Source organism: Zootoca vivipara, chromosome 15 (assembly GCF_965207765.1).
Source record: "Zootoca vivipara chromosome 15, rZooViv2.hap1.1, whole genome shotgun sequence".
NCBI classification, from domain to species: domain Eukaryota; kingdom Metazoa; phylum Chordata; class Lepidosauria; order Squamata; family Lacertidae; genus Zootoca; species Zootoca vivipara.
Genome location: NC_142598.1, coordinates 20,696,314 through 20,807,756, shown reverse-complemented (window position 1 = coordinate 20,807,756; position 111,443 = coordinate 20,696,314). Strand labels below are relative to the sequence as shown.

General features: G+C 46.2%; 3 protein-coding genes and 1 pseudogene across 7 annotated transcripts; all 4 read left to right on the top strand.

The window, feature by feature from the left end:
* The first annotated feature begins 8,058 nt into the window (after positions 1–8,058).
* Positions 8,059–107,916, top strand: PRAG1 (PEAK1 related, kinase-activating pseudokinase 1). Of its 5 annotated transcripts, none has more exons than XM_035140797.3 (6): positions 8,059–8,432; positions 54,957–55,373; positions 63,416–65,211; positions 94,737–94,894; positions 99,176–99,915; positions 106,467–107,916. In XM_035140797.3, exons 2-6 carry the CDS (start codon positions 55,038–55,040, stop codon positions 107,472–107,474), a joined length of 4,038 nt encoding a protein of 1,345 aa, XP_034996688.2. In that variant the 5' UTR covers positions 8,059–8,432; positions 54,957–55,037; the 3' UTR covers positions 107,475–107,916. The 5 variants fall into 5 exon arrangements, with proteins under 5 accessions (XP_034996688.2, XP_034996687.2, XP_034996689.2 ...); XM_035140796.3 differs by lacking the exon at positions 8,059–8,432 and adding an exon at positions 37,160–37,588; XM_035140798.3 differs by lacking the exon at positions 8,059–8,432 and adding an exon at positions 37,408–37,777.
* LOC148683411 (BLOC-1-related complex subunit 6-like) lies at positions 27,401–28,926 on the top strand (annotated as a pseudogene).
* LOC148683410 (uncharacterized) lies at positions 68,470–71,167 on the top strand. Its single transcript, XM_088658923.1, has one exon. The coding sequence runs from the start codon at positions 69,626–69,628 to the stop codon at positions 71,165–71,167; it is 1,542 nt and encodes a 513-aa protein (XP_088515049.1). The 5' UTR covers positions 68,470–69,625.
* Positions 71,184–91,491, top strand: LOC148683409 (uncharacterized). Its single transcript, XM_088659029.1, has 2 exons — positions 71,184–73,827; positions 79,643–91,491. Exon 1 carries the CDS (start codon positions 71,311–71,313, stop codon positions 72,226–72,228), a length of 918 nt encoding a protein of 305 aa, XP_088515155.1. The 5' UTR covers positions 71,184–71,310; the 3' UTR covers positions 72,229–73,827; positions 79,643–91,491.
* Positions 107,917–111,443: the final 3,527 nt, after the last annotated feature.

Below are 111,443 nucleotides of genomic sequence, written 5' to 3'. Positions count from 1 at the left end.
TTGCCACAATAAGCCACCGTTAATCCGCAGACGGGAAAAGTGATATTTCAAAAACTGGTTTGGCAGTCATTGTGAAACCCGCACTCTTTTCTGATCATTTCCTAATCCCGATGTTATTGCTGGCATAGGACCTAAAAGGCTCAAATCAGCAGAGGAGTGACACGTTGCAATCATTAGCCAAATCTGTGAGCCCTTTCCCTACACTAGACCCACACATGGCCCGTTCTCCCAGCCTAAACCGAGGCCTGGCAGAAATGGTCATAATTTCTCCAGACTCTACCTTTTCAAACAAGAATGGCATTGGCGTGCAAACCCTGGAAACAGTCTCTGAACTTCTAACCCAAACTTCCTCAACCTGTGTGGTGCCCAAAAACAACCCTTCCCTTCAAAAATAATGTAATAATTTGGGTGTTTTCACCTGCTGGGACTTGATACTACAGATTGGTTTTTTTGGGGGTTGTTTGTTTTTTTACTTTTCCTTTAGTCAATCCCTTCCTACCGGAAAATGAAACCACTATCCCAATCCCCTTTTGTATATAGTGGTACCTCGGTTTATGAACACAATTGGTTCCGGAAGTCTGTTCATAAACTGAAACGTTCATAAACTGAAGCGAACTTTCCCATTGAAAGTAATGGAAAGTGGATTAATCCGTTCCAGATGGGTCCGCGGAGTACTTAAACTGAAGCGTTCATAAACTGAAGCATGGGTGTAATTGGTTCCGGAAGTGTGTTCATAAACTGAAGCATTCATAAACTGAAGCGAACTTTCCCATTGAAAGTAATGGAAAATGAATTAATCCGTTCCAGATGGGTCCGCGTTGTTCATAAACCGAGGTGTTCATAAACCGAGGTTCCACTGTAGTTGCAAAATGAAAGTATCTCTCCAGAATGGCCAGGTGACCCTTTGACCTGTGATTCAGACACCTACCGGTTTTGAAATAGTTGAAATAGTGACTTGAGAAAAACCAGAAGGCTTATGAATGTTAGAGATGGAGTGGTAGGATTTATGGAGCTTTTATCAGCCCATTGTACGAGCCACAATTGCAGTGCTTCGGGGCTGAGAAGTCCCGCTCCTTTCCAGCTACAGCGCAAGGTCGCTGCAGTTCCATCCCCTGATATGACCATTGCCCTCTTCCTCTCGCGGGCAGACATACTGTGAATGCCTTTTCTCCCACACTTATAGGAGAATGCTGGTAGCATTCTCTCTGATTCTAATATTAGGAAGACCACTGGTCCATCTAGCTCAATACTGAGCACCTCCAAGCAGTGTTTTTTTTTCTTTCCATATATATATATATGAGTACTCTCATTTTGACTCAAGAAAAGTCACCATTTTATAGTTCAAACCGGGAACAATAAATACAGTAAATGGACAAAAGTACAAAGAACATGCATTACCTTGTATTATCACACATCCACATTCCACACTGCTTCACACATTAAATGTGGATGTGGTATCAACGAAACTGACCAATCACCATGCTAGATTCCAACTCCTACTTCACACATTAAACACTCACTTCCGTTTGAGACTCAGGAAACACTGTGACTAGAAATGAGGCTGCCATCGGGGGTAGCAACGGAACTGCCGAGTCACCGTGCTAGAGAAGACACGTTAAATTTTTTTTTAAAAAAGTTTCTTCTCCTATCTATTAGATTCACAAAATGTTTAGGAGTATGCGTACCCCCAGAAAAAAGCACTGTCTCCAGGCATCCTTTTTATTGTGCATCCATGATGTTTGTATTCATGATATCGGGACAGCTGTACGCAATCCCACTTTCAATACCGTTTGCACCAGCAGACATTTCAGGGTGGGCATGATATTTCATTTCTAATCCGTGTGTGTCACATTGCCTCCTTCTGAAATCTTGCACCACAAACGTTCCAGGGTTGTTGTCATTTTGGTCCCTCTTTTGTTGCGCTGTCATGCAAGAGTGCTCCTCCGCAGCAAAAGGACGTGTGGATGGGCCAGGACCCTTCCACCATGGATCCACTAACATTGTGCCAAGGGCATGTTGCAAAATTCAGCTTCAAAAAAAAAAACCACCAGTCTGGAAGGGCCCATTGTCTGTGCTGACAGGTACAGCTCTCCAAGGGTTTTTGGGGTGATGTGGGGCTTGAGCTCGGAACCTCCTGCTTCCAAAATATACGCTCTTCCCCTGAGCTACAGCCTATTCCCTAACTCTGAGCAGCTGCAGCAATGGCAGTGGGGCTCAAACCACAAACCCCACAGCCCTTCTCTACTCGCCTTCCCTCTCTGTGCAAGCAAAGACTGAAAGGGGTTATTGTGTGGTTGCACGTCCCCGCGATAATAGCCAGTTCTCAACATTTCATCTCTCTGTCACACTAAAGCATTGTGATGCATGTAGCCGGAAAGAAGCAACTCACAGGGACACAAGAGCCTTGGTAAGATTCTTTTTTTTTTTAAACTGAAAGAGTCAAACAAGAAACTTGAAGCCCAGTTGCAAAGTAGGCTAAGATTAAAGAAATGGGGATTCAGGTACGCAGACTTGCTCTTCCTCATCAATAAACTAAGATCAGGGAGTTCATGTGTTTTTATTTTCCCTCTCCAATAAAAGTGGAAGTGAATGCTTCTGATGGAATGACGTACATCAGGCATCCCCAAACTGCGGCCCTCCAGATGTTTTGGCCTGCAACTCCCATGATCCCTAGCTAACAGGACCAGTGGTCGGGGAAGATGGGAATTGTAGTCCAAAACATCTGGAGGGCCGAAGTTTGGGGATGCCTGACGTACAGCATGTACGTTCACACACTTCAAACCTTTCAAGTGTCCCTGTTTTGCAGGGACAGTCTTAGGATTATGAAAACCACCCTAGCTTCTGACTCGATCCTGGAATGTCCCTATTTCCCCCACCGGGGCTGCCACTGCTGAGCTCGGGGAGGAGGATGAGCCGACACTTGTCCCCAGCGACAACGGTGGCAGTTGTGAGAGAGCATCTCGTAGCCTCTCCATGGCTGCTTCTGCCATCCTCCTCCCTGGGGCAGCTTGTAGCGGCTGCTGCAGCCAAAGCAAAGAGGAAAGAGGCTGCCTCTGCCAAAGCCCAGCCCATGTGATACACCAGCTTTGAGGAGCAGGCAGGGCCATCGCTCTGGGTGAGAAGGAAAGGGGAGTGGAGTGGAACGCGAGGAGTCTAGTTTTTTTTTAATTTAAAAGAAAATGCTGTGTGTGTCTGCATCTAATCTTGCTCCTTTCTAAAAGTTATTTATTGTAGTGTGTTTTTCTTTTTGTAAGTTTACCAAATAATAAAATGAAATGAAATCGGGATCAATGGGTTTTCTCAGATGGTGGTGGGTATGTGTGCTTTGTCCCGTTAGTGAACATAGCTGCCAAGTTCCAGATTGAAAAATCTGAGAACAGCAGCGGCGCGGCGCCGGAAGTCGCTTATACGCAACTTCCGGACAGGGGTAGAAGCAACTTCTGGTGCCGCTCTGCCCATTTCCAAAATGACCACAGCGCTAGAAGTCGCTTCTACGCACTTCCAGACATTCGTAGAAGCGACTTCTGGCACCGTGGCCATTTTGGAAATGGGCAGAGCAGCACCAGAAACATGGCCGTCGGCAGGAGCTGCTTTCCGGGGGATTTACGGGAGATAAATCCATTCGGGAGACCAGCGGAAAACGGAAAGAAAATACGGGGGTTTCCCGGGCAAAACAGGGTACTTTGCAGCTATGTTAGTGAAATGGTGCTGGCACTTGCTCTTCTTCTGATAGGAAATGCTCTGCAGCCGGAGGGCCCCACAAAAATGGGGTGTCGAGGAGGGCCAGTTGGGGGGAGTGATAAATGTCCCTATTTTCATATGAGGAATGTTGGAGGGTATGACATGTGATGTCTATATACAGAGCTTGACTGCTCCCATGAAAGGTTTTAACCGTATCCTGGCCCTGTCTCTGCCCCCAACCACCATAATGACAATTTTGTTAGTAGCATCTCTAACTACCGAGATGTAAGGCTGACCCTCGATTCATGCCCAGGAAATAGAGTCATTTCTGAAAATCCAGTGAATTAAAAAAGACATTGATTGCTTTCAAATGAGTGGTCACCCTGACTAGTTTTTGTAAAATTGGTGTGGTTATATGATGTTGCTAAGTGGTAGTTCTCCTGCACTTTCCCCTGTAGTTTTCCATGGGGGGGGGGGGGAGCTGATGTATTGTGCAAGAGTAGCCTACTATTTAGCTGTTTATGCTAATGTACCAGCTTTCTTTGCAGTGGTTCTGAAGGTGCACTCTTATTGCGCAAAGGGTGCATACCAGGCTCTACCTTAATGTGCGAGAGACCTGCGCAGAAGGGCAACAGTGCCAACTGACATCACCTCCATCAAATGTAGGTCAGGCTGTTCAAATACATTCCTTTGTGCTCAGGTTTTTAATGATGTTCTTTTCTGAAAGCACAGCTTTACCTCCTATGACTATGTATTCTGGCTTCTTGCCTAGTATATATAGTGTCTTTCATACACCCATTTTGGGCTCCACCTTCTACTGATATGTCGCCAGAAAGAGAATTAGCCTGCAGGCCATACAAACAAGAAAGGTTACCTGTCTCCATCATACAGAGTCCTTGCTGTTCTTAAAGAAATCCTTTCAAAAACTTTACATTCTAATCCAGTTACATGGTATTATAGATTTGTGGGGGGACCGCCCCCCCAAAACCCTAGAATTTAATAAATGGTAGGATTTTGATTAATTGGGGTATGGCTGAAAGTACAACCTGCAGTACAATCCCTGGGTTGGCTACCGGCCTGGCTGGCCTAGCAAAGAGAAAATCTGTTAAACACAACAAAAGAGGTTGATGGGGAATCCTTTGGCCTGGGGAGACAGATGTTGCCAAGGTGGTGTGTGTGTGTGTTTGAGGTGACAGGGAAAGGGAGTCTTGAGCAAGAATTGCTGGGAATAAGGTGGAAGAAGACTAGGATCCATCTTGGGCAGGCTGGCTGAAGGCTGGCTGCACTGCTATGGGGGACAAGCCGCTATTGAAATGACCATGCTAGACTCCCTCCATACAGACTGAAGGTGTAAATAGGTGAATAAACCGTACTTCTTAAAGCTACAACAGTCTCCACTGTGTCTCAATAATCCAAAGGACCACAGACCCTGGGTGAGTGCTTGGAACCCCATGGACTCTTGCTACTGCTCAGGAGGTGTGGGGAGGCACCCAACTTTTGTAGCAATATGTTTGGCCAGAATCAAACGCCTCCTTGATAACACAGAGAATACAGGGCAACAGACTTTTGCAGAAGGGACTATACAATAAGAAGATCACTCAGTACAGTACATTACAGAGGCCTGCCACTCCTTACAGACACTTAGTTGAAATGGATGTGAATATTTCCACAGATTCCATGCACAGGCATGAATGTGGATGTACCCAAGGCATGATCCAGCCAAGTTAAAACTCCAAAGCAGTTCTGGGTGTGCTAAATCCTGCCCCAATGTATCCCATACTCTGCTACAACAGGGGTGGTCAATGTGTGGGCCTCCAGTGGTTGTTGGACTCCAGTTCCCATCAACCCCAGACAGCACAGCCAATGGTTATGGAGGATGGGAGTTGTAGTCGTAAAGCCATCACTTTGCTACAAGAAAAGCTACATTCTGCCGCTTGTACCAATTATGAACATTTTATGTGTTATCTTACTTTGCACAATTCATTTGTATACTGTACGTAATTCAGTAGGGCTTATTCCCAATTATTACGTACACTTATTTAGTTATTAATTACACTGCCTTTCCTCCAAATAACTCAGGGTGGCATACGTAATTCTTCCACCACGAAATTTTTCCTCACAACAAGCCTGTGAGGAAAATTATATTGAGAGATTGGACCAAGATCACCCAGTGGGCTTCACAGCTGAGTGGGATTTGAACCCAGATCTCGTTGCTTCTAGTCCAACACTTTAACCACTACACCATGGTGTGCTGTCCTGAAATATCATTGGGCAGCAATCTTATAATTGCTTAATGCTGGCTGGATCTTGCCCATTGTGAGAGAGTGGCGTCTGAGGCATGTTAATATCACTGATACTAAGCTGGTCAGGACTTGCCGGTTTACCTCAGTGGCATTACAAGAAAGTCCCACCAAGCTGCAACATGCAATCAACAAAAATAGCAGCTGAGGCAAATTCTGAAAGAATCGTGCCTTTTGATGAAACAAGGAGCAAAGCACATACTTGTAGCAGACTGCCCTGGAGAATTAGATAAGGCTAGAACAAAACAAGACCTTTGCTAGACAAATCCAGCTTTGAAAAATATTTTATCGTTATCCTCGGTGATTTACAAAGCGATTAGTTACTGACTGGATGGTATTCAGTTTTGCAAGCATAGCTGTCACCAGCTGGGATTCGAAAAGGTATGCTTCACTTCAGGCAGGAATTAGTCACGATGGCATCGTCTGGTTCACAAGATGTCCTCGAGGGAGTCAGAGAGAGGATCAGGCTCGTACAATTGCAATTTTCTGGTTGCCAGCTTCATCATTTCATGCAGGGTGGAAATTTCAGCGGCACCCCCTGCGAGGCCAAAATTCAGTGCTTCCCACACCTCTTGTCTTCTGTTTGGTATGTGCTCTATGTCACAGTTGCGGTGCTCTGGGGTGCCCCCCTCGACTGGTTGTGCTGCCCTAAATTTGCCTCTGATTTGTGCACCAAGGGAATAACTAGAGAAGAAGCTACAGAGGTGGCAAAGGGATAAATTCTTCTGCTAATTCAGGAGGCGGCTGCTTTCACCTCAATGACAAAAGCCCAATTCCACATGCTAATTGGGAGCATAATCTATGTAACTGCATGTCCCTAGCATCCTATCTCTCTTAGGACCTTAGGACCAAATCCATGGACTCCCTGCACTTTTCTGGAGGACATGGAAGTGAATCCGTGGGACCACCCAAAAATGTTTGCAGGTGCGAATGGTATTGAATCCAATTGACTTCCCCAATAGCATCAGGAGCACAAATCATCAGGAAGGTGCAAGACAGTCCTTGTTTGGCTTTGCCTGTTTTGGGCTCTAGCGCCACCTACTGTTGGTCTCCATGTCTTCTGCCCTACCAGTCCTAATAGGAAGCAGGAGTCACTGCAATTACAGAAGAAGAGAAACAGGCAACAGAAAGCAAGTGAGTCACAATATTTCACCAATTCTCTTCTTCCATTCAGGATGCATGTCCGTAGTGACTCATGGAGAAATATAACAGATGGGCTCCACTGAGAGAGTGACATGGAGTAAACCTTTTGAGTGTAAAAGCCAATTTTATTTCAGAAAAATGTGCTTCTGCTATCCAAAGTATGATGAAAAAATACTTCTAGAATACAGAAGAAGAAGAAGAAGAAGAAGAAGAAGAAGAAGAAGAAGAAGAAGAAGAAGAAGAAGAAGAAGAAGAAGAAGAAGAAGAAGAAGAGGAGGAGGAGGAGGAGGAGGAGGAGTTTGGATTTGATATCCCGCTTTATCACTACCCTAAGGAGTCTCAAAGCAGCTAACATTCTCCTTTCCCTTCCTCCCCCACAACAAACACTCTGTGAGGTGAGTGGGGCTGAGAGACTTCAGAGAAGTGTGACTAGCCCAAGGTCACCCAGCAGCTGCATGTGGAGGAGCGGAGACGCGAACCCAGTTCCCCAGATTACGAGTCTATCGCTCTTAACCACTACACTGTATGAAAAATACTACTTTAATTATTTTGTAGGAGACATTTCAGCTAGTGTGGGTTTTTTTTTTACCCCTGTATATCTAGTTAGATGCGCCTATTGGAAAGTCCTTTCCCACAAGTATTAAAAGCTGCATTTATCCTCCTCTGCACCTTACAAATAGCACCACTGACACTTCTACACAACCAGCAATAGGAATGTAAGCCTGCAAAGTTCAAGTCAAATACCCTGAGCTGAAGACTGCCTGGCTGAGTCAAGCTTGAGACATTGTTCTGTGATTTATTAAGGTAATTTGAGTTAATGTTTCACAGCAGTGCATTTATATTAATCTAAATGTTGGGTGTGGGGGAGTGACAGGTTGCAAAAGATCCCTTATCAGCCTTTCAGCTCTGTATTCTATGAGGATTCTTGTATTTCCAGATGCCTTGTCATTTTCAAGGATTCTTCAGCTCCCCTTTGCAAAACTCTCTGCAGAGTCAGAGGGGAGTGGTTAGAGGGAGAAGACTGGCAGGAGGAAGAGTCAGAAGCTGAAGAGCTAACAGGGCTTAGTGAGCAGGGAGAGTCTGTGGCAGAGAGAAGCCCAGAATCAGAAACTGAAGCAGGAGAAGAATCATGGAAACATAGAGTTGAAGGGAAGCTGAGAGGCAAAGATGGTCCAGGCTCATGAAGAGGCATGAGGGTCTCCCCACTGGTCTGAGGATATACCAATGACTGGTACCTAGCCCAGCGTTGCTTCCTTGAGTTCAGGTCCTGCCATGATGGGCTGCAACCACCGCCCACCCTGAGACTGGGTAAGTAGCCATTAGCAGCCAATGGCACGAAGTGAGGACGTTCATAAGATAAAATTTCTGTCTTGCTGGGTGTGCACATTCCAACATTGGGGGGGGGAAGCCATTTTGAGGTACCTTTTTATTACCTCTCTGTGATATGTGCATTATAAAATACGCAGGCGCATGTACATCCAGCTCAGGGATGTCTCTCGGCTTCAGGCGTTTTCATACTGCCTATGTCAGGCATCCCCAAACTTCAGCCCTCCAGATGTTTTGGACTACAATTCCCATCTTCCCTGACCACTGGTCCTGTTAGCTAGGGATCATGGGAGTTGTAGGCCAAAACATCTGGATGGCCTCAGTTTGGGGATGCCTGACCTATGTGCTGGCTATTGCTGATGGGGAGTTGCACTGCTGGCTGAGACTGGTGGGAGTTGTAGTCCAAAGCATCTGAATGACACCTGGTTAACCAAGGCTGCTGCACATTTTCCCAGGCTTATGTGGGAATGACAAAGGTGACTGCAGCAGCAGTCATGCTTGGTGAGGAAATTCATGAAAGGAATCCCAAGTCTCCCCACTGCATCAACACAGCAAATATAGAAATCCTGTCATGTGGTATTGAGGGTATCACCCCTTTAAAGGAGCTATAAAATTTTTTAAAGAATAATTATTAACAACACACCTGGAGATTATGGTGACAGTTTTACACACACACACACACACACACACACACACACACACACACACACACACCAACACTAATTTGAGCAACCAAACACCGGGGTTATTTGTTTCTTCTCTATATTGCCTCCAGTGAATAATAACACAGAGAGAATTTCCCCTCATGAGGTCTCACATTATCTTTATTTCCCCCCCCCCCTTTGTTAGGAAACACGTAGGCTGGAAGTGTTTGCTTTTCCTCTGTCCTTATCGTATTTAATTAAAGCTCTTAAGAATGTTTCTGATAAAGTAGTGAGTAGACTATTCTGTGCCTTACGCAAACAACAATTCTCCCACAGCCGATGCCTTAAGAAAAGCCTTGGTGAGGGGGCGAATGCTGCAGTTTGAAAGGGATTAATGGGCAGAATGTGACTTGTCACTTTCTAGCCATTATTATCATTATCCACGAAGGCTATTTCCATCAAGGCTGGCTCCCAGTTAAATTTTTCTCATTCTTGAAGTTCCTGCCCTCATCCTTTTAATCTGCTCTTGCTGGCTTGTAGCAGCTTCAGCCTGTGGTATGTTTGTGTGTGGTGGTCAGCCAATGTTTGCAGCCCAATCCTAGGTGTGTTTTTATGCTGAAGGAAGTCCCACCATGTTCATTGGAGCCAACTCCCAAGGAAGGGACCGTTTAGGACTGCAGCCTCTGTTTTGAAATACTGGCCTCCTTGGGCTTGGTGGGTCAGAATAATTAACAGGATATTGTTTTATGCATTTGCCAGAAGAGAAGGCAAAAGAAGACACAGGTTTGTGTAAAATGCACACATACTAATTTATCTGTATAGGTGCAGATATAGAAATAATTACTATGGGAAGGATTCCAGCAGTGAGTCCCCTCAGCAGAAGCCATGCAAAGCAGACTCTCCAAGTGTCCCTGTTTTCCAGGGGCAGTCCCGGATTTACAGAAGCCATTCCAGTTTCTGATTTGATCCCGGAATGTCCCGCTTTCCCTTAGGACATCCCTATTTTCATCGGAGAAATGTTGGAGGGTATGGAATAGGTTGTCCCTATTTTCATAGGAGAAATGTTGGAGGGGACATTTTTGTTTTCATCGGAGAAATGTTGGAAGGTATGCAAAAGGGCTTACACTTGGGCAGCTGGGCTTCCCACCCTTGCCTCCCCCTGTGCACTGACCAAGCCAGCAGTAAATCACACTTTGCAAGCTGAAGTTAACTCTTTATTAGCAAAACAGGATCTGCACAGGAGTGTCAGGCCTTGCCCCCATGAAGCAGTTGCTGAGGCTAAAGATCCCTGCCTGCCCACAGCCGGCTATGTCTCCTCCCTGTGGCATTCTTGCCAAAAAGTCTGCTGGGCCCACTGGGTTACAAGAACCAGAGAGGCAATCTGCTCGGAACAAATGGGATCATTAGTAACAGGAAGAACACGCCTTGCTAAAGTGTGCCTGTTAATGTTCCTAGGGTATTTGGGTGTGTGTGTGTGTTGTGTTATCAGATATGCTTCTCTCCAGCCCCCACCATTTGCCACTGAAGCCTGAGGGTCAGCATTCGTAAAGTTTATGACACTAACCCTTTATCTGTTTTGGCAATCAGCTGGCTCCTATTCTTTGTTTGTTGTGAAAACAGAAATTTTTTTTTTCCAAGCAAGCTTGTAAGTAAATGAAAGAGCCACGATTGTTCTCAGGTGGGGTGCTTTCTTCTTAATGGGCTACAGAAAAAATGGAGGCAATGAAAAGCATCTTGCTGCCCAAAGCAGAGGGCCACTCACCCTGGCTAGGCCCAATGCCTTGCTGCACTATTCGGACACCAATTCCTGCGTGTCATAGCAGCACCTGAAACAGGTTGCTTCGTCTTGCTGCGTGGCAGGACTGCCTAAAAGGCATTCTAACTGTGCAGTCCATTGCTTGGGCGGGGAGGTGGGCTGAAGGCAGCTAATTCACCAGCATGGGGCAGGGGGGCGCAGCTGCCCCCCCAGAAGGCCAAACCGCAGGCCCGACTAGGGAAGCAAATACCCTGTGCAGGCTTGTTGACATGGGAGGGGAGGGGGGAGGAAACGCTGTTGGTGCCGCGGCTCCTCTGCGGCGGCTCCTCCTCTCAGCCCGCCCTGCCTACATTTGCACCAATCCCCGCCCACTAAAGCCTTCGCGCCTCCCAATGGAAAACCTCTCCTACCAAAGAGTTCTACTGGGCTGGCAAGCAAAGGAGACACGGCTCCCTGCATTGGTTGCAGCCGCTGCCGCGCTCTGCCTCCCGGTAGGCTGCACTGCGATCGTCGGCGCCGCGGGTCTCATCTCTTCCCCAAACAATATTTATCTGGCCCTCCAAGACCCTGACAACTTTGGTGGTGGTTCAAGAAAGAAAGAAAAATGACACAATGCTGATATAGGCAGAGGACAGCCCCCTGATGGAGAGAGGCAGATGACTCCTTGCCCAGTCATCAGATTGATCACTTGATGAGCGGAGATTGAGAGTGATAACTCCATTCCTTGACTGATTTGCACAGATCAACTAAGGCCAAGGGAGGTTGCCTGCCTCTGTGTGTGTCTGTGTGTTCTATGTGAGTGTATGGAGTCACCATTTGCTCTCCTACTTTTAAGGCTTGCCAGGTTCTGAGAGATGGGTCTGGAATGCTTTCTAATGACAACGTGGCAGCCAGCTGCTGCTGCAGCTCTGCCTGCTCCTCCTCTCCCATTTTTTCCCAACTTTCCCCCTCATCTGCCTCTGAGCTGTGACCTCCCGCAAACCACTGTTGTATACTGTACTGTCTTCCTCTTCTTCCTCCCTGGAAGGATCAGGATGGGGAGGTGGTCTCCACCACTCCTCCTCCTCTGCCCAGTCCCTGACAGCCAGCAAAGTAGCTGTGCACAAGGTGGCCATGTAGGAGTCACAAGCACCTGATTGGCTAGTACCTATGACATCTTGAGTTTCCTATACTGCCCTTGTGGAACTTTGCACTGTGAAAAGTTAAAATGGCAGCCCCCGAGTGGGGTCTGGGAAATTAAAATAACAACTCACTGATCAGAGTACTGCTGTTGCCCACCACAGCTACCAAATAAGGCCAGCGAAGACACTCGAACTCAGGACAAAAAGGAGAAACATGCTAAGAGGAAGGCACATTTGGCAAACCCTCACCATGATCAACTACCACCCAGAAACCTATGTCCCCACCGTGGAAGGACGTGTGGATCCAGAATTGGCCTCCACAGTCACTTATGGACTCACTGTTAAGACTGTGTTCATGGAAGACAATGCTACGAGTGATCGCCAGAGAAGAAGACTCTCTCAATTACATAAGAACAAACATACTTCTAGGTTCATTTTTTTATTCTATTGTTAAAGGAAAAGCCAGTAATGGATATATTTAGAAAGCAGGGTCCAACCTACTCCTACCAGCTTCAAGCTATTCCTTAGATGTAGGTGAGGTTATTTCAGAAGGGCTATTCGCTATATGAAAGGGTTGTTTGCTTCTCTCTTTCAGACCAGCTTAGGGTCATGATGTGAATTGTGTGACTAAGAATTTTGATGAAAACAGCTGCTTTTGTCCTTCCTCTCAGCTGGCCGCAATCAGAGAGAGAGAGAGAGAGAGAATGTGTGTGTGTGTGTGTGTGTGTGTGTGTGTGTGTGTTTCTTGCATCTCACTGCCCCACAGCAAAGAGAATCAAGAGGAAATATTCTCTTTGAAGTCTTTGTGCTGTGTGCTTTATTTTAAAAAAAAGTCTTAAGGCAGCAACGATGTGTTCTTCAAAGAAGGCAAGCCAACTGGATATAAAAAGCACCCATCTTCTCCTATAGCCACCTGTGCAGCAGACCACATGAAATTTTTACCAGCGAATTCTAATCAAAAAGTGCTTCTAAGGAGCATCACATGGAATGGAATGTGTGTTGGGGAGGGAAGGAAATGTCTCTTGAACAGAAATTCCAGTGTATAGAAATGCCGGCTGGGTAATCTTGAAGCCACGGCCTGAATAGCATCTCTGTGCTAATTCCTCTGTCCTCAGAAAGACAAAATAGAGGACTGTATTCCAAGATCTGGTTAGTTATTTGAAATCAATATGTGAACTTCAGCCTACTGCTCCTGGCCACCCGCCTTCCTGCCCATTCTGCTTCCTCCTCAGCTCTCTTCAGCTGCCTATTCCCACCACCACTCCCATCATGGAGAATCATGGAGAGAGGATCATCTTGGATCCTTTGCCTTTCTTGGTCCCTCTTTTGGCCTTAAAGTTGTTAGGAGATTCCCCCATTCCCCTCACAGGGCTACAATTCTCAGAGTTCCCCATGCAAAGGGATTGATTGTTAAACTTATCTGGAAATTGTAGCTCTGTGGGGGAATAGAGGGCCTCCTATTTTTTTTAAGGGCCTCCTATGCATTGAAAGCACTGTGAAACAACTGTAAACAGCAATGAATTCTGGGAGATGTATTTTTTTTAAGGGCGCTGAGTGTAGCTCAGCGCCCTTAAAAAAAATACATCTCCCAGAATTCATTGCTGTTTACAGTTGTTTCACAGTGCTTTCAATGCATGGTGAGAAAATGTCCCTTCCCTACCACAAAATTACATTACAATGTAGTTAGTGGAGAGGAGTAATAATTCTGAATCACTGGTACTTTCTTGGGGATCTGATCAAAAAGAGCTGCTCTGTACGTTTTTGAATTTTTTAGCCCCTCTTTTGCATTTTTACTGTTCTTGTATTGCAAGCTTCTTTGAACGCATTTATGTGGGAAAGTGGGAGCCAAAGTGAAGTAAATCCATAACAATTCACTTCGTATCTCTCTTGGAAATGCATGTTAAGGGTGAAATGATAGGTCATGAATAACTCAGATTACCTCAGGTATGCTCACAGGGGCAAACCTTGGTTACGGCTCCATCCTTTTTTTGGAGCCAGCTAAAGCACGAGCCTGGGTTTGGATGACACACTGACTAAACCAAACCATGGTTTCTCACAGCACGGCAGCAAAATGGTCAGGGAAGTGGAACAAAGTTGTGACAATCGCCTCTCTGGAAGCCCACATGCTTGTGGGTTCGTGATGTGAACCATAGGTGCTAAATAAAATTTTACACGCTCTTTCATGACAGGTTGGCCACTGTGGGTGAAGCATACATAATCGTGCCACAGTTACCTCAGACAGTACTCAAATGGTTACTTATTTTTCAGTGGTTACCCCAGTGTTATACCTATGAATTAAGGCTTCTCTCACACAACAGGGAAGGGGATTGCTTTGTTTGTTTATACAGCCTCTTTGTTGTTGTTACAGCTAAGAGCTACCACCACCTTGTGTTTACCTCTTTGTTTAGCCATTTAGAAATCTCTCCTTTTGCTTAATGAGCAGCAGTTGCTGAGGTTGTTAGCGTATCTTCAGAAGGAATAGTGGTTACATAGTGCTAGCTGCCATTCCTACTGACTGTCAAGCTGGTCCCAGCCTGTGGAATTTCCTAAATACATTTTCTCACCAGGAGGATCCTGTCTGATCATTCCAACCCACTCATTACATTTCCTTCATCCTTTGGTGTTGAGATGATACAGAGGCCACAGGAAGTGAGGAATCTGTATTTTGGATGTGCATATTAAGCGAAAAAAGAAAAAAGTATATTTAAGCTGCTTTATATAACAGCCTCATAAACCTCCCAATACAGAATAGTCATTTGAGAACTCTATAAGGCCTAAGTGTAAAATTTAAAACATTGCACTGTGCACTGGCATTGTGTGTAGTTTGAGGGAAGATACAAGTCTCCAAAGGACCATCTTCTCTCCAGGGTGTGTGTGTGTGTGTGTGTGTGTGTGTGTGTGTGTGTGTGTGTGTGTGTGTTTTCAAGGTCACGAATCCCAGCTCAGCATATTTCTTATCCACTGCAAGTTTCAAATTGCCAGTTGCTTGAGTGATAAATACTGTTTATATAATTGGATTACCAGCTCCTGTTTGTCATTCGCTCATCTTGCAAATGTTCCTTTTGGCAAGTAGTGCTTGACTACCTGGGACTTGATGTAACACGGGGAGGGGGGGTGGGAAGTATACAAAAATACTTTGATGTGGCCTGTAGCTTCATTTGAAGCAATCAAAATGGATCCAGTTCTTCAAGGGACTGAACAAGTCCTTACCCATTCATTTTCACTTGAGAGAATTAAGATTCTGCCTGTGAGTCTCCTTCATCTGTGCAGCTACTTTTCTTTCTCACGCAAGTAAGAAAGAGGTTACATTCCGTGCCTCGTCCGCGCCAATTTTCTCCCCTTCTTTGATGATGTTCATTTAAAAATAAATGCAAGAATGCTGAAGATTCTAGCTGTGCAAAACTACGGTAGGTGTTAGTACAGAGTGAGGCTCTGCAACTTCCTTGGGAGCAAGTCTCTTTGAACTTAATGAAGCTTGCTTCTGAGTATTGGGCTGCCAGGCCACAGACGTCAAAGGGTGGCAGTAATTTTCAGAGATAACTCACACAGGGCTGGCCTAAAACATTTTGGCACCTGAGGAGAATCTCAAAATGGCACCCCGCTTCCCTGGCGGGGAAGAAGAGTTGAGTGAAGATCTATATCAGGAAAAAGGGGGAAATGACAGAAGAAGAAGAAGAAGAAGAAGAAGAAGAAGAAGAAGAAGAAGAAGAAGAAGAAGAAGAAGAAGAAGAAGAAGAAGAAGAAGAAGAAGAAGAAGAAGAAGAAGTTTGGATTTGATATCCCACTTTATCACTACCCGAAGGAGTCTCAAAGCGGCTAACATTCTCCTTTCCCTTCCTCCCCCACAACAAACACCCTGTGAGGTGAGTGGGACTGAGAGAAGTGTGAGTAGCCCAAGGTCACCCAGCAGCTGCATGTGGAGGAGCGGAGACGCGAACCCGGTTCCCCAGATTACGAGTCTACTGCACTTAACCACTACACCACACTGGCTCTCAAGATGACGCCCTTCTTTGGGTGCCACCACCCACTGAGTTTTTCTTGGTGGAGGTGGTCCCCGTGACATGAATAGGATATACTAGATCTACACAACCGACTCATTTATATTAGCTGTAAAAACATTTTGTTTATTTTCCCAGGCTGCTAGAACAATGCTCTTGCATACAGCCCTTCTGCTTCGCGACGTCTGTTTCTGATTTTGATTGATGTTGATTGCATTACTGTATAGTATTATGCTGTGAGCCACCCACAGGACTCTTTTGTGGAAAGGCAGGATGCAAATCTAAACATAAATGTAAATAAACAGTACGGTGCCCTTCCGCGAAAGATCCCAGATGACACAGAAGAAGGATGGAGTGGAGAAAAACAATAGGTTTCCCTTTGAAAAGCTTCACCTCTCTTTTCAATGCTCCAGCATCCCTTAATTTATATACTGAGAGATGTGCCTCCTATTTCCAAAGCTCTAATACAGAAGGAAGAAGCCAAGAGCAGTTGATGTCTCCTTAAATTAGGAGCAGCGTGGCATGAGATGACTCAATATTGACATGGTTCCTGCTTCCATACAGCTGCTGCCACAGTATTTTTACCAGCAGTGAGGTCTGTTCATAGTCTCGACATCATCCATATATTAATATTGTTACAAAAGGTGCCTCCCCCTCTCTCTGTTGAGCGGGGGCAAGAGTCCCTGGGGTTCCAGGCACTCACCCAAGATCTGTGTTCCTTTGGAGAACTGAGACCCGGCAGAGACGGTTGTAACTTTAAGAAATATGGTTTATTCTCCCATTCACACCTTCAGTCTGCATGGAGGGAGTCCAGATCTCACAGCACGGTAATTTCAAGAGGTGCTTTCTCCCCCACAGCAGTGCAGCCATGGAGTCTCCCGGCCTGCCTTCAGCCAGCCTGACCAAGATGGCTCCCAGTCTTTCTTCTTCCTCCCAGAACACCTTGCTCAAAAACTCTCTTTTCTTGTCCACACCCAATTACCCCGGGCAACCTTCCAATTCACCTGTCTCTCTTCACACCTTGGGGCAAGGAGGAAGGACAGTTCTCTTGCAACGCCTCACCTTATACCGTATTGTTTCTTAATGGTCCTAGCTTGGCCAGGTCATTTTACATAGGCTAGTCCAGGAATTCCTCTGCAGCCTGTATTTCTCCCTTCACACCCCAAACAATCAAAATTCTACCATTTATTAATTTGTAGGGTTTAGGGGAGTCCCCCCCCCAACAAAAATATATATAACAATATACAAGAAACATACGGCTTTGCCCTGGGAACAGATATACAGTTCTACCTCAGCAATGGTGGTCTTTAAAATGAGTTTGGGGAACCCTGAGGTTCCTTCAAAGCTTAACAGGGAGTTCCCCAAAAAGAAGGAACAGCAAGATAAGCTTACTGGAAAGATAGCTTTCAGTACAAAATCTTCCACTGCAACGTAGAGCCACAGTGGGTATTATCTGAACTAGGATCTGAATACGCAGAGTTCCAACAGGGCTTGTCAGTGCCCTGCATGTTCGCCCCCTAAGGAGAAGTCCTGCAACACAAGGATGCCGATGGCAGATGTGAGGAGGAGATGCCACCCTATTTTGTGGAAATATTTACAACATCTAATTAAGCTTGGCTTTAGGAGGCTGCACCGTATGCACTGGTTCATGCAAAGCCTAATGAACTTCTGGAATTCATTAGTAGGTTGGTGGCGGCTGCTAGTTTAGAAGCCGTTTTAAAAGGATTAGACAAATTAATGGGGGATAAATGTATCTGCAGTTATTAGCCTTGAGAGCTGAAGGGAACATCTGTGTTCAGAATACAGATGGAGAAGAATTTTATTAGGTCCACATTTTAAAGAGAAGCGACCTGATTAGCACCTTCCAGATTTATACATGGGCTGGAATGCAATTATGCTTAGAATTTTGCTGTTCTGCAAATTTTGAAATACAGTTCTCAGCTAAAAGATGTACCAAAATGCACTAAAATGTGCATTTTAGGATAAAATAGATTTAGAAATGCATAAAATAGTATTTAAGTACATATTTTGTGATAAAATACATATTTGTAAAGGTAAAGGGACCCCTGACCATTAGGTCCAGTCGTGACCGACTCTGGGGTTGCGCGCTCATCTCGCATTATTGGCCGAGGGAGCCGGCGTCATATTTAAGCATGTACTGGTAGTTAAATACAATTTTCCATATGGTCCATTAATCTGCCATTTGTCCTTAATGCAGATATATCACCAAATCGACTTATGTGGCACAGACTGAAAACAGACTGATCTGTACATCCTGAGTTCAAAAGCCCTGTATTTCTAAAAATCACATGGGGCAAGCAGAGGATAACTGTTGCCTTCATATCCTTGTTACAAACTGCCCAAGATATCTGTCAGAGCACGGCTGGAAACTGAAAATTATGGACTAGATGGATTCTTGGTATGATCTTACAAGGATTATCTTGAATTATTATACAGTATTAGTTTTAGATTTGGATGTCCTGGTAGTTTAAAATGTTCTGTTCTGCTTCACCTTTGGAAACAGTGTATATTAATCTGACCTTAGGAGGACCAGAGAAATCTGCTACTCTTACAGCATTCTCTTTTGCAGATTTCCACAGAGTTAAGCACCCAGCTATGATCAACAATCTCATCCACTGCTACTACCCCACAGTTTAGGAGTCTTAAATTCTGTTTTTTTGATAGGTCCACAAAATCCTCATGTTGAATATCCGATTTTACATGCAAGTAAGCGGGTGGCGCTGTGGGTTAAACCACAGAGCCTAAGGCTTGTCGATCAGAAGGTCGGCGGTTCGAATTCCCGCAACGGGGTGAGCTCCCGTTGCTCAGTCCCAGCTCCTGCCAACCTAGCAGTTCGAAAGCACATCAAAGTGCAAGTAGATAAGTGCAAGCAAAGTGCCAGCAGGAAGGTAAACGACGTTTCTGTGTGCTGCTCTGGTTTGCCAGAAGTGGCTTTGTCATGCTGGCCACATGACCCGGAAGCTGTACGCCGGCTCCCTTGGCCAGTAAAGCGAGATGAGCGCCGCAACCCCAGAGTCGTCCGCGACTGGACTTAATGGTCATGGGTCCCTTTACCTTTAAGTATTTTTCTAAAATTATATGTTCACTAGACAATTATATGTTGTCTAGTACTTACCTTTGCAGTGGAAGTAATTAGGATCCAGAATACGGCACCAATGTCACAAAGAAGCACAGAGGTGGTTATCTGATAACTCAAACCTTTGTTGCTGACAGGTTATAATAATCTGGCTCGGATAAAGAGATCTTTGTTGAAATAATCAGCACCACCCAGGTAGGTACACATACTTGTTTCTTGGTCTTGGTGTTGATGGCCAAGAACAAGAACAAAAAATAAAATTAAATTCTGCTGCATCTGCGGTCATGTGTCCTCAGCGAAAGTGCTTGATGACTCTTGGTTCTGAATAAATGGAATATTGGAAGAATGCTTAATCTGCGAAAGTAAATAAAACCAGCCAGTTAGGTCAGAATTGGATCCTGTAACTTCAGTTACCTTCATGTACTGACAAAAAATATTGTCTGAACACATACAGCTGCCTACACACTATGCCTTTAGCGCATATTCAAAGCACACCATTTTCCTCAAAGAATTCTGGGCACTATAGTTTGTTAACTCTGTGAGGGGGGAATTGCAGTGGCCAGAATTCTTTGGGGGGGAATGTGCTTCTAATGCACTTTAAAAGTAAACTCTGCACACATCCTAAGTAATCATTTATTCAACAGGCCTACTGTGTAATGATTACTAGTCGAGAGGGTAGGATTCCTTTCTTTACCATGCCAGATTCAGCTGCCTCTGCAGTAACTGAATACAACCCAAGGTCGGCCTTTCCCAACCTGGTGATCTCCAGATATTTTAGACTAGAACTCCTATCGGCCACACTAAGCACAGGCATGCTGCTTGGGGCTGATGAGGCCGCATTGTCCAAAACATCTGGTGGCAGAAACTCCAGCTCCTGGGGGCCAAGCCCTATATTTTTGGGGTGGGGGCTGGGTCTCCAATGCCCCAAAAGCTCAGAGGCGAAGCACGGAGTCGAACATGGCGCAGCTCCAGTGGCCGGCTCCTTCTGCTCCTCCTGCCGCAGAAGGAAGGAGGGTCAAAGCACCTCCCACCAGGAGGAGGTAGAAGAGGAGCTGCCAGCCATTGAAGCCATGCAGCTTCCGTGTTCGGCTCTGCCCCCAGCTCCTCCCAACATCCTGACATCATGTGTGTGATGTCAGCCCCATTGCCCTTGCAAGCTGGCACCTCTGTCTAGCGGGCACCAGGTTGAGGAAGGTTAATCTAGATTTCGAAGCCATGGGGTGCCCCGTCCCAGGCAAGACACTGTAATAAAACAATCTGATGTTTACCTGGAAGGAAGTCCCACTGAATTCAGTGCAGTTTCTTGCCTCCCCTGCAAGTGCACAGGACCGCAACATTAATTTCTTTAATATGATCAAATATTAAATGGTACATAATTAAATGTTATGCTAAATTCTGTTAGAGGACTCTGGATTCTCGGTTTCAAAACCACAACGATTAAACAATAGTATCAAACTTGTCCGTTGCTCCAAGTCACGGGCAACAAATTTAAAACACACATGCAAGTAAAAAATACATTACAACCCAAGCACATTTACACAGAGCATCACACACACTCCATAACAGCAGCAGAAAGCAGCCAATTGCCATTGTCGTTGAGCACTAGACAAAAGCAGCATTGCCCCCTCATTTCTGAAGACATATTTTTATCTTAGGCACCAGTTCCAAGCCATTCTGTTTGTGGGGTTTTTTTGCCAGCTGTGATCAGGAATGCTGTCTGAAGCAAATGACAATAATTGGGATTTGCAAAATGGCCAGTTCTTTTCAAAAAGGGAAAATGCGGCACAAAAAGGCTCATCTGTTTATGAACCAGCCCTCCAGGCCCTTCCAAGTTAACACATGAAGACAAGAGTTTTTATATGACACAGCTCTATTTGGGGGAGACTCAATGACTTAATGGGGGAAAAACTTTCCCTTTTTACGCTCCTTTGCACCATCCTTTGGAGGCCGCCCGCCTAACAAAGCCCTCCTATTGTGAGAGGCATGCTGGCGCAGCTGCAGGTGTCCTGGTAGCGACTGCAGGACAAAGGCCATTTGTTAATCAGACGTGTCACAAGGCCCGTGGTCCACTTCTCCAGGCATCGCCACAGCCTTCAAAAGCAAAATCTACACATTCAGTCAAAAGACCTATTATCCAAGAATTTCTTAGCAAGTACTGTCCCTGGGGTGTGTGTATATAAAAGCAGGGGTCTGTCTTTGCCCCAGTGCCCAGATCTGGCTCCTGGTCAGCTTGGCGATTCTTTGAAAGAATCTGTGTGGAGACTGTTGAGGCATTAAGAAGTAGGGGGTTGGCTTCCTCTTAGCCCCTTTCAAGATAAAGAACCACCATCAAAACACTTTTGAAAGTGAAATTGTTAAAGGGCCATGGCCCTAGAATGGATGAATTATACCAAGTTGACGTTATTCATTGAGTAATACTACATTAATATAAGGGACCCAGGTGGCGCTGTGGTTAAACCACTGAGCCTAGGGCTTGCTGATCAGAAGGTCGGCGGTTCGAATCCCTGTGACGGGGTGAGCTCCCGTTGCTTGGTCCCAGCTCCTGCCAACCTAGCAGTTCGAAAGCACGTCAAAGTGCAAGTAGATAAATAGGAACCGCTACAGCGGGAAGGTAAACGGCGTTTCCATGTGCTGCTCTGGTTTGCCAGAAGCGGCTTTGTCATGCTGGCCACATGACCTGGAAGCTATACGCCGGCTCCCTCGGCCAATAATGCGAGATGAGCGCGCAACCCCAGAGTCGGTCACGACTGGACCTAATGGTCAAGGGTCCCTTTACCTTTACCTTACATTAATATTATATTCATTCAGTAATACTCAGTAATATTATGTATTCAGTAATAGTCAATAATGTTATAAAAAGTTACAGGTAGGTAGCCGTGTTGGTCTGAGTCGAAGCAAAATAAAAAAATTCCTTCAGTAGCACCTTAAAGACCAACTAAGTTTTTATTTTGGTATGAGCTTTCGTGTGCATGCACACTTCTTCAGATATCTGCATGCACACGAAAGCTCATACCAAAATATAAACTTAGTTGGTCTTTAAGGTGCTACTGAAGGAATTTTTTTATTTTGTTATAAAAAGTGTTGGTTTTGTGTGTGTGCACGCACACTTAATTGTAGGTTGCTTCAAGACTTTTGGGTAACATTTGGCTAACAACAGGTAGGTAGCCATGTTGGTCTGAGTCGAAGCAAAATAAAAAAAATCCTTCATATCTGACGAAGTGTGCATGCACACAAAAGCTCATACCAACATAAAAACTTAGTTGGTCTTTAAGGTGATACTGAAGGAATTTTTTTATTTGACTAACAAGTCAAATAAATAGCAACAGCAAACAACATATTGCATTTTTTCTAACAAAATCAATATGGCATACATGCCACACTTTTTTCTTCAGAATAAAATAGTCTTGGCACCCACCTGAGAGGTGCCGGAACAGACTTCCGACTGAAAAAAAGCCCTGGTCTTGTATAATCTCAGGTTTGTTCATTATCTTACCAATATTTGTATTATTGTCAGCACTGGTTGGTCACTTGGCACAGTAACCATTTTGATTTTAGCTATCTATAGCTGTCTGTTCATTTTTTACATTATCTTTCCCTCCGACCTCAATCCTCCTCTCCATTCCCTCAACCCACATGGTTATGCACTCCTGACAGTTTAGGACTTCACATCATGCGCCTGATGAAGTGGACTTTGGCCCATGAAATCTTACGTGCCATAATGACATTGTTCGTCATTAAGGTGCCACAATGGTTGTTCTTGAAAAGTAGGCTAGGCTGAGAGACAGAGTCACTGTGGGTGGATTTGAACCCAGGTTTCCCCCCGTCTAAATCAGACGCTATAAACACTGCACCACACTAGATAGAAAGCATTTTACTTAAGGTGGTTTACAGCAAAAACCATGAGAACATTGTCATAACAATGCAGTTGAATCATTTAAAACCCAACACAGCAGAGTCAGCAGAAAAGTGGCTTTGAGTCAGTGATTTTAACAGTGCCATGGGTTTGGCAAAATAGCTTCCTCCCTCAACCTAAACCTTGGGTAGAGAGAGTTGCATCGCCAGCCCTCCACCGTGGACAAGCCCCTGCTGCAGGCAGCCACTTCCCAAATAAATAGCAAAGAATCCATGTTGGGGTGAGGATGGAGAAAGAGGTCTGCTTGACCACAGCTGCCTAAATCCATGATCTGTGCACAGCTGCAGGGAAATGGAAGTGTCTCTAGAAAAGTTCCACAAAGTCCACACTTGGGTAATACCTTTATTAGGACCAAGCAAAAAGACTCAATGTGGCAAGCTTCCGAGTTCTCCACAACTTTTCCATAATGACCTTACACACATTCTGCATAATCCAGGCAGAAGCCACAGTTGCCTTCATATGCAGCCTCGGCCGTCAGCCGAGGCAGGGGGGCACCCTGTTAGGCAGGGGGCAGGGGGCACCCATAGGCTGACAGCCGAGGCTGCATGTGGGCTGTAATAACAGGCTCTGCTGTTGAGCTGCTTTCAGTCTCTGAAAGTATGCATTGTACAAAATGCATTTTCAGTTACCGGTATATTACTTTCCAAACATTTTAAAGGACCCGTTTGAGAAGCTCAAAACTGCAGCACACAAGGGTGCTTCCAGACAGCAGTTTGGTGTGGAATTGGCGCTGTTCATGTTCTAAAGCAGGGGTAGGCAACCAGGCCCGGCTCTAGGGGTAGTCTCGGTGGCGCGGGGCGCCAGGCCGGCAGGAGGGCGCTGCGCCCACCCACCAGGGCGGGGGCGCCGGAGCGATCTCTACGCCACGGCGCCAGGGTGCCCAACTGGCTTGAGACGGCCCTGTAGGCAACCTCAGGCCCATGGGCCGGATGCGGCCCAATCGCCTTCTCAATGCGGCCCGCGGACGGTCCGGGAATCAGCGTGTTTTTACATGAGTAGAATGTGTCCTTTTATTTATAATGCATCTCTGGGTTATTTGTGGGGCCTGCCTGGTATTTTAACATGAGTAGAATGTGCGCTTTTATTTAAAATGTATCTCTGGGTTGTTTGTGGGGCATAGGAATTTGTTCATTTTTTCCTCCAAAATATAGTCCGGCCCACCACATGGTCCGAGGGATGGTGGACAGGCCCACGGCTGAAAAAGGTTGCTGACCCCTGTTCTAAAGTAAGGGACGCAGGTGGCGCTGTGGGTTAAACCACTGAGCCTAGGGCTTGGCGATCAGAAGGTCGGCGGTTCGAATCCCCACGATGGGGTGAGCTCCCGTTGCTCAGTCCCTGCTCTTGCCAACCTAGCAGTTCGAAAGCACAAAGTGCAAGTAGATAAATAGGTACCGCTCCAGGGGGAAGGTAAATGGCATTTCCGTGCACTGCTCTGGTTCACCAGAAGCGGCTTAGTCATGCTGGCCACATGACCCAGAAGCTGTACGCCAGCTCCCTTGGCCAGTAGAGAGAGATAAGCACCGCAGCCTCAGAGTCGTCCATGGTCAAGGGTCCCTTTACCCTTATGTTCTAAAGTGTTTTGCATTGTCTACCTGATGTTGCTGCCATCAAGGAAGAAAAAGAAAGGTTGTCCTTTTTATTCATTTAATCTGGATTTACCCATTCCATGGAAAGTCAATGAACAAAAGTAACCTGTTAAGCATCAACAGTAATTGCTGGTGGAAACTTTCGGAAAACTTCCTTATACTGAGTCCTTCCTTTCGGAAACTTCCTTATACTGAGTCAGATCATTGGTCTGTCTAGCTCAGTGGTTTTTACCTTGATTGGCAGCAGCTCTTCAGAGTTTCAGGCAGGAACTCTTTCCTATGTGGAGAACCTTACAATGACATTATCTCAAAGAAAAAGAAAAAATACAATTCCCATACTCCCCCCCCCCACATGACTTCCCTCAACTTCCTCTTCTGGTTCTTTACATATTAACTTCTCCTGCTTATTTTATTATATGTTAATATTACATTCTTTAGATTAAATATTGTTCTATTATTCTCCTTCTTATACCATAATTGTTTTCAAATTGCCTCTTACACTATTATTTCCCAATTTTTACATCTCAGTCTCTATGTTCGTTTTGTTAATTGTCTGTACTCAAACCCTGCTTGTGAGTTCACTTCTTTACAATGTTTCTGTAAGTACAACATAAATGGTTCCCAGTCTTTTTTTGAATTCTCTATTGTTTTTGTCTCTAACTTTCCCCAGTTAGCTTCACCATTTCCGCATAGTCCATAATAATAATAATAATAATAATAATAATAATAATAATAATAATAATTTATTATTTATACCCCGCCCATCTGGCTGGGTTTCCCCAGCCACTCTGGGCGGCTTCCAACAGAAACATTAAAATATACTAATTTCTTAAACATTAAAAGCCTCCCTAAACAGGGCTGCCTTCAGATGTCTTCTAAAAATCTGGTAGCTGTTTTCCTTTTTGACATCTGATGGAAGGGCGTTCCACAGGGCGGGCGCCACCACCGAGAAGGCCCTCTGCCTGGTTCCCTGCAACTTGGCTTCTCGCAATGAGGGAACCGCCAGAAGGCCCTCGGAGCTGGACCTCAGTGTCCGGGCAGAACGATGGGGGTGGAGACGCTCCTTTAGGTATACTGGACCGAGGCCGTTTAGGGCTTTAAAGGTCAGCACCAACACTTTGAACTGTGCTCGGAAACGTACTGGAAGCCATCAGTTTGTCTTGTCATTCTTCTTTAGTTGGTATCTTGTCATCTTTCCATTTTGGGGCTAGTAACATCCTGGGACCTTCTGCATGCAAGTCAGATGCTCTGTCACTGAGCTGTGGCCTTTCCTCAGTTTTGGCAAGTGGTACGTCATGTGCGTGGTGATGTCTTGATTGGCAATCTCTTATCTTATTCCTCACCACCTAAATACATCCTAGCTATTTGCTTTCTGCCAGTATAAACAATTAACGTGTGCCCATTTCCACTGACTGTCCTATGCTGAAAGGTAAAAGGTAAAGGACCCCTGACAGTTAAGTCCAGTCGCAGATGACTCTGGGGTTGTGGCGCTCATCTCGCTTTACTGGCTGAGGGAGCCGGTGTTTGTCCGCAGTTTTTCCAGGTCATGTGGCCAGCATGACTAAGCTGCTTCTGGCGCAACGGAACACTGAAACCAGAGCAGCGCACGGAAATGCCATTTATTTATCTTCCTGCCAGAGCGGTACCTATTTATCTACTTGCACTTTTTGGCGTGCTTTCAAACTGCTAGGTTGACAGGAGCTGGGACCGAGCAACGGGAGCTCACCCCGCCACGGGGATTCGAACCGCCAACCTTCTGATCGGCAAAGCCCAAGAGGCTCAGTGGTTTAGTGGTTTAGACCACAGTGGTTTAGACCACAGCGCCACCCGTGTCCCTGTCCCATGCTGAAGGCTTGCCCAAATTCCAGCAACCCAGAATTCCAACAATTCCTTTTATTGTCACAATAATCCTGTGAAGTACCTGTGAGGCTGACCAAGATCACCCAGTGAACTCCAATGACTGAGTAGCAGCTTGGATTCAGGAACAAGTTCAACATGCTTATTAAACCCCACCACCTCTGATTGATGGCTTGGTGAACTGAGGGTTAGGCAAAGGACAAGGGATGTTTGTGAAGCTCAGCTTTTCCTCAGAACTTGCAATTGTTTAGCAAACTTTTGGTTCCTTATACAGTGGTACCTCTACTTACGAATAACTCTACTTACGAATGTTTCTACTTACGAACGGAGCTCCGTCCGCCATCTTGGATGCGGTTTAGATAGGATTTTTTACTACTCACGAATTTTTAGATACGGTTGCTTCGACTTACGATATTTTTCTCCCAGCAGGTCACTTTGAGACTCTTGTTAAAAGCAATGAGTAATATCTTAACAACAACATACACCAAAAAGGACATAAAATCCACTTGTTATTCATATTAATAATATGTCACGAAAGCACTTCAGCAACAACAACACTGGGATTCAATCCATACAATTTATTTTGCCCTGTCTTGATAAAGGGTTCCATGGAGATGAGCTATTTAATATTCATAAAGCTTTCTGCACACAGATGTTAAAGAAAGGCTCGAGTGATTAATTGATTGGCCACTGTTGAGCTAGCGTGTAACTGGAGAATTACCTTTGTTAGAGTAGATTCAGAAGCCATTGGAAGGTTTTGTCGGGAATCTAGTAAATAAAAGATTCCCATGTCTTAATGACACAGTAGTGTTATTGTGCCCAGTGGTTCAACAATTTCTCTGGAGAACTAAAGAAAGGCAAAAATGCAAGATGCGATATTTCTATTTCAGCATCCTTTCCGTGAGAGAGATAGGGAAGATTTGCCATCGTTGTTACACCATCGTAGTGGCAGCCACAAAAGCCAAATAATAAAGGGTGATGTGGGGAGGTGGGCATTAAAGAGATTTCAAATATTGATTCTTGAAGTTAGGGAGTTTAATTGTCATGGCTTCACCCAGAGTGCCAGGGGAATGGTAGCTGTGTTCAGAGGCAGAGAACTCTGCCAGAGGTCCCAGCTCCTATACAACAAATAAACAGGTTGGAACCACTTGACACTCTTGGCTCACTCCCCAAAAATTTCCGGGAATTGTAACTGTGTCATGATGATACATATCCCTAAAAGTTTTGAGAGCTGAGTCACATTCTTTTTCTTTTCCTTTTCCTAGAGTGAAATTGAAGGCACACTTCGTTCCTACTCCCCCCCAAAAGGCTTTACATTTTTAGAGTGTGCAAAATAAATAGTAATGATGATGATGATGATGATGATGATGATGATGATGATAATAATAAACAACTTTTATTTGTATCCCGCCCTCCCTGGCCAAAGCCAGGCTCAGAGCGGCTAACAACAAGTAAAAATAGCACAGTGTAAAAAACCACACCATCAATTACCATATATACTCTTGTATAAGCCAAGTTTTTCAGCATATTTTTAATGCTGAAACAGCCCCCCTCGGCTTATACTCGAGTGAGGGTCCCACTTACCTGTTCTCCAGTGCAGTGCAGGAAGCCTGTCGGAGGAGCCGCCAAGCAGCCTGGAGCGCAAGGGCAGCGTGCGCTGGGATAGGCGCCTCACGCACTTTGTAGCCAGCGACTTCGAGCAGCAGATGCGTTGCAGTGCCTCGCCGGGCTCCGGCTGCCTCATCCCCACCGTGGACCCCATGGCGCTGCAGGACCTGGTGGCTCTGGCCCTGCAGGCAGCGGCGCAGGTGCCAGGAGAGTCTGGGCGAGGCGGTGGACATGAGCATCCGCTCCATGTACACCCTGATGGCGCGCTGCGAGAAGCTGGACAAGACGATGCAGCCGGTTGCCAGCCTTGGCCCGGCATATCCGGGACATGATGTGCCGGAGAGCCCCTTGAGCTGGAGAAACTCAAGGGGCTCTGCAAATAGGCCTTGCAAGTCTCACTTGGTGCCTGGCGCAGAAACAAAGTAAGCTGGTTTCCAGACAACAACTCCTCTGTCCTCGGCGCCGGTGGCTTCCCCATCAAAGCCCCTCTGGCCTTTTTCTCTGTTGATCTCAGGACAATTGCATAGCTTTCTCTTAACCAAACTTTTGTTCGAAACTGTGCAAAAATTTACCAGTAGCTGCTGCATTTCCCACCCAAGGCTTATACTCGAGTCAATAAGTTTTCCCAGTTCTTGTGGTAAAATTAGGTGCCTCGGCTTATATTTGGGTTGGCTTATACTCGAGTATATACATTCTAAAATCGATTCAGAATCAAATTAATGGCAACCATTGGGTTAGCGTTCTATGAGGATTACAGATGGAGGGGGGTCAGACTGTGCCTTGGCCAAAGGCCTGGCAGAACAGCTCTGTCTTGCAGGCCCTGCGGAAAGATGTCAAGTCCCACAGGGCCCTAGTCTTTTGTGACAGAGTGTTCCACCAGATTGGGGCCACAGCTGAAAAAGCCCTGGCTCTGGTCGAGCCCAGCCTAACCTCCCTGTGGCCCAGGATCTCCACGATGTTTTTATTTGGAGACCGTAAGGTCCTCCGTGGGACATACCAGGAGAGGCGGTCCCGTAGGTACAAGGGTCCTAGGCCATATAGGGCTTTAAAGGTTAAAACCAGCACCTTAAACCTGATCTTGTACTCCACCGGGAGCCAGTGCAGCTGGTATAGCACCAGGTGAATGTGATCCTGCGGCAAGGACCCTGTAAAGAGTCTGGTCGCGGCATTCTGCACCCACTGGAGTTTCTGGGTCAGTCTCAAGGGGAGCCCCACGTAGAATGAGTTACAATAATAAAGCCTGGAGGTGACCATCGTGTGGATCACAGTGAGGTCAGGGTGAGATATGTAAGGATCCAACTGCTTAGCTTGGCGGAGATGAAAAAATGCCGCCTTCGTTATAGCTGCCATCTGCGCCTCCATAGAAAGGGAGGTGTCTAAGATTACACCCAAACTCTTAACGGATGGTGCTGGCACTAATTGCACCCCCGCAAGAGATGGGAGTTGCCCCCCCCCAATCCCATATCGTCCCGACCCAGCCAAAGGACCTCTGTCTTCGAAGGATTTAACTTCAACCGGCTCCCACGTAACCATCCAGCCACAGCTTCCAAAAGTGAGAATTACTCTAGGGCAAGCCCCTGTTTTGTGCAATTTCCCCTAACTAGAAGGAAGGAAGCTCACAGGAGTGATTCATGCAGCATCTCAAAAGGAGACACCTCAGAGGGCAGGTAATTCTGCTACACCTCTGTATCAGGAATGAGGCAAGCTCAGATCAGCGCATGCAAAGAAACAGGGGGCCGCCTTTCCTAAGGGCAGGTACTGTGAGCTCACAGAGCTTTTAACTACTTCATTAACTTATTTTATTTGTAATGATGCACTAGCAGTTTATTATGCATGGCACACTAGCATTCCCCTGCACATAAGTTTGGGAATTTCTGCCTTATATAGTTCTGCCTATAGTTCCTAGAAGTAGGCATGGATGAATCTGTTCATTTTGGTTTCTATCTGTTTCTCAATTTTCCCGTCTTAAATTCAGTTCTCCGTTTTTCTGCAGCACTTAAAAAAAAAATTGTCATGAAAATTCATCAGCAGTTTATTGCGACTTTCTCTTAATATGTTGTATGCAGTTTGGGCTCCCATGCAGATTTTTGCAAGCTCTCTTCCCTAATATAATGCATTTTTCATGTTATTTTAACTAATGTATGCATTTTAATGCACAATTCCCTGTAAGATAATTTCCCCTGGTTGAATAAGTGCTTTGCAACATTCAGAGAAGTGTGAATTTCATAGGGTAGTTGTGTTCCATTCACGAATTGGTTCGATGAGTACAAATAGGTAGTCTTTAAAATACAAACAAAATCAAATCCCTCCCCCCATCTCTACCCAGGAGTACTTAGTTTGAAGCAAACCCTGTTGAACTGACTCAAAACTGGTTTAAATTTGTAGTCTCAAGAGGCAGCTGGCAACTACATTCCCATTTACTCCCCCCTCACACCGCCCTTGTTCTTTCATCTTACTCATTTGCAATTGCTTCCAAAATTTGCCCTTCCAGATAACGAAGTACAAAAACAAGGTTTTCTGTTCTCTGGTCCCATGTGGTTGTTGCGTCTCCCTGAAAAATGGCATATGAATCAGAAAATTTTATTTTTAGGTTTTGCTAAAACAAGCAAACTCTCTCCTCTTACTACTGACATGCCCCTTTCCTTCCTGCTAAATTTCTAGGGAAATACTGGGTGAGTACATACATACAATGACATAGATTTCTAACTGTGAAAACTACAGTAGAGCGGTACCTCAGGTTAAGTACTTAATTGGTTCTGGAAGTCTGTACTTAACCTGAAGCGTACTTAACCTGAAGCGAACTTTCCCATTAAAAGTAATGGAAAGTGGAATAATCCGTTCCAGACGGGTCCATGGAGTACTTAAATTGAAAGTACTCAACTTGAAGCGTACTTAACCCGAGGTATGACTGGACTGCCTGTTTTCAAGGATATTGTTCCAAAGGGAGAAGGTATGGGTTTATAGGGTGTTCATAGTTACAGCAGCAATTGAAATTTTAAATAATAATGACAAAACATCGATTTCCTTGCAACTGCATGTTTGCATAGAAGGCTACAAATATTCCTCGATTTAATAAAGTGCTATCCTTGCATCAGTGGTGGGAAAAAAGGTGAGGGGGGGGAGACTCTTGAAAGAAATGCTAGGTCCCTCCAGCTGTTGTAGGACTACAACTCCCATCATTCTTAGCTAGCAGGACCAGCGGTCAGGGATGGTGGGAGTTGTAGTACAACAACATCTGGAGACCCAAGTTTGAGAAACACTGTGTGATATTGCATTGGTGGAGGTAGGGAGAGTTGACAAAGGAATGCTGCACGGGGGGGGGCATGCTAGGTTGTCATGAATAATTTTGGATTCAAATGGTGTTTGGGTCGGCTGTTTGTGTGCTTTTGTATTTTATGATTTGATTTCCCTTGGAGAATGGTGTGGAAGGCAGGGCTTTGTGTCATATCTTGGATATGCCCGCAGGAACGGTGGGTGTCAGATGTGAGAGTAGAACAGCATCCATTGTGTGCAGATACTGCCCGGCCGTTTTGCAGTCTTTGCCCCTGAGCAAGTCATTTCCAGAGCACTGAATTTTTATGGGGGTGAAATCATGGCTGTTGCTATGAGCCATCTACATATCCAGTGCAATGGCAACGAGAAATTGGCCAGGAGGGCTGAGACAAATTTCTTTTTCTTTTTTGACATTTTCTTAAATTAAATTTTCATATATACATTAAAAAAACCATACAAACATATCAATCTCCAAATATACAATCATCAAACACATATCTACACTTAAAATTCCATCCTCTACCTCTGTACCTCTATACCAGGCATCCCCAAACTTCGGCCCTCCAGATGTTTTGGACTACAATTCCCATCTTCCCCAACCACTGGTCCAGTTAGCTAGGGATCATGGGAGTTGTAGGCCAAAACATCTGGAGGGCTGCAGTTTGGGGATGCCTGCCCTATACCCTCTTGAACCCAACTCCCCCTCACCTGTGTGTGATCTCAATGTCCAAATTTTTCTCATTGTTGTGTTATATCCACGTTAATCCTCTTATTCTGTATTTATTTTCTTATTTGTTCACCCCTGCATGTTTCACATATTATTTATGAACAATTCAAATCCGGAACCATATTTTTTCATATATTCCTTTACTTCTTCCCATTCTTTAATTACACTCTGGTTTGAATTACTCAATTGCCGTCAATTTTGCCAGTTCCAAGAACTCACACAGTTTAATCTGCCATTCTGTTAACAATGGGATTTTCTCTCCTTTCCAAATTTTGGCAGAGACAGATTTCATATCACCGCCTGTGGGGCAGCCACCCAACTAGGAACAACAGGACCTGCTGAGGCTAGGAGTCACCAGCTGTTGCCCAGGCAAGGAAAGAGAAGACGCCCCAGCCCCAGCCTGAGCACTAGGCCTTGCTGGCTCTAGTGGCGGCAGAAGCAGATGAGCAGGGTTAGACCCCTGAGCATGCCTCTGCCCCACAACGCATGCAGTGGAGGGGCGGAACAGAAAATGGCAACGTGGTCCATTTCTGCTTCTTTGCCAAAGCTGCCCTCCGCTCCTTCCCTGTGAGGAATATTTTCCCTGAGTCATCACTTTCTCAGGAAGGAAGAGGTGTGCTTTCCCCCCACCCCTTTGCCAATTCCCCACTTCCTCCTCCTTTCCTGGGATACAGGAAAGTTTCCGAGCACAGTTCGAAGTGTTGGTGCTGACCTTTAAAGCCCTAAACGGCCTCGGTCCAGTATACCTGAAGGAGCGTCTCCACCCCCATCGTTCTGCCCGGACACTGAGGTCCAGCGCTGAGGGTCTTCTGGCGGTTCCCTCGTTGTGAGAAGCCAAGTTGCAGGGAACTAGACAGAGGGCCTTCTCGGTAGTGGCGCCCGCCCTGTGGAACACCGAGGGCCTTCTGGCGGTTCCCTCATTGCGAGAAGCCAAGTTACAGGGAACCAGGCAGAGGGCCTTCTCGGTGGTGGCGCCCGCCCTGTAGAACGCCCTCCCCAGCGCCGGCTCTAGGTAGACCCCCGGTGGCGCAGGGCACCATGGCGCCGGCCCGCCAGGAGAGCGCCGCGAGCTGCGCCCGCCCGCTGGCTGGCCGGTCCGCCGCGCAGCTGCGCACGGCGCCCACCGCGCTGGGAAACGGGGCGGGAGGGCGCCGGAGAGATCCGGCACACCACGGCGCCAGGGGCGCTTAAGACGGCCCTGGCCCTCCCACCAGATGTCAAAGAGAAAAACAGCTACCAGATTTTTAGAAGACATCTGAAGGCAGCCCTGTTTAGGGAGGCTTTTAATGTTTAATAGATTATTTTATTTCATTTTTCTGTTGGAAGCCGCCCAGAGTAGCTGGGGAAACCCAGCCAGATGGGAAGGGTATAAATAATAAATTATTATTATTATACAAATATGAATAACTACGGTATTTTTTAAAAACAAAGGGCATGTTAAGATTCCATGCCCGCCTGGAGAAAACCACTCCCTGTGAGATGACTGATTTCCAAAATCCCCTTCAGTAACCAGAAAACCGTAAAGTAGCAATGACAGAAGGAAGCCCTTAGATTTGTGTATATATGTCTGAAAATTGGTATATGCAGATTTGCACCTTATGAGCCTTTATACTGGATTTTTAAGTACTTAGCAGTACCAGTGAAGGCAGGCATCTTCCCCCTGTGTCTGAACTGTGGGACAGCATTCAGTAAAGGAAAACCACCGGGCCTAGGAGCCAATTCCTAGCGCCTATGGGGGCTTCACAGCCCCCACAATAAAATATTTGAGGCGGCTGGGCCCCCACAAAGTTGATGGGCATTCAGGGGCGTAGCCAGGATCAAAACTAGGGGGGGGCAAGCCATGGTCGTTCAGGGGCGGGGCCAAGGCACGGGAGGGGAGGGGCCACAAAGTGGGAATGTGGGCGGGGCTACAGGGCCAGCGGGCCTGATGACATCGTGGCGGCAGCGGCAGCGGCCACCTTGTACTTCTGGGGCTGGCAGCGTTGGTGGCTACCCTGCTTGGCTGGACAGGGAGGGTCGGGCAGGCGAGAGGGGGTGGCAGGGCAGGCGAGGGCGAGGCAAGGCACGGCCGCAGCCACGACAGCTCCGAGGCGTTGCTGCATATCAGCATAATATTTCAACCATGGTTCAAGCCCCACCTTAGGAAAAAATTCCTGCATTGCAGGGGGTTGGACTAGATGACCCTTGTGGTCCCTTCCGACTACAATTCTATGATTCTATTGATATATTACCATAGCATATGCATCATTCTGCTTTCTTGAATTGTCCTACTCCTAGGCATAGCAGCCAACTCCTAGAGGCCTAGGTGCCTCTCCCCCCCCCCCAATTACTGGTAAATACCGTATTTGAAAGAGTCATCCCCCCATGTTGATGGGCTTTCTATGTGGGGCTTATCTGCCCCCCCATATTTTATTAAGGATGGAAGAGGGAGGGAAGGAAGGAAGAAATAGAGAGAGGGATAACTCATATTGTGGGTGTCTCTGGGTGACACTGTGATGCTGGAACTCTGCAGCAAGAGGACGGGAGGGTCGGGCAGGCGAGAGGGGGTGGCAGGGCGGGCGAGGGTGAGGCAAGGCATGGCCGCAGTCACGACAGCTCCGAGGCGTTGCTGCATATCAGCATAATATTTCAACCATGGTTAAGCCCCACCTTAGGAAAAAATTCCTGCATTGCAGGGGGTTGGACTAGATGACCCTTGTGGTCCTTTCCGACTACAATTCTATGATTCTATTGATATATTACCATAGCATATGCATCATTCTGCTTTCTTGAATTGTCCTACTCCTAGGCATAGCAGCCAACTCCTAGAGGCCTAGGTGCCTCTCCCCCCCCCAATTACTGGTAAATACCGTATTTGAAAGAGTCATCCCCCCATGTTGATGGGCTTTCTATGTGGGGCTTATCTGCCCCCCCATATTTTATTAAGGATGGAAGAGGGAGGGAAGGAAGGAAGAAATAGAGAGAGGGATAACTCATATTGTGGGTGTCTCTGGGTGACACTGTGATGCTGGAACTCTGCAGCAAGAGGACGGGAGGGTCGGGCAGGCGAGAGGGGGTGGCAGGGCGGGCGAGGCAAGGCATGGCCGCAGTCACGACAGCTCCGAGGCGTTGCTGCATATCAGCATAATATTTCAACCATGGTTCAAGCCCCACCTTAGGAAAAAATTCCTGCATTGCAGGGGGTTGGACTAGATGACCCTTGTGGTCCCTTCCGACTACAATTCTATGATTCTATTGATATATTACCATAGCATATGCATCACTCTGCTTTCTTGAATTGTCCTACTCCTAGGCATAGCAGCCAACTCCTAGAGGCCTAGGTGCCTCTCCCCCCCCCCAATTATTGGTAAATACCGTATTTGAAAGAGTCATCCCCCCATGTTGATGGGCTTTCTATGTGGGGCTTATCTTCCCCCCCCCCAGTATTTTATTAAGGATGGAAGAGGGAGGGAGGGAAGGAAGAAATAGAGAGAGGGATAACTCATATTTGTGGGTGCCTCTGGGTGACGCTGTGATGCTGGAACTCTGCAGCAGGAGGAAGATACCGGTACGCCTGTACAGGAGCCTTGTAAGCAGCTTTCTCTCTGCTTGATTTACAGCAGGCACGTCCAACAGGTAGATTGTGATCTACCAGTAGATCACTGGATGTCTGTGGTAGATCACTGGTAGGTCACTGGCACCCCTAAAAAAAGCTCACCCAAATTTTTCCTCCTCCCTAAAAAAGTTGAACTATGACCTGAAGCCCTAAACAAAAATAATGGGCCTCCCTCCCTCCTAAAAGAAGCTCAACAAGTTTGACCTAAACCCAAAAAAACAGGGCTTCCCTTCCTTAAAAAAACTCAACAGCTTTGACCTGAACCCCCCAAAAGGGGGTAGATCACCCCCAGTTTTAAACTCTGTGAGTAGATCAGAGTCTTGGGAGGTGGCCACCCCTGATTTACAGTATACAGATGCAGGAGAAGGGGCAGACTGGAACACCACTGCTTTTTATAAACATCACTGTGTCTGTCAAAGCTACAGCCCCCCCTTTCTTATTCACTTCCTTTTAGCCTTGCAGAGCCACCTTAGTCAAATTGAATCCTCTGAGTCTGCACCCTCATTAAATCGCCAATAGAACTCTTAATGCTCCTGAATGCTCATTAACAACTCCCACTTAAGAACAATAGGGTGAAATGGTCAGCTATCGAATCTTGCCTGGGGATATATGCTCCATTGTCTTAACTGCTTAACTACTGGTAGCCACTTTGCTTTATTTATTTGATGTGTTTTTGTTACAGCTGTGTCTCCCCCCCCCCCCCAGCAAGCAGAGACTTAGCTGCTCTTGCTAAAGCAAAGCCCTTTCCACTTCAGTTTTTGGAGGGGAAAAGTGCTGGTTATGGTCTGTAAAATACATTAATTTTTTGCTTCTAGGGGGGGCAGCTGCCCCCTCCTGCCCCCCTGTCTACGCCCATGTGGGCATTCCCATTCAAATAATGTGTGTGCACTTCGGCGTGATCGCTTATGCAGGGCGGAGCTTACCTGGGCCCCCAATATCAAGTTGGCACCCCTGCCACCAGGCAGAAAGCGTTAACCACCAAGCCACCCTACCACCACCCCTCCAATGCCCCAATCTAGATTAAGGATGCTACAGTTTTCTTGAAATTACAAGAAAGAAGACCCCCAACTAAACATCAGGAAGAACTGTTCAACAGTGGAAAGGTTTCTCTCAGGAGGTTGTGGCCTTTGCTTCCTTGTCTGTCACGGATGCTTTTGCTGACATTCCTGCATTGCAGGGGGTTGGACTGGATGACCCTTAGGGTCCCTTTCAACTCTACCATTCTATGGTTCTATTATTTTAAAGAAAAAGAGAGGTCTCCTTTGGTCCGGAGACTGTGCTATTTAAGAGTTGTTGGGAGAATGAAATCCTTGTGTTCTGTTGCTTGCAAGAGGGGGAAATGGGGAAGGAGGATGGCTCATGGGGTTACAGGGTGCGCTGGGGGAAGGGATCTAAAAAGGGGGTGCAGAGAGAACAGGGGGCAAGGGAAACGAGGGGCTGCAGAATGTGTGTGTGTGTAATAAATGATAGTGGGGTGTGTTGTACCTTGCTGAGGTCGGTGCACCTGCGGGGTGAAACTAAGAAAAAGCGAATTGGGTGTGAAGAGAGGTCGAAAGCACCTGTGGCGATGCCGAGAAAGGCGAGGAGGGGATTAGCCGAGACCCGGGCAGAAAGAAAGGAAACGCTCAGAAATGCAGCCAGGCGCCTCCGTCCGAGTTCGTGAAATGCAAAGGCGGCCCTCGTTCGGCATGTATATCATGCATGTAAATCTCTCCCTGCTCCGGGCAGCGGGATGTTTGGGGAGGGAGGGAGGGAGGCGGGCTGCGAGAGGAGGGGCGATTTTGCGGCAGGAAGAGGAGCTCCCGCGAGCCTGCAGCCGGGAAATCCTCCTTCGCTTGCACACACTCGCACAAAAATACACACACCCTCAGCTTGCCCGGGCGGCGATCCTTGCTTAGCCGGTGTAGAAGGAAGGCTCGCTAGGAAGGCTTGGTGGATGGCGCTGCAGCCGAGAGTCTGGGAGGTAAGAGTTTCCTTCCTCGCCGCCGCGCCGCCACCATCCTCCTCCTCGCCTCTTTCATTCATTGCTGGTTTGCAGCCCCAGCAGCAGCTGCGGGGTCCGGGCTGCGGCGCCGCAAAGGGGAAGCGGAGTTTCCTCCTCGCCGCTGCTGCTCCCCAAAGTGACGTTTGCCCATTGATTCGCAGCGAGCAGGTACGGGCGCGCGCTTCCTTTTGCGCCGAACCCGCTGCATGAGAGCTGCAGAGCGAGGCGTCGGGCAAAACTTTCCCCTGGCTGTAGGCAGGGTGGTGGGCGGTGATCGGCCTCGGGGGGCTCCCATCGGAGGCCGAGAGAGCTCATGGGAAGCGGGGACTCAGTTCGCCTTGCGCGTGGACGGAATGGGCAACGCGAGAAACGCCACTTTCCTGAAAGTGTCTTGCAGGACTTTTCGAGGTTTTCTCTCCATGCGTTTTGCGTGGGTGGTTTGCTCCGCGACGCTTACACACGTGTTGCGTCCCCCCCCCCGCCCCGGTAGCTGTTTCACTCTCTCCTGTGGTTCACGAGGCGAGCGTTGAACAACAGTAAGCGAGGTAGCCTTTTGTTAACTGCTTCCAGGGGGTTGCATTGAACTGAATGCAATGCGATGCATTTAATGAAACGCGCCCGGCAGAGCAGATGGCTGGCCGAAAGAACTTGCCGGGCATTTCTTCCCAGTAAGTTACTGGCGCAACGTTGCAAGGTTGGCATGGTTCGGCTGTTCCAGTGGCAAGGTTTTCCTTGGGTGAGTGGGGCAGATGCATTTCCTCCGGAGCACATGGCTTGCTAAAAAGCAAAGCAAAAAAAAAGCTCTGGCGCTGCCCGGACGTCTGACTGGACCTTGATCTTTCCAATATCCTGTGCTTTAAAAACCAGATTCCTCATAAGCTGTATAAAAGACGAGAGGGGGTTTTACGGAAAAGCTGTGAAAGTCCAGACTGTAATTAGATATGGTGCAATAACCATATTCCACATTTCTTTCAACTTGGCAGTGTTCCTGATCCTTTCCCATATGCCTGTTGCAGGATTGCAGAATATACAAGTGTTAGTTTGGTTTCTTCCCTTTGGTGTTTCTAGACTGCAACCCCACTCTCAGTGCCCTGGAAGGAAGTCCCATTGAACTCAATGGGTTTTATTTCTGGGTGGACATGTTACTGGATCACAGTTCCCTTTTTAAGTTGCCAATTTCCTTGACTCTTCAGCCTAACATTTTACAGCTGCGAGTACAAACATTGTTAGTGTTTGTTACTTACCAAAGAGCCATATTTTAAATGTTTTATCAGGCCTTTGTTAAGTGTGTGCCCCAGAAAGGCAAATAGAGCCCACTGTGCGGGGATTTCCTGTAGGGGCATGACACACCTGTTAATTCTACCTGTCTGAGATTGCTATAAGGGGGAGGAGGGTCAAACATTTGACAGGCCACAGGGCATGCCTAGCGGGCTGCATTTAGGCTGGGGAATCACAAGCTGCAAATCTTTTGTTACTGATCTTAAACGGAGGACAGCTGCAAATAAAATGTTTTAAGTGTGTTGTAAAGTGCATTATACAGATGTGACACTCGATGGCGATGGTGAGCTATGACAAATTCAATATATTTTTTCAAACCTTTTTTTAACAAAGCATTTTCACAACAGGTAGGTAGCCGTGTTGGTCTGAGTCGAAGCAAAAAAAAAAATTCCTTCAGTAGCACCTTAAAGACCAACTAAGTTTATATTTTGGTATGAGCTTTCGTGTGCATGCACACTTCTTCAGATACACTAGAAACAGAAGTGTCAGACCCTATATATATACAGAGGGTGGTGGGGGTGGGTGGGAATGGGAGATGGGCTGATGGGAGTGGTAAACCTGTAGATGGGTGTTAATGGCTGCTGACCATCTACAGGTTTACCACTCCCATCAGCCCATCTCCCATTCCCACCCACCCCCACCACCCTCTGTATATATATAGGGTCTGACACTTCTGTTTCTAGTGTATCTGAAGAAGTGTGCATGCACACGAAAGCTCATACCAAAATATAAACTTAGTTGGTCTTTAAGATGCTACTGAAGGAATTTTTTTATTCATTTTCACAACGTTTTTTAATATGTGTGTAGATTCCACCAGAGTGTTTTGAAGTCAGTGCAGTGATCCCAGGGAATACTCCCCCCCCCCCTGCACTGATTGTGATCCAACTGAAGCTTACAGGCGAAACTCGGAAAATTAGAATATCGCCAAAAAGTGCATTTATTACAGTAATGCAACTTAAAAGGTGAAACCAATATATGAGATAGATGCATGACATGCAAAGCAAGATATGTCAAGCCTTTATTGGTTGTAATTGTAATTATTTGTCTTTAGGCGGGTCAATTATAAATGGAATGTAATTAATGAAGTGTAATAGCGATGTTTATTTTTGTATGATTGTAACTATTTGTTTTATTACTGTGGGATTTCCAAAAGAAAGCATTTGTAAAAATTAAAAGAAAAAGAAAAAAATAATAAGTTGCATTACTGAAATAAATGCACTTTTCTTCGACGATATTCAGATTTTCTGAGTTTCACCTGTAAGTACTCTTGGATTCCATTGATTTCATATCATAGAATCATAAGGTTGGAAGGATTCCTAAGGATTATCTCAACCCCCTGCAATGCAGAATTTACAGCTGTCCCATATGGGGGTTGAACCTGCTGACAATATAATACATGGGATCACTAATTGCAAATTATTTACAGTGACAAAAATGTGTCCAACTTGGCTGACATTCCGTGATGGGGTATTCTGGTATCATACCTGGGAATATAATGTGTTAGCTTGATATCCATAGGTAGAACTCTTAGGATTTACCAAATGTAGCTGCTGTTGCTTCATACAATGTCCTCCATTGTATGCAGTGGTAGAACTGTGTGACTTTTCTCACCATGGGCAAGAAAACTTGAGGATTTAGGAAGTTGTCCTGTACTGAGCCCATTGAAATCAATGGGGTTGCACAAGAGTAACTCATTGATTTCAGCGGGTCTTGTGCAAAAAAACCTTCTGGGGGAATTGTGCTCGCACTATTATAGTGCCAAACCTGTAGTATTGACTGATCATTTACTTTGCAAAACTTCATTCATTTTCATGCCAACTTTTCAATATTTGAATAATAGCTGTTAATAAATATATGTTTTGTAGGCGGCTTAGAATAGATTCTCAATTTGGAGGATTTCTGCAGGAGGAAAGCTTTAATGAAACTGCAGAAACAAAAATGTAATTTACAATCTCCATTGCATAGTACCCATTGTATGAGCCATATTTTAAAGCTCAGCATATTTAAAGCATGGATTTGATTATATTCCCAGCTCCAAAATAGTTTGATTATGCAGATTTGGCACAAAGATTATGCCAGTTAAAATGTAAGTCGGCCAGGAAAAGTAACATTAGCACTGATAGGGGTGGGGAGCAATCAGTATCTGAGCTGTCAGTATAGAAAATCATTGCATATATTTTTACTGGGCCTGCAAGAGTGATTCATCGCTGATAGGATTAGGAATGATATGAAAAGTTAAAATTGTAATGAAACGGCACTTTGGTGGATGCTACAGAAGTGATACAGTAGTTAATGTTGCATAGAAGGCTGAAGTGCTGAGTAGTTATTTGCCACCATAGTTAATTGGAACATGAACCACACATGTAGAAAGGCACTGTATGTCTAAGTTGAGGATGTTTAGAGGATTCCCTGGTTAGCCTGGTCAAAGGCCTGGAAACGGCTTATGAGGAACGGCTTAGGGAGCTGGGTATGTTTAGCCTGGAGAAGAGAAGGTTAAGGGGTGATATGATAGCCATGTTTAAATATGTTTAAATATATAAAAGGATGTCATATAGAGGAGGGAGAAAGGTTGTTTTCTGCTGCTCCAGAGAAGCGGACACGGAGCAATGGATTCAAACTACAAGAAACAAGATTCCACCTAAACATTAGGAAGAACTTCCTGACAGTAAGAGCTGTTCGGCAGTGGAATTTGCTACCAAGGAGTGTGGTGGAGTCTCCTTCTTTGGAGGTCTTTAAGCAGACGCTTGACAGGCATATGTCAGGAATGCTTTGATGGTGTTTCCTGCTTGGCAGGGGGTTGGACTGGATGGCCCTTGTGGTCTCTTCCAACTCTAGGATTCTATGATTCTACCGTATGAGTTCCTAGAGCCGGGTTGGATTGCCAGTGGGCAGTGTTAGAAATTCAGATATATCAGCTGGACACCAAATGGCTCCCTAAACCAGTGTTTCCCAACAGGTGGTCCGCGGACCCCCAGGGGTCCGCGAGCTGTGCCAGAGGGGTCCGCAGCGCTGCCCAGCGCTGCCTGGGGCGGCTTCCCGCGTCCGCAGGGAGGGCGTAGTTCAGCACGGTTACTGATTGGCTACAGGAAGCGCCAATCAGAAGGGGCAGCCAATCAGAAGGGGCAGGAAAGAAGTCTCCGCCCAGGCGAGGGAGGGGAAGGCTGGCCGGCAGGAAGAGCGAACCGGAGCGTGGGAGTGTGCGGAGGAATACAGCGCCGCGCCCCGGAGGACATTTCCTGGTGCGCGCCTCCGTCCTGGCTCCCTTGGGGATGATGGGGACGAGGGAGCGCCCTTCCCCGCCAGGGCCTTCGGGAGCTGCGTGCCGGTTCGGCTGCCTTTGGTCCTCGCAGAGGCTGCAATGCACGGCCTGGCGCGCGCGGCGGCGGCGGCTCCGCGGCCTCCCTCCCACCCGCCAGCTGCGTGCCTCAGCTCCCGCCAGTAGCAGACAGAGCGCAAAGCTCTTCCCGGCCCCGCATCACTCTCCTCTTCCCTGGTAGCTCCCGACCCTCTGCAGGAGACTCTCCCGAAGGGGCAGGAGGAGCAAAAGGGAGCCCAGCGCCCCACTTTCCTGGGAATGGAAGAAGATGAGTTCGCCTTCAAAGTGAGCACTTCTTCCATCTTCCATTGCTGGTCCTGAGCCGTACAGAAAAAGTTTGAACGCCAAGAAGGTTTAAAAAATGTATTCTGTGTTTTTACTTGTAACCAGGCAGTTTATATTTTCTCCTGTGGCTGTTCTCCTATGACAGGGTGTTTTTATGTTAATTTGCACATGCATTTCCACCAACTATGAAAACTATTTACTGTAAGATATCATAAATACTAATGTCGATCTGATTCTCAGGGAGCTGTACCACCACAGGAGAGCTATGAGCTGCCTTGCTGAAATCTAAGTAAAAAAATTCCTTCCAGCAGCTCATACCAAAATAAAAAACTTAGTTGGTCTTTAAGGTGCTGCTGGAAGGAATTTTTTTTATTTTGTTTCGACTACGTCAGACCAACACGGCTACCTACCTGAAATCTAAGGTTTGTAGGTGCACAAAAATATTTTGAAAACAGCTGCCTTGGGGTTAGAATCATAGAGTTGGAAGAGACCACAAGGGTCATCTAGTCCAACCCCCTGCAGTGCAGGAACCATCTCTAAACAAATTAATGGGGGTCCTTGTCACAATAGCAGCTCGATGTGGGGTCCTTGAGAAAATTTTGTTGGGAACCCCTGCCCTAAACCAAGGTTACAGTTGCCAAAACGAAATGTATAGTTGTCATTTTTTTTGCAAGGCAGCTCCAATGCCTTATTTTTCAAAGAATGGACTGACTGGTTGCTTATCAGTTAAACATCTGACTTATTCAGATGACAACCTTGAGCTAGGTTAATGAAGAAAAGTCACTTTATCCAGGGAAAGCCTACATCTATATTGGCCTATACCTACCTCTTTTTCTTAATGGTGGCATGGACCATTCTTCACAGCTGTGATCAGTGCAGTGGGATGGGATAAGACAAGCTACAACAATTAACTATAATGTTGTTTACTGCTCCTCCTCAGGCTGCACGGAAAAAGCATTTTGGTTCCTGAAATTCATTGTAATTGTGCAAATAAAATATAACAGGTAGAATTCTACAGGAAGGGGTATTAGTGTGTGAAAGCAGTCAAGATCCAGTGATCCCCAAGCATGCACCTCCAGATGTCAGGCGCCTTCCTGATACCCAGGCATTTTTAACTTAGTTGCGAGTTTCCAAAATGTGCCTGGCTAATTTTGAACACTGCCTGTGGCCTTCCATGTGTTGATGGACTACAACTTCCACCATCCCTGACCATTGGTTATGCCTGATGGGATTTGGAGTCCAAGAACATCTAGAGGCCCATGTTTTAGTCACCCTAGTTTAGAAGCATCTGGCTGAGTACTGCTAGAAACCAACTTTCCTATGTTGGGGAGCCCCACAGGTTGGCGTCAAAGAGAGTTATTTGTGCTTTAATCCCATGGAAATCAATAGAACAAATTAGTCTAGTTGAGGTGTGAGGAATCTGTGGCCCGAAGGCCACCTAACCTCAGGTAAAGGTAAAGGGACCCCTGACCATTAGGTCCAGTTGTGACCGACTTTGGGGTTGTGGCGCTCATCTCGCGTTATTGGCCGTGGGAGCCAGCGTACAGCTTTCAGGTCATGTGGCCAGCATGACAAAGCCGCTTCTGGCGAACCAGAGCAGCACACAGAAACGCAGTTTACCTTCCCGCTGTAGCGGTACCTATTTATCTACTTGCACTTTGACGAGCTTTCAAACTGCTATGTTGGCAGGAGCTGGGACCAAGCAATGGGAGCTCACCCCATTGTGGGGATTCGAACCGCCGACCTTCTGATGGGCAAGCACCACCTGCGTCGCATAACTTCAGGTAGCCCTTGGAATAGTCTGCATCCTAAATTGGGAATCTGCGGCCTAACTCCATGTGGCCCTTGGTCTAATTTCAAGCAGAGGAGCCAACAGGCTAGTGTTGCAGTTTGCAGAAGGAGGTTGAAGGCGAGAGGACAGGCCTTTCTTGAGGCTATCCAGATTGTTAATGTCTCAGCTAAGTCTCTCGCTTCAGTTCTCTGCTTCTTCTTTGGCGATCACTCCTATCCGAGTAAGATTGTCTTCCATAAACACGGTTTTAACAATGAGTCTGTAAGTGACTGTGGGGGCCAATTCTGGATCCACACGTCCTTCCACAGTGGGAACATTGGTTTCCGGGCGGGAGTTGATCATGGTGTGGATTTGCCAAGCGCGCCTTCCTCTTAGCACGTTTCTCCCTTGCGTCCTGAGATCGAGTGTCTTCAAAGCCCATGACACCTTTGGTAAAGGCTGTTCTCCAACTGGAGCGCTCGCAGGCCAGTGTTTCCCAGTTGTCGGTGTTCATACTACATTTTTAAAGATGTGCCTTGAGACAGTCTTTAAACCTCTTTTGTTGACCAGGATTACGCTTTCCATTTTAAAGTTCGGAATAGAGTAGTTGCTTTGGAAGACAATCATCAGGCATCCGCACTATACGACCAGTCCAACGAAGTTGATGTTGAAGAATCATTGCTTCAACACTGGTGATCTTTGCTTCTTCCAGTACACTGATATTAGTTCGCCTGTCTTCCCAAGTGATGTGTAAAAATTTTCGGAGACACTGTTGATGGAATCTTTCGAGGAGTTGGAGATGGCGTTTATAAGTGGTCCATGTTTCACAAGCATACAGTAAGGTTGGTAGTACAATAGCTTTGTAAACAAGCATTTTGGTTTCCCTGCGAATGTCCCGCTTCAGTTAGGTGCCACCTCGCTCATTAACTCACTGCTTGGCTTTAGGCAAGCCACCGTCATGTATTCTTGTCACGCAGACTATAACAATACTGGCAAGATCCTGTACGGGGGTTATCTATACTAGGGTAATGTATGCAAAGCACTTTGCAAACTTAGCAAAAGCTGCTTCTTAATGCTGTTCTTATTGATTACATTTCTATCTCACTTTTCCTCAAAGGAGTTCAAGGTACCTGCCCACCTGCTTTATCCTCAACAATGACCCACTGAGGGAAATCAGGCTGAGAGAGTGGCTAATCCAAGAGGTGGCATTCAACATAAGTTTTATTCAGAACAGACCTGTTGAAATGTTGTTGTTGTTTAGTCGTTTAGTCGTGTCCGACTCTTTGTGACCCCATGGACCATAGCACGCCAGGCACTCCTGTCTTCCACTGCCTCCCGCAGTTTGCTCAAACTCATGTTCGTAGCTTCGAGAACACTGTCCAACAACAACAACAATAATAATATTTTTTATTTATACCTCGCCCATCTGGCTGTATGCAGTAGTCCCATATATATATGCAGTAGTCCCATATGGGGATTGAACCTGCAACCTTGGCGTTATCAGCACCACACTCTAACCAACTGAGCTATCTAGGTTCTCAAACTTTTTCCTCTAGCCCACACACTTTCAGAATAAAAAAATTGCCGACTTTTTTATTGATAAGAAATAACTCCTGACAAATTGAATACATTTGACTGGATATACAGCATGCATGGTCCGAGTAGCAATAATTCAGACTTAGTAACTTGCTATTCAACTGGTCACCTGTGGTGAGTAACAATTGCCCCCAGGCAAATAGGCAGGGAAGCTTTACAAAAGTTGGTTCCCTTTTTCTGTTTGAGGCACAAATGACTAACATGGGGTGGGTGTGAGTGGGCTGGTAACAACTTTCCCTGGCATGTCATTTTGAGGATTTATTTCCAAGGCTGCAGTAAATCCTGTATTAAATGAATTTTTTTTAACTGTGGGACGTGATAGAGCTAGAGGAATAGATTAGAAGGGGAATTTTTCCTTAAATGGGTGTGTTTCTCGTGGGGTCCTTGTAAAGTCAGCTCCCTGTTTCCATTGTTGTAGAAGTGGACAATATAGAAGTTATGACAAAGACAGCTGATGTTCAAAACTTGATGGATTGATAACCATCATTTGTTTACCTTCTGTCTTGATCTTCCATTTGTTAACTTTCTGTAATTTCAGATACACACACTTTAATGATCTTGTCTTAACAGTGTGTGCAGTTAACTAAAACTCGGGAGTTGCTGTGTCTTCTTCCCCCACAGGGTGAGCCCAGCTTCCATCTTATTTTATTTTTAAAATATTTTTTAAGATTTCTTGAATTAACAAAGGTGCGTGCAGTGTCACTCATATTTTAACGTGTATCATTTTAGCAAATCGGCTTCCATCTTATAATGTGATATGTACACACGTCATTTGTATCAAACACTCTACTGTAGTCATTAGTTTTTTCCTTCACCCATGCTTCCACTCATACATTTGCACCATTTATTCATCACATTTAACAAACACACAGAGCAATCTTCTTTTGTAAAAGTTGAAAAACCGTTGTGTTGCTGGCATCTGTCTATCTCAGGGAGACAGTGAAAGAGCGTGCTTTCAGGGGTAGAGTCAAACCGTTGGAGAGTTATAGCACCTGCTATGACTGTAGAAACCAATACAGGAGAGACATGTTTCATTGTAGCTGGGGCAGATGAAGGCATCCGGTTTTGCTGCTAAAGGTGAACTATGGTGGTGCTTCTCTCTGTGGTCTTACCAGGGATCATTCCTCCTTTGGTCATGGCTGTGGATATACGACCTGACTGTCTTGTCTCCAAGCACTACGATTGTCTGCAAGGGATTCCCATACGGCTGGGTCATAACTGCCAAGTACCCCGTTTTCCCCGGGAAACCCCCGTTTTTACTTACCTTTTCCCGGTGGTCCCCCGTATCACTTCGTCTCCCGTTTTTCTCCGTTATTTTCTCCTGCCGGCGGCCATTTTTTTCCGATTTGCCCTTCTATGGGCACGAAAAATGGCCGCCGCCGGCTTCAAAAGTCGCATCTACGCATGTCCGGAAGTGCATAGGCGCGACGTCCGGTGTCGGCGGTGGCCATTTTTGGTCCCATAGATGGGCGGAGCGACACCGGAAGTTGCGTCGATGCACTTCCTGGCATGCCTACAAGCGACTTTCGAAGCCGGCTGCGGCCATTTTTTGTGCCCATAGAAGGGCAAAGCGACACCGGAAGTTACGTCGACGCAACTTCCGGTGTCACACGGCTGCTGGTCCCGGATTCTGCAGTCCAAGACTTGGAAGGTAAGGGCTGGATTAATGTAATGTTGCTAGCCTTCATGTCACATTTCATGTCCTTGGAGATCCCGCCATCCTCCTTTCTGTGTACATGACCAAGCCAGCATAGATGTTGCTGAGACACAAGTGTTTACATGCTGGGAATGTGGGCTTGGAAGAGCACATCTTTGTTTGAGATTCGGTTTTTCATGACGTCACAGGTTCCAGCCAATTAGTGCTGTGCACATTGAGCTTTTCCTCTGGACACATGCAACCAGTTTTTTCTGTGCTCGGTTACCTTGATAAGATTTCTTCCCATGGGCATCTTGTTGGCCATTGTGGTGCCAGACTCGATGAGCCTTTCAACTGATCCAGCGGTACTCATATGTTACTCATCCAGCGGTACTCATATGTTCTTGATATAGAAGGAAATATTGTGTATCCTGTAGGGCAGAGACTTGGAAAGGACTTTAGCTCCCTAGTTGGCAACTAATTATGCTGTATTATTAGAAGATGGGCCTACATTTTAAAACTATTTCCAAATAGATATTGAATACGTCAAGCTTCAGGCCACTTAACTTCAGAATAATTGTACTAATGAGTGAAACTAATTCCAAATAGATAATTATCTGTCTGCCTGTCTCTCTATCCTTTAGTTGTCTAGTGTCGTTTGATTGCTCAGTTGAAACAGATGTTAATTATCCTTTCTTTTCTTTTTTTGCCCCTTCTCTTTCTTTGTGCATTCAGTAACAATACATTTTTCAATTAATCATCATCAGATTTTTTGATTAGCAGTGTGGCCAGTTTTTAAAACGAGGGCAATTAACATTTTCCATTATAATCCTTTTGTCTTCTTCTTTCTGATCCAATTACTAGAATGAAAAGAGAATTTTGATCCTGCTGGGGGCGGCAGCATTCAGGGATCTAAAACAATTAGCTGCTGTACTGTGAATTTAAGAGCCATAATTTGGGGGCCCGGAAAAAGCAAACATGGAACATTTTTAGAGCTCCTCATAAAATATCACAACCAAATGACTGTACCATACCTCCCATTTGCTGAATTGTAGCTTTTTCTTTCTTAGTTGTGACTGAAACACACCCAACATATGGTAAATTGGACAATCAGCTTAAGTAAAAACAAGCATTTTCCACACAGTGTACAGTAAATAAAGCAATGATTTCTTGAATTGAGAATGATGGGAAGGAAGGAAATAATAAAATGTTTTCAGGTCATTTTAAACCATAGTTAAACTAAACTATGGTGTCAATCTGAATGTGCAGCTGATCTTCATTCCTCTTGTGCTGCCAGGACCTAAACCATGGCTTGGCCGTAAGCGAAGAATAAATCTTGGTTACAGCACATGACTCATTTAGGGAGAAGGAAACCACAACTGTATTTTCAGAGGTCCCTCCCAGCGGCAGCAACACCAGCTTGCTTTGCATTTACATTTACACCATAGTTTAATTTAACTATGGTTTAAAAGTGACATGTGGACCTGGCCACTGGGCTGCTGTAGCTGTTATCTAGTTTAAGGATTTGTATGGTGAAATGAAATCTTAAAATATTTATCGTTTCTTATGCTGCCATCACATTTATTCCACAAGAAGAAGAAGAAACCACTTTTTAAAACTGAGTACACCTTTTATATTGATCAGCAATGGCAACATGGAGCTGGACCTTTCCACCGAGTTTTCCATGAATTTTACTATTTGTGTGGGTAGATTCACATAGACAATGAATTACCATAATCTTTTTGGGGGGAGGAATGGACAACGGGGAACACTTTGTGCATCAGTAGTTTGCCAAATAAAAAATAAAAAAAAAATATTCTTCCAGTAGCACCTTAGAGACCAACTAAGTTTGTCATTGGTATGAGCTTTCGTGTGCATGCACACTTCTTCAGATACACTGAAACAGAAGTAACCAGACCCTTATATATAGTGAGAGGGTGGGGAGGGGTATTACTCAGAAGGGTGGTGGGAATGGGTGATTGACTGATAGGTGTGAAAACCCGTTGATGACTGTTAACGACTGCAATTGGTCTTACAGGAAAAAGCAAGGGGTGAGATGGCTAAAGATAGCTTTATCATGTATAATGAGATAAGAATCCAATGTCTTTATTCAGACCAGGTCTCTCCATGGTTTTAAGTTTGGTGATAAGTTGCAGTTCAGCAACTTCTCTTTCCAGACTATTTCTGAAATTCTTTTGCAACAAGACAGCTACTTTGAGATCTTCTGTAGAATGTCCTGGGAGATTGAAGTGGTCTCCTACTGTTTTCTCTGTCTTGTGATTCCTGATGTCAGATTTATGTCCATTTATCCTTTGGCGTAGGGTTTGGCCTATTTGTCCAATATGTTTGCCACACAGGGAACTTTGGCACACTTCCCGCACTGGTTTGACAAAACAGGTGGTGCTTTTGATTTCATCGCTGCTGTTCCTATTACTCTAATCATATTGCCAGAGACTTTGTGAACCTTATGTAAAGTAGGAAATACATGCACAAAGGCCCAAGGAGGAGCTACAGCAGGAACACAGACATGGCAAAGTGTCGTCCATTTTGATCCAACATGGCTGCTCTACTGTCTGCATAAAACATACCATGACTGCTGGGTGTGACGGAGGCTATGCAGGCCTAGCAGGGCTCACATACCCTCCAATCTCACCCCTTGCTTTTTCCTGTAAGACCAATTGCAGTCGTTAACAGTCCTCAACAGCTATCAGTCAATCACTCCCACCCACCACAAGGAGGGAGTAATACCCCTCCCCACCCTCTCACTATATATAAGCATCTGGTGACTTCTGTTTCAGTGTATCTGAAGAAGTGTGCATGCACACGAAAGCTCATACCAATGACAAACTTAGTTGGTCTCTAAGGTGCTGCTGGAAGGATTTTTTTTAATTTTGTTATACCCTCCAATATTCCTCTGATGATAATAGGGACGGTAAAGGGACCCCTGACCATTAGGTCCAGTCACGGACGACTCTGGGGTTGCGGCGCTCATCTCGCTTTACTGGCTGAGGGAGCCGGCATACAGCTTCCGGGTCATGTGGCCAGCATGACTAAGCCGATTCTGGAGAACCAGAGCAGCGCACGGAAATGCCGGAGCGGTACCTATTTCTCTACTTGCACTTTGACATGCTTTCGAACTGCTAGGTGGGCAGGAGCAGGGACCGAGCAACGGGAGCTCAACCCATTGCGGGGATTCGAACCGCCGACCTTCTGATCGGCAAGCCCTCGGCCCTGTGGTTTAGACCACAGCGCCACCCTCGTCCCTGAAAATAGGGACACCCAGTGCCATTTTTTAAGCAAAAGAGGTGCAGAAACACACCACGAACACCTCTCTTGTTCTCTTAGAATGGCAATGGCGCCTACCTAAGAGGTGCTGGGACTGAGTTCCTGTGAGTTCTGGCTGGAAAAAATGCCCTGGAGATGTCATATTCCATACACTCCAATGTTTCTCCAATGAAAATAGGGACATCCTAAGGACAAACGGGACATTCCAGGATCAAATCAGACCAGAAAAGCTTCTGTAATCCAGGACTGTTACTGGAAAACAGGGACACTTGAAGGGCCTGGGCTGAGATTAACACACAGTGTGTCTTTGTGTGAGTACTTATAGTGCTCATTAGTGATATATCTGGTTACTGCTCGATGTTTTTTAAGCCATAGAGAAATTGACTGACTTCTTTTTGTGGCAGACAGTGATACGTATGTTTGTCAAGTTCCTGTTTGATTCATGCTGAAACTATTTCTTCCGCTGCCCAACCCATTCCTATGTGCTCTTTGCTTTTCCACTATATTTGCAAAGGCGGTGTGACCAGGTCATAGAATGAACCTCATACCCCAGATATATGAAACTTATCTCCAGGTGGACAATAGGCATTGTATATTCTTCTAGGTACTTATTGTTAAGGCCATTGCTGTGGAATGTGTAAAAAACAACAACAGCCTGAACACCTTGAATACAGTCCAGAAAAAGTCAAGCACTTGGAGGTCCCAGTGATCTCCGTGGAGAAGCAAAACACCTGCTTTAGTTTTCCCTGTTTTTCGGGAACAGTCTCTTAAGGGTCTTCCAGCTTGAGATTTGTCGTTGGGAGAGGTAAGAAGCAAAAAGACGCAACGGGCATGAAAACAAAGGGAATTGCTATGCAGGGCCAGCTCTACTGTTAGGCAGAGTGAGGTGGCCACTTCAGGCAGAAGATGCTGAGGAGCGGAGAATGGACAGAGCTGTAAGTGGCGTGCAGTCTGCCCTGCACCCCCTAAGCTCGCCTGCTGCCCTCAAGTGCCCCCTCTCTGTCCCATCACCAGTGTTGTTGTAGTAAGAATCACTTGCTAGTCTGGTTGGCTTTTGTACGTACCATAGAACGAGGTATGTACTACCTTGCTTTTTGATTCAGGTAGCAACATGTCTTGGGGCAGCCCTGACTGTGTGTTACAAGAAAAAGGAGCCATGTGTTATGTGAATTCTCTCCTTGGTATCTATAATATCTTACTTAGTTACAGCCTGTGATTGGGGGGGACGGGGGAACGCCTCAACAAAATGCTGCCATTTTTAGCGGCAGCCTTATGTTCTCTGTAATGTGTACTTTTTGGGCCTAAAGGCTTCATGGGAAAAGTGGATTTCCCATGCATGCAGAGCTCTGAGTGGCGTTCCTGGGGTTTCCTTTGAGAATTTTGAGTAATGAATAAAGGACATGCTCCTGTGTGCAGACTCTGAGTCCTGTTTCTTGATTGTGGTAGAGTGTGATGGAATGTGGGAAACTGGCTAGATACATACACATAGTTGTTGTGTGTTTTTTAACATAATCTTTATTAATTTTTTTGCTACATAACAACTAAAAAAATCCTTTTTCTATCACTTCCAGTAGTTTCCTTATAGCACAAATATATACACATCGTGATAGGTAATGAAGATCAAAATAGGTTACATATATTAAAACTATAACATATAAACTCCATAAATTCGAAAATAGAAGAGGAAATAAGAAAGAAAAGAAAAAAGTTATTTCCCTTTCCCGACATTCCAACCCTGCGACTTCCTTTCTTCTGTTTTCTGCTGTCGTCCTTCTCGTTGGCGTTGTTTCTGTCATTTTCCAAATACAGTTTTTATTTCTTATTCTATACAGATGTCTAAACCAGATATTTACAATATTTTAGCACTTATTTTCTTGTATAGTTTCAACACTCAACATTGGTTTGGCCATTCATCTTATATTTTTCTTTTTTCCTAATTTGACACTTTACATTCCGTTTTGCGGTTGTTGTCTAATTTACTTGTAATTGAGTTAGTCACATATTTTATCGATAGATTTCATAAATTTGCTCCATTCTTTCAGATGGGTTTTATGAAACCCAGCAATGAAACCCACCTGAGACACATACACATAGTTAAGAATGCCAGTTTAGGTTTAGGTTTCATGCGTCTGATGGACTGTGATCCACAAAAGCTTATGCCCAGGATTTGTTAGTCTTTAAGGCACCACACTGCCCTTTGCTGTGTGTGCTTAATGGTTGTCCCACTAAATTCAATAGGACTGAAAAGTGATTAACGCTGAATGGATTGTGCCACGTAAAACATATGTTGTGAAAAAGTAATGCAAGCAGGCAACCATTCTAGTTAAGGCATAATGCAGTTTTTCATGCCATAGGCTGAGACACCTGTGCAGGTATCTGCACGGGGGACGGTGGGGCAGGGCCTATTACTGGAATTGTCTGGCACTGTATCAAGAGAAGAAGCAGTTAAGGGTCCTACTTCGGGGATCATCAAGTCCAGCCCCCTGCAGTTCAGGAATCTTTCCACCCAACGTGGGGCTCGAACCCTTGACCCTGAGATTAAGAGTCTCATGCTCTACCAAGTGAGCTATCTGGGTGGGAACTCTGCAAGCAGCAGCAAAAAGGAGGAACTCCTCAGTTCCTGTTTTAGGGCCAGAGCAGCCAGGTGGGTCCTGTTGCCAGGCAAGGGAGCGTGTGTGACAATACCCAACGGGGAAGCATTCATGCTACAGTTATTTTTAATATCCGCACACCGTATGATGAGCCCTACTGAAACAGAGCAAAAGCCCTTAGAATCATAGAATCATAGAATCATAGAATCATAGAGTTGGAAGAGACCACAAGGGCCATCCAGTCCAACCCCCTGCCAAGCAGGAAACACCATCAAAGCATTCCTGACAGATGGCTGTCAAGCCTCTGCTTAAAGACCTCCAAAGAAGGAGACTCCACCACACTCCTTGGCAGCAAATTCCACTGCCGAACAGCTCTTACTGTCAGGAAGTTCTTCCTAATGTTTAGGTGGAATTTTCTTTCTTGTAGTTTGAATCCGTTGCTCCGTGTCCGCTTCTCTGGAGCAGCAGAAAACAACCTTTCTCCCTCCTTTATATGACATCCTTTTATATATTTGAACATGGTTATCATATCACCCCTTAACCTTCTCTTCTCCAGGCTAAACATACCCAGCTCCCTAAGCCGTTCCTCATAAGGCATCGTTTCCAGGCCTTTGACCATTTTGGTTGCCCTCTTCTGGACACGTTCCAGCTTATCAGTATCCTTCTTGAACTGTGGTGCCCAGAACTGGACACAATACTCCAGGTGAGGTCTGACCAGAGCAGAATACAGTGGTACTATTACTTCCCTTGATCTAGATGCTATACTCCTATTGATGCAGCCCAGAATTGCATTGGCTTTTTTAGCTGCTGCATCACACTGCTGACTCATGTCAAGTTTGTGGTCAACCAAAACTCCTAGATCCTTTTCACATGTACTGCTCTCAAGCCAGGTGTCTCCCATCCTGTATCTGTGCCTTTCATTTTTTTTGCCCAAGTGTAGCACTTTACATTTCTCCTTGTTAAAATTCATCTTGTTTGCTTTGGCCCAGTTGTCTAATCTGTTAAGGTCATTCTGAAGTGTGATCCTGTCCTCTGGGGTGTTAGCCACCCCTCCCAACTTGGTGTCATCTGCAAACTTGCTCAGGATTCCCTCAAGCCCATCATCCAAGTCATTGATAAAGATGTTGAACAAGACTGGGCCCAAGACAGAACCCTGTGGCACCCCACTAGTCACTACTCTCCAGGATGAGGAGGAGCCACCTTCCTGTTTTCACATTGGCCAACCAGATGCATGGACCTGCGCGTAACTGCAGGATGTATGGAAATGTCCCCATATCCTCAGGGCAGCTCCACACTTCATCTGTGGGTGCTGTCATTTCCTTCAGCAGTCACATATAATGTTAATGGCAGGCGCTCATGCGTTGGGGAGGATGCCTGGCATATTCAAATAGGCACTTGCAAATTCTCCTCTGTTGCTTATGGGTTTGTTTGTTTTTTGAGGGGGTGGGGCACCCCAGAAAGTAGAATAAGTTTGTGAAGATGGGGAGGGGCAGAAATTCAGAAAGTTTTAGAGGAGTGGCATGGTGTGAAGGTCTTCCTCAAATTTCCCTGTATAAAATTAATAGCAGTGACGTGTTCTCTCTTTCCAGGTAGCTCAGTTGCATGGCAAGACAAATTGTTAAGAGCCGCTACACGGAGTGCAAAATGAACAGCGAAGCTCAACATACAAGATGCAGAGGGCAGTCCAAGTGAAGCAAGCGGGCTTGAAAATGTCTGCGTGTAGTGATTTTGTGGAACACATCTGGAAGCCGGGCTCTTGCAAAAACTGCTTCTGCCCCAGACACTTCCACCAGCTGCAGGCGCCGCCCCTGGACCTGGGGGTTAGCTGTGGCCTCTTGCAGGATCTGAATGGAACCAGAGCCAAAGCTGAGCCCACGGCTCTGGAGGATGACGGAGTAGTTTCCTTGCCTTACTCCAAGCCAACAATTGCCGTAAAACCGACGATGATAAACTCGGATGTTGCCGATGTGTGGGCGGATGGGAATCTGAGTGCTGATATCCCACAGGTAATGATTAACAAGGGAAATAGTGTGTTTTACAAGGTTCTTCTGTTGTAAAAAATAATTATTATTTGACGTAGAACAGTACTGGTATTTGTTATGACACAATTCCTGTAATTTTTCTTCTATTAGCAAATGGCTTGAGATTCTACTGCTTTTTGGTAACATAGGAAACCCTTGCAGAATTTCTGGGCGTGTTCCTAGGTTCTTAGTGGGCAACATCCTCTGGGGTTTCAGAGAAAGCTAGAAAGCTTTGCATGCTTCCTCCAGGGTGAGCTTACCTGTGAACCTCCAAATATTCTTGGTCTACAAATCCCAACCCCATCTCTGGCCTTGCTGTCTGGGGCTGCTGGGAATTGGAGTCCTGCAACATCTGAACGTCCACAAGTTAGCCACCCCTGACTTACTTTCATGCAAAACCCTTGCCAGCTGTCATGTTATCCTTTGGATCCAGGTGAGCCCTGCTGCTGCCCAGACTGACACAAGCAAGCTTTCATTTGCCCTCTTCTAGGCATCAGAACCATAGCTGCCAAGTCTCCCGTTTTCCCCGGGAAACCCCCGTTTTCCCAGCTGTTCCTAACTGAAAAAATGGATTTTTTTGTTTTTCCCCGGTTTATTCTGACGCGGCGGCCATTTTGGAACTGGGCGGAGCATGCTCAGAAGCGACTTTTGATGCTGCTGTACCCAGTTCCAAAATGGCTGCAGTGCGACTTCTGGCGCGGCGGCCATTTTGGAACTGGGCAATGCAGCATCAAAAGTCACTTCTGAGCATGCTCCGCCCAGTTCCAAAATGGCGGCAGTGCTACTTGCGGCCTGCTATTTCCGGCCGGTCCCTTATTTCTCTGGCAGCAACTTGGCAGGGGTATGATCAGAACCTTCTGACCCCAGCTGCTCGTGAGAGTCATTGAATAGGAACAGCACTGCTGCTGTAGAGAGTTGGGCAGCCAAGAATCGACCAGCCCTCCTTATATCCTCACCCCTTAACTACACAACAATCCAAACATCAGGTGCTAGGCTTGTGGTCAGAGGATCTACTGCTTCTTGTGGCTTCTAGGGATCCTAACCCACAGGACGCTAGGCTTGCCAGAATGGTAGGGAGTACTTTCCTTGATAAGTGGGCTTTTGGAGTTTGACAGCTGCACTATAGGGAGCTCTCAAGCTGCCCCAGGTGTGAATACTTGAGGAATTAGAGCTTTACGCATTCCAATACGAACTGATTTGTAGCAAAGCTTCAATAAGCACCAACTTCCATACTTCCCCAATATTTAGGGTTGCCAGACCTCAATAGTGGGCAGGACTTCTGTGCCTTTAATTGCCCTGCTCTCTTTTGAGTCTGGAAATCTTAAAGAGAAACCAGCAGACCCTTTGCTTGGAAATTAAACAAAGGGTCTGCTGGTTTCTCTTTAAGGTTTCCAGACTCAAAAGAGAGCAGGGCAATTAAAGGCACAGAAGTCCTGTCCTCTATTGAGTCTAGCAACCCTACCAATACTCAGATGTAGTTTACGGCTAAATAAAGAGTATTTTGAAATGTGTATTTTTTTTGAGAGAGAGAGAGAGAGAGAGAGAGAGAGAGAAATTGATTAAGTGTATTTAGAAGTGGTAACAAGAACTGAAAAACAGAAACAGGGCAGATTTATGAGTAAACACATGCAAAAGTGGCATGGGCTGAAAATAGACTCATTTGTAGATTGCTGGTTCCTAGGGGATCCCACCTAGGGGGTTCTATTAAACTCAGTCCTCTACACTGACTTGTCCCATTATAACTAACATGCTTGGAGCAAAATAAAAAAAAAATCCTTCCAGTACAACCTTAGAGACCAACTGAATTTGTTATTGGTATGAGCTTTTGTGTGCATGCACACTTCTTCAGATACACTGAAACAGAAGTCCCCAGACCCTTATATATAGTGAGAGGGTGGGGAGGGGTATTACTCAGAAGGGTGGTGGGAATGGGTGATTGGCTGATAGGTGTGGTAAACCTGTTGATGACTGTTAACGACTGCAATTGGTCTTACAGGAAAAAGCAAGGGGTGAGATGCTTGGAGCAAGTATAGATTACTTATCGGGAGTGTTTGCAATTGGTTCACCAATTCTTGTGCCAGAGTGAGAGGTGAAAATAAAACGAGGAAACATGGAAGTTGACAACTGGGAGGGTTTTATAATTTCGGATGGCAGGTTGAGTTCTCATACACGTTTTTGTAAAAATTGATAAATTAAGCCACCATGTTGAATTAATTCCCCATTTTAGAGACCTAAGAGCAGCAAGGCCCTATTTGAGACTGATCTTCCCCTATATGGGGCAACTTCCTCATGCTGGCAAGGTTAAGAATATTCTGATGCAGCTTCCACTGCAGTGAATAGGCACAAAGAAGTACCAGGGACATTGTCATTGGCTACAAGGGACAGATGGCAATGGCATTAGTTCCAGAACTGCAGTAATATCTCATGTGAACTGAAAGAAGGTGGGGGGTTTTCCCCCTGTGACATTCTGTTGGCAGGAAGCCGTTCCTAGCCGGCAGATCTGATGTTCCTTGAAACATCCGTCCAGATATCATGATGCAGGATATCTCAGCAAACGTGGTCTCCCACAAACAGACATTGAAGTGGAACATGAATCAGTACTTCCACCTGGGATTTGCCTTGAACTGTTCTGCCTCTTCTCCTGCTGAAGGGAAGGTTGTTAATAATGCTACAGAGTTTACTGTCATTTCTTAAACTACAATGTGTTGTAAGAAGCATTTCAGGCAAAGATGTTTGAACACAGCCGCCGCTGCCACCACGACACATCAAGAATTGTCACTGGTATTTTTTTAAAAAAACCCTTTTTGCTGCCTATTTAATGCCTTGGCTCTTTTCCCCAAGCAGGCATTTCCGCATTAGCCTTGATATTTTGCTCTAGGCAAAATTTGCCGGCAACTCTTTAACTGTAGATAAGACTTATTAAGTAAAGAAAGAGCAGAGTGGTTGGCAGAATGAGCAATTTATTTCATGCACTAACTTGAAAGTACTAGTGTTTCTAATTGGGCTTGGTTTTTAATGAGCAAAATTTCATCAAAACCAGTTAAAGCAGAGTTCAGCGTTCAGTTACCCACATGTGCCACCGAAAGCCTTTTCAAGCAGGCAGTGAATGAATCATGTCAGTTTGTGTGGAGAGGATAGAAGAAAGGCTTTTGTGCTTAAGGGCTTCTGCTTCTGAGATTCTGGGTATCTTTTTTATATTCATTTTTTAAAAAAGCAGTACTCCAGCCCTCTTTGTCCAGGAGAAAATGGAATGTGCCTCAAAGCTGCAGATTTGAAAGGGGAAAGAAAAATATATTCAGGAGCCCTACATGTATTATGCTTTCAGATCCCATGATTACAAAGTCTATTTGAAGTTTTCAAAGGCTTACTTTGTAATTTTGAACTTCTGGGATGAGTAGCTCAGGCATTCTTTGTCAGAGCATCTGATTGGAAAACTCACCTTTCCAGGAAGCGGGGTCTCATCATATTTGATATGAAATTGTGGCCTGTTAATACTTGCCACCCTTTTTCTCTGTTCAAAGCTGTGCACCACCTTTTTCACTGTTAAATTCAGATTAAAAATGAGGCTTCCAGCTTTAATCAGTAGATTAATCAAGTAGTATGTGGGGAGAAGAGTTTTAACTATTCCCTTCTCCAGAAATGATCCCCATGAATATTCCTCCATGTGGCGAATACTTGTAGGCAAAAAAAAACTCCCATTGACCCACAACCCTGTTGACAATGCTGTGCATTACACATTTAACTCAATGTGTAGTTAAGCCCTTACTGCAATGTTTGCACAGAAAGAAAAAGTAAAGAAAGAAGCCCATAACTTTGAAAAGTTGACACTGTGTGTGCTTACTCAGAATTAAGTCCTGTTGAGTTAATGGGACTTGCTTTCAGGCAAGCGTGCACAGAAGTGCAGCCATAACATCATTCTGGATCAGGGTGCAAAAGTGGCTGCTGGGTGTGTTGATGCGCAATGGATATCTCGTGTTTCTACTCAGCGAGATCAGAAGTGACCGATTCAGAAAATTATTTCCCAGACACAAGCCCTGTTGTTTCTGCCGTTCCTGGGAAGAGAGTCGCCCCACGGCTCTTTGATGTTCTTCCTAATGCACAGGTTTCCCTTAATGTGGATGGTTCCTCTCACGGCTTTTGAACTGCCGTGACTTTGCTTCTCAATAAACCAGATTCCAGTTCACAAGGGACAACGCCTACTCCTTCGTAATGCTTATAACAGATACGGGCAGCAAGAAAGCTGCTCCATTTTATAGCACGAAGTGGGAGAGGAAATTATCAGTTGCCCTGAACTTGGGGTGGGGGGGATGTCCTTACCAGAGTGGCTTTTGTTTGATCACTAACATTAATGAACATTTTTCTCTCTTCTCCACTCTTATTTTCCCATTTAAGTACATGCAGTTTAGGCTGAGTTCTCACTGAGATGATAAAACTGTGTGTGGGCTGCACTGTGCAGATGTTCAGTAGATTGTTGTGTTTTATTTTTCTGTTGGAAGCCGCCCAGAGTGGCTGGGAAAACTCAGCCAGATGGGCGGGGTATAAATTATTATTATTATTATTATTATTATTATTGCAAGTAGGAGGGCTTCACATGAGTCAACGGCCTTGCTTGCTTGCTTACTTACTTACTTTAAAAGGTAAAGGGACCCCTAACCATTAAGTCCAGTCGTGGATGACTCACTTACTAAATAAATTCCCTGCATGTTGGAAACTGGCCTTTCAGGGAGAAGGCTAGTAGACCTCATCTCTTAGAGGGTGTTTTGTCTCCTTCCTATCGGCGGCTAGGGGAGAGGAAGGAAGGAGGAGAAAGGGCTGCTTTCTCCTCCTTCGTTCCTGTCCCCCTGCCGCCGACAACAAGGACAGGTCCCGGGGTTCGGAGACGCGCTGCGCAAGCGCTTCTCCGAACCCCGGGATGTTCTAGCGCCCGTTTACTCAACGGGCTGAATTACACTAGTTCAGAATAAGATTATAGACTGAGAATAGATGAGAGAGGATCGTATTTTTGAATGTGCACCCACATTAAAAACAACGTGTAGCGTGTAGTGAACTATCGCACCAGGGAGAACGGATCTCTGACCTGCTTGGACAGGGTGTGAGTGATGTGTTTTTGTTTTACATCAATAACTAGCTGGCCCTGCACGCGTTGCTGTGTGTTAGTCTGTGCGATGGAGGGTAATAGCCCCCCTTCAGATCCCCCTGAGCCTCAGAGTCCCCCTGAGTCGAGGCGAAATACTGTGGAGAGGGCAGGTTTCATCCCTGTGTCTCCCCCCACCCTGTTGTGACCCATTACCTATCCGGGCCCCCATCCCCCCCCAGGCAGGCCCCTACCTCCACTTGGCAATGTTGGGCCTTGTTGCTGCAAAAGGATCTGGATCGTTGTGTCAAAATTTCAGGACGATCGGTCAAGCGGTTACGGAGAAAAGTGGAGCCCACACTTTCATGATTTTTATATATATAGGAAGATGTGTCGTCCACACATACAAAGTGATGCAAACCAGAATTGCATTGCTCTCTGTCTACCACCTTGGTCAGTGTCATGTGTATTATTATTATTATTATTATTATTATTATTATTATTAAAATTTATATACTGCCATTTATCTGTAGATCTCAGGGCTCTTTAGGCCTCCTTTGCTTTCATTTCTCCAAGTGAACGTTTTAGGCCAGGGGTGGAGAACAGGGGGTGGAGAAAAGTTTTGAGTCAACCTTCTATCATGCTCATCCTTTTGGGGGTTGCATGCAGGTGGGGAGTAGGTGCCAGAAGCAAAAGGTGGATAACACCAGAGGCAAAATGCTCTATTCTAGCCACACAAAAGTCAGAGGTTTGCAACACACACAAACACACATATATTTCCACCCAGCCAAACATTATATCCTAGTTCAAGGATACGTTCCAGCTGGGCAAAAGCTGTTGAGAAGTGTGCAGAGCAGGAGTAGTGAGAGGTGCAATTTAGGGAGCAGACTCAGAGCATGGACTTCCAAGACTCCCATGGGCCAGAGGGGCTTTGGGGGCCACAATAAGCCCCAGAGCCTGAGGTTTTCCGCCCCTGGTTTAGGCCTGCATCAATTTTCTTGTACCTTCTTGCACAGTGAAGTATGGAGAACCTGTGCGTGGCTTGTGTACTTCAAGATGAGGAGAATTTGTGATTTTAGAATACCTGGACAAAGGGCTTTCGCCTTCTGCTCTTCAGTGTTTAATATTACAGCAGGTCCACCCTAGTCAGTAGGCTTAATGGCTATGAAGCCATTGCTAAGACCAGGCATCCCCAAACTGCGGCCCTCCAGATGTTTTGGACTACAACTCCCATGATCCCTAGCTAACAGGACCAGTGGTCGGGGAAGATGGGAATTGTAGTCCAAAACATCTGGAGGGCCGAAGTTTGGGGATGCCTGCTAAGATCATTGGTTGTTTAGTCTGTTTGAATGTTTTGTGTTTGTTTTCACCTAGGTATTTGGTTAAATCTGATTTTGCTTGTTTCTCTTATATAAAAAAAGTTAATTTGTTGTTTGTTGAACCTGTTTGTATGGTTTTGTAATTTTGTATCTTGTTGTTTTTCTCTGTTTATTTTTATTACTTTGTTTCCTGCTTTGGGACTGAAAGTATTCAATGAAGAAGCAGGCTATAAATACTGCAAATAAATAAATATCCAGTAGAACCATTCTTTACGCTTTTGAAACATTGTCATAAGTAGGTATTGTTTTGTGGATGTTAATTGTTCTGGGAAGGAATCAGAAATACTATGGAACTGACTCCCTCAGGCGGTTGTGGACTCTCCTTCGTTGGAAGTTTTTAAGCAGACGTTGGAGAGCTGTCTGCCATGGATGCTTTAGCTGAGATTCCTGCATTGCAAGGGGTTGGACTAGATGATCCTTGGGGTCCCTTCCAACTCTATGATTCTATGACTGGAATTATATTGATATTAGGTGTCTGTTTGATGGCAGAAACAGTAAAAGAAAACCTCTATTGCAGAAGTGTGTCGTATGCTTAGAGTCATCATGGGGTGGAATTACCTAATCTGCATCTAATTTCAAATGCTTTGATGTTACTTTTCATTTGTACTGCATTGTCCTCTCTTGGTATTGAGCAGAAGCTGTGTCCTTTGGATATAAAGTTCATTTCACTTTGTCACATTTTACTGGCATTAAGGCCTGTTATTGTTTTGGAGTCATTCTTGTTATGTCAGATGATATTGTTATTAGTGCGGATGTCTGAGGTAAATCTTTCAGATCTTCTGTTTTTATTGTGCTTATTGCTGTCCTTGTTCTTTACAAACAGAGTAAAATAATCCTTTGTAAATAGATCCCCATAGCATGTACTTGAACGATAGAAGAGTAAGATTATATTTTAAAATAGATTTATTGAGTCTTGTATTTTTGGTAGCAATGGCAATATCAAACGTCTGTTTTGTTTTGTGAGTTTGATGTAGGAGATGTTCCTGGATATAAAACTTTAGGCAGGCTTTTTGAAACAATAATTCTTGTTGGAGTGTCTGTTTCCATGTTTTTATATTCACGAGAGTCTGTTGTTGTTGTTTAGTCGTGTCCGACTCTTCGTGACCCCATGGACCAGAGCATGCCAGGCCTCCCTCAGTTTGGTCAGACTCATGTTGGTGGCTTTGAGAACACTGTCCAACCATCTCGTCCTCTGTCGTCCCCTTCTCCTAGTGCCCTCAATCTTTCCCAACATCAGGGTCTTTTCCAGGGAGTCTTCTCTTCTCATGAGGTGGCCAAAGTATTGGAGCCTCAGCTTCAGGATCTGTCCTTCCAGTGAGCACTCAGGGCTGATTTCCTTCAGAATGGAAAGATTCGATCTTCTTGCAGTCCATGGGACTCTCAAGAGTCTCCTCCAGCACCATAAGAGTCTGTATAATCATTGAAGAAATAAAGAATATGTTCAGCTGATACGTCTTGTAGAAAGAAGTATCCTCTGTTGATAATGAAATAAATTTGTTAATAGATCTAATTTTATAAATCTCAAGTTAGAAATTACAGACCTATATAGATAATATTTTTGTTTATCAATGCAGGTCAACAAGAGAATGCCACCCAGAAATCTTGCCTTGATGAAATCTGGAGAAGAACAAAGAGTGTGTATCGACAAATTCAGCAACAACATCATCATAAGGAAGCCTGTCATTCAGAATACTCCAAGTGATTGTACTTTGCACAGTCCTGCTGGCTCCTCCAGTCTTGAAAGCAGTGCAGCGAGAAATGTCGCCTTCAGTAATGTGGCATTTCTGAATGATATGGGTGAACGGGAGAATGGAAATGAAGTGGGCAGCAAGGAGAAGTTATCCTTGCCATATCTGGGCTTCTGCCACAATTCATCCTTTTTGAGTGACAGATGTGTTGGCTCTGCTGTGGACCCCGTAAGATACTCTCCCATCCACCAAAGAGAGGAAGCATCCCTTTCAGAGAGAGCTGGTATGTTCAATTCTTCTGATTTAGAAAGTGAAGGTGGGGAGTACTGCTCCATCACAGACTATTGCAAAGAGGCACCTGTCCGCCAGGGATTTGACAGCACCAAAACCAAAGAGGTGTGGCATGAAAACCCTGTTTCAAAACTTCAGGGGCCAGAGGCTGTGACAGATGCAAGAACCGAGCCTGTAGTCATGAGTTTCAGTGAAGGGGAAAGCCGAGCCTTGAATTCAGACTTTCAAAGGGAGGAGAAGCATCCGCCGCACAGTTACGTATACAACCACTTATGTACCGAAATGGACACATTAGCATTTCCCTCAGATACTGGCAGTGGCCCCTGTGGTTCACCCAAGGGCAATTATTGCTGTCCTTTGGTTAGAGAATCAGATCAGACTGTAGGCAAGCGTATAGAAAATGCAAGCAATTCCGCAGAGCAACATCTTTCCTCTGAAGTGGCCTCTCAAAACGAGCCTATCTATGCCGAGAGCACGAAGAGGAAAAAGACGCCGCTAAATAATGCCAACACACATGCAAGGAGTGAGCCCTTGGCTTATAGCCCCTGTAAAGATAAGCAAGATGGCCTCTGGAGAGGGAAGGCTCTCCACTTGGACTGCGAAAGAGAGTTCCAAGAATCTGTCACGCAGGTACCAGCGACTATTACCATTGTGGCGGCCCACACAGAAGATGACAACCGGACTATCTTTCTTAGCAGTCCAGACTCAGCTGTAGGGGTCCAGTGGCCAAGTCCTAGCCCAACCTCTAATTCAGATGCTAGGAAAACATCCCCTTTCTCCGAATACAGAGAAATGTCGCAAGCAAGCAGCGAGATGAGCCCAGTGGAAAATGGCCCAGGTCTTCAGTCCCAAACAACTAGCAGAAATGGGATTGGCGAGACTCCTGCTATCCCCCCAAAACTGTCCAAAGGAGAGGGGCCTTTCACACAGCCTGCAAGTTCTTTTGTGGCAGAAACTTGTGATAACAACGGCCATCGGGGTCTTGACATTCCAAAGAACAGCGCAGATAGCACAATCTTTGAGCCCGCATCGTCCGTATGCCCTCATGTGAACAAAATCTCTCCAGAGGAGTCGAACAAAGGTTCAGCGCCCTTGAGCTCTGAGAGGAGGCAGAAGTACTACAATCTCTCCTGGAGCAGGCAGTGCAGGATAGAGGAAGAAGAGGAAGAAGAGCAGGGATTCTTGAAAAGCACACCAGAGACAGAAACGGAGAACCGGGCAAGCAGTCCCTCAAGTATTTCTGATTGCCATCAGGGGGGGAAACACTCTGTCCAGGAGAACAAGATTGCAGGAATGAGCAAATCAGCATCTTTTGCCTTCGAGTTCCCTAGAGACAGGAATGGAATTGAGGAATTTGCACCACCTCCTCCACCTCCAAAGAAACAATCAAGGTACAGAAAAAAAAATGTTTTGTGTGCATGCTTGTTGGTAGCCAAAGATCAATAAGGTTGAGATAAGTGACAAAATCCAGAAGATAATTATCTGTCCTTCCTCCTCTTCCCCACAAATCTGGTGGAACTAACATAGATGTGTCCTTTAGCAGAAATTCCATATATATGAATGTTTCATATATATGGGATTTCATATATATGGATTCATCTAGCTGATGAAATACTTTTTAAACTGAAAAATTACATTAATGGGCTTTGGTATCAATACAATCGTATCTTGGTTTTTGAACAGCTTAGTTCTCGAACGTTTTGGCTCCCGAACGTTGCAAACCTGGAAGTGACTAGTATCTGGTATCTGAAGAAGTGTGCATGCACACGAAAGCTCATACCTATGACAAACTTAGTTGGTCTCTAAGGTGCTGCTGGAAGGATTTTTTTTATTTTGTTTCGACTACATCAGACCAACACGGCTAATTACCTGTAACTGGAAGTGACTGTTCTGGTTTGCGAACTATTTTTGGAAGCTGAATGTCCGATGGGGCTTCTGCAGCTTCTGATTGGCTGCAGGAGCTTCCTGCAGCCAATCAGAAGCCGCTCTATGGTTTCCGAATGTTTTGGAAGTCGAATGGACTTCCGGAACGGATTCCATTCGACTTCCAAGGTACGACTATATGTGCTAAATTATCACTTGGGGGGGGGGGTGTAGCAAAGTACTACCACCACAATTACTGATTGACGCAGGGCTTTTCTATATAACAGGCTTAAATCTGTTCCATTGTCACAGCCTAAGTACCCTGACAATCCTAGTTATGTAAGGGGCTGCCAAAAGAGGATTTCTGCCTGTTCAGTCTCCTGCCTTTTGTGGTGTAACATGTAGAATAGTTCCTAGTGCTGCTTGTGGAAAGTTCAAATGAACTTTTTGCCTCACATGTGCAGAACTCTTGATAAGAAGGCTATACTCTGTCTCCCAAGGAGTCTTTAACACAGCACGAAAACCAGGAGGTCAATTTCTGTATTTTAATTTTTATGCAGTTGTAGGGAACAGTGTGAGTGCCCATTCATGTTTGTGTAAAGTGAATTCCCACATGGTGTTGGCAAGCAGTTCCCAAACTACCCCCTGCCCAACTCATCAGCTGAAAATTGTTGAGGGTTTTGGGAGACCACTTAATGATTTATCCCTTAAAAAAAAAAGTTTTATTGAATATTTTCTTGTGTTACGAAATAAACAATTAAACAAGGGAAAGTACATATAGCGTCTCCACTTTTGATTCATAGAGTCTTTTTCACAGTTCATATTAATGTTCAGTATGAGACACTTAATGCCATAGACATATTACAGCTAGGGGGAGAGAAGGGGGAAAGAAATGGGGAGGGGGGGATATGGGGGTATTGTTCTATTGTTCTATTGCTTAGTGCTAGTGTGGGAATTTGTGTCAGCATCACATGGTTAGGTCCTTTATTTATTTATTTATCTTTATTGCCATTGCGAGGGGTTGGAGCAGGCACCCCCCAAACTTCGGCCCTCCAGATGTTTTGGACTACAATTCCCATCATCCCTGACCACTGGTCCTGTTAGCTAGGGATCATGGGAGTTGTAGGCCAAAACATCTGGAGGGCCGCAGTTTGGGGATGCCTGGGTTGGAGGATCCAGAGTTTGGTGGGTTGTATTCAGTTGGTTGCAGTGTGGCTTGTTTGTATGGTTGGTGGGGGGGGGGCGTTGTTGGGTAAGGTTAGCCATATTGCTTTTTCTTTTTTCTTTTTGGACCTGTTGTGGTTCTCATAAAGCTCTGTGCTGGTAGATGCTGGATTATTTTAGTCATGTTTTTTTATTGCTGCTTTTATTTCTTCTATCTTGTACTTCATTGCATTTCATAGAATTCAAATTGTAATATAAGAAATTAAAGCAATAAAAATACAATTAAATATCAGTATGAACATTTAACGCCATGAATGTGCAGCACCACAGTTTGGGAATCCCGGCGTTGTCCATTTTATCTGAGGGGGGGGGGAAATGGAGGGTAACACCAATAAGCAGAAGAACAAGGACTTCACATGAGCTAGGAAATAGGAGGAAATACTGTAAGGAGAGGCAGTAGCCCAACGTAAAATAAATAGAATCATAGAATAAAACTGGGTTGCCCCTGAAGAAGGGTTTCCCATACACACTGGGCCATAACATTTCTTTATAGTAATCTCTCTCCTAGCACCTTTCCAATTTCCTCTACCAATTTTACCCAGACCATTGCAGCCCTTCTCTTAGGCACCATATGGAAAACTATTAAGAGCATTTTTCTGTGTCTTCGGTGGCTGATGCTCTGCAAATGTAGCATTTGAGTCAGGCCTCTGAAACTTTCTTTTCTTTTCTGTATTGCTGATAGATAAAACGGGTGCTTCGTTCTAATGATTCAGCAATGAATCAGTAACGTCTCTGGAATTCCTTCCCTCCCACGAAAGCAAAAACACAGGTTGGGGGTGGGGTGGGGGAAGCAGATGTGTGTCGGAAAAGGCTTCACTTGCCATGGAAATATCTTCTTTAAATTTCTCTATGTGAATCTGTTTTAAACGCTTGCCCTGCTGAGTTATTTTATCTCCAGCAAAGAGGAAGTCATAACAAAAGGACTTTGACTAGTTGGAAGGTCAAAGATTGACTATGGTTAAGGGGTAATGTTCTTAGGAGAGAGAAACAATTAATTGGAGAAATATGGTTCTCTTACACAGAGATTGTATGGGGCTTGTCCTTTGTTTTCCATGGGGAATTCCTCTGGGGGTTTGGTCAGAGGCCCCATTCTCATGAGAGAGAACAATACGTAGTAGAAGTTACATAGTGGAGTTCCCCTTTCCATGGGTACATACACCCAAGACAGACGTTTTAATGTGTATAAATTTCTATCTGTATTTCAACTTCCCCTTTGTGGGTTTGTGGGGATCAGGTATCTGGCCACTGTTTAGGGAAGCTTTTAATGTTTAATAGATTATTGTATTTTAATGTTTTGTTGGAAGCCGCCCAGAGTGGCTGGGGAAACCCAGCCAGATGGGTGGGGTATAAATATATTATTATTATTATTATTATTATTATTATTATTATTATTATTATTATTATTATTACATTGCTGCTGCTGCTGTGCCAGGGAGTGTTTGGGAGGACTGCTCCCCCTGAAGCCCACTTCCACCTGGGGCTTGGGGCAGGTCCCCCACTCCTCCACAGCTTTTGAGGCTCCTGGGAGGCCTGGAACATTGCTGCTGCTGTGAGTCCTGGAAGGACTGCTCCCCCTGAAGCCCACTTCCACCTGGGGCTTGGGGCAGGTCCCCCACTCCTCCACAGCTTTTGAGGCTCCTGGGAGGCCTGGAACATCACTGCTGCTGTGAGTCCTGGAAGGACTGCTCCCCCTGAGGCCCACTTCCACCTTGGGCCCGGGGGCGGGACCCATACTCTACCACAGCTTTAAGGCTCCTAGGAGGCCTGAAACAGTGCCGCTGCTGCTTTTCTTGTAATTCTGATGTGTTTGTAACTTTTATTGTTTTTGGTTTTTGTTTATCGTTTAGTCTGTTAGTTTGTTTTCTGTATTGGTTTTAAATTCGATTTTAAGGGGAGGGGTTAATTTTAGTTTGTAATTTTGTCTTTGTTTGTATTGTTTTATTGTATTAGTTTGTTTTCTGTATTGGTTTTAAATTTGATTTTAAGGGGAGGGGTCAATTTTAGTTTGTAATTTTCTGTCTTTGTATTGTTTTACTGTATTTTTTGATTTACATAGGTTTTAGGGAGGGATTTTTAGCCGGGTGTGGGAATCTGTTAAATTTTAGTGTATTTGTAATTTTTATTGTTTTATTGTGTTTTTTGTGTTTTTCTTTTGTTCTGTTCTTTGCTGTTTTTTACAGAGGTTTTATTTTGTTTTTAAGGGGAGGGGTCAGGGCTGCCCGGGAGGGGGTCCCAGCAAGCAAAATGGCTGGGGCAGATTCCACAGGGGGTGATGCACTGGGACAACCGATCTCAGTGGTCACGGGTAGGAGGAGGAGTTACGCTAAGACCAGACCATGTCATTACCGAGGAGGCAGACTTAGTCGTTGTCTGAGGACTATCCCTGCCTCCGGGTCTGGTCCTGACCGGACGGATATTGGAATCAGCAAGGGATACCCACATGACCTGAAGGTGCTGCTGTGCAATGCCAGGTCGATGATGAATAAGACCACTGCCATTCACGACCTGATTGTGGATGGAGGATTTGACCTGGCATGTGTGACAGAGACCTGGTTGGATGAAGCCGATGGGCCCGTTCTTGGCGCTGCTTGTCCACCAGGTTTCTCTTATGCACAGCAACCCAGGCCATCTGGGCGGGGAGGGGGGGTTGCAGTGATTTTTAGGAAGTCATTAGTTTGCACCAGGCGTCCTATTGGTAAGACTGAGTTTTCTTAGTGCATGTTCTGGAAGTTGGGCAATAGGGGCAGTACAGGATTCCTTTTGGTGTACCGACCTCCCCGCTGCACCAAGGATTCCCTGCCCGAGCTGCTTCAGGTCGTGTCGGATGTGCTCCTGGAGACACCTAGCTTGGTTGTCTTAGGGGATTTTAACATCCATGCCGACACGACCTTACAAGGAGCTGCTCAGGACTTCATGGAAAGCATGGCCTCCATGGGGCTGTCCCTGAATAAGTCTGGCCCAGCTCATAGCCGCGGACATGCCTTGGACTTGGTGTTTACCTCTATGGATGTTGGTGATCTGACATTAAGTAAAAGCGAAACAAAAGAAGTGCCATGGTCAGATCACTTTCTGGTGCAACTGGACTTCTCCGCAACCCTTCCCCTCTGCAGAGAGGTGGGACCGATTCGGATGGTCCGCCCCCACTACTTAATGGATCCAATTGGCTTCCAGAGAGTGGTAGGGGATGTTTTATCCCATGTCGATGGCCTTTCAGCTGATTCCCTGGTGGCCCGCTGGAATGCGGAGTTAACCAGCGCTATTGACTGTCTGGCTCCGAAGCGCCCTCTCAGATTGCATGGAGCCCGGACAGCCCCGTGGTTTTCCCCGGCGCTGAGGGCGATGAAACAGTCGTTGAGACGGCTAGAGCGCCGGTGGCGGAAAACTCATTTTGAATCAGACCGGACACGGGCTAGAGCTCAACTTCGAGCCTACCAAGTGGCAATGGCGACGGCGAAGAGGACCTTCTTCGCCGTCTCCATCGCATCTGCAGAAAACAGCAGCAGGAGACTCTTCCAGGTGGTTCACAATTTAGCGGAACCACCTGCTCCATCCGGGCCCAGTACGGGCCACATGATCTCCTGCAATGATTTTGCAAAGTTTTTTGCAGATAAAGTCGCTCAGATTCGGGAAGAGGTAGACTCCACCGTGGGAGCAGGGCCGGGGCGGGGGAGTGCTAGAGTCCTGTCTAGTCAAGTTTTGTGGGATCAATTTCAATCTGTTACCTCCGAGGATGTGGACAGGCTGCTTCGACGAATGAAACCAACCACCTGTCTCCTTGATCCTTGCCCATCCTGGCTTATAAAAGCTAGCCAGGAAGGGCTGGGCGATGGGCTTCGCGGGTTGGTAAATGCTTCTCTCCATGAAGGAGCCTTCCCAGACCCGCTGAAAGAGGCGGTTATTAAACCGCTTCTTAAAAAACCATCTTTAGATCCGGCCAATATGGCCAACTATCGCCCAGTCTCAAATCTTCCATTCTTGGGCAAGGTGATTGAGCGAGTGGTTGCTGAACAACTTCAGGCACGCCTGGAAGAAGCGGACCATTTGGATCCCTTCCAGTCAGGATTCAGGCCTCATCATGGGACCATTTGGATCCCTTCCAGTCAGGATTCAGGCCTCATCATGGGACTGAAACTGCCTTGGTCGCACTGGTCGATGATCTCCGGCGGGCTAGGGACAAAGGTAAGAGCTGTTTCCTTGTTCTGCTGGATCTCTCAGCGGCTTTTGACACCATCGACCATAACATCCTTCTGGATCGTCTAGAGGGTTTGGGAGCTGGGGGCACTGTCACGCAGTGGTTCCGCTCCTTCCTCCTGGGCCGTGTTCAGGAAGTGGTGGTGGGGGATGAGTGTTCAGACCCCTGGGCTCTCACTTGTGGGGTGCCTCAGGGTTCTGTCCTCTCCCCCATGCTTTTTAACATCTATATGCAGCCGCTGGGAGAGATCATCAGGGGGCTTGGGCTGGGTGTCCATCAGTATGCTGATGATACCCAGCTCTACCTCTCTTTTAAATCAGAACCAGTGAAGGCGGTGAAGGTCCTGTGTGAGTGCTTGGAGGCGGTTGGAGGATGGATGGCGGCTATCAGATTGAGATTGAATCCTGACAAGACAGAAGTACTGTTTGTGGGGGACAGGAGGCGGGCGGGTGTGGAGGACTCCCTGGTCCTGAATGGGGTAACTGTGCCCCTGAAAGACCAGGTGCGCAGCCTGGGAGTCATCTTAGACTCACAGCTGTCCATGGAGGCACAGGTCAACTCTGTGTCCAAGACAGCTGTTTATCAGCTCCATCTGGTACGCAGGCTGAGTCCCTACCTGCCCACTGACTGTCTCTCCAGAGTGGTGCATGCTCTAGTTATCTCTCGCTTGGACTACTGCAATGCGCTCTACGTGGGGCTACCTTTGAAGGTGACCCGGAAACTACAACTAATCCAGAATGCGGCCGCTAGACTGGTGACTGGGAGCGGCCGCCGAGACCACATAACACCGGTCCTGAAAGACCTACATTGGCTCCCAGTACGTTTCCGAGCACAATTCAAAGTGTTGGTGTTGACCTTTAAAGCCCTAAACGGCCTCGGTCCGTTATACCTGAAGGAGCGTCTCCACCCCCATCGTTCTGCCCGGACACTGAGGTCCAGCTCCGAGGGCCTTCTGGCGGTTCCCTCACTACGAGAAGCCAAGTTACAGGGAACCAGGCAGAGGGCCTTCTCGGTAGTGGCACCCACCCTGTGGAATGCCCTCCCACTAGAGGTCAAAGAGAACAACAATTACCAGACCTTTAGAAGGCATCTCAAGGCAGCCCTGTTTAGGGAAGCTTTTAATGTTTGATGGATTTCTGTATTTTAATGTTTGATGGATTTCTGTATTTTAGAATTTCTGTTTTGTTGGAAGCCGCCCAGAGTGGCTGGGGGAACCCGGCCAGATGGGCGGGGTATAAATAATAAATTATTATTATTATTATTATTATTACATGCTGCGGTAAGATCTGGGCTGGGTTACTGCCATGCACTCTGCATGAGTTTGCTTTTGAATAGCATTTGGAAAGTTCATCCAGTCCCGAATTAGGCTTCTAACAAGGACTAGGCCTTTGCTCTTACGCCAAGAGAACAGCACCAGCTTCCCAGTTCGTTTACATGTTGAATGCTTATGTTAAACTTTCATACTCTACGCTAGCGGAAGTCAAGAAAGCATACCAGGATCTCCTGGTAGATCTCTTGAGTGATTTACAGTAGGTTTTGCGGAGTTTCTGACTCCCAACTGTTTTAACAGTAACAACGGTGAAGAGGCTCTCCCTCCTCTTCTCCACTCAGGTTGCTGGTATGAGGGGAGTTTAGGAAGAAACCAGGAGTGGGTTTTGTGTGAGCTCGGCACAGCCAGCCTTTTGGTAAAGTGGGGTGGAGCAAACTGCTTTGGTGTTAGATCTGGACTCCCCCGGGAGAGGTGATGGATCCATCCATTGGCTTCCTCCACACTGAGTCAACAGTGTGATGTAGCAGCTAAAAAAGCCAATGCAATTCTGGGCTGCATCAATAGGAGTATAGCATCTAGATCAGGCATCCCCAAACTGCGGCCCTCCAGATGTTTTGGCCTACAACTCCCATGATCCCTAGCTAACAGGACCAGTGGTCAGGGATGATGGGAATTTTAGTCCAAAACATCTGGAGGGCTGAAGTTTGGGGATGCCTGATCTAGATCAAGGGAAGTAATAGTACCACTGTATTCTGCTCTGGTCAGACCTCACCTGGAGTACTGTGTCCAGTTCTGGGCACCACAGTTCAAGAAGGATACTGACAAGCTAGAACTTGTCCAGAGGAGGGCAACCAAAATGGTCAAAGGCCTGGAAACGATGCCTTATGAGGAACGGCTTAGGGAGCTGGGTATGTTTAGCCTGGAGAAGAGAAGGTTAAGGGGTGGTATGATAGCCATGTTCAAATACTGTATATAAAAGGATGTCATATAGAGGAGGGAGAAAGGTTGTTTTCTGCTGCTCCAGATAAGCGGACACGGAGCAATGGATTCAAACTACAAGAAAGAAGATTCCACCTAAACATTAGGAAGAACTTCCTGACAGTAAGAGCTGTTCGGCAGTGGAATTTGCTACCAAGGAGTGTGGTGGAGTCTCCTTCTTTGGAGGTCTTTAAGCAGAGGCTTGACAGGCATATGCCAAGAAGGGTTTGATGGTGTTTCCTGCTTGGCAGGGGGTTGGACTGGATGGCCCTTGTGGTCTCTTCCAACTATGATTCTATGACTCCTTTTGGAGCATTGTGCTGTTACAACTTCAGTGTGATTTTAAAAATGGAGACCCACAAGGAAGGAAGGGCCACAATAGGGGCATGGCACAGTGCGGTGCTGGCGTGGGTGAGGGTGTCATGAGCAGGGAAGCCCAAATACTGAAACAAGGGCCTCCCTGATCCATTATTCACAATGGTCTTGTGAGGGACAGGGGATATCGCGAAGTCCCTCCCCTCCTGAGTTCAAGCCCGTCCCCGAGCAAAGGGGAAAGCAGGGAGAGTTCCGATTCCAGTGGGGAAGCAGGAAGTCGTGTCCGAGGCTCAGGCAAGGTAGAGGAGCCAGGGTCCCAGGTAGGACAGGAAGGGGCAAGTAAGGGGGGAAGACCCATCCCCCCAACTCCAGAATTACGCAGGAAGAGGAGGGGCAAGAGGATGGGTCTGCCAAAGCTTTTGTGTTGGAGAAAGACGCGCCAAAAGCCATTAGGAGGTTCTGAAACCGACTGACAACATCGCTCCGTGTAAATAGCAATGACTTGAGCACTGTAAATACGCAGCACCAATAAAAGAATAAAATGCAGAGCTGCGTAGCGTCGTTACTCTGAAGTAGTCCACTCCGGCCACTGTGACAGCAACCTCCTAATCATTTTTGGGCTACTTTGGAGTTGCCGGGATGAGCGTGTCAGAGGCGGAGAAGTGGCGGCAGATCGCTGAGCAAGCCCAGCTAGAACTGCAACAGCTGTCGCTGCAGGCGCAGGGAGAATTGAAGGCAGCTAAAGAGGAGACTAAGAAGGTCCAGGACGACCGGCTACAACTTGCGGAACAGGTGAGAGAGCTCCAGGAAAAAGAGCAGCATTTAAGGGCGGTGGCGGTAGACCTCCAAAACAAGCTGGATGCAGAGAAAAACAAGGCGGGAGGGGCACCCCAAGTCCAAGTGCTGCCAGGAAGGAGAGCCGGGACCCTAGTAAGCAAGTTCAATGGAGACCCGAAGGAGTTTCAGGGCTTTGAGACTGAGATTGTGTATGCTCTTGAGCTGCACCACGATGAGTTCCCTGATGATGAGCACAGAGTAGCGTTTATTGTGGAGCACCTTACAGGGGCGGCCAGGGAGTGGCTAAGACCGTTAATTGCAACAAGGAATCCTTGCATGAAGAATGTCAAACTATTTCTAGAAGGTTTGAAAACGATGTATTCGTCCGATAGTCATATGGACCAGACTAAGGAGGAACTTCATAATTTACGCCAAGGAAATATGACAGTTCGCGCGTATTGGGCGAAATTCACCATGCTGGTGCACAGATTGGGGTGGGATCTGGAGTCTGCCCCAATGCAAGCGGCGTTTTACTTGGGGTTGCATGAGGAGGTGAAGGATGAGCTCTCGAGAGGTCCAAAGCCCAGTAATATGGATCAACTGAGCAAAGCGGCTCTGGCGGTGGGGGTGAGGCAGGAATCCAGATGGAGCGACAAGCAAGCAACGCGCGCAAAGCGGGCTTGGTTCCCACGGTCGCAGGAGAAGCCACTCCCTCAACAACCCTTTCAAGCCACGCCTGGGGCCAGTCAGAACCAGGAACCCAGGCAGATTGATAGCGCGCGCGCGCGGGCTTTTCAAACCCCAGCGGCGCCAAGACGCAAGGAGGGAAGGGGTGGGAATTGCTTTCTCTGCAACTCCCCCCAGCATCTCGTCAGAGACTGCCCACATCGCAGGGAGTGGCAAGGAAAGGCGGGAACGGTTGTGCCCTCCCCCACTGACGCAGCACCACAGCAGGGAAACGGGAAAGCCTGGCTGCAGGAGACAAGGGGCGGCAGCCAGGCACAGTCAGCAGACAACAGCCCCAGCCCACCCACCCGCACAGAGAGGAGCAGAGCCAGCCCACCCCTCCCAGAGCAGGAGTGGTTCTAGAAGTGACGCTCACGCTCCCAAATGGCTATCCATTGACGGTCCTCGCCCTAATTGACAGTGGTGCCTCAGCCAACTTCTTCTCGAGAAACTTTGCAGAAGAGCACCAGATCCAGCTTCTGCAGCTGGATTTTCCTCTGCACGTGGCAACCATTGACGGCAGAGAGCTGCTGGGAGGGGCCATCACTCATCAAACCCCCCCCATGAGAATGACGGTTGGAAGGCACTCAGAGACACTGGCATTCAACGTCACCACCATCTCAGACCCCCCAATCGTTTTGGGCATGAGCTGGCTGGCGCGCCACGACCCCTCCATAAGTTGGCATCAGAGATGCATCACTTTTGGATCGGACTTTTGCCTGGAACATTGCATGCAGCACCAACCAGGGGAGGGGCCTCCGATAGCCACGGTGGCCACCATGCACGTCAAAGGGGGTGAGGCGATACCCAAACCATACTGGGACCTGCAGGAGGTCTTCAGTGAAGCGGAGTCCGACCACCTGCCCCCACACAGGCCTTTTGACTGCCAGATCAACCTGGTGCCTGGGGCAACTATACCCCCAGCCAAGCTGTACGCCATGTCAGACCAGGAACTGGAGGATCTGCGGGCTTTTATCGACAAGAACCTCAAGCGGGGGTTCATCAGAGAAAGCAAGGCAGCAGGGGGCAGCCCGGTCTTCTGGGTGGACAAGAAAGACACGCAACAGCGCCGTCTTGTGGTGGATTTTAGACGGCTGAATTCGGTGACAGAGCCAGTGGCTTTCCCCATGCCCAGAGTGGATGATCTCCTGACAGCGGCACGCAGAGGCAAGATTTTCACCAAGCTAGACCTGAGGGGGGCGTACAACTTGATCAGGATCCGGGACGGCGATGAGTGGAAAACCACGATGTTCACGCCTCTGGGCTCTTTTGAATATCTGGTGATGCCCTTCGGGTTGCAAGGGGGCTCAGCATGCTTCCAGGCCTTCATGCACCACGTCCTGGGGTCCCTACTCTTCAGGAAATGCTTGGTCTTTCTGGATGACATCCTTATTTACTCCAACGACCCAGTGCAGCACGTGAAGGACGTCAGGGAGGTGTTACAGCGCCTGAAGGAGAACCACCTGTATGTGAAGCTGGAGAAGTGCAAGTTTCACACCAAGGAGGTGGACTTCCTAGGCTACAAGCTGTCAGACAAGGGGCTGGCAATGGACAAGGACAAGGTGCAGACCATCCTGGACTGGCACAGCCCCAGGACGCGCAAAGATGCCCAACGCCTACTAGGCTTTGCCAACTTCTACAGGAAGTTCATCAAGAACTTCTCTCGAGTTACGGCTCCCATCACTGACTGCCTGAGAGGCAAGCAGAAGTTCAGGTGGACACCAGAGGCGCAAGCAGCGTTCGAAAGCCTCAAGAGGGTGTTCGCCTCAGACCAGAACCTGTTCCACGTGGTTCAGGACGCGCCCCTACGCATTGAAACAGATGCTTCTGATAAGGCTGTGGGCGCCATTTTGTTGCAACTGGACGCCAACAGAGAGTGGAGACCCTGTGCCTTCTTCTCCAGGAAGTTGACCCAGCCCGAGCGAAACTACACAGTTTTTGATCGGGAACTTCTTGCGATCCACGCGGCGTTCCAGCACTGGAGACACTTCCTGGTGGGCGCCAAGCACCCCATCCAGGTGTGCACAGACCACAAGAACCTGGAGTTCTGGAGAACTGCCAGGGTGCTCAACCAGCGGCAGATACGGTGGGCGGAGTTCTTCTCGAACTTCAACTTCTCCATACACTACATCCCAGGAGAGCAGAATGTCAGGGCGGATGCCCTCTCCCGCAAGCCAGAGTACATGGAGGAGGAGGCGCCACCAGCCCCAAGGCACATTTTCCCCCCGTCGGCATGGTCCTGCGGAGCAGCAGTGGTGAGCGAGGCAGAACTCACAGCACTGACGGCAGCGGATGAATTTGCCAACCGCATCTTCAGAGAACTGAGAGGGGGGAGGGAGCAGGCAAAAGACTTTGCAGAACGCAGAGGGCTGCTTTTCTACAAGGGTGCGCTGTACCTACCCACCACCCAGCTTCGACGTACGGTCCTCAAGCAGATGCACGACAACCCTACAGCGGGGCATTTTGGAAGGGACAAGACCACTCACCTAGTCATGAGACACTTCTGGTGGCCAGGGGTGAGGGAAGATGTTCGAGACTATGTAAGGGGCTGTACCACCTGCCAGCGGGCGAAGGTGGTCAGAGCAGCGCCACCAGGGTTGCTGGAGCCCTTAGCCACACCACACAGGCCGTGGGAAGTGGTGTCCATGGACTTCATCACAGATCTGCCTTCGTCCAGGGGTAAGACTGCAGTGTTGGTGGTGGTGGACCTCATGTCCAAAATGTGTCACTTTATACCGTGTGCCAGGGCAGTCTCGGCAGAAGAGACAGCCAAACTGTTTGTTGATCACATTTTCAGACTGCATGGATTACCTTTAAGGGTTATTTCGGATCGTGGCCGCCAATTTGTTTCCAGGTTCTGGCGGCGGCTCATGAACCTCCTGCAGGTGGAGGTCAGCTTGTCGACGGCTAGACACCCGCAGACCAACGGACAAGCGGAGAGGGTCAACGCCATTCTGCAGCAGTACCTGAGATGCTACGTCAGCCAGCGGCAAACGGACTGGGTGGATCGCTTGCCACTAGCAGAATTTGCCTACAACAATGCAGTGCACGTCTCCACAGGGGTGTCGCCCTTTAAGGCCAATTACGGGCGCGACCTCAGATCTTTCCCAGAGAGGGAGAGGGAGGAGGAGGAGGAGGGCCCACAGGCTGAGGATTGGGCAGAGGAACTGGAGACGGTGCACCAGCAGCTCAGAGAACACTTGGAGAGGGCCAAGGAAGCGTACAAAAAGGGGGCAGATCGCCACAGGCGACAAGGGGAGGTCATCAGGGTGGGGGACAAGGTGTGGTTGTCCTCGGAGGGCCTTCCCACCAGAGGGAGGTGCAAAAAGCTGGCACCCAAATGGCTGGGCCCCTTCACGGTCACGCAACAGGTCAACCCGGTGGCATACAGGCTGGCACTGCCAGAGGACATGAGGGTGCATCCAGTGTTTCATAGATCGCTGCTGTCGCCGTACAGGGAAAGCAGCAGGCTCAGAGACAGCGAACAAACCCCCGAGGGAGGGGGGGAGAGGGAAAGCAGGGAGCAACTCAATGAGGCCACGGCCATCCTGGATTCAAGGTGGGGGGTGGGGGGCCTGGAGTACCTCATGGCATGGGAGGATGCTCCACCGTCCCAGAATGAATGGGTTCCCGCCACTCAGATACAGGAGGAATTCTTGGTGGAAGAATTTCACGCCCTCTTTCCCCACAGACCCAAGCCCTGGCACATGGAAAGGGAGGGGGAGGAGGAGGAGGCACGGGAGAACAGCTCACCATGGCGCTGGGAAGCGGAGTTTGAGGAACCAGAGGATGAGGTATGGGTGTCGCCAAGATCCACCCAGTCAGAGGAAGGAGCAGATTGGCAAAACATTTTTACCCCCACCAGCTCTGACGCCACGGACTTTTTGGGATTCCCGTCCTCCCAGGCGGAAGGGGGGGGCTCGCAGGACTGGGGGGAGGTGTTCACACCAACGGGCTCGGAGAGCACCGAGTTTTTAGGCTTCCAGTCGTCACCGACACATGGGGGGGGCCTGGGGAGGGGTGAAGGAGAGCTTGGGAGGGGGGTGGATGTGAGGGACAGGGGATATCACGAAGTCCCTCCCCTCCTGAGTTCAAGCCCGTCCCCGAGCAAAGGGGAAAGCAGGGAGAGTTCCGATTCCAGTGGGGAAGCAGGAAGTCGTGTCCGAGGCTCAGGCAAGGTAGAGGAGCCAGGGTCCCAGGTGGGACAGGAAGGGGCAAGTAAGGGGGGAAGACCCATCCCCCCAACTCCAGAATTACGCAGGAAGAGGAGGGGCAAGAGGATGGGTCTGCCAAAGCTTTTGTGTTGGAGAAAGACGCGCCAAAAGCCATTAGGAGGTTCTGAAACCGACTGACAACATCGCTCCGTGTAAATAGCAATGACTTGAGCACTGTAAATACGCAGCACCAATAAAAGAATAAAATGCAGAGCTGCGTAGCGTCGTTACTCTGAAGTAGTCCACTCCGGCCACTGTGACAGGTCTCTTGCCTCTCATGTCACCCATTCCTTTTTTTACGTTCTGAATTGGTTCGGAAGAAGCCTTGATGCAAGGAGAGTTGGGAGCGTTGGTTTTTATCTGTAAACGCCCTTCCAATCCACACCTGGACAAGACTAGTTTCTGTGAGAGGTGTACTCAAAAACCGTCAAAATGAAATATGTCGCCATTTTACCAGCCATCTACTCGGCCGCAACCATTTGAGTCTAACCTGCATCTCAAATTGGGCTGTGATCCTCATGCCCCTTAAAAACCTGGTTGTTTTTGGCTTTTTATTGAACCAGCTCAGTTCTCAGTGCTTCTAAGGAGACCAGCAGCCCTAAGCCATGTCTACTCAGGAGCAAGACCACCAATTTCAGTGGAATTTGCGCCTTGAAGTTCTAAGTATAAAAGGAACAAAAAAGAGGAGATCTCACAAGCCTCAAGTCCTATTCTACAAGGTCTGGATTCTAGGACATTTCCCCCCAATTTTTGTCTTTGGATAGAGCCTTGCTGTGTCACGTAAGGGCTTAGGTTTACAAATAATTCCCTTTCCTGTAGGTGGGGAGGGACGGGACAATAGTGGTTTGCCTGGTGGGGCAGAGCCACAGTGCCCAATTGCACTGTGGCAGCTCCATCGCTTGTGCGCTGACTTACTTCCACAGAAAGAAGAAACTACAGAGGGGTAGCCAATGTGGTACCTTGCAGGTGTTGTTGGACTACAACTCCCATGATCCCTGACCATTGGCCATTATGCTAAGTGAGGCTGCTGGGAGTTATAGTCCAACAACATTTGGGGAGCTGCTCCTGTATCCAGTCACAAACCAAAACCCCTGCATGAGAGCTACATTATTATTATTATTAAGCTCCTAGGTTGCATCATTTGTCTCCAAACTTGAAATCCGTGAACACTTGAAGAAATTAAATTTAAATTGTGCCCTGTATTTCTAGATATGACCGTTCTGAATTTCTAAACTGTTAGGTTGCGATGGAGGGGGAGAAGGGACGTTGTGAGAGAACCTTTGTCTCGATGAATGGTCCATGAGCAAGTAATCTCCGCAAAAGATAATCACCCATTTTGTGTTAAGCCGTGGAGAGGGAGGGTCCGCCTTTGTTGCGTTACCCTGAAGCATGCTGCAGGCAACACTTAAAGAAGGAAAAGGTTCACTGTGAGAGATGGAAAGTAATTGACCACCATTTAGTTATTTTTAGCACTTGAATCCACGACCCCTTTGGAAAGGGAACTGTAGAACAACAATAAAAAATAATGATTGGCAATATGTACATCTTGAGACTTTCCGCCTTCTAGATCCAAATTCATACTCAGATTTGGTTTATAACTTAAATTAAAGGAATATGGTTATATGGTGCACTTAATTTGGGAGTAAGTCAGTAGGCCTTCTAAATATATGTGTACAGGTATAGGTTTGTTTGGGCTGCGTACATTTATTTCCTTGTGTGTTGTAAGTCCTTCGTTTCTTTCAACTTCAAATGGCTTTTAAAGATGTTCTCTCCCCCACCAGTTTACCTAGAGAGAAACTAGGGGTCGGCCTTGAACTTGTGCTCTTTGCTCTTTAAAGAGGTTTCAGTCTTGCAGATTCAAGGTGATCCCAGTCTTTGTCCAGGTAAACATGGAATTTTATGGCGAGGGTGAGGCAGGGGAAAGATCATATAAACCCGAGTTCTCTTCTAGTCGGTCTCCTGCTCACAGTTCTGAAGAGTGAGCAGTAACTCCTGGGTAGCTCCCAAGATTCGGTTCTCCCAAATTCATGGATGGGGAACCTCAGATGACCATGGCTGTAATATGTCCTTGAACTCTGATAATGCCTCCTGCTTGCCTGAATGGAGGATGAAGAGGTGTGTGTGAGAGAGTGTGTGTGTAGAAGCTGAGCTGTCAAGGGTGTTTCCAACCCAAAGAAATGCACACGGCACATACAGTGGTACCTCGCAAGGCGAATGCCCTGCAAGACGAATTTTTCGCAAGACGAATTGACTCGTGGAACGAATTAAATTCGTCTTGCGAGGCACCACTGTAGCTAACTCTCTATTGTCAAAGATAACATAGTAGCTTCTATAGCTCTGGAACCCTGTGCACACTGATCTAGCATCTACGTATCTATTCCCAGATCCATGCTTTCTGGCGCAGTTGCAGCAACCAGGGACCTCGCGCCCTCCACCAATTTATGTACCTTCCCCCGACAGGCTGCACACATGCAGCCGGAAACTATGCCTGCATAGAAACTTCCTCTGCTCTTCGCTTTTCATTCCCCTCCTTGTTCTGGGAGACAGTGGTGCAGGAGAGGGTGGTGAAGCACCTGGCCCTTCACTTGCCTGACCTACCTTTTCCTCTGACCCATCCTGTGCTCCATTCTTCAGCTCTGAAGCTTCTCCTGCCTCTGACTCTTGCCTCCTGGATGGTACAGTTCCCTGCAAATCACTGACCCCGTCTCCCAAATCAGACTGCAGCCTGCTTTCCCCCTGTGTACCCTCATCAGTGTCCTGTCAGTCTATCACACTAGCCTACTGTACAAAGTAAAATTCAGAGTTCCTTCAATACAGGAGGTAGAATTGTACACGTACATAACTGTGTTGGGGGTGTCTTATTACATGTATATATTTTTCATTTTTGCTTTGCTATCTGGTTTGCTTTGCTAATACAGTGGTACCTCAGGTTAAGTACTTAATTGGTTCCGAAAGTCCGTACTTAACCTGAAGCGTACTTAACTTGAAGTGAACTTTCCCATTGAAAGTAATAGAAAGTGGATTAATCCGTTCCAGACGATGAAAAACACCCCCTAAAACAGCAATTTAACATGAATTTTACTGTCTAACGAGACCATTGATCCATGAAACGAAGGCAATAATCAATGTACTATACTATAAAATAAATAAGACAGTATTGTAGATGAAAAAAATTAACATTGACTGTACCTAGCAAATTATGTGTAGAAAGGAAATTTATAAATTATTCAGTTCTCTTGGGGAAATCACACAAGATAAAACCTTAGAAGGAAAGGGGAATCCCCACCCCAATGGAAAATGCCCTGTCATTAGCAATAGAAGTTTAGATCAGCCCCCTCAAAAAATAAATAAAAAAATAAGGCTCTATAGTTTTGAAAAGGATCTTTGCTTTATTCACATGTAGAAATCCCTTGGTCTAGAAATGTCCACATTTGTGTTAATTCATTGGTCTTGGTTAGCAGAGAAGAAGCAGTGCCATACCGTGTTTCCCCCTTTTTAAGACACCGTCTTATAACTTTTTTCCCCTCAAAAAACACAGGGTGGCTTACTTTCGGTGGGATGTCTTATTTTTTATTACCGGTACGGTTTTTACGGTTCAGGGCGCTGGCTCAGGGCGCTGCTGGGCTGTCTTGAGTGCTCGGCGCTGCAGCAGCCCCCAGTTCCGGGTGGCGGGGTGGCAGGCGTCTTTGGCCGGGCCAGGCAGAGGCCGCTGGCTCATGCGCTCCGCCTGCCGCTGCAGGGCGCTCCAAGCTCCTTGGCCGGGCCAGGCAAGGAAGAAGCAGTGAGCCCAGCAGTGGCGGCAAGCACGGAAGCGGCAGGGATGGCGGTGGACGAGAAGGCAGAGCGCGGGGCTGCAGCCAGCAAGGCGGGGGCGCGATCAGCTGTTAAGCGGAGCTCTTGGAGCGCCTCTTCATAGCTGATCGCGCTCCTGCAGTGCTGGCTGCATGGAGTGACTCTGTGAGTGGAGGTGCCTGTGGAGGTTGGTTTCCGCGGCACGGAAGTATGGCTTATTTTCGGGGTATGTCTTGTATTTCTCAAATACTTAAAAACCCTGCCATGGCTTACTTTATGACTACGTATTAAAAAGGGGGAAACAGGGTATATACTTTGGAAAGCACAGGGATATAATTGTGCCAGTTCCCCCACCTAAGTTCTGCAAAAGTGTCAAACCTGGCACCTCATCTCCTCCAAATTTTCCTGCACGCCCTCAGGCGCTGTGTATTTGGCATTGCTTGTGACTGTAAACTATAACAGAAGAAGGAAAATTTTAGCACACTTTCCATATTTTCTGGGGATTATGTACTTCTTTCATTTGTTAATACTGAAATGTGGGGAGTGGAGGAAGAGGTTATGAATCCAAATGAGGGCTGCTGTTCTACTTGAGAGTAAACCTAATTGAATTCATTGGGACTTAGGAGTAGGCAGGTATAGAATTGCACCTTTGGAGTGTTTGGTAATGTACGCTTGGCACACCTCAAAGGTGCCAAGAACGCCACTTATTTCAAGAACCACAGTTGACTGAAACTTTTGTCTCAAGCTGTGCAAACAAAATGTATGTTGTTCCAGTTTCTTTTTTTTAATGAGCAAATGTTATTTGGGATAGTGAAATCCAGGAAGGGAAGAAATCAGTTCCTACCTATATATTTTATTTAGGTTTCTGTACTTTAAATATGTTACACGCTTGAATTGAATGTGACATCAGAGAACAGGATTTGATCATTTTTGAGGTGAAAGAGATTTTATAGTCAAGTGTATGACCGAGGCTGGAGTGTGCTGTTAGTTTCATTGCATTCTTCTGAATTTACAAGCTTGGTAATACAATATTTATTGGACTGGTTGTTACAAAAGTACAAGCTTTTGCATTTCACAAACCTCTTTTCCAGGTATAGAATGGGAAATTTTGTCTATAAATGAAAAGGGATGCCAACTTCTTCATATGAATTGGTGTTGAGAGTAGGTTAAAGGTGTGCAGCCAGTCTTTTGGCTGGTAGATTTCAACACATATTAACCCTGCTCAGTTGGAGGACCATGGAAAACAATTTCTTCTCCCCCTTCACCTTGTCCTTGATGCGTGGTCTCTGTGCACACACTGGCTTGGTTCACACATAGCAATAAACCATGGTTTATTAAACTGTGACTTACTAGTGATACCCTGCCCAGCACCTTACCATCAACAAACCTCAATCTCAAGACATGGCTTGCTGCCAGCTTACAAGCCTTTGTCAGGTTTAAGTATGGCTTGGTGTTACATATGAACCTAGCACCCTTAATCATGGTTTGTTTAACCACCGCACCTCAGAAGCTCACCACGCCTCAAAGGCAAGACGCATGAGCTGTTGGAGAATGAACAGCACTTAGAGCAACAACAAAAAACCAAGCTATGGCTTGTGTGCAACAACTCATGGTTTGTTAAGCAAACCATGGCTTAAGGAAACCACAGTTTAGGATGAAGACTGAACCAGGCCACTGTGTCCATGTTGTAGAGCTTGGACAACCATTCAACCCCTGTCAAATCAACTGCCAAACAGCCAAGCTTGTGTCAATTATCTCCCTCAAGAGCACACTCACATCTTTAAAAGGTAACTTGATAAATGGCTCAGTTAGTGATTGTATTAAGGTGCCAGAAGCACTCTTGATTTGCTGTTTTCCAGAGAGTAGTCCTGGTGTTGGAACCATGGTAAACATTTTGCCATACTGCCAACTCCCTTGTGTTTCTGTAATGTTAACATGCAGAATATAATCTTGCACAAAATTGGAAATTTGTCTTGCTGGTTGGCCTGCCCATGCTTGCTGCCACTTTGCTCTCTAAGCTAAAGCCTAGGAGGACAGAGTACGGAGTGGAAATGGCAAACACTAAAGAAGCGCTTCTGCTTCCACCGCTTTGCAAGACTCCTGGAAAGAAGTTCAGGTTGTTTAATTGTATCACAAATGTAAAAGAAAAGGTCAGTTTGAGAACTGTACATTAAAGCAAAACAATACCAGTAAAATTATACCATTTCGTTTCCAGGACAAGAAATGGTGTGAGTCTTTCAGCAACTCGCTTCTTAGACAAGAAAAGGGAAGGGTAACACCCTGGGAAACTGGGTATGAATTCCTGTGATTCTTATTTAGGCAAGACATAGTTGGGAGTTTTCTACTTGGCCGGCAAGTCGACTGTTTATTAGCAAAAATTCCCATGAAGTATCATTTTGTTTTGCTCGTTTTCAGTTCCAGTACGGAAAAAATATATAGATGATCCCTGTGTTTTCACCCCCTCTCTGCCCACTTTGTGAACACACTGATCTTGTTATCTCCAGGCTCACCCTTGAACTCCTGTAACCTTCTTTTCTCTGGCTGTCCTTTATCATCTCTCAGTCTTCTCACCTCTGTCCAAAACTCCCTCCTCCAAAAAAACTCATTGCTTCTCATTGCTCTGATCAGGTGATGCACCTCCTTCAGTCCCTGCTTTAGCTTTCCGTCACCTTCTGGATCTGTCATGAATTCTGTTCTCACCTTTTGAGGACACTTTGGGTGGTATTTCCCTGTCCTACCCACTGAGACTCCCTTATTCAAGTAAAAAACAGTACAGGCTCAGCAGGAGTTCAAGAACAGGGCAGGAAGCTCAGAATCAGACAGAAGCAATGAAGATGTCCCAACAAGGTTTCCATGCCCGCCTCGCCGAGCTTTTAAAGACAAGGCATAGTGTGCTCACTTGCAAGTCTTGCTCGCCTTGCAGGATTGTGTAGGTAGTGGGCCTGCTCCTATGACGGTGGCTTCTGGTTTTAGGTGACAAGACTGCACCCTCCTGTTCAGTCACTTCTACCTTCCTCCTTCATCTGCTCAAAGCCCACCTCAGCCTCCACTGAGGCTCTCTGCTCTGCGGGAAGGTCAGGGACGAGAACCACCATCCCTGCTCCCCTTTCCAAAGCAGCTGAAGTTGGGGCGGATCCCTCTCCCTCTGACCCACTTCCTCATCATTCAGTCTCATTCCCCAATCACCTATTCCTTTCTCCCACTGCTGCATCAGAGACTGCCAGCCCAAACCCAGATCTCAACAGCTCTGTGGGGTTCATGGCATGAATCTCAATTGCCACATTTTCTTAAAAGTGATCCTCATTTTGTAATTTAGCATTACAGATACTGTACCTCTCCTCTCTGCCCCCCTCCCTACTTCCCTGACTTTCATCTCTGCTGTTGGAATTTCAGATAGAAAGCTCTCCTGAGCAGGGATTGCTTTTGTCCTCCCCACTCCTCCAGCCTGTGTGTGTGTGTGTGCCCCTGAAAAGTGCCATGTATATTTATATGTTAGATCAAAAATAAACAATACTTTACAGAGAGTGCTGGAGGTTATTATCTGGTGTGGCAGTAATAGGCAAGGCCAAGAGCGACTGTTCCCCAAGCAGCGGTGATTTCTGTTTCTGTTTTATCCCCTATTCAGAAAGTGCATTTTGTATAAGGCACCAGGGCAGTGGGAATAAAGAGAGCTCTCCTCGCATATATGACTTCACAACAATCAGGGCTGTACTTTGCAAATGCAGCTAGCTAGCTTCTGAAAAGATTTCCAGTCCCGAAATGCGCCACTGAATGCTTATGTTGCTCTGCCGGTGTTGGTGTGATTATCCCTTAGGATGTCAGACCCTCCTGAACAAAAGTTTGATCTGGTATTGCACCATTTACTGGGATGGTAAGTTAGTCTGATCTGGTTTTAAACCATTTGCTGGGGTGGTATGTTACCTATGGTTTGCATGTTCCAACTATTTTTGTGTTATGTTTTTGCTTTTTTTAATATTTTAGTTGCTATGTAGATCATTAGATTGCAAAGTCACAATACACATATTTTAAGAAATAGATATTAGCATGAATAGATAACATGGATTTTAAAAGAGTCAACTTAGATGTGCTTACCTGGAAGTTGAACTGGTTGGGAATGGCATTCAAGAAAAACTTGCATTGGATTGATCAATTAATATATTTGTTCTGAAAAATCAGGAACTAATAATTTCTTACAGAATTTATAATATGTTGTGTGTAGATTGTGTGTCCGAGACAGAGAGGAAAGAGAAGCCATAAATGAATCTTGGATCTGGAAAAGATTATTGGATAGGGGAAATGTGTGCCTTATCATTTATGATTGATTTGACGTTCCTGCATTGCAGAGGGTTGGACTGGATGATCCTTGGGGTACCTTCCAACTTTACAGTTCTATGTTTCTATTATTCTAATCCTAACCCTTAAATGAAGCTTAAGATGTGCTTGATAATGAGGCCAATTTAGAGGAGAATAGGAAATTGTATTAAGGATTATTGCTTATAATATGAGGTGTAACTCTAAAAGGAGGCTTCTGTAATGTTAATTCCTGCGGGGTCTTTTTGTATATTTTTCTTGACTCCGAACATGTTGGAGATATATCAACATGAAGGAGCTGTTTCATTATAGAATATCAAAAAAGTGGCAAAATTTCCCTGTGTTCGTCTATTAGACATTTTTTTGTTTTCTGTTGTCTGCTTTAAACAAAAAACTATTTACTTAAATATGGTTCCCTGCCTAACCAGCAGCCAAGATAGCTAACAAAATCCAATATAAACAAATATAAAACCACAACAAGCTTGCTAAAAATATAAAAAAGCAAACAGCCAAGCGAAAAGAAAGCAGCAGGAAAACACAACAGTCTGCGTAGTACTGAGCTCACTTGCATTATCCTTCGAATGCCATCCAAAATAGCCAACTTGCTCAAGGACCAGTAATGATAGGTCAGTGGAGGGTGTTCCACAATTGTGGTGCCATGACCCAAAAGGCTCTGTATAATCCACTCATCAGACGTCGTATGATGGAGGGGCATGGAGAAGGGTCTCTGGTGTATCCCGAGTAGTCTGGCTCACCCTAACACCATTAGAATTGGGGTGGCCCTCCAGATGTTTATAGCCCCCACCCCCCATCATGCCTGATCATTGACCACACTGGTGGGGGTGGGGCTGGTGGAAGTTGGATTCCTAACACCTGGAGGGACAAAGTTTCTCCATCTCTGCATTAGAATGAAACCTTCAAGTTTCTGCCATTCCAAAAAAACAAAACCCCAGAAATCCACAAAACATGATTGGACATACGTATGCATGTGTATATATTGCATGAGGTTTTTTTTCAAGGAAACAAATTGGGTCAGATAGAAATGAAATATAAAAATTATACAGTCAGTTTAGTAATGTACAGTATATTACTATAGGGATATCAGACAAGTTTAAGGCTGCATATTGTCTTGAAAGTTAAGTTTGACTGAAATGACAGGGAATTACAAAATTGTGCTTGGGAATTGGGGACTAAGCTGTTTTATAAAGAACATTAAATAACTGAAAAGAGATAATGCAGAAAAATATCATTGTATTGTTGGCGTAATGGGGAAATGAAATTGTAAATCATGGTAAGAAAACACCGGTAAGTCTTGTGAGCTTCTGTTGTGATCTTTAGCTACAGATAAAGACGTGTTGGTTCGGTAGGCATTTGTTTTAATCGAAAAGACATTGCATCTTGGAAAAGGAGCTTTCAGCACAGTGCTTCGCTTGCTTTCTGCAGATATCCTGTCTGCAGATATCCTGTCTGTAGAAAATAAAAGCAAATCTATTGTTTTACCTTCTGCATGCATGTAGAAACCCCAGAGCTAGAAATGGAGGAATCCTTTGCAGATGGAAGGTTAGCCCTGTAGATCAATTTGAGTCCTTTGGGGGAAAGGGCAGGATATAAATTGAATAAAATTAATAAAGATTGCCTGTACAGAAATAATGCTACTGCGGCAATACAGTGCCGATAGTCAGGGATGCAAAGGTGAATGCCTGGTAATGCTGGACAGACCTCACGAAGAACAGTGTCCCCAGCATTGCGGCAGCCTGTTGAGCTTGCATTTGAGTCCTGTAGTTGCCTTTGAAGTGACAGCTTTTATTGACTTGCAGAAAGGCTTATTTAGAAGGAAGAGCACCAGTGTGTCACCAGAAATTGTATCTTTGCATGCCTGCTCAGAAATAAACTGTTTTACTTCTCCCAAGCCATCACATACCAAGGTGTTGACCAAGCAGTGTGCTGAGACCATTCTCTGATTCTCTCTCTCACCTGCATGGCAGGTGTGGCCTCCCAACAGCAACATCTCCACCAATAACTGGTAGCAGCAAGCAATGTTAGAAATTAACCAGGTGCATTTTGCTGCTGGCATAGGTTCAGTTATGACCTACAGTACATGGAGATTTCTGGGCGCCAGTTTGGCAACCACAGTTTAACAACCTCTGCCTTAGCTCATAGTACAGTATATTCCTGCGTATAAGACTACTTTTTAACCCAGGAAAATCTTCTCAAAAGTCGGGGGTCGTCTTATACGCTGGGTCGTATTTCTTATATGGCAAGTATATCTCAAACTCTATATTTTGACTGGAAAAGTTGGGGGTCGTCTTATACGCCCAGTCGTCTTATACGCCGGAATATACAGTAAATACCATTTCCGTTTACACTGTGTGTGTTTCTCCTTCTTGCATGCTGGGACAAGTGAATTGTTGCAAGAGCAAGCCACAGTCAAGCAGTGCAGTTGAGATAGAATTGTAGTGTTGCAAGGGACCCCAAGGGTCAACTGACCCAACCCCCTGGTGAACAGACGTTCAGTTTCAGCGATCGTAACCTAGGTTTAAGGTGATGTTTGGCGCCTAGCTTCTATATCTGAGTTTCTAACACTGGTGGTGAGGTGGCTGGGGGGGTCTGCACTGTGTGAGCAAACCAGGGAGCCGATCCATTGCTCCTGCCTGTGTCCACACAGCGCTGATCTCTCTACCACCTCTCCCAGTAAGGAGTAGCAATGCCGCTGCTGGAAAGCCAAATGTGTGCTGCTGACCCTCCCCACTAGCTGCCCCTGCATGTATGCAAAAAACGAGCAAAAGCAAACAAGAAAACCTCAAAACAATATTAGGACAAAAGAAATAAGAGAGGAACAAATCAAAATAGGATCACAGGCGTTATTGTGTAGCCACATTCTTCATTCTGCTGCTGCTGCTCTGCCAGGGAGTGTTTGGGAGGACTGCTCCCCCTGAAGCCCACTTCCACCTGGGGCTTGGGGCGGGTCCCCCACTCCACCACAGCTTTTAAGGCTCCTGGGAGGCCTGGAACATTGCTGCTGCTGCTGCTGCTCTGCCAGGGAGTGTTTGGGAGGACTGCTCCCCCTGAAGCCCACTTCCACCTGGGGCTTGGGGCGGGTCCCCCACTCCTCCACAGCTTTTGAGGCTCCTGGGAGGCCTGGAACATCACTGCTGCTGTGAGTACTGGAAGGACTGCTCCCCCTGAAGCCCACTTCCACCTTGGGCTTGGGGCGGGTCCCCCACTCCACCACAGCTTTTAAGGCTCCTGGGAGGCCTGGAACATTGCTGCTGCTGCTGCTGCTCTGCCAGGGAGTGTTTGGGAGGACTGCTCCCCCTGAAGCCCACTTCCACCTGGGGCTTGGGGCGGGTCCCCCACTCCTCCACAGCTTTTGAGGCTCCTGGGAGGCCTGGAACATCACTGCTGCTGTGAGTACTGGAAGGACTGCTCCCCCTGAGGCCCACTTCCACCTTGGGCCCGGGGGCGGGACCCATACTCTACCACAGCTTTAAGGCTCCTAGGAGGCCTGAAACAGTGCTGCTGCTGCTTTTCTTGTAATTCTGATGTGTTTGTAACTTTTATTGTTTTTTGTTTTTGTTGTTTATCGTTTAGTTTGTTAGTTTGTTTTCTGTATTGGTTTTAAATTTGATTTTAAGGGGAGGGGTTAATTTTAGTTTGTAATTTTTTGTCTTTGTATTGTTTTATTGTATTAGTTTGTTTTCTGTATTGGTTTTAAATTTGATTTTAAGGGGAGGGGTCAATTTTAGTTTGTAATTTTCTGTCTTTGTATTGTTTTACTGTATTTTTTGATTTACATAGGTTTTAGGGAGGGATTTTTAGTTGGGTGTGGGAATCTGTTAAATTTTAGTGTATTTGTAATTTTTATTGTTTTATTGTGTTTTTTGTGTTTTTCTTTTGTTCTGTTCTTTGCTGTTTTTTACAGAGGTTTTATTTTGTTTTTAAGGGGAGGGGTCAGGGCTGCCCGGGAGGGGGTCCCAGCAAGCAAAATGGCTGGGGCAGATTCCACAGGGGGTGATGCACTGGGACAACCGATCTCAGTGGTCACGGGTAGGAGGAGGAGTTACGCTAAGACCAGACCATGTCATTACCGAGGAGGCAGACTTAGTCGTTGTCTGAGGACTATCCCTGCCTCCGGGTCTGGTCCTGACCGGACGGATATTGGAATCAGCAAGGGATACCCACATGACCTGAAGGTGCTGCTGTGCAATGCCAGGTCGATGATGAATAAGACCACTGCCATTCACGACCTGATTGTGGATGGAGGATTTGACCTGGCATGTGTGACAGAGACCTGGTTGGATGAAGCCGATGGGCCCGTTCTTGGCGCTGCTTGTCCACCAGGTTTCTCTTATGCACAGCAACCCAGGCCATCTGGGCGGGGAGGGGGGGTTGCAGTGATTTTTAGGAAGTCATTAGTTTGCACCAGGCGTCCTATTGGTAAGACGGAGTTTTCTGAGTGCATGTTCTGGAAGTTGGGCAATAGGGGCAGTACAGGATTCCTTTTGGTGTACCGACCTCCCCGCTGCACCAAGGATTCCCTGCCCGAGCTCCTTCAGGTCGTGTCGGATGTGCTCCTGGAGACACCTAGCTTGGTTGTCTTAGGGGATTTTAACATCCATGCCGATATGACCTTACAAGGTGCCGCTCGGGACTTCGTGGAAAGCATGGCCACCATGGGGCTGTCCCTGAATAAGTCTGGCCCAACTCATAGCCGCGGACATGCCTTGGACTTGGTGTTTACCTCTATGGATGTTGGTGATCTGACATTAAGTAAAAGCGAAACAAAAGAAGTGCCATGGTCAGATCACTTTCTGGTGCAACTGGACTTCTCCACAACCCTTCCCCTCTACAGGAAGGTGGGACCGATTCGGATGGTCCGCCCCCGCTACTTAATGGATCCAATTGGCTTCCAGAGAGTGGTAGGGGATGTTTTATCCCATGTCAATGGCCTTTCAGCTGATTCCCTGGTGGCCCGCTGGAATGCGGAGTTAACCAGCGCTATTGACTGTCTGGCTCCGAAGCGCCCTCTCAGATTGCATGGAGCCCGGACAGCCCCGTGGTTTCCCTAGGCGCTGTGGGCGATGAAACAGTCGTTGAGACGGCTAGAGCGCCGGTGGCGGAAAACTCATTTTGAATCAGACCGGACACGGGCTAGAGCTCAACTTCGAGCCTACCAAGTGGCAATGGCGACGGCGAAGAGGACCTTCTTCACCGTCTCCATCGCATCTGCAGAAAACAGCAGCAGGAGACTCTTCCAGGTGGTTCGCAATTTAGCGGAACCACCTGCTCCATCCGGGCCCAGTACGGGCCACATGATCTCCTGCAATGATTTTGCAAAGTTTTTTGCAGATAAAGTCGCTCTGATTCGGGAAGAGGTAGACTCCACCGTGGGAGCAGGGCCGGGGCGGGGGAGTGCTAGAGTCCTGTCTAGTCAAGTTTTGTGGGATCAATTTCAATCTGTTACCTCCGAGGATGTGGACAGGCTGCTTCGACGAGTGAAACCAACCACCTGTCTCCTTGATCCTTGCCCATCCTGGCTTATAAAAGCTAGCCGGGAAGGGCTGGGCGATGGGCTTCGCGGGTTGGTAAATGCTTCTCTCTATGAGGGAGCCTTCCCAGACCCGCTGAAAGAGGCGGTTATTAAACCGCTTCTTTAAAAACCATCTTTAGATCCGGCCAATATGGCCAACTATCGCCCAGTCTCGAATCTTCCATTCTTGGGCAAGGTGATTGAGCGAGTGGTTGCTGAACAACTTCAGGCACGCCTGGAAGAAGCGGACCATTTGGATCCCTTCCAGTCAGGATTCAGGCCTCATCATGGGACTGAAACTGCCTTGGTCGCACTGGTCGATGATCTCCGGCGGGCTAGGGACAAAGGTAAGAGCTGTTTCCTTGTTCTGCTGGATCTCTCAGCGGCTTTTGACACCATCGACCATAACATCCTTCTGGACCGTCTAGAGGGCTTGGGAGCTGGGGGCATTGTCATGCAGTGGTTCCGCTCCTTCCTCCTGGGCCGTGTTTAGAAAGTGGTGGTGGGGGATGAGTGTTCAGACCCCTGGGCTCTCACTTGTGGGGTGCCTCAGGGTTCTGTCCTCTCCCCCATGCTTTTTAACATCTATATGCAGCCGCTGGGAGAGATCATCAGGGGGTTTGGGCTGGGTGTCCATCAGTATGCTGATGATACCCAGCTCTACCTCTCTTTTAAATCAGAACCAGTGAAGGCGGTGAAGGTCCTGTGTGAGTGCTTGGAGGCGGTTGGAGGATGGATGGCGGCTAACAGATTGAGATTGAATCCTGACAAGACAGAAGTACTGTTTGTGGGGGACAGGAGGCGGGCGAGTGTGGAGGACTCCCTGGTCCTGAATGGGGTAACTGTGCCCCTGAAAGACCAGGTGCGCAGCCTGGGAGTCATCTTAGACTCACAGCTGTCCATGGAGGCACAGGTCAACTCTGTGTCCAGGGCAGCTGTTTATCAGCTCCATCTGGTACGCAGGCTGAGTCCCTACCTGCCCACTGACTGTCTCTCCAGAGTGGTGCATGCTCTAGTTATCTCTCGCTTGGACTACTGCAATGCGCTCTACGTGGGGCTACCTTTGAAGGTGACCCGGAAACTACAACTAATCCAGAATGCGGCAGCTAGACTGGTGACTGGGAGCGGCCGCCGAGACCACATAACACCGGTCCTGAAAGACCTACATTGGCTCCCAGTACGTTTCCGAGCACAATTCAAAGTGTTGGTGTTGACCTTTAAAGCCCTAAACGGCCTCGGTCCGGTATACCTGAAGGAGCGTCTCCACCTCCATCGTTCTGCCCGGACACTGAGGTCCAGCTCCGAGGGCCTTCTGGCAGTTCCCTCACTACAAGAAGCCAAGTTACAGGGAACCAGGCAGAGGGCCTTCTCGGTAGTGGCACCCACCCTGTGGAATGCCCTCCCACTAGAGGTCAAAGAGAACAACAATTACCAGACCTTTAGAAGGCATCTCAAGGCAGCCCTGTTTAGGGAAGCTTTTAATGTTTAATGGATTTCTGTATTTTAATGTTTGATGGATTTCTGTATTTTAGAATTTCTGTTTTGTTGGAAGCCGCCCAGAGTGGCTGGGGGAACCCGGCCAGATGGGCGGGGTATAAATAATAATTATTATTATTATTATTATTATTATTATTATTATTATTATTATTATTATTATTATTATTCAAAATCTGATGCATAAATTGCTGTTTTCTCATTATGTATTTCCCACGTTTAATCTCTAGGCATTTTCTAAAAATGAACAGAAGCAATTCTGAGTTGGAGAAGCTGAGCAGTGATTCTACAGAAAACCTCAGTCCTGCTTTCCAGGGAATCCACGTCACTTTCACCGCTGGCTCCACGGACAGTTTGAATTTGGACACAAATGCATTCAGCAATGGAGGTAGCTAAAAGTTGTATGTTAGTGTGGGGTTGTGGGGTTAATGTACAAAGCATGTTCTGTAAATTGTGACATATTGACCCAGTTTGCACATCACATTAAACCATAGTTAATGGTCTACTGTGAATATGGAGGTGGCTCCTGCCTTGCTGGCCCCTAATTGGTGCAACAAGCCATAATCCCCGTCTTTGTATTATATCTGATTGAGAGATTATTGACTGAGAGATTATGCTTTATTTCACTCAAAGAAACCACGATTAATAATATAAGTGAGTTTGCAGCAAACCATTAACTATGGTTTACTGTGTTGTATGAATGTAGCCAATAAACAGGCCCTGTAAAGCTGCATTTAGAATTTCACTTCCCCAGGGAAGCTTTACATGGTCTCTTCCTTTCACCTTTCAGGTGGGTATAAGCTGTCCTTAGTATCCATGATACTTTGCTGTTTTGAATGCCCATTTATTCGGCTCTGTTGCTAATGTGCCAAACTATCCCCAAACCAAATGGAACCTTTGAATGAATGACAGGACGTCATGACTACAAAAGCAGTCGTAGAACTTGAAAATAGATGGGCTGAATGTAGCTTAAATTCAAGGTGTCTGGCATTTCTTATGATGAAGTATCAGAGCACTTGGAGGACCATGCTTCCTGTGATGTCACCGAAATTAGGAGCAGGACTTGTGCCCTCTACAGGCAACGAGCTGCACTGCAAGGGCTAGCCATGGTGGCCAGCTATCAATCATATGATCAACAGGAAAGCCAGTAGCCATCCCTTGCACTATTTTTTTGTCTTAAGTGCTGCATGTGAATTGTCCTAACTTTTCAAATATCTTGGGCTTGTCCTACAATAAGGTACTACAAAGTAGGAAAAAAATAGTAAGTAATAAAATTCTCTGAGTCCTCACATAGCTTACCATGTTGCTTAAATATTTACCCTGTTCCAGCTTCGCTGCTCTTTGGCAGCCAGTGCCCAGTTCTGTGACAGAGAGCCAGGTTGTCTTCAGAAACGCTATGCAATGTTAACTCCACCTTCCAATAACATTCCTTTACTCAGTTGGATAGATTCATTCACAGCAGGGGATATACAGGTTACATTGTGCTTAGTTTGCAGAGCTTAGGTAATTGTAATAAAAGTCACTTTGGACTTCCCACTTCAGTGCTAAGGTTGCTAGTACCAGAACTTGATGGGTTTTAAAATGAGGAGTTAGGGATGCGCAAACATCCCGCTCTTTGACCCAAACATGAATTGCCTCCCCCTTTCCATCCAAACCACAAAACCCCTCAAGCGATTTGGGGTGGGTGGGTTTGATGATCGTAAAAACACCCAGGGAAGCCTGGTTCCCAACATGCTAGCGGAGAAAGGACTTCTCTCCTACGGCATTTATTTGCTGGCTGAAAAAGAGGGAGCTTCCCTTTCTCCATGGTGTCAGGAATAGGCTAGAAATAAAACAGCGAAGTTAACTCTTTAGTCAAAGAAACCAAAAGAGTGCAGGCCTAGTGATCATAGCAACTCTTCCCAGTAGGTCTTGCCCCAATGAGGATTGAAGGTCCTCACAATCTCTCCGCTCCCTAAGTCTCCTCCTCTGCCAGGTCCTTCCTAAGCAAACTCTAATCTCTCATTGCTCCACCTTCTTCATTCGTCTACATCAGTGTTTCTCAACCTTGGGTCCCCAACTGTTGCTGGACTGCAATTCCCATCATCCCTAGCTAGCAAGACCAGTAGTCAAGAGTGATGGGAGATGTAGGTCCAATAACAGCTGGGGACCCAAGGTTGAGAAACACTGCTCTACATGTTCTGGGGGACCTTGGAAGAGGTAAAGCCTGTTACCTCTTCAGCTTCCAACACCACCTCCTCTCAGTCTGCTCTCTCTTCTCCCTGTGGCCATTCATTGTCATCCCACCACCAATCCCCTGGCTCTGAGCCTTCTTCCCCATGGGGTTTCCTTGGGGGTTCCCCAGCTAGTGCCTCCCACCATTCCTCTGCATCCAGCCAGTCCACGGCATTGGTTAGCATTGAAACACAGTGTGTTCTGTGGGTGGGGAAGAAATTGGATTCAGTTCACATTTCATGGCAAATCTCCCAAACTTGCACTGCAGCCAAGCCATCCTTCAAAATCCACACTTCTCTGAATTTCCTGATGAAATTCTCCAACTAGATAATGTATAGGAAAAACATATTACGTTAAGAGAAATTGTTTGCACAGGTAGGATATTAGGCAAAGTTGCACACTGAAATGCTGACAAATTCTCACGAGGACTTAAAAAAGAAAATTGGCAAAGAGCTGCCAAAATGTGGAGAGCTAAACTTAAGATTGGAAAAGTAAGAAATGGACAGATTTGCAGAAGGTGACAAGGTAGCTTTTCCAGGTACCGATATTGCTAGCAACAGTGCTTCTTGGGCAAAGTGCCTTGCTTTCCCTGCATGGCCCGGAAGACTCTCCTCCATGCAAAGCAGGAGAAATAAAGGCACTCTGCCCAGAAAAGAAAGAAAGCTCCCGCTGGGCAGGGCATCTTTTCCCGCCCTGTTCTACAAAGAAGGGGAGGCTTGAGGGGAACCGCGCTTCCTGTCCCGATTTTGCTTGTAGAAATCAGATAGGGTTGTTTGCCTGTTCATCCCTAGTATATAGGGAACATGTCTGGCAGGATTTGTGGGCAAGATGATGAGACACACCATTTTGGGAGAGCTTGAGAACAAACCTTGTCATGCCTGGCATTAGCCTGGCATAAGCAAAGGCTTGTCAGGAGCTGCTCTTCTGCTTTTCAAAAGTCACTTATTTCAGTTTACAGGTGGCTAATGTAGGCGCTGTGGGTTAATCCACAGAGTCTAGGGCTTGCTGATCAGAAGGTCGGCGGTTCGAATCCCTGCAATGGGGTGAGCTCCCGTTGCTCGGTCCCAGCTCCTGCCCACCTAGCAGTTCGAAAGCACATCAAAGTGCAAGTAGATAAATAGGGACCGCTCCGGCGGGAAGGTAAACAGCATTTACGTGCGCTGCTCTGGTTCTCCAGAAGCAGCTTTGTCATGCTGGCCACATGATCCGGAAGCTGTCTGTGGACAAACGCTGGCTCCCTCGGCCTATAGAGCGAGATGAGAGCCGCAACCCCAGAGTTGGACACAACTGGACCTGATGGTCAGGGGCCCTTTAATGTAGGCGTACGCAACCAGATCACCTATTTTAAACACGTTGTGGCTTAATACCAGAGCAATGTGTGGTGTGCAGTGGATGGAAACTTGAACTGAGGAGACCTGGGACTCAGCTCTGAAACTTGCTGAATGACCTCCTCTGTCGGTCACTTCCCCTGAAGATAAACTAGACATGGTGATGATGGCAGGACTTAATCCAGGTCCAGCCTATTCCCTGTAAAGGCAAGGAGAAGCAGAACCCCAACTCATCTTTTTCCACCCAAAATCTCTCTGTCTCTTGGCAGGGGTCACATCCAGGCATGGACTTCCACAGAGGAGAAAAACAGCTTTTTAAAAGTGGTTTTGCGGTGAGGAGCATGCAGGCAGGTGGGAGGGAGCCATTCAGCAAATTAGGCTTATAGAAAGGATCTAATATTACTTGAGTATCAAAACCAGATAGTATAGCCCTGTGTGACAACAACAGGGAGAAGAAGGGAAACCCATAACTAAATGTGAATTTATTTGAGGAAACCCAGATTTACATGGCACTGATAGATAAAATGCAGAAAATACAGAAAATGATGAAATGATAGAAGCAAGGGAGAACTTAATTTAATAAACTAATTTAGTCCTGTTGATTTCCACAGGTCTACACTCAGCCCAGATACCACACATATATTATAAACACTTAACTCCCTGTGCCTTTTTTCCCTTAATACTTAAGATAAAAACCCGTGCTTTTAAATTGCCTTTTTAATTTTTCTTGCATGCACATACACCTTTCCTGGCAATAAATTCCACCTTTCTCATAATTCTCTCTGTGAACCATCATTTTTATTCATTGTGCCCTTTTTGGAACCTAATTGCTTTGCGTTACTAATGAAGGCAGAAGCTCGAACAGCACCATACAGACACACACACAATGTCTCATAATTTTATCATACTCTAGCGTGACTTTGACCCCATGTACAAAGGCCATTCTCGTTTTGGCTGCTACAAATGATCTTGGGCTAATCTGGGTGCAAAGTTTCATTACCCTTGGCTGGCATGCTTACCTTTTTAGATGGAACTTGATCTAGGCCTTGCATTGTAAAACATCTTTTTTTATCCATGCTGGTAGGAGTCCCGGCTTATAATTGCTTTATTGTCTGCATGCGTTTCAGGACAGCCGTGCAGAACGAGCCTCCGCTCACCCACCCGTACTGGGAAGCCGACCTTTCCTTCAACTCACTTCCCCGCATGTCCCAGCAAAGACAGGCCTCACTGCAAACCTTTACAGCCGCCTCCTCTGCCGCAAAAGAAAACCGTCAGCCGAGCTGTTTCTTCGCCAGATGGCTTTTACTGGGGCCCGGCTTCCCCAGCTAGAGCTTCGGGTCCCCCGAGCCCCAAACTGAACTTCAGTCAGTCGGAAAGTAACGTCTGCATCCGCGAGGAGTCTCCGTTTGGCTCCAGCTTGGGAATTAACCGCCAGACCTTTTCTTCTTCTGAGTCACTGGAGAAAGCCTTCAGAGGTTCCCATTCCCCATATCCCTGCCCTGCTAAGAATGGCGGCGCCTGCTGTAGCCAGAGCAAAAACTTGCCGCCTCGTTCCTCCTCCCAGCACAGCATGTCCACCACGGTTTCCTCAGGTTCTAGCTTTCAGCTCCACAACCTCCTCAGCAATATTGACAACAAAGAGGGGGTGTACGCCAAGCTAGGCGGCCTGTATGCGGAATCCTTGCGCCGCCTCGTTTCTAAGTGCGAGGACTGTTTCATGCGCGACCAGAAGAGCGAGCTGCATTTCAGCGAGAACAACTGGTCCCTCTTCAAACTGACGTGCAACAAGCCTTGCTGTGATTCAGGGGACGCAATATATTATTGTGCCACCTGCTCCAAGGATCCCTCCAGCACCTATGCCGTGAAGGTATGTCATTGCAGAATGCTTATTTTGTAATGACTTGCTTTGTGCTTTTGGCCTTTTCACTGCTCTCTGGCTGCCGTGAACTCAAATCATATGATGACCTTCACAAGGATGGGGACATATGTACAGTGGTACCTCGGGTTACAAACGCTTCGGGTTACAAACTCTGCTAACCCGGAAGTAGTACCTTGGGTTGAGAACTTTGCCCCAGGATGAGAATGGAAATCGTGTTCCGGCGGCCCGGCAGCAGCAGAAGGCCCCGTTAGTGAAAGCGCGCCTCAGGTTAAGAACGGTTTTGGGCTAAGAATGGACCTCCAGAACGAATTAAGTTTGTAACCCAAGGTACCACTTTATTGGGGTCTTTCAGAATTTTTCAGGTGTGTTGCCTGATAAGGAACCTTGAAATATGCTTGAATTTTGCTTTAGAGGGGAATCTGCTGTCAAACTGGTTCTATTTAGGAACACACGTACCAAAGATTTTGCTGGTCTGCTATATATATATATATATATATATATATATATATATATATATATATATATATATTGCAGGGGGTTGGACTAGATGATCCAAGGGCGTCCTTCCAACTCTATAGTTCTGTGATCCTGTGATATTATTATTCTATTCTGCTGAAATTCATAGGGTGTTTCGTCTTAGAAGGAACTGCCAGGTTCGCTTCAAAAATTTCTTCCACGCAAAAATTCAGTGGCAAATAGCACCTAGCAAAACCCGGGTACATGGCAGGTGAATTGCCTAAAAATACCAGAGATCAAAGAATCCAGAGTCCAAAGTTTCTGGTCAGAACAAGCAAACACTCGAGAGTCGAGCTCCAAGAGTTGCCCAATAAGAACCAAAGGGAACACACAGAGTTTACACACAATCCGTTGATTAGCCTGCCAGCAGTAAATTCTCCTTTTTTTTTTTGCAAGCAGGACTGATGAGAAGGCTGCAGTAAAGCCAGTAGGGCACAGCTGGGCCTGGTTGCCATGGCAACCCTCACAGCACAGGTATAACAGAGCAGGGCTGGGAGCAAGTCTTCATACCTGAATTTCCAATTGATGTACTGCCAAGAGAGGGCAAGTCATATATCCCTGTAATCCAAGGGGTACTGAATTGCTGAATGTTGCTTGTGAAATAGAGGCGCACAGGCCATGGCTCCCGGGGTTGTTTTTTCTCTCTCTTGAATGAACAGGCTCTGCCACCTTTTCCCTGGCCGCCTTTTCTGTGAGTGGGGATGGGAGGACCTGCCAATTTCTTTTCTCTTGGTTTCTCATTTTCCCCAATCTTAAATTAAGTTCTCCACGTTTCTGCAGCAATCTGCAGTTTTGTTTGTTTGTTTTTAAATCCTCATGAAAAGACGTTAGCTGGCATTTTAGTGGAAATTTCTCCCAATTTTTAATTTGCTGTCCTGACTAGTGTTCAGTTTTTCCCCATAATGTAGTGGATTCTTTTTCTCTTTTAAAAAAAATGTTTTTAATTAGTTTTCCAATATACCCCAATAATAGCCAAATTATAACAATGACTTCCCAAATTATACAATTATCAAAATGCCAATCAACTTCCAATTAATACATTTTAGTTAAAGTGGCTCCCCGCATGATGGTTTGGGTGCACTTCCGATCTTATATCACTGTGTTCTGTAATCTTAATTAATGCCAGTTTCATTTCAGTTATTATAATAATAATAATCCCTTAGTCAACAGCTACATAATTACCGGTAGTGATTTCCATTCGTGATGTTACAATATGTAAATTTATAGATCTTCAAGTGAGGAACTCAAACTATTATTCTGCCTTGCGTGTGGACAGGAAAGCAGAAAAAAAATACATTTGGCACCAACTTGGCTGCAGGCTTTGTTAGAATGAAGCATACCAAGGCACCATCCAGCTGTCTTAGGGACTCCACTCTGGATTTGTGTAGTGCAGGTACCCCCAAACTTCGGCCCTCCAGATGTTTTGGACTACAATTCCCATCTTCCTCGACCACTGATCCTGTTAGCTAGGGATCATGGGAGTTGTAGGCCAAAACATCTGGAGGGCTGCAGTTTGGGGATGCCTGGTGTAGCGTTTACTCCTTAACACACAAAAAGCACTTTCTAAAAGCAATAAAGCATTTCTACAAAGCTCTAAAAATGACAAAACTATATATTATAAAGTCTAGAAAACCATAGAACCCTATTTACAAATATACAGTTAAAATTCCATTAGCAACATACACACACACACCCTGCGTGGTAAAGCCTTCTTGAATAAAATTGTCTTGAGTGTGTGTCTAAACGCCTGTCTAATTTTGGCTTAGACCTTAGAAGCTGAGGCCTCCTTAGAGGGCCTGAAACTGCCTAATTTCTAGTCCCAGCGCCTTTTCCTCCACACTGTGTGAATTGCGGGGCTCATTTTCAATGCATCACACGGAGGGGCGTCTGCGCTGATGCCCATTTCACAAAGGGGGAAAAAAGGCCTGCTTTTCTGCCACTCCGCCTCCTTCACTCGGTTTGGGCTCCCAGTGGATACATGCTAGAGAGGGAGCGTGATGGCGAGGGAAGGAGACAAACCTTGTTTTGTGTTCGTTTCAGACCACACGTGTGTGTCGCCGCATTACAAAATGCGCCTTTATTGTCTGACTCTGGCAGACAGTAGCATGCTAAAGCTGAGACAAAGAACTAAGACACAAGCTCCGCTCCTGTGTGTGCGAGTTCTAAGTGGGGAAATGTAGCTAGGCAACTTTTTGGAATGCTTTCATTTTTGTCGTCTGAATATTTCTGACAGACAGTAGTTTCAGGGCTTTCCTTTTTCTTTCCCTGTGAATGTGATATTGTTGCACTGACTGCAGACATGAAAGAAGCTACTGATCTGATTGTTGCCTCAAGTCAGGCTTCAACAGGCCTGTTTCAAAGTTTGAGCTAAGATGAGCTTCCTCTCCTCTCATCCCTTAGAACCCAAGATCATGCAAGTGTTTCGACTCATATGCATGAATTGTGGGGAAATGGAGCCAAAATACTCTCTTTTCTTCCCCCCAAAAAATCTTCCTTTTATCTTCAACAGAAGACCAGGGGACTTGAGAACATGGCTCTCTACCAGAGATGTAAAAAGAGGTGGGGGAAGCTCAATTTCAAGGTGCGCAGTAGCAAGGGGAGGGATGCTTAACCCTTCTCCCACCCACTACTTCTCCCTTTTTCCTTTCCCAGCCAGGGTCTACAGACATGTGTGCTGTAGTTGGGGGCGCGTGAGGGTGGGAAGGCCTGGAAGAGAAAATGAAGGGGGAGAAATGGATGGCAGGGCCTTCTCGGTGGTGGCGCCTACCCTGTGGAACGCCCTCCCAACAGATGTCAAAAAGGAAAACAACTACGGTACCAGACTTTTAGGAGACATCTGAAGGCAGCCCTGTTCAGGGAGGCTTTTAATGTTTAGTAGATTATTGTGTTTTATTCTTCTGTTGGAAGCCGCCCAAAGTGGCTGGGGAGATCCGGCCAGATGGCGGGGTATAAATAATATATTATTATTATTATTATTATTATTATTATTATTATTATTATTATTATTATGGCAGTGCTTGCTACTTTTCCTCTCCAAATTTCATCCTCCTTTCCCTCTGCTCACCCCACCCAAAGCTTTTATAGAAGCTCTGCAGAGACTCAGGTTTCCAAATTCCATTCTTCTGCCAAATGTCTAGTTTGGCACTAAAATATATATTCCTCTGTGGTGGCCCTATAAACACACTTGTAATTCAGTCACGTGACCAGACTCTTCAGTTTGTTTGTTGCTTGATTATTACTTCTGCACAGTGCATTGGCAAGGTAGGAAAGGGAAGCTGAAGTCCCTGGTCTCCTTTGGGCAGCTTCCATCCTATTACCGCCAGCGGAATTCTACACAGTCTGATTGTACACAGCAGCGCCGCTCTGGAGAACAATAGCAGCAGGAAAATGTGCTCCATAGCTTAAAGGAGCCGATCAGTGTCTCAGAGCAGGCAAGAGCATCTCACAACCAATAATGAATGATATTACCATGTGGAATACACTTAAAATGAATTTGCTGTCCAGAGATTTCATTAGACCCATTCCCAGCCACTGATGCTATTAGGATGCAAGGGAAACAACAGAAGGCACTTTAAATCAATTGCTGCTATTATTTGGGGATCCTTCTGTACCTCTTTCGGACTCGATACCTTGTTTTATTTAAACAAATATTATTTTCTAAACATACTTAACAAAAAAAATCTAAACAAATATTATTATTTATCTAAACAAATCAGGGTGGATTTGATTTAAATCAAACTGATTTAAATCACGATATAATCACGATTTAAATCACTAGTCAGTAAGGCTTGATTTTAATCATAGTTTTCTACATAAAGACTAATTCTTGTTGGTATAACTTTAATATGCAAGTAGATGAAGATTTTTAGAATAGCAACTTTTCATATTAGTTTTTTTTTATCCCCAGTTTAATAGGTTAATCATTCATATTTGGACAACTTTTCTGTTGTACTTAGGAAGGACAAAAATAATCCTTACCTTAATAATAACAATTTAAATAGATTTATTCAACTGAAACAATAACATTACAGCATATGTTATTTGCTTAAACAAACATCCATGTTTGTTAACTAATTTGGCTAAACAATCATTGATTTTTATCCACCCTGAAACAAATGATATTTTCATGGAGGGTTCAACATGAATCATAGAATTGAAGGGACCAGGAATCTTTTTGCTCAGTGTGGGGCTTGAACCCACAACCCTGAGATTAAGAGTCTCATGCTCTACTGGCGGAGCTATCCTGGCCCATCTGTGCTTCAAACAGTAGAAGCCAGTGGCCCCACTCTCAGCCCTCCCTGCACTGATAGCTTACATCAGGCATCCCCAAACTGCGGCCATCCAGATGTTTTAGCCTACAATTCCCATGATCCCTAGCTAACAGGACCAGTGGTCAGAGATGATGGGAATTGTAGTCCCCTCAATAATGTCTGAACATGCTGCAGTGTGCCAGGCATGCTGCTGTGTGCCCATCACGACACAGATCCAGCTCAGGAGTATGCCAACGGTGTGCTGAATAGGCTCCACCTGGAGATCCTCCAACACTGTGCTTTGAGGCTTTCGTTTTATCATTGTATTGCAAATCGTACCAGTTTCGCTGGCGACATTTTTGCAACCTGCCCTTGACCCATTTGGGGTGAAAGGCACAAAATAAATAAATTGAATAAGTAAAGTTTTGGGAGGTTTTGGACCATGCCACTTTGTTTTATTTAAACTAAGAAAATAGGAGCAACGAAAAGTGGACCTGGATTCCGCTTCACATATGGCATAATAAATTGGTTGGTTTTAAAGGTGGCCCGGGGTTTAGTTTTTCCACTTCAAGATACTTGAGTTTACCCCTCGGAGCATGTGGGGAGGAATTTTAAAAGAATTCACAAAACTGTATCAGCCAGCTTTTCTTTGGGGTTTGGCTTTTTTTCCATTGAGTTACAATGGTCCTCGTCCCCATCCTTGGTGTGCCTTAGCCATCTCCCATTACTAAGTTTTTAGCTACAGCCCCATGAACGCAAAATGAAATGACAACAGTGCAATGGTCTACAGGTGTAGATGCACCCTCAGTTCCTCCGTTTACGTTGCTGGAGAGAGGTCTGATTACTCAATTGTAGACACCAAGATAAAGAGTTTCCCTAGTTGTTAAAGTTGTTTTTACCTTTATTATAGATCTGGGTGTTTTTGAACTTTTAAACTTGCAGGTTTCCAGACTGCCCATTGCTTCTTACTCTGCTGCTACTTGTCACTTTCATATATTTTTCTGTGCGTGCGCGTATGTTTTATTTTTAATTTTTATCCAAGTTTTGGCAGAGATAATTTTTTGAGAAAATTATATCAGTGGTGGTGAAGCGAGACTTCAGTAAGACTTTAGGATGGGGTAGCCAACATGGAGCTCTCTAGATGTTGTGGTTTATTTTTAAATGTTTGTGCTTTGTTGTTGCCTCCCTGGGCTCCTTTAGGGAGGAACGAGAGGATAATATTGATACTATTAGGTTGTATCCAACAGTTGTGGCCCACATTGAACTACCTGCTTCCGTTAGCTGAAGTCAGTGCAAGGACTTGCACTAGTGCAACACGACTTTTTCCCATCTCATCTCCAGATTTGCCTGTTGTGCCTCTCCCAGGTCCATTTTGGAGGGTTAGGAGAACCCCGCAATCTTGTTAACGCCACGTTGAATTCCACCCATGCACTGAGTAAACCTTAGTTGGATGCAAACCAATAATAATTGGCCATGGGCTCCTTTGGGGAGGAAGAACAGAATTATTATTATTATTATTATTATTATTATTATTATTATTACTATTACTATTACTATTACAACTACTACTACTACTGTTGTTGTTGTCATCCTCATCATTAGAATAACAATAGCGGCCTGATCAGTACCTACGGTATTTACATGCAGACCCTGATGCTTTTGTGGGTTCACATTTCCCTGAATCAAGTTCTTCATTCCCTTACCTCCTTCCCTATCCCACACGGAACTGACCTTAGACTTTGCTTCTGTCCCTTTCCTGCTTTCCGTTCACAGATATGCAAAACTCAAGACACGAAAGCTGCAACGTCCTGCTGCAGCCCTTCCGTCCCGGTCCACTTCAATATCCAGCAGGACTGTGGGCATTTTGTTGCCACGGTGCCCTCCAGCATGCTGAAAAACGCTTCCGCCGATGGCCAAGGCCCCTCCCGCGCCGCCGCCGAGCAAGACTGCGTGGTCGTCATCACCCGCGAGGTCCCGCACCAGACTGCCGCTGACTTTGTGAGGGGTTCCGGCCCTTTCCACAAAGCGAAGCCGGAGCTGTACGAGAGGCGTGTGTGTTTCCTGCTCCTGCAGCTCTGCAACGGGCTGGAGCACCTCAAGGAGTACAGCGTCATCCACAGAGACCTTTGCCTCGAGAACCTGCTGCTGGTCCACTGCAGACCTCCCCCCAACTGCAGCAAAAGCAGAGAGGACAAACACCTGCCGCGGCTCATCATCAGCAACTTTTTGAAAGCCAAGCAGAAGCCGGGCGCCGCCGAGTCCAAAGCGAAAAAGAACCAGGCTCGCTTGGCCCCGGAGATCGTCTCCGCCTCCCAGTACAAAAAATTCGACGAGTTCCAAACCGGCATCCTCATCTACGAGCTTCTGCACCAGCCCAACCCCTTCGAAGTGGGAGCCCACCTCCGGGAGCAGGAGTACAGCCAGGGCGACCTTCCCCCGCTGCCCCACCTCTCCATTTATTCTCGGGGGCTCCAGCAGCTGGCTCACTTGCTGCTGGAAGCAGACCCCATCAAACGCATCCGCATCGCGGAGGCCAAGCAGATCCTGCAGTGCCTGCTGTGGGGTCCCCGGAAAGACTTGACGGATCAGCCTCTTAACCACGAGGAAGCGCTTCGCAACTGGGTCGACATGAAGCGGGCGTTGCTCATGATGAAGTTTGCCGAGAGGGCAGTGGACGCAGAGCGCAGCGTTGAGCTGGAGGACTGGCTCTGCTGCCAGTATTTAGCCGCCGCGGATCCACCGTCTCTCTGCAAGTCGCTGAAACATCTCCAGCTCCTTTGATTCCCCATAGCGTGTGAAAAGGGTGGCGTTAGTTCTAAGGGCAATGGAGGAAGCGCTTTTCCTTACACAGAAAATGGCACACACCTCCCAATCCCCTTTATGGAATTGATAATTGCGTGAAACAGACCATATTTCATACACAAACACAACGCAGAGATCAAAACCTATGTACATTTTGGGATAAATACCATTTATTGTAAACAGTGTTGTAAACAGACAATACTGCTGGATTCCACCACCAAGTGTATTGCTTCTTGGGTTATTCTTGGAGGTAAATTAAAGAAAAAAGAAGATATGTGTATTTCCTAAATGGGAGGACGGTTTCGTTCTTGTCAGATTTTGTTGTTTTACTTTTCCTAGTGAATGTGCTCAGTCTTGGGGCAGAGGCTTATTCGCTGTGAAATATCCTAATATATTTTCTATTAAAAAACCCAGCAATGTTCTGCGTGATTCCAGATGGCGGCTTAATTTTATACACAGGTTGTTCAGATACTGCAAAGAAGCCATTGGCGACAGAGAAAAAAGAGTACGGCATTTTGATGCCAACAGTGCTGTGTGGATGCACACATGAGGAGCCCCTATCCCATAATATTTGACTGTCTGGGAGTATTGTACAGTGGTACCTCTACTTACGAATTTAATGTGTTCTGAACACACATTTGTAAGTCGAAAAAAATTGTAAGTTGAATCCCATAGGAATGCATTGGGAGAAAAAATTCGTAAGTCGAAGCAACCCTATCTAAAAATTCGTAAGTACACTGTAGAAAAAAATCCTATCTAAACCGCATCCAAGATGGCGGACGGAGCTCCATTTGTAAGTAGAAAAATTCGTAAGTAGAGTTATTTGTAAGTAGAGGTACCACTGTATGTCTCATCAAGAAGAGGAGTTGGGGGTAGTGCTATGCAGATAGGGGCAGGAATGTGACCCTAGTCCACCCCAAACCCATCCAGCTTTGCCCACTCAAGCCTTCCTGGCAGCCATGCTCCAACTTGACCCTGCCCAGAGGGATCACCAACCTCATAGATGTTGAAACAGGGAAGGAAGGTAACTTGAAGAAGAGAAATATATTGAGCAAAATGGAAGAGATTCTGGAGTCTGAAGTGTGCTCTCTCATTTTCAGGGAAGTGAGCATTTTCTGTGTCTCTTCCTGCACCCATTGAAAACAAAAGCAAAACCTTTCCCCTTCAGCCCTCTCTGTGAGCTCATCCATACTGCCATGTAATGTGCAGAGGGGGTGAGTTTCCTTGTACCTTGATTAGTTCTTAGTTGTCCATACGACTTTCCCCTTCAAATCACTGCCTTCCCACACTTTTCCGTCCCTCAATCTGGATTTTCTCATAAAATATATACTTTAAAAGAGAAGATGCAGATTGAGGGAGGGGAAAGTGTGGGAAAGCATTGATTTGGAGGTGAAAGTTATTTGGGCAGCAAAGCATTAATGGAGATAAAGGAACCTTACTGTCTGCTTTAAAGAACTGTATGGATAACCGGCGTAAGGATGATAACTGCAGTGTATATGGACTTGTAGTTGGTTAGTTTCCCTGAACAGTCATAGCAAAGAAAGACCATGCTCTTTACAACATTCCACTGAAGGAATGGGTACTCTGTCCCATACTCTCTTATGTCATGTACAGTAAAATGTGAAGCATTTTCTTGAAGGGGGAGAGAGGAAATGGATCCATTCATCTCTCACATTCAGATGGACCCATTTTAAAATATTTTTTCTAGGAAAAGAGGTGCCGGAACTCAGCATGAATGCCCCCCTTGTTCTCTTCTAATGGCAATGGCACCCACCCGAGAGGTGCCGGAACTGAGTTCCGGTGAGTTCCGGCTGGAAAAAAGCACTGTTTATAAGAAAACTTGAAAGAAAAAAAGGAAACAAAAGTTGCCTTGGTGTGATTTGCCAGGGGGTAGGGACTGGCAAACTACAGTACCCTACCATTATGTAGAAAAATAATCACTAAGTAGTCCAGATCAAAATCCTGGAACGTAAAAGAATTTTGATACCTTTGCAATGAGCAGCAGCATTGAAATGGCTATTAGGAAAAGTGGGGGAGAAGCTGATAAGCTTTGCTGGTGTATACCAGCAAAGGTTTAGTGCAGTCATCCCCAAACTAGCCCTCCAGATGTTTTGGCCTACAACTCCCATGATCCCTAGCTAACAGGACCAGTGGTCAGGGATGATGGGAATTGTAGTCCAAAACATCTGGAGGGCCAAAGTTTGGGGATGCTGGTTTAGTGTCTCCAGCAGCTGTCTTGCTCCAGATGCACTACTCTAGTGTAAAATTTACAGGAGACTCATAAGCAGGCATAGGCAAACTCCGGCCCTCCAGATGTTTGGGACTACAATTCCCATCATCCCTGACCACTGGTCCTGTTAGCCAGGGATGGTGGGAATTGTAGTCCCAAACATCTGGAGGGCTGGAGTTTGCCTATGCCTGCTCGTAAGTGCTGCTTCATAAGGCAACTTGTCCTCTCATGGGGATTATTTTCCATTTTGGAAACTGCATGCACCATGGGCAAAAGGTCATGTGTTTTTCCCACTGTGAGGATTGTGAACAGTGCGGCAGGTTTGACTTTCTAGGGCAAAGGCCTGCGATCTGGTAAACATCCTTTCCTTCAAGAAACCTGCATTGAGGCAATCAAGGAAGCAGTAAAACCCTACCAGCCAAATGGTCTACAGAGAAAGGAGAGGAACAATGGAGAGTTTACTTTACAGGCCTTGTGCCATGCATATGAACAGCAGCATTTGGTTTATTAGTTATATCAGGACTGGTTTGGACACCTCCCCAATTTCCCATAGAATATGGATACGGCATCCAAAGCAAGGTGGTTTTTTGAGGGACTTAGCACTGGGATCAGGCAAGATAAGCGGACTGGAATGGTTCGCAGAGGAGAATTTTTACCCCTGGCTGATTACTAGCCTTACTGTTGGACTGCATCCTGGTATTCCCTTCCCCAGCAGGCTTGCTATGAGGTCCCATCACCATAATGCTACTTTCCTGTAACTCTTCTGCCTAGACCAGGCATCCCCAAACTTCGGCCTTCCAGATGTTTTTGGACTACAGTTCCCATAATCCCTGACCACTGGTCCTGTTAGCTAGGGATCATGGGAGTTGTAGGCCAAAACATCTGGATGGCCAAAGTTTGGGGGTGCTGGTTTAGTGTCTCCAGCAGCTGTCTTACTCCAGATGCACTACTCTAGTGTAAAATTTACAGGAGACTCATAAGCAGGCATAGGCAAACTCCGGCCCTCCAGATGTTTGGGACTACAATTCCCATCATCCCTGACCACTGGTCCTGTTAGCCAGGGGTGGTGGGAATTGTAGTCCCAAACATCTGGAGGGCCGGAGTTTGCCTATGCCTGCTCGTAAGTGCTGCTTCATAAGGCAACTTGTCCTCTCATGGGGATTATTTTCCATTTTGGAAACTGCATGCACCATGGGCAAAAGGTCATGTGTTTTTTCCCACTGTGAGGATTGTGAACAGTGTGGCAGGTTTGACTTTCTAGGGCAAAGGCCTGTGATCTGGTAAACATCCTTTCCTTCAAGAAACCTGCATTGAGGCAATCAAGGAAGCAGTAAAACCCTACCAGCCAAATGGTCTACAGAGAAAGGAGAGGAACAATGGAGAGTTTACTTTACAGGCCTTGTGCCATGCATATGAACAGCAGCATCTGGTTTATTAGTTATATCAGGACTGGTTTGGACACCTCCCCAATTTCCCATAGAATATGGATACGGCATCCAAAGCAAGGTGGTTTTTTGAGGGACTTAGCACTGGGATCAGGCAAGATAAGCGGACTGGAATGGTTCGCAGAGGAGAATTTTTACCCCTGGCTGATTACTAGCCTTACTGTTGGACTACATCCTGGTATTCCCTTCCCCAGCAGGCTTGCTATGAGGTCCCATCACCATAATGCTACTTTCCTGTAACTCTTCTGCCTAGACCAGGCATCCCCAAACTTC

Bases quoted from the DNA above. Each gene is read 5' to 3' on its own strand.
- LOC148683410 (XM_088658923.1), top strand. From the start codon at position 69,626: ATGTTCTGGAAGTTGGGCAATAGGGGCAGTACAGGATTCCTTTTGGTG.
- LOC148683409 (XM_088659029.1), top strand. From the start codon at position 71,311: ATGCTTTTTAACATCTATATGCAGCCGCTGGGAGAGATCATCAGGGGG.
- PRAG1 (XM_035140797.3), top strand. From the start codon at position 55,038: ATGCAGAGGGCAGTCCAAGTGAAGCAAGCGGGCTTGAAAATGTCTGCG. The intron at 55,374-63,415 runs GTAATGATTAAC...TTATCAATGCAG, and splicing joins TGAGTGCTGATATCCCACAG to GTCAACAAGAGAATGCCACC. The intron at 65,212-94,736 runs GTACAGAAAAAA...TTTAATCTCTAG, and splicing joins CCTCCAAAGAAACAATCAAG to GCATTTTCTAAAAATGAACA.